The sequence below is a fragment of the Lissotriton vulgaris genome, chromosome 12, assembly GCF_964263255.1.
Source record: "Lissotriton vulgaris chromosome 12, aLisVul1.2, whole genome shotgun sequence".
Taxonomy (NCBI): domain Eukaryota; kingdom Metazoa; phylum Chordata; class Amphibia; order Caudata; family Salamandridae; genus Lissotriton; species Lissotriton vulgaris.
The window spans coordinates 740,691,579-740,830,314 of NC_141700.1; the positions used below are offsets into that span (position 1 = coordinate 740,691,579).

Sequence of the window (138,736 nt, forward strand, 5' to 3'; positions counted from 1 at the left end):
CCATGTACAAATAATATGTCTGTTTTGACACTTTGCAAGGGTGGACTGCAACCCATGACAAGTCACTAAGATTGGATAATGGATGCATCAGCAGTTGCACTATCTTAGGGGCTATTACTAAGGCCCTCCGGCGGTGGCTAGGGGCAAGGCGAGATCGCAAGCAAACTCTTGGCCCTGTGACGGAATTTCTTGCAGCAGAAATAGGGGGCTACCCACATTTTGGCCTGATATACTGAGCTTACCCCTTGGAGGGGTGTTTTGTGTGGGCACTGGGGCAGGCAGGAGGGTGGACTTACCTGCTGGTGGTCCTGGACCGTTCTGCTCTACTCTGAGATGCCTAAAGTTGAACTGGGGTTTTCCCTGGTGACAGGTACCCCGGCAGGGATGGAGCACTATGCGTGCCCTGGTGATGTGGAACTGTGGGAATTGCCCATCCCTCTGAGTGATGCAGGGGAAGTTGCTATAAAGTTATGCCTCAGATGCCCTGGCTTGAGGATGTGGGCGATGGATATGGAAAAGTGGCCTACTGGCACTTTTGCATTCCGAAGTATTTGCCAACTGTTTTCATTCAGGGCCGGACTGGGAACCACAACCGGCCCTGGCAAAGTGCTTGGCTGCCCCCCCCCCCCTCCCCCCCCCACCTCTCCCCACTCAGGGAGGGAGGGGGGGGGGCGGGCGAGCACTTTGTCGGGCCGGTTTTCGGCCGATTTTGTTACAGGGCAGATTTTGCAGCTAAGCTGCAAAAACGGCCCTGTAACAAAAACAGCCCCCAGGGGCCAAAAACCGGCTCCCACCCATGCGGCCACCAGGGGCTTGCCCAGTGCCCGCTATGGCCAGTCCGGGCCTGTTTTTATTGCTTGCGCCATCTTTGAGATGTTTCTGCTGATCTTATTTACTGTATTCTCAGAACTATAATGCCTTGGACTGATCTTACAAGTACATTCTGAAGTGCTACGCTTTAATGGGTGGAGACAACTGCTTTATTGCTTGCATAATCGTTGAGCTGTTTTGCTAATGTCCTGTTTTCTCACAAGAGTGAGTGGCCGATCTTACTGTATTTTCACAACAATGATGTATGTTTAACTAGGGTTTTTCCTCACTGATGAGATGTGACTATGTGAATAAACGGTTGCCCTTGGTTAAACCACATTAATTGCAAGTGGCCATCTCCTGGGGAGTTGTTTCCGAGGTGGGCAGCGAGTTGCACCTGTGATCGCACTATTCTAGAGCACACTGCTACTCCTGGGAGTGTTCCGGCGCTGTAAGGCATTGCAAGCTGCCGTTTTTCTCACCTCTGAATTCTCCCGGTGAAAGAGGAACATTAACATCGATTCTGCATGATGCTCCACAAAATGTTAAAATGGGGAGTATTCCCACCTCCTCTGACTTACTGCTACCCACATTATGCGTAACTCCGCTGCGGAGGGAGACATATCGGGCTGAACTTCGCGTGCCTGGGCTGTGTGAGCCTCTTGGGCTTCGAATGATCTTCTGCTGGAAATTGTAAAATAAAGTGCCCGCCTCACAACGACCAATTAACAAACAACCTTTTGATATGACCATAATTATGGACCAGGTGCTCTGCTCCCGTGTGCCTTCCCCTACAGAAACCCTCCCAGCAAGGATGGTGTTCATATAAGGACAGGCATCTTCTGAGAGGGGAGCATCTCCGAGCACATATACAGGGCACATTCTAGAATGCATTTTGGCATCTGAAGGTCCTGGCGTTTTCAATACACAACCCAGCCCTGGCTGTGCTTTTAAAGGGCTAGCAGCAATTTGACTTCAGTGATGTCAGAATCAATTTTTCAGGGAAACGAATAAAGTGACCAGGTCACAGCACTTCCATCGACCCTAATACTAGTAATAAGGCATCTTAAAAAGACCATCGTCACACAGCACCCTCAGATGTGCAAAGCCATAGCACCCCGTGTAGTTTAGAATAGCAAACACGTATAATGCTTTCATAAGAACTGAATCAAACTCGTTTGTCATCGGAAACAGACCCAGCTGCTTAGGATGTGCAGTGTTCACCTAATGACTGCGGACAAGCATCGGTTGTGTTTTATTTTTCAGAAGGTGTCACTCTGCCTGCTCATCCACTGCCTGATGCCTGCATCCGTAGCCCAGAAGATGGGTCCTTCCTGCCAGCTTCCCACCCCAGAGGTCAACGGGGTCACTAAAGAAGGAGACATCCTATTGGGTGGCATCTTCCCGCTCCATGATGACGCAGAATTCCGCGAGGCCACGTTCGCTGTTGAGCCTGCGCCTGTAACCTGCCAGAGGTACACACTATTTGCAGCATTCTCCGCTCTTTTAATTAAAACTCGGCGCGGAAAGCTTTCACTGGTATTCTTTGCCTTTTTCACCCCAACGGTATTTATTTTTCGTAATTTTCAAATGTGTTTTTTCGTATTTTTAGAGGTTAATGAAGCGTTATATAATATTAGTACTAGGGTAAATAAAGGTCAAAGGTAGACTTTTAACTTTTGTATCGAAATACTTGAGGAGAGAGGAAACGAAAGAATTACGAGCTCCCTGCTCAACGTTATTTTACCTGTGCAAAGCATGCATTCAGCAAAATGCCAATCTTGCGAACCAGTAAACAATGCCTCACATTGAAGAAAGTGGACTGTATGTCTGTCTGTACAGCTCACGCTCGCACTGACACTGTAAGAAGCCGAAAGGGGCAGCTTCCTCCCTGAGAATGGTGAATACTGGCGCAGGGAGAGCAGACAGTGGTCCAAATCTCCCTCATGGCACTCAGTGCATGCAAATATTTCAGTCTCTTAAGTCCCAGCTGTTGGTACTGATATATATATATTGGGGTGCAGCGGCAGGAGTGGCACGGTGTCCCAGAAGGTGAGCCTATAGCCAGCCACGAGAGGCTCTGGGCACGCTTGTGATGTTCTGCTGCTGACATCCTAGCAGTGAGTCACATCACACACAGGTGCAGCTACTTTGGCAAGGCGGGGCCGAGCTACAGAAGTGGGCCGGTATACAACGTTTAGCACACATTTTTTACCACGCACTACACTTACAACGCAGGCATTACCACGCATACCATTACAACGCATTGCGCTTGGGGGCGCTCTAGGATAGGGAATAAGTTTAATTTTATATCCAACACCTACCCTAGTTTCCACGGGGACTGGATTTGGAATATAAAATTATACTTACCACTATCCAGCACCTCAGAGCGCTATGCGTTGTAACGGTATGCGTTGTAAATACCGCGTTGTAATGGTATGCGTGGTAAAAGTATGCGTGGTAACGTCATACATCCAAGTGGGCCAGTAGCGACTGTCTCAGAGCTGGACGTAGAGCAGAGAGTAGTGGTGCAGGAAGCACTGTGCTGCTGCTCTGTGCAGTGGAACAGCAGGACGCGCTTCTGCTGCAGCGGAGCAGTTACGGACGATTAAATGTCTGCAACTCATGTCAGTTTATGCATGAGTCGAAGGCGAGGTGAATGAATAGGGGCTGAGGACAGGCGCATCAAGTGCTTAATTTGAGAGGGAGGTTTCTGGTGCTTTCTTGTCAACACCAACATTTGTGACAGTCTGCGTATGGTCGAACTGTTTGCAAAATTTTGGGAGGAGCCCAACCACAGCTGTTTAATAATTCAATATACATTAAAAAAATGACTAATACGTGCCACACAAAGCTATAAGAATTGCTTGGGCGGCAGGTATTAATAATTTTTAATGGATGTTAAAAGTCTGAATTGTCACACTTGTTTGAGTGTGATGGTTATCAGTTCAATCAATCATGTGGTTGTTAAGCACGACTACTCACCGTAAGGGTTTCAAGGTGCTGCGAAGGCTGGGAGGTGCAGGTTCCAGTCCATCAACGAGGGGGTCTGTCGAAGAGCTAAGGTTTGAGGTTTCTCATGAAGATGAAGAGTGATGTCTGTCTGAGGTGGAGAGGCAGGGTATTCCAGGCTCTGGCTGTGAGGAAGTAGAAGGAACGTCCTCCAGATCCGGTCTTTCTGGCGCGGTGTAGGAGAGCTGGGCTGATCGTAGGGTCCTTTGGGGTGCGTGGAATTTGAGTCGGCTGTTCAGGTATGCTAGTCCGGTGCCATGGAAGGCTTTGTGTGCATGGATGAGAATCTTGAAGGTGATTCTAGCCTCGATGGGGAGCCAGTGGAGTGTGCGCAGGTGCTGGGAGATGTGGCAGTGTCTTCGCAGGTTGAGGACCAGTCTTGCGGCAGTGTACTGGATGTTTTATAGCCTGCGGGTGAGGTTTTTGTTTATTCCGCCGTAGAGTGCATTGTCGTAGTTGAGTCTACTGGTGACGAGGTGTGAGTGATGGTCTTTCTGTGCTCGAGGGGGGATAGTTGTGTTGGTACTGTCTTTGGCAGCAGTTGTAGGAGCAATGGATGGTGGAAGCTGCAGTGGCCTCCTTACAAGAGCTCTGGCACTGATGTGATTTACAAATTAAACAACGGGTGCAGCACCCTTCCATGGAGAATGTATTGTTAGGCAAGTTAGTCCAATGGAGAAGGGATGTCCTAAACTAGTGAAACCACCTGGTAAATTTTCAGGCAATCGCAAGGTTAAGCATATCAGCCCAAAGAAATTGTAGAACCAAAGAACATGCCCATACTGTGGTCATAGTTCATCACAGGGAGGGCATGGACATCTGGTAACAGCTTCCTAGTAATAGTACCTGAAAGATGAAATTGAGTCTTCAGGTTTATTCGCCATTTGCCACGGTTTGATGGGTGTTTTTCATCAATGGTTTTTTCATCAAAGGTTTTTCAGCAGGAGAGCCCAAAAAACCAAAAGTAGTTATTCTGCAGTATGTCTGGTCGAGTGGATTTGTTTACACTACGAATACATTCATAGGTAAACATTTTTGGGCAATGCAGTGCTCATGGGACATACCATGACGTGTGTGTCATTCAATGTGCTTAGTTAATTTCTACAATGGCTGTTAATGAATTTTCTTAGTTAGTTTGTGTGCTGCAGTTCCTGTATCATTTTCTTCTCTTAGGAAGGAAGGACACAAAATGTGATGGTCTTTTAAGAAAGCTGCTCGAAAACTGGGTGTTTGCTGTCTCTAGTAAAACCGAGGGGCATATTTACTAAAGAAGTGGCGGAGCGTGGCGGAGCGTGGCGTTAGCCTCCTTGGCATAACGCCACGCTCCGCGACTTCTGAAACCAGGGCTGCACCATATTTTCAACAAAATGCTGCAGCCCTGCGTTCCCCCCAGCGCTGGCACTAAAACTAGCAACCTAGCTCCAACGTAGGCTTCCTTACACCATAGTGCAAGGGTATCTGCGTTTAGGGGAAGACTGTTTATGTGCAGGGCAAATGTATGACATTACAACACACACATTTACAATCGCAACATCCATTACAACGCATGCTTTTACAATGCATTCCATCACAAAGCATTTTCAGAAACTACATTTACAACGCATGTCATTACAACACATACCATTACAATGCATACCATTACAACGCATATTACTTTTAGGGCAACAGTAGGGTAAGTGTTGGATAGTGTAGGGGTAAAAATTACTATTGCCACTCTAGTGAGTGCAACAGTAGGGTAAGTGTTGGATAGTGTAGTGGTAAAAATTACTATTCCCAATCCAGTGAGTGCAGCAGTAGGGTAAGTGTTGGATAGTATAGGGTTAAAAATTACTAATCCCCATTACTTACCTTATAATGCATTGTAATGGCATGCATTGTAGTGACATGCATTGTAATGACATGCGTTGCAGTGACATGCGTTGTAATGGCATGCGATGTAAGGATGTTGCATTGTAATCACTGTATTGTAAAGGTAGTGTGTTGTAATGACTGCATTGTAAAGGTTGTTTACCGTGCAGGGCACACATAGAAGATGCACAATGTCATCTTTTTATTGATTGTTTGTGTGCAGGAAGGGACACCTTCCTGCACATAAACAATCAAAGGCCTTTTGCTGTTTCTATGTGTGCTGCACAACGCAGCACACATGGAAACTGCAAAAACAAGGAGAAATTAATTTTTTTTCCTCATTGCGTCTGTTTAAGACCAGGTTTTCACTGGTCTTAATATCGGTGCTGTCCCATATTTACGCTGTCATTGTGAATATGGGGTAGCATCAAAATCAGTGGGTGTTGTTGTGGAATGCCCACCGTAACCCCCATTGTAAACCCATTTATGGGTGTGTAAGAGAGGGAGCATGCCTGGACTAGTGCATGTGGCAGTACAGATAAGGTGATTTTTTGTCCTCGATAAATCGACGTTGTGTTTTTAATCTGGCACAGTACTGTCTCTGAGCTCATTTTGTATCATGAATATTTGAATACAAATCGTTTTAATGTGACTTTGACCTTGTAGTATAGCAGAGAAAGAATTTACGTCTTGGATGTTGAGCTGTATATTAAAGAAGGTTGATTTGTTTCCAAACGGTACAGGAAACCCACGTCCACTAATTCTGTTCTGCATGCAGACTCTGGTCACCCCAAAAGACAAATTGAAATTATTCCCTATGGGGAATTTTTGCGGGCTAAAATAAACTGTTCTCTTGACTCTGATTATGCATTGGAAGAGCAATGTATCACAGAAAGGTTTCTACAAAGAAGTTATCGGCATGAAACTGTCCACAGGGCTAAAACTAGGGCTCCTCAAACTTACCAAAAACCTGAAAAGTCCGAGGTAAATTATTAATAACAATAAAACCAGGTAAATTAATAAAACAATTTACTGTGCGAGGGCTGCATCGCCGAGTTGGCGATGCAGCGTGTGCAAGGTAAAGAGTGTTATTTATTTAATTACTTACCTTACTCCTATCCATCGTATGTTGGACTCTACTACCCCCCACCCTGCCCCACCACCCGCAGCACTGCCTCGGAGTGCTGCCACTGTGTGAAGTAGAGATCTCAAATCTTTCTTCTGTTGTGAGTCCATATAGGAAATCTTTGACTGATATCATAAAACGAATAATATCATCTAGTTCTCCATAGAGGTACAATTTTGTTTTCTCCAGTCCCTGTTGAAATATCTTAAGTAGATTATATTTGCAGTTAGAATCTGGGTGAGAGTGGCATATTCAGAGAAGTGTTCCGCAATGTTATTGGAGGGTTTTGGCAGCCTGTAGATTGTATGTTGTATATGTGTTTAAATTTGTAAAGCACACTCGTGGAGGTAACTATGGTGGTAAATAATTATGAAAGGATTTGAAACCAGTGCCATGTTCATGCATTTGAATATGGGGTAAGATCTAATATCTGATTTGGGGTAGGAGAGAGTATCTATGAAGATTATTGCCACTCATACCCCAATGTGTATTTGTCTACTGTTCTTAGGTGAAGGAAGTCCATAATCTTTTGGGAGAAGTAATTTAGAATTTTTTTTGTCATGCAGAAAATATCTGCATTTGGTTGTTGAAGCTAAGGAATTTGTAGGTAGTCAGCATTTGCTGGCCTTACATTGAGTAAGGTGGCAGTAATCGAGAGGGTGTGTGCTAGTTTTGGTGGATTTTTCTCTGAACAGGTCTTTGAGTAGCTTGTTGAGGTAGGCTCTCCTTGTGGAGAGCGGTGTGTGAAGTTGGCCCTTGTGTATGATTGAAATTTATTTGGGTTGGATTTGAAAGATCAAGTTGATTCCAGATGATGTAATAAGCAATTGACCAGGAGCAATCAGTAGCAGGTAGTGGAAGGATTAGTTAGAAAACACCCAGGATTTATGCAGCCCTAAAAAATTACTAAGGCTGCCATTACGCTCTGGGAAATTGCAAATAACCCAGTGGTTCTGGACTCAGTAACCATGAGCTTGGAAAACATCAAGTCTAGTTTTACCTAGTGTGCACCTTGTGAAACTGTAGATACATTTTAGTGGGGATTGCAGTATATTTTCAGCCTGTCCCTAGTGGAGAAGTGTGGCTCAATGGTTAGAGCGGCAGACCCTGATGCAGAGGTCTAGCCCGGGACCAGGGTTCAATTCCCCACCTCGGCGGGTCTTTGTTTCAAAATTCCACGGACCTGATAATTCTTGCCTCGTGCCTATTCCAATCATGGAGTCCCACTCTGCAACTCTGGGCAATAGCTTGCTTAATCTCCACAACGGCCCCCACAACGCTAAGGATGCCTGGCCTCCACCTTGGGGGTGCCCAGGAGTGGACGCCTCACAGGGAAAGCCAGGATGGGTTCCACAGCGGTATTCGAACAAGCGCCTTGAGACCCTTGCGGGTGAGTAGTGCGCTATACAAGTATCAATTTACATTATATTACATTTACACTCCCCATCATTGCTATGCAGATCTGTTATATCCCTCTGAACTCTATTCTCATTCCTGCACCGCAGCTGGAAGCACTCCGCCTCCTGCCATCTACCAATTGCTGATAGCAGTTTGACTGCCAGGCAGAAAACTTCAGGATTGTTGAATTTATTGCATCTCGTGTAATTGCGGCCTGTTTGCAAAATAAACAGACACTTGTAATCGAGGCCCTAAAGGTATAATTGAATAACTGGGCCAGGCATTCTGATTAGACTTGAGAGTTTGTCAGGTGATTTGTAACAAAATCTTGCAAAAAGAAAAATTGATGGACGGTATGCTGAGCAATACCAAACATTCACCCTAGTACACAGATCTGGGCCTAAATCCAAAGTTTTTGCAACAAATGCCATTCCAGTTTAAACCCAGCCATATGCTAATCAATCATGTCCCAGCTCCCCATGGAAATAGTCCAGCCCTATCTGCAAGGCCAGGTCCTCCTTGGACAGGAAACTAGCATCCTGGTACCGGTTTCGGGGTATAATCCCTCATCAGTCAGGCTAGTGTGACTCCAGTGGCATGGTCAATCAAAGCTATTCACAGCCTGCTGATGAATATTGGCGACACAGGATGATGTATTTGACGAACTCTGAAGATGGTGTGTTAAATGCAAGGTAAAGGTCACTTAAGACTCCTTGGGCACAAAGGTGGAAGAGATATCTTTACATCATAAATATTTGAAGGTGTTGAAAGCAAGTGTTAAATGTGTGCTGTGATGTTTGTGTAACAGTGGGCAGATACAAAGTTAATGTGTAACCACAAATTTAGACTAGGGGTGTAAACATGACTAATAGGCATGGGAGGTTGCAGAAAATATTTGATGGAGCTGAATAGATGGAGATCAGAAAAGTTTATGGTTCATGGGCCATTGGTGGTTACCAACTGGGAAGAGGAATAGGGGCACAAAATATGTTTTTTGCCACTATGTTAATTGCAAGAGGTCCAGTTGTGAAAAACTGGAAGTGTGTATGTGTGGTCATCCTCTTGTCAACTTGTCTGGTGTTTATGCAGGGAAGAAGTATGGGAAGGAACTGGGACGGTCGTCTGAAGAGGAAATGCATCAGTCAATGCAAGGGGGAAATGACCCACGCTTATACTGATAGTGGCTAGGCTGAGACAGAAACAGCCTATGATGGCTTTCTTTGTGATTCATCTGTGAAAGAATTCTTGTAATTGATGACCAGGTTTTAGTTAAGCAAGCAAATGAAGGGAGACTTCCTAGGGGTATAACATAGATATGCAAGTGTTAATAAATCAAGGATGCATCTATTTACCACCAGGACATATAAGATATAATGCAATGAAACTGTTGATATGGTGCTAGTCAGTATAGGCCAGTATAGTATTCTACTTGTATTTGGATTTCAATGACAATATCCAATCCTTTAAAAATTAAGCAGCTTACAGACCGTAATTGTAAGGAGTCCAAAAGCAAAGGTTTACTTACAAACCTCAGGACCTGATTCACAAAATTAAAGGTTGACCAAAAGTCTAACTTAGATCAAAAGTCTAACTTTACTACTTTTCAGGTATTCAAAAGGGTAAAGTTTGACCAAAAGTCTCATAGTAGCTCATAGTCCATCCCAAACTGCAAAGCCAGGTCCTCTCTGTATCCAGAAACAAGCATCCTTGGACCAAATTCGGAGCATCACCCCTCATCAGCCAGGCTAGCTTGAATCCCGTGATGCAGTGAGCAATAGACCCACGACTTGGCATATCCTTCCAACTTAGGGTGACAGAAACAAAAAGAACAAATGATGAAGGAATGCTGAACTATGTAAACATTCTCACACCATCCCATTTTGGACCCAGCCATATGCAGATCAGTCTTGACCCTGTGCCTCACTGGAACAGTCCAGCCTGAAATGTCAAGCCAGGTCCTCCCTAGACTGGAAACAAGCATCCTGGGACCGGTTTCGGGGCTTCAACCCTCATCAGCGAGGATAGCTTGACTCCAGTGGCTCAGTGAGCAAGGGACCCGCTTCTGGGCATACCCTTACCACTTAGGGCGACAAAAGCAAAAGGAACAAATAATGGCTGGAATGCTGAACAATGCAAACATTCATCCCCAATCACAAAGATCTTTTGCTCACCACTCCACCCAAGTTTGAACCCACCCAAATGCAAATCAGTCTTGACCCTGTGCCTCATGGGAACAATCCAGCCCGAACTGCCAAGCCTGGTCCTCCCTGGATGGGAAGCAAGCAGTCGCGGACCGGTTTCCGGGCATCACCCCTTCATCAGCCAGGCTAGCTTGAATTCAGTGATGCAGTGAACAAGGGACCCATGTCTTCTTACTTAGGGAAACAAAAGCAAAAGGAACAAATGATGGACGGAATGCTTAACAATGCAAACATTCACCCCCAGTTATGAAGATCTGGATTTAATCCATTGTTCTTTTGCTCACAACGCCACCTCAGTTTAGACCCAGCTGTATGCAAATCAGTCTTCACACGTGCCTCATGGGAACATTCCAGCCCGAACTGCCAAGCCAAGTCCTCCCTGGACTGGAATTAAACATCCTGGGACTGGTATTGGGGCATCACCCCTCATCAGCTAGGCTAGCTTGAATCCAGTGGCGCAGTGAGCAAGGGACCCACGTCTGGGCATGCTCTTACCACTTAGGACGACAAAAGCAACAGGACAGTTTAAGATTTTTTCTATACTATAAAATCTCAGTGAGTACACATTTAATTCCTCTAAGCAATCAATTGATACAGAATTGACTGAAAAACTGAATACAAATATTATGATTGTCAGGGAATTAAAACGTCAATCAAATTAAAAAAAACATTTTAAACATGCAGATATGTAATCCAATAAATGTGATTATAAAAATTTAGTATACTGCATATTTGAACATGCTATCTACTTTAGAATTTTAGTGCACCTATGCAAAACGGCTTGCAATAATTTACTGATAGCAAAAACAATAGCAGGGGTCGGGTCACTTTTTTAAATTCTATGGGCCACTAAATATCTTGACAAGTCCAAGGACTGACATATTGATCGAATCCATTTGCGACGACATCGTTGAACAAAAAACAATATGTGTGTCTCAGTCTCGATCTCCAAAGCAGAAGCAGGACAAAGGCTTTTGGCCAGGTCCTTGTTCCATTTATCAGTAAAGGATCTCAAAGACAATGCTTAAGCAGAAACGAATATACAAGCTTTTGGCTAGGGGAAGAAATCGAAAATCTAAAAATGTTTCAAAGTAAGTGACCAATTTAAAATCAAGATACATTTTAGTCAATGATTCATGTGATCCATTTCTTATGTAACCTTCATGTATTTGTGCCCAGTAGCAGGTTCTCAAATTGATAATGTCAGCTTGAGATAATACATTTGGCGCATCCTATAACCTGTTAAGTTCCACCTTTGGAACCAATGTAAAATTAATTTGAGTCAAGGAACTGTCTTTGGGTCCATTCAGTTAGGTAGATCTTTGAGCCCATCTCTGTAGTCACTTAACTCTGGTGTAGACCAGAGGCGAACCCAGTACATTAGCGCCTTAAGCGCTGCCTGGTTGTTAATTCTCTTCAGTCCCAATTTAAAGTATAGTGGAATTAAAAGGGTGCTGTTGGGGACAGAGACCATCTTGCAAATTTAATTTAGGTGATGGTTAGTGAATGGACATCTGCATTGCCCCAGATCTAGGCACTGTACAGTGCGGCACCCTGTGCTTTTGCGCAAGACCTCTAGGGCAGGTGAAACATGACATTAACTTGTTTGCTTTTGTAACCTAATAATTGCATTTGATCTCTGTTCTATTAACACGGCACCCCTATTGATTTGTCCTGTTCATTTAAAGCCCTCATTTAGCTTAACCCCAAGGTAATCAAAACTATGCACCCTCTCAAGTTCTTCCCCACCTGTGTGAATGGCATAATTTTTGGACAAGCCCATCCTAAACAACAATTATTTCTTGATGCTGAGAAGGCTTTCTACCGGGTCGACTGGTCCTTTCTCAGGGCAGTACTACAGCGGATAGGACTGGACCCAGTCATGACTGCGCAAATCTGCTGCGCCATCTGAGCGGATTAGAGTCAACGGTCTCCTCACCCCACCCTTCCTCATTCATCAGGGCACGCGCCAGGGGTGTCCATTGTCACCTCTTCTTTATGCCCTTGCTGTGTCGCCCCTGGCGATTGACATCCGTCATTCGGCGGATATACGAGGCCTACTGCTCGGGGGGTTGAACATAAGATCGCCCTCTTCGCCGATAACCTCCTCTTGACACTCTCTGACCCTACGAGCTCCCTCCCCATGCTACTTGATGTACTCTCCCAATTTGAATTGATCTCGGGGCTCACAATCAATCTTGCTAAATCACAGGTGCTTAACCTTACCGTCCCCTGCAACAGCTAGAGGACCTGGGGACGCTATCCCCTTCCAATGGGCCCAATGATCTATCCGCTACCTAGGCATTAATGTCGTGGCTACACTAGACTTGTGGACACAGGCGCGTTGGCCTGCTTGTAGAAATTCTGTACGGGATAACCTCCGTCGTTGGAAATCGCTTCCCATCTCCTGTTCGGGTCACCTTAATGCGGTCATGATCTCACTTCTTCCTCAGGTGCTCTACCTTTTTCAGGTACACCCAACGCCTATCCCCCAAAGGGACATCCAGAGCTTACAGCGGGATGTTACTACCTTCATCTGGGGTGGGGGATTTTGTGCTTTTCTACAAAAGTCTTAATGCTACCTCGAGACAGGGGAGGGCTGGCATGCCCCGACTTCCATGTCTACTACTGGGCATCACACCTGCGCTATATTTCAGAGTGGGTGGTTCGCGAAAGCATAAAGCACTGGTTCCACATGGACAGGGCTGTGGCTTGTCGCACCCTGTGGGACCTAGCCTGGCTCCAGAGGGGTGCCAGACACCATAGCGCTCATATTGCCACCCCTACAAAAACAGTTTTGGAGATCTGGGACAGAATAGCAGTGACCTGTGGCCTTACCACTAGGGGTGGGTGGAATTTGCATAGTCGCACTATGCAAAACTCCGCAAAATGGTAAAAAATATCCGCGAGCACTCAAAAGTTCAGCGAACACACAGATTTGATTGTTCTGCCCATTTGCGATGCTTTTTTCCTGTTCGCGAGCGCTGTTTGCGTGCTTGGGGGGAAATATCTTGCGAACACGCATTTTGAAAGCGCGAACATGCAAAAAACACTGCGAAACTGCGGATTGCAGAATGTTTGTCAATTCTACCTTCTCCACGGAACGCAAAATTACCAAAAGTCCGCAAATTCCGCGAGCGAAACGGAATTTCCCACCCAGCCCTACTTACTACCTATGCCTCTCCCAACAAACCACTGGCGCATAATCAGAAGTTTCCCCCGACCCTGCACACCGCCTCCTTTCCTGCATGGGCAGCTGGTAAGTTCCGTATCATAGCTTTGAAGGGAGACTTTTTAATTCCTTTGAGCAATGCAGGAAGGACTTTAGCCTTCCTAAAAGAGCGCGCTTAGAATATTTTCATATTCACCACTGGCTCCACACCCCTTCCTAAACTGAGGGCGCAACACGCCAATGTACTCCTTTTGAAACCTTAGTCCAATCTTTTATTGGCTCCCGAGGGCTGATATTCAAGACTTACAAGGTTCTACAACACTCACATGCAGGGCCCCTCACACCTACCAACACAACTTGATGAGGGATCTTGAGAAAGATATTCTCCCTGACCAGTGGGAACAATTATGGCGGGATATTCCACACATTTTAAAACTGTTGCATAGCAGGAGGTGGCATATAAAATCTTGACCCCTTGGTACTATACCCACCTTAGGCTGCAAAATATGTTCTCCGGCTTTGTTCCTCTCTGCTGGCGCTGTCAGGCCTTCCAGGGTTCATTCATGCACATATGGTGGTTTTGTCCACTCATTAAATTTTTGGGGAAATAAATCCTAAGCCACATTAGGGAAGTGGTGAGGTTTCCTATACCGACTGACCCGGGGATAACGATTCTAGGAGTCAGTCCAAGGTCCCTTAAATCCATGACACACTCGGACTTGCTCTTGATCTTTCACATTCTTACTGCAGCGAAATAGGTTATAGCGCTTCATTGGAAGAAGGCTTTTACCTCAACGTCCTTGGTATGGCACACTTGTCTATGGCATGTCATGGCCATGGAGCTCCTCTCTCATAGACTGACACACACCAATGCTAAATTAAAGCGCACTTGGCAGCCCCTAGTCTCACACCTCTCTAAACTGGAACATGCCCGATCAATTCCTCCTCACTTGAGAGCCCTCCAACTCTTTGCCGACCCCTTACTTACACGGGGTGAACCCTGTGAGGACGAAGCGGGATAGAAGGGGGGGATACCTACCCTTTCTTCTGAAGAGACTGAATGTGGCCCAATTCCAGGGAACCTGCTCACCCTGTCCCAGGGCTTCTCTATACCAAGGAGACACTGCACAATCCTCTCTTCCCTCCTCTTCTTCTCTTTCTTTTCTTTTCTTTTTGTCATTTTTCTCCCTCTAAGTCTTTGGATATTGGGGATATGTTCTTTGCTTTCTTCATTTCTTCACAGGCCAGCAGAACTGGGGGTGGCTCCCCTGGCCTTTAGGTTCTGGCAGTATTTTGCAACTTTATAAGCCGTTGGTAAGGACAGACCTTAATGAGGTGTTACAGTCTACTAGGGCTTACAGTTTTAACCCAAAGCCGGGTTACCCTTGCTGGGGTAGGTAATAGTGTTATCTAGGGGCTTTTACATGTTTAGTACACTCACTCCTTAGGAGTCTCCTATTGTTGGTAGTTCTTAGTACTCTGCACCTTTTACCCAGTATAGGTCTGTAGGGAATGCGACTGTTTTAGCTCAGAATAGCTTAGCCACAGATATCCATGAGAACCCTGTCTGTTGTGATTCATACGGTTGTTACAACCTAGGGTGGGGGTCTCCAGTATACCTTCTATTATGCAGAAATCAACTGGTCTTTTGTGCTGTATCCTATGGCTATGTTCTGTGCACCATATCTTATAGCCTCACTACTGTAGACTAACGATATATACACTGTATCTTGCCTGCTAAGATCTACCTCTTATTGCTTACTACCTGGTGATTGTTAATGTTTTTCCTTTTGATTGTGTACACATTCAATAAAAGAGATTTAAACAAAACACCATATATTTTGTTTTGTTTACATTAGGCTCGAGGTCCCTTGACCTACTTGGAACTTGTCAATTAAAATTTACAGCCCCATCGGGGTTTTCAAAATAAGTAAGGAGTTATCCATGAATAAAATAATAGGAATCTTGCTAAGGTGGGGGAAATCATTTTTACAATTCAACAGTAAATCCACTACGCCATTCATTCATAGAATTTATAGAGTAGGTGCAAGAATGCACCTCTTTTGGACACTATGCTTGACAGGGATTCGTTCAGTTAATTCACCCTGGCTGGCATATCGAACCTGAGCAAAATTCTTAGTATAGAGTCTGATCATGAGCTGGATGAGATTGGTAGGAACACCCATAGATGACAAAACCTGCCATAGATTATTACGTGGAATACGATCAAAGGTGGTCCTGAGATCTTCAAAGGCCACATAAAATGTTTGTTTGAGTACTGTGACATATTTCCAATGTAAAGATGAAAATCTAAAAATTTGGTCACAGGTACTAATCGTTGTTTGTAATCCAGCCTGGAGGCTAATCATAATATCATTAGATTCAGCCCAGTTTAACAATATGTCCAGCACTTGTCATGCTAACACTTCTTGGTTGTGGATCAGACTCATCTGCCTGTAGTTAGAAGGGAAACATGCATCATGGCATTTCGGCTCCTCTCCATGATTCTGGTATCCCACCCCCTGAGGCTATTGTATATGACTTTAAAATGATGCATGGTGTCCAACCAAGTGGCTCTGTCTAATATAGATCTCCTGGAATTTAATTGGACCTGGTGCCTTGGCTGGTTTTAAAAGGTCATTTGCTCTAGCTTTGTCCTCAATGCTAAAATAAACTGATATACTGGTTTTGAGCAAGCTAAGGATTGTAGATCTGTGACTGTGACCTGATCATCTCTTAATAATGGGTCATCAAGATCCTTTGCAGCATACAAATCTGCAAAGAACCAAGACCAAAACCAAAAATTTTGTAAAAAAAAACTCAATCAGATTTATTTAGGCCCATAAATTTTCGGCCTGTGAATTATATCCGAAACTACGGGTGTGCATCAATTTCGGATGCCAAAATTGATGCTGGCCTGTAGTTTTGGATATACATTTCTGGTTCAGGGCTGAATATTGTGTCCATACTGGCTTTCATGTGAAGGCCGTTATCTTTTTGATGCCTTCTACTTTTTGTTTTTCCACAGTTATTTGGACTGGATTTCTCCCTTATTTGGAACTGACCACATGTGATTTGCTCATTAATAGGCCGACAATTTATTTATGGGCCTACATAAATCTGAATGAGCTTTTTTAACAAAATTCTTGATGGATGCTCTGCTAATTGTATTCTTTGTCCTGATGATGACAATACAACTTTATACTGGTTGAAACACCATAAACGCTTACCGTTGGCACCTATTCAGGAGTGTGCATTTATTGCCTTTCCTGGTTTTGTGTTTTGTTCTATCAGTCCTGTGAGACTTTTTTGCCTTTGCCATTGTTCTCTTTTCGTTTACACAGTTAAATTGTCCTTTGATACTGTTTTTTTGTGTAACTATGTGAGCACCTTTATTTGATGATTGATTTGTTTTATATGGTCTTAGTAAAAGTTATATATATTGTTTAATTGTGCACTGGTATAAATTTTTTTCTTCAATTTTCTAATTGAATTTTTGTTTATATTTTTTATTTCATGTCTTGCATAAATATTTGCTTGAACCATTGTAAGGATTATAGCTTTCAATTTTCCCTAGGTTCAGGTAATGGGGCTGCCCCTGTTTGATGCAACCATTGGGACAACTTCAATCACATGCAAGTTCCGTTTCAATGTGCTGGTGAAGATTCATCTGGCAATTGCCAGCATATATTTCTGAAATCTCCTGGTTCAGATGCTCAAGTGCTATATGTGAGGATTAGGGCTGGGTGATAAACTCTGCTCCACTAACGGAGTTAGCACAGTTTTAACTACTCTGTGTTATGCTTGTAAATTGGAGTTCTGGCAAAACTTTGTCAGCTGAAGTTTTTCTTGCCCACTGCTTGCCAACGTTAAGTTAGTGAGCACTAGTGAGATTTTGCATCCCCTAGAGCAACTTTTGGGTGCTCGAACGGCACCTTGTGGGATGTCTTAACATGAGCCTATTTTTCCAGGTTACGACCGTTCGTGTTGAGAAAGCTTCCACTCAAGCAGAAATTCCACTCAAGCCGGAGAAAGAAGTATTGCCCTCTTGCACATCACGATGTTCTGTTTGTACTGAGTTTACAATGTAGAAGAAGCTCCTGTCACTAAAAATCAGCTCCAGCAGCATGGTTTGCCGAATTCTGCCTGCTCATAGAACTCTGCGAAATCTGCCTGATATGGGTGCTATAGGATATGACAAGATTTTTTCTCCAATCTGTTTTTCTTTCCGTAGAACACTGTGCACTCTACACTTGCTAACATGAGAAAATTGGCATAACCCTAATAGGTATTTTGCATGGTAAACAGACATAATATCGATTCCAAAATATCGTTTGGACAAAATATCGAGTAAAAAATATAGACTAGCCAAAATATCGTCCAGACATAATATAGACTACAAAAATATCGAGTAATATCGATATTAATAGCCAAAATATTGAATCAAAAATATAGACTAGACATAATATCGACTAGATAGAATATAGCCAAAAAAAATCGAAAATAAGGTAGTTTTTAATATTTTTTAATAATTGTGTAATATAAATCTGTAGCGGGTTGTGGGTTTATAGGGGAATAGGGTGGGAAGTAATTTAATTATAATTAATTAATTATGTAAATTAATAATAATTGTTAAATAATTATTAATTGGTAAATAATTAGAATATAATTTGTAAAAAATAATAATTTATTATTATTAATTTTTAGTAAATTATTTTCTGTAGCGGGTTGTGGGTTTATAGGGGAATAGGGTGTGAAGTAATTTTATTATAATTAATTAATTATGTAAATTAATAATAATTGTTAAATAATTATTAATTGGTAATTAATTAAAATATAATTGGTAATTAATTATAAATATTTAATTGATAAATAAATAATATTTAGTAAATTATTTTCTGTAGCGGGTTGTGGGTTTATAGGCGGATAGGGTGGGAAGTAATTTAATAATGATTAATGAATTATGTAAATTAATAATAATTGTTAATAAATTATTAATTGGTAATTAAAATATAATTGGTAATTAATTATAAATATTTAATTGATAAATATTTAATATTTAGTAAATTATTTTCTGTAGTGGGTTGTGAGTTTATAGGGGGATAGGGTGGGAAGTAATTTAATAATAATTAATTAATTATGTAAATTAATTAAAATTGTTAATTAATTAATAGTCATTTTAACCCCTACGCTATCAAACGCTTTCCCTACTGTTGCACCCACTGGAGTGGGAATAGTAATTTTAACCCTTACGCTATCCAATGTTTTCCCTACTGTTGCACTCTTCGGAGTGGGAATAGTAATTTTTACCCCTATGCTATCCAGAGCTTTCCCTACTGTTACACTCTTTGGAGTGGGAATAGTAATTTTTACCTCTACGCTATCCAGCACTTTCCCTACTGTTGCACCCACTGGAGTGGGAATAGTAATTTTTACCCCTACGCTATCCAACGCTTTCCCTACTGTTGCACCCACTGGAGTGGGAATAGTAATTTTAACCCCTACGCTATCCAACGCTTTCCCTACTGTTGCACCCACTGGAGTGGGAATAGTAATTTTTACCCCTACGCTATCCAACGCTTTCCCTACTGTTGCACCCACTGGAGTGGGAATAGTAATTTTAATCCCTCCGCTATCCAATGTTTTCCCTACTGTTGCACTCTTTGGAGTGGGAATAGTAATTTTTACCTCTACGCTATCCAGCGCTTTCCCTACTGTTACACTCACTGGAGTGGGAATAGTAATTTTTACCCCTAAGCTATCCAACGCTTTCCCTACTGTTGCACCCACTGGAGTGGGAATAGTAATTTTTACCCCTACGCTATCCAACGCTTTCCCTACTGTTGCACCCACTGGAGTGGGAATAGTAATTTTTACCCCTACGCTATCCAACGCTTTCCCTACTGTTGCACCCACTGGAGTGGGAATAGTAATTTTAACCCCTACGCTAACCATCGCTTTGCCTACTGTTGCACCCACAGGAGTGGGAATAGTAATTTTTACCTCTACGCTATCCAGCGCTTTCCCTACTGTTGCACCCACTGGACTGGGAATAGTAATTTTTACCCCTACGCTATCCAGCGTTTTCCCTACTGTTGCACCCACTGGAGTGGGAATAGTATTTTTTACCCCTACGCTATCCTGCGTTTTTCTACTGTTGAATTTACTATAGTTGTTACAATAAATTTGAACCATTTTGCTTTGTTATGGTAAAAATATTATATATGTTTAGGTAATAATATGTATTTATATATATATATATATATATTTATTATTTTTGTTACATATTTTTGTAATTTACATTAATTATTTATTAATATTACATTTATTTAATCATTTTAACTAAGTTTATATTAAATATATTTATCATTATATTAGTTTTAACTTAATTTAAAGACATATAAAAAAACAATATTTTGACAGTCTATATTATTTACAGTCGATATTTTAGAGTCGATATTTTTGTACTTACCTGTATTAAGATAGAAACTCGATATTTTGTCCCTCGATATTTTTGTAACTCGATATTATGTCAGTGATCCATTGCTCCACTTTGGATAATTACATGCCATTCACAATAACAATGTAACCCTAGGGGCAAAATTTAAAGTAAAAATGTAATGCAAATGCATGGAAAATACATAACATGAGTGTCTTTTGTTCGCAGTGCTGTTTAAGGGCTTCCTTGCACAACAATGCAGTTTCCACTAAAACATAGTGAGAAGGCGGAGTGAGGGCGAGATGGGGGGTGCATACGGGGGGTACCCGTGGTACCCCCCAGCATTTGCATACACAGAGCGGCCGGCACCGCGCGGTGCCTGCCGCTTTGTGTATGCAAATGCATACATGCATTTTTAGCATTGTGGCGGGCGGTGCTGAGAGCACCGTCCGCGACAATGTTAAAAATGCTGGATTCGCCCGCCACTGTGGCAGGCACATCCTAATACCCCCCACAGGACCCCCGCCCTTATGGCGGGCGTTCCCATTGTCCAATAGGATGGCGGGCGGACTAAGTCCGCCCGCCATTTTAATGACCCCCTTAGTTTCAAGCTCACCATTTTAGCTTGATTGTAGCAGTGTAATATTGCAATTAGACCTGCCAAAACCAAACCTTTTGACAGGGCAAAATCTTCTTTTTCAAAAATCAATAGAATGCACCTGTGAAGGCATCAGGGCCTATAAAGCAGAGTGCATGAAATGTAAAGGTTGAACTTGTTCAAAATTAATGTTTATCATCTCCTTTACAGTGACTAGCTTCCAAAAGACATTTTACCGTAACAAGGTTGACTACTCCATATAGAAACAATGGGATGCAATATTACATGTAATAATACTCTCTTTGACTATGAAACACCTAGAGACATGATCATAGCACTCTTTGTAATGTTCATAAAAAGCCGAATGCATTGGTGACATTGGAATTTGAATAAAAAGTGGAAATAGCTACCTTTAGAAAGTTACCTTTCCCTGCCTGAAGCTCCTAGAGGCTAATTTGCAATATAACCTACATTTAGACCTCCGAGTATTCAAGTCCTAAATGAGATGTGGAAACTGCTTCCAGAGCAGAGACACAGTCCTAGCTGTTCTTGTTCCCTGGCAGGAAGATTCAATGGGGAGTGCCAAGGAAACAAATTTTTTCCAAGGGGCCTATTCTGTTACAAGGAGATGACAGATGACACCTGGCGAGGTCCCTTGTTTTGTTCCCCTAATCAGGCAGACACTAATCCCTGTGAGGAGGTCGCTGCCCCAGAACTCGCTTGGAGCTCTCATAGAGCGGGGTTGCTCGTTTCCCAGGCTAGACCTCTGGGATGGGTACAAAGGCTCTGCACAATGGCAGAAACGTTTCTCAATCTTGCACTTAGGCCGAGAGGGGTAATGTGGGATTGTTTGCCTTAGTGCACACTGACAACCTGCAATAGTGGGTAGGGTAACCCAAGGGTTGAAGAGGACTAATGAGTGAATTGTTGCCCTACTGTTTGTTTTGGATCGTAAGAGTTTTTACTTTTTCTGCAGTAAGAAATAATACAATGCTGAATTATGTTTCTTCGATGTTTGTTTCTTAAATGAGAGCTATTTGTTGGTAGAGAACATAGGGATTTCAAGTTGGTTGTTAGCTTGGGGGAAGGGGAGTAAAATCATGAAGGTTCATGTCTGCTCAATTTTACTTTGCTTTCTTTGAGAATAGGAATTATTTTGCATTAGCCTGGTTGGAAGTTGGGTAGTTGTTGGGCATCCAGTTCTGAATTAGTTTCTTTGAGGCAGGTTCATATTGATTTGCCTTTTTGTTTCAGAGCAGTGATGGGAAGGGAGGCTTGTTTGTGATCAACTGAACTTTGCAAAATGCCATCTGTCTTCTCACGTTGTGCTCTATGATGTGCACTTGTGGGCAGAAGGGCATTGACTTCCTTTGATAGCTCAGAAGAGTACCTGGAGGGGAGACTGAGTCCTGGTTGGCTTGGTGATGAAGGATTGTCACTGTTCATGTCTAGTTGTCTGTGGGAATGGTGTGCATTGGTTGGCCCTTTTATCTCAGTAAAATGATGAAAAGGAAACCAGTCCTGCTTGGCTTAGGAGTGAAGATCATCAGTGTTCTGACCAGGCAGTTGCCTTTGGCGAGCTTTTGTCTTCTTGCCCATAAGTAACCAGTGCATTTATCTCAACATGGAAATAACAAATTATCTCTTATTTTACTCTAAGTTGAATATGTATGCTGCAGTCACCTGCTACACAAGCCACTAAAAATTGTAAAGTCTGCAAGCATGTGATCTCTCAATTAATATTTCAGGTTTCGTCTCCAGAATTACAAATCCCTACAGGCCATGGTTTATGCTATTGTGGAGATCAACAAGAACCCGAGTTTCCTACCAAATACCACTCTGGGATTCCGTATCTATGACTCCTGTAGGGTAATGCAGCGGTCTCTTGAGGGCACCTTTTGGATCCTGGCAGGGAGAAAACAGCCTGTTCCAAACTTTAGCTGCCAGTTGTTGCTCCCACTCATGGGTGTTATTGGTGATGCTGGGTCCTCAAGCTCTATTGTCATGGCCCGAGTACTAGGCTTGTACAGGTTTCCTCAGGTAAGATTTAGAGTAAAAAATTTATTTTGTAAATAAACAGTACTGTTGGTAGGTGCTGCACCAGGTGTTAAAGATAGAACCGATAGACAATCTCGATTAAAACAAGGCAAATTCGATTAATGAAAGTCCTATTCACCTTGTTCAAATGTTGCAGCATGTGGGGTATAATAATTGTTGATAGATTTCTACTATAGGGTTCTTTTATATGAAGTAATAACAAAGATAAGACTTTCAGCACCTCTACTACACCAGAAATGTAACAGACTACACAGCAAAGTTTAAATGAGGACCAAAGATAATGCTGAAATTGACTTCTGCAAACTTCACAAACTTTTCTTCATCAGCTTCAGCATCTTCACAATGTTGGCAAGTATGTTCAAATTGTGTTAAAATCCAGGTAGCTTAATGTTTTGAAGAATGGGAATTCTCTTGCAAAATATGTTTTGGCTCAAGACAAACCTCAAAAAAGTGGCCAGATTTTGCAACTCTGCAGAATCTTGTGGAGATGCAAACTTTACACATCTACCACTGCAGCACTTTACTTCACATACCCTTTATTTAAAAGAAGCTGTCATACCTGAAAAATAATTTTGAAATTGTGTACTTGTGTACTGTTTCAATAGTGCCAGAAAATACTATGATGAGTCTTACTTACCTTTGTAATGGACATAGATTACCTTTAAGAGTCACAATGATTAATGATCCACTTTTGATTGACAACAATAGCCATTTGAGGATTTATCTCCAAAGGCAATCCATGCAGAAGAATTACCTTAAACTTGTTATCCCTGGGGCAGAGGTATTTACACTGATTGTTTCTTCACATAACATAAGGGTTAGAACTTCCTACAAAAGCATTTTCAAACAATACAAAGTGTCTAAATGAAAGAGACTAGTCTGCACACTCCAAGTGGGGTCAAGTGAAAACATCATTATTTTCAGTGACAGGGGCGTGGTAGGATGTAACAGAAACATAGTGTATTAAATGTTTCCTGTAAAGCATTTATTTTTCTTATACATGCTGTTTAGGTATTTTAACTATATTCCTCTTGTTAACTGATATAAAATATTTTGTTGTTCCGGTATGCTCTTTTTCCAGATTAGTTTTGTTTCAACAAGTCCACTCCTGAGTGATCGTAAACAATTTCCTTCATTTTTCCGCACCATCCCCAATGATGACTATCAGTCCAGAGGATTGGCCCAGTTGTTAATACACTTTGGCTGGACGTGGATCGGTTTGCTGGTAGAAGATAATGACTATGGCCAACAAGGTGCACATATTTTGAAGGAGGAACTGCACAAGGCAGGTGTTTGTATTGCCTTCTCTGAGAATATCATTCTGAGCCAAGCCAACAGGAATGCTTTCCATATTATCCAGGTGATGAAAAGCTCAACAGCCAAGGTCATTGTCATCTTCTCCAGTGATGCGGGTCTTGGTCCTTTAGTAGATGAGATGATGAGTCAGAAAGTGACTGGGAAGGTATGGATTGCCACAGAAGGTTGGTCTATATCTGCCCCATTAGCTACGGGGATTTACTCTGATGTTCTTGTAGGCTCCATTGGGTTGGCAAGCCGCAATGGTGAGATCCCAGGGTTTGAAGAGCATCTCAACAGTGTCCATCATTCAAGGTCAATGGATAATGGGTTTCTTCCAATTTTCTGGGAAGCAGCTTTTGGATGCAAGTGGGCAGGGCAAAAACAAATAAGTGCTGTGGATAATGCATCGCTGTGGTGCACAGGAGACGAGAGTATGGGGAGCCTTCAGAATGACTACAACGATGTGGCTAATTTGCGAGTAGCTTATAATGTCTACAATGCGGTTTATGCCACTGCTTGGGCTTTACATTATCTACATTTTGAAAGGGCAGCACAGCATCCGCTCATTAATGGAACCTGGAAAGATATTGCTGGTTTCCACCCATGGCAGGTAATCTAAGACATTTTAGTCGAAATAGTTTTAGACTACAAAAATAATCGTTAATGATATATCTCACTTGGTGATGTGAATCTAAAACAAATATAATTGAAACAATGGGAAATTATACAAATCGTTAATGTGCAGTTATGTGAGAATGTATACTATATAACGCTTCTCCCCGGAATATATTTGTGGAAGTCAAGAAGCACAACACTCTACTGCTCCTTTACGGATCATGTAGAAATATGAATGTGTAGTAAATAGTGAATGATACTTGCACAAAGGCAAATGTGTCTTCAAAACACACATACATCACTATCTTTTTTGAATATCACTCACTGTGAGATAGGGAAGGCTGGAAATGGGGAGGTTTCAAAACTTTGAAACATTTTAGTGGATTTCTCTGCATGTACATTCTTCTTCACATTGGATCTCCTAATGCCTTCAGGTGGCCCAGACTCTGTGATTTGGTGGTCCAGGACAGTGTGAAGGGCAATCTTGGATGAAGTTCTATTCAAACAACTCCCAGAACCCTTTGTGCAGCTTCTGACCTATGAAAAGAGATCTTCTTTGCTGCAAAGTCTGGTGCTTCTTTACAACTTCTCTCCAGCTCTGCATTCCTCCTCCTTGATGGTGCTGCAGTCCTAATAAAGAAAATGTGGATGCTGTTCCTCTAAAGGATTCTGCCTAGTTTATTAAAAGTGGCATGACCGTCAACCAAAAGGGGGGGGTGATGGTGTGGAGGTTTTAAGAGCACAAACAAGGAGGGGTGGGGGGATCCCGCTGTGGTGGAACTAGGGTCCTCACACACCCAGCAAGCTAAGTGTCAGTAAGTTTCAAACAGCAGGATTGCTGAGAGGTTGTCAGAGGCCACACCCCCTTTCTCCACCACTGTGCAAATACACTGCCTGGTGCAATACCAATAGAAGCATGTCTTCCCCTTGCCTCCAAAGGGTCCTTGGGGGCCAACTACCCCTCCTGTTAACATCAGTGAGTCCCACACATTGGTTTTGCTAAGTGGTGTTCGGCAGCCATGAAGGCAAACTGAGGAAACAGGTTTTGAATGAAAGTACAAATAAATCCTAAAAAGTGTTTAACTCTCCTGTGAGTGCTAGTCAATTATTTATGCAGCTGAATATATCTATCTATCTATCTATCTATCTATCTATCTATCTATCTATCTATCTATCTATCTATCTATCTATCTATCTATCTATCTATCTATATATATATATATATATACATATTTATATATATATATATATATAGTACAGCTCCAAACACCTCTCATGGAGCACTCACAGGTGGGTGCCTGTCTCGTGGGTGTGTCCCCACGTAATCAATATAAGCTCCTTTCTCCTTCCACTTATCCAAGGAAAATAGCACTCCCGGGGGTCATTTTTCAAGTTTTAATTTTCACAGCATACTCAACAGATGTGTTTCGGCTAGCCCCTTCTTCGAAGACGGATCGTGCCGAGGTGCTAGCTGAAACACATCTGTTGAGTATGCTGTAAAAATTAAAACTTGCAAAATGCTGTTTTCCTTGGATAAGGAGAAAGGAAGTTTTATATATATATTTATTTCTTATACCAACTGGTGGTCGCCAGTAGGTAGTTATAGTTAGAACCTAGTTTCCATAGGAAAAGGGTTTTTTGATTTGCTAATAATAATATTCAGGTCAGCTCTTATCCTGAAAGTTTGGGGTGATTCATCAAGCTGGGGCTGAGAAAAAAGTGGGTCCCAAGAAGTGTTTTCTCCATGTTAATTTCCATAGAAATTGTAATTACAGGCTACAGGTATGTGTTAGTATCTGTATGAATATGTGAGGTGGTGTGTGTATAACTATATAGGTGAGTAAATGTGAGTGTGATTGATTCTTTGCATGACTGACTAGGTATGTGAGTAACTCTATAGATGAGTGGCGGTGTGAGAGTGTCTGTATAGGTGTATGAGTGCATATGATAGTGCTGAATTGATGAGTGATGAATGTGTGAATGAGTGGATGTGTGTATAGATCTAGGAACCAATGAGTGGGTATGTAGTAACTGGTATTGGTGTGTCTATGGTTTCAAAAATGGTAGTCTGTATTTTAGAGTGGGTGCATTAAAGGTTATGAGGAGGTGCATCAAATGATCACGTGGATATGTCATCAGTGATGTCATTTTAGATTCCATCAGTGATGTCACTGACCGTGTCATGAATTATGTAATATGTGACATCATCAGCAGTGCATTGAGGGGACACAAGTTATATTTAGCTCAAATAACTCTAACAAATACATTTGTCTGGTTTTCCACGAATGAAATTTCAAACTAACTATATTATCCCTGAAACCCGTGTTTTTTTCAGTGAATTTCTAAGGTTTTTTAAATGCTAATCTCTAACTATAATGTCCCTAAAACCTATGTTTTTTTTGGTGAACTTCTAAGGTTTTTTAAATGATAATTTCTAACTATAATGTCCCTGAAACCTATGTTTTTTTTCAGTGATTTTCAAAGGTTTTTTAATGCTAATTTCTAACTATTCCTACAGAGGTAGTACATGTGCAGAAAGAGGAAGAAACGCACAGAAAGAAGTAAGAGAAATACAGAAAGAGGCAACATACGTCCAGAAAGACGAAGAAAGGTGCAGAAAGAAGCAAGAGATCTGCCGAAAGAACCAAAAGAGGTGCAGAAAGAGGCCTTGTTGCAAAGTCATCCTGTGCCCCCAACTTTTTACTGACTGGTACTGGTGGTTACTGACTCTGACTAACCACTCCCAGAGGCAGTGCTATCCTGAAAGACACTTAGAATACACTGAGAACACCTATATCCACTAGGGTACACTATGGGTTGGGGTATCCCTATGATTGGCATGAGGTTCCCTGTAAGGCCCTAGTACATGTTAGGCCGGGGGGTTAAAATTACCTCTAAGTCAGAGGTACAGAAACAAGCAAGAGAAGTGCAGAAAGTGGCAACAGAATTGCTGAAAGAAGCAACAGAGTTACAGAAAGAGGCAAGAGAGGTGCATAAAGAGACAGGAAAGGTGCAGAAAGAGGGAACAGGAGTGCAGAAACAGGCAGGAGAGACACAGAAAGAGAAAAGAAGGGTACAGAAAGAGGCAAGAAGTCTGCAGAAAAAAAGCAATAGAGGTGCTGAAAGAGGAGCAAGGACTGCAGAAAGAGCAATGTAAGGGCAGAAAGAGGCAACAGAGGTACAGAAAAAGGCAAGAGAGGTGAAGAAGCAGACAGGAAAGGTGCAGAAAGAGGGAACAGGGGTGCTGAAAGAGGCAAGAGAGGTGCAGAAAGAGAAAAGAAGGGTGCAGAAAGAGGCAATAGATCTGCAGTAAAAACAACTGAGGTCCTGAAAGAGGCAAGTGATGTGCAGAAAGAGGCAAGAGATACACAAAAAAGCAACAGATGTGCTAAAAGAGGCAAGTGAGGTGCAGAAAGAAGAAAGAGAGGTGCATAAAGTGGCAATAGAAGTGCAGAAAGCAGCAACAGAGGTGCTCAAAGAGTCAAGGGGGTTGCATAAAGCGGAAAGAGCAGTGCATAAAGAACCTAGAGACGTGCAGAAAGAAGCAACAGAGGTGCAGAAGGAAGCTCAAGGGGTGCAGAAAAAAGGAAGAGAAGTGCAGAAAAAAGCAACAGAGGTGCTGAAAAAGGCATGAAGGGTGCAGAAAGAGGCAAGAGAAGTGCAGAAAGAATCAACAGAGGTACAGAAAGGCAAGAGTGGTGCAGAAAGATAAAAGAGAGGTGTAGAAAGAGGCAAGAGAGTTGCACAAGGATGGAAGAGGGATGCAGAAAGATGCAAGAGGTATGCAGAAAGAAGCAACATAGTAGGCAAAAGAGGCCCAGAAAGAAGCAAGTGAAGTGCAGCAAGAGGCAATAGAGGTGTAGAAAGGTACAAGAGAGGTGCAAAAACAAGCAAGAGAATAGCAGAAAGAAGTAAGAGAATTGCTGAAAGAAGCAACAGAAGTACATAAAGAGGCAATTGAGATACAGAAATAAGCAAGAGCTGTCCATAAAGAACCAACAGATATACAAAAAGAGGCAAGAGGGGTGCAGAAAGTGGTAGAAGAGGTGCACAGAGAGGCAAGAGATGTACAGAAAGAGGTAGGTGGGGTCCAGAAAGAAGGAAGAGGAGTTCATAAAGAGACAAGAGACTTGCTGAAAGAAATGACAGAGGTGTAGAAAGAAGCAAGAGAAGTGCAGAAAGAGGCAAGTGAGATGCGGCAAGAAGAAAGAACCAATAGAGTAGCAAAAAGAGGCAAGGGATGAAAAAAGTAGATGGGGTGTACAAAGAGGAAAATGAGGTACAGAAAGAGGCAGGAGGGGTGCAGAAAGAAGTAACAGAGGTGCTGAAAGAGGCAAGAGAGGTACAGAAACAGGCAGGAAAGGTACATAGAGAGGGAACAGCGGTGCAGAAAGAGGCAAGAGAGGTACAGGAAGAGAAAAGAGGGGTACAGAAAGAGGCAAGAGATCTGCAGGAAAAGCAACAGAGGTACTGAAAGAGGCAAGTGATGTGCAGAAAGGGACAAGGGATCTGAAGAAAAAAGTAACAGAGGTGTTGAAAGAGGCAAGTGAGCTGCAGAAAAGGAGCAAGGGATCTGCAGAAAAAAAGCAACAGGGGTGCAGAAAGAGGCAATAGATGTACAGAAAGAGAGAAAAGAGTGGTGCAGAAAGAGGTATGAGATATTCAGAAAAAAACAAGAGGTGCTGAAAGAGGCATGTGAAGTGCAGAAAGAAACAAGAGAGGTTCAGAAAGAAGAACAAGAAGTGCAGAGAGAAGTGACAGCGATGCTGAAAGAGGCAAGAGAGGTAAAGTAACAGGCAGGGCAAGTGCAGCAAGAGCAAACAGAGGTGCTAAAAGAGGCACATGAAGTGAGTAAGGAGGCAAGAAATCTGTAGAAAAAAGAAACAGGTGCAGAAAGAGGCAAGTGAGGTGCAGAAAGAAGCGAGAGGTACAGAAAGAAGGCAGAGAAGTGTGGAAATAAGTAACAGAGGAGCTGAAAGGGGCAAGAGATGTGTAGAAACAGGCAGGAAAGGTGCAGAAAGAAGGCTCAGGGGTGCAGAAAGAGGCAAAAGAGGTGCAGAAATAGAGAAGAAGGGTGCAGAAAGAGGCAAGAGATCTGCAGAAAAAAGCAAGAGAGGTGTTGAAATAGGCAAGTGAGGTGCAGAAAGAAGGATGAGAAGTGTGGAAAGACGCAATAGAAGTATAGAAAGAAGCAACAAAGGTGCAGAAAGAGGAAAGAGGGGGTACAGAAAGAGGAGAGCTAATTGCAGGAAGAAACAAAAGAGGTGCTCAAAGAGGCAAGCGGGATGTAGAAAGAGGCAACAGCATTGACGAAAGAACCAAGATAAATGCAGAAAGAAGCAACATAGGTGCAGAAGGAGGCACAAGGGGTGCATAAAGAATGAAGAGAAGTGCAGAAAAAAACAAAAGAGTTGCTGAAACAAGACCGAAGGGTGCAGAAAGAGGCAACAGAAGTGCAGAAAGAAGCAGCAGAGGTACAGAAAGAGACAAGAGTTGTGCAAAAATAGGGAAGAGGTGTAAAAGAGGCAAGAGTGTTGCACAAAGATGGAAGAGGGTTGCAGAACGAGGTAATATGGGTGCAGAAAGAAGCAAGAGAAGTGCAGAAAGAAGCAACAAAAGCACAGAAAGAGGCAGAGGGGTGCAGAAAGAAGCAGGAGCAGCGGAGAAAGAAACAACAGAAGTGCAGGAGGCAAGAGGGGCATAGGAATTTGCAAGAGAGGTGCAGAAAAAAGCAAGAGTAGTGCTGTAAGAATCAACATAGGTACAGAAGGAGGCAAAAGGGGAACAGAAACAGGCAAAATAAGTGCATGCACAAGCAGAAGAAAGGTGGAAAGAGGCAAGAGGGGTGCAGAAAGAGGCAAAAGAGGTACAGAAATAGGCAAGAGAGGTGCACAAAAAGAGAAGAAGGGTGCAGAAAGAGGCAAGTGGGGTGCAGAAAGAAGCAAGAGAGGTATAGAAATAGGCAAGAGAAGTGCAGAAAGAGGCAACAAAGGTGCAGAAAGAGGCAAGAGAGGTGCATAAAGAAGCAAGAGAAGTGCAGAAAGAACCAACAGAGGTGCAGATAGAGCTAAAAGGGATGCAGAAAGAAGCAAGAGCAGTGTAGAAAAGGCCAACAGAGGTGCAGGAGGCAAGAGGGGTACAGAAAGAGGCAAGAGGGGTGGAGGAATTTGCAAGAGAGGTGCAGAAAGAAGAAACAGCAGTGACGTAAGAAACAACCGAGGTACAGAAGGTGGCAAGAGGGGTACAGAAACAGGCAAAAGAAGTGCATAAACAAGCAAAAGAAAGGTGGAAAGAGGAGAGAAGGGTGCAGAAAAAGATGAGAGTGGTGCAGAAAGAGGCAAGAAAGCTGCACAAAGAGAGAAGAAGGGTGCGGAAGGAGACAAGTGGTGTGCAGAATGAAGCTAGAGAGGTATAGAAAGAGGCAAGAGATGTGCAGAAGAAAGCAACAGAGGTGCAGAAAGAGGCAAGAGAGGTGCAGAAAGAAGCAAAAGTGGCTTGCACACCATTACTGCCAATTTAACACCCACATTTAGCAATAAGTAATAGGTGACCATTCTTGGATTGCAAAGGGTTTTCCACCATGCTGTAACACTTGTCGCTGCATTTTTTGTAACGTTTGAGCTGTTTGAGCTAGAAGCAAGGCTTTTTTTGTTCAAATCTGCAGATTATGGAGCAGTTGATAGATTATGTGGCTAATACGGAAACTCTATAATTGTCCTAAAGTCCGTGCAGACAAACATTCACATAATTCCAGTGGCCCTGCTTATACCTAGGTCCACAAGTGGTCCTCAGTGATTCCTTCTTTTTTAGTCTCACTGAGCTCATAGTTGAGCTTCCTTTACACTAAATACCACATACTTTCCATCCACATAATTTTACTGCACAACATACCACATCATTTGACTACACATAACGTACATCCACTCCACTCCAAAAAACATTAGTAAAAAACTTTACATTTACAATGCTAATAGTTCTAACTCTCACAAATGTGAAACCTATTACATTGCAAATGCTTCTTTAACTAGTAGTTGCATTTGCAGAGTGGTGGAGAAAGGGAGCCGGGCCTCCGACCAGTGATCAGGAATTCTGCTGTGTAGGACTAACAGGAGGAACCAGGAGAGCTTCTTGGCCCCCAAAGTCCCTTAGGAGTAAAGTGGACTTCATGCCCCATCCTGTAGTCTGCCAGGAGGTGCGTTTGCAGAGTAGTGGAGAAAGGGGGCGTTGCCTCCAAAGACATCTTAGCAATCCCACTGTGTGGGACTTATTGGATGTAACAAGAGAGGTAGTTGGCCCCAAAAACATCTTTGGGGGCCAACAACCCCTCCTATTACCTCTAATAAGTCCCACACTGCAGGATTGCTAAGTTCTCATAGCAGGCCACACACCCTTTGTCCACCACTCAGAAAACACGCTCTCTGGTATGTTCTTGTTTGGAGATTGAAGTCCCCTTCGTTTCTGGGTGTCCAGAGGGGCCAACTAGCCTACCTCTTACCTCCAGTAAGCCCCACACTGTGGTATTGATGAGAGTTGGACACATGCTATGCCCCCTTTCTGCACCACTCTGCAAAAGCTGGAGGTGATCCCCAGACCGCGAGGCCTCGCCTCATTATAACAAAGCCCTGGGGAGGTGGCGGTCCCCGGGGCAGCGTGGGGGGTTGAGACTCCCCACATATGTATTTTTCAAACCCCGGGGAGGAGGAAGTCCCCAGGGCTGCGGGGGCCGCGTGCCCCCCACCTACAATTAACTAAGCCCCGGGAAGGTGGCAGTCCCTGGGGCTGTGGAGGCCTCCGTGAGCCCCTGCTAATTAATTAGGCATTGCCCCCGGGACCTGGCCCACCCGGGGGCTTATGGAAAACAAAGCGCGAGAACCCGCACTTTGTTTTTTAAAAAAATGAATGCCCGGATTCGGGCACCTAGAGCGAATTCGGACCATTTTCTAAGAACAACAATGCTTTTTTTTGGGCCTGAGGGTCGTTGTGGGGCCCCCTGAGCAGACCTAGGGAGTCAGGGTGTTTCCACCCTTCCCCTTTTTTTGAATTTTATCTTTGTTTTACTTTATTCTTGTTACTCAGTTACGGAGTCAGAAGATGGCTGCCCACACATTCTGGTTTAGAGTGTTGGCAGCCGATCAGTGTGAAGCTCATGCCTGGAGGGTTCACGAACCCTCCTCGGTGCTCAGATATCGATATTTTCTTTTTCAATTTCTCAGTAACTACTGAATGGATTTACACCATTTAAAAATAGCACGCTTTCTAGACCAAGACCTTACTTTTTGCTGAATGTAGTATGATTCCGTTCAGCAGTTCGGGATGTACCTTTGCCTAAAGTTTCCTATGTAAATTAATATGGAGAAAATGTGTTTTAAGACCCCCCTTTTTTTTAGCCCCCCCTTGACAAATCTCCCCCCAAAACTTTCAAAACAGAAGCTGACCGGATGGCCCCCTTAGTTTTGTCAACCGGCGCCAAAGATCTTGGCAAATCAAAAAATGCTTTACCTATGGAAACAAAGTCCTAACTAAAACTACCTACTTGTGACCGACAGTAGGTAATATATACATATATGTGTATGTGCGTGTATATATATATATATATATATATATATATATATATATATATATATATATATATATATATATATATATATATATATATATATATATATATATGAATGAATGAATAACTCTATTGTGTGGTTACTTCAAACCATTACATTAAAACCAAAGTATAAAATTACAAAAGTTAAAACCGAAAATGTTTCTGCAGACAGGTTACCAGACCGGACACACACTGTCAGGAACCTGGGAGGGCTGGAACCTGCGACGAAGTCTCTATTCCTGCGTGACCTTGGCAGCCATCAGCTCGGACCGAGTCTGTTGTATGAATTTTCTGAATGAGGCCATCTGTTTTGCTATGCTCAAGGTGTATAGATGGTAAATTGCTTCCTTAGCTGTGCGTGACCCGGCGTCCCTAAGAATGGGCCTGAGGTAGAGGGTGCGGGGTGCACGTAAGGCAGGGCAGCAGAATAGTAAGTGGGCCAATGACTCGTGTTTATAGTTACAGAGTCTGCATTTCCGAGCTCCCGTATCTACATTTCCCGGGTGGTATAGTTCTTTGAGCGGCAGGGGGTGCAATCTGTAGGCAAGGATCTTGTGGAGTGCTGGGAGGCCCATGGCCTGCGTGAGGTGATTTTGTGGATTATGCACAGTGTGCGGCAAGCATAGGGACTCATGAAAGGCTCTTTTCGTGAGGGATTCCAAATCCAGGTCCCGGGAGCATGCACGCACTTGCTTTTTTATCGCATGTTTGATGGACGTGTAGTTGACAAAGTCTGGGTTCCACGACTCGATCGCCAGCTTCAATTGTGTCGTGGCTGATTCAATGGCAGCTGACCAGGGGTTCCCTGGTTCAGTAAAGATGTGTTTCAGGACGGCCTTCAGTGTGTTATCGCGTGCCGCAGTTGTGAGGTAGTAGTATTTACTTAGAGCTGCCATCTCTTCCAGCGTTTGTTGGTTAAGGGAGAATTCCAGGTGAATTAGAGTGTTTCTTGTACATTTCGGTATATATATATACATATTACCTACTGGCGGTCGCCAGTAGGTAGTTATAGTTAGGACCTATTTTCCATAGGAAATCCGCAACATTCTCTTTGGAATAACCTTGGCGCCGGTTGACGAATCTTCGCAAAATTCTCAAAACTAGTGGGGCGCTCCAGTCCACTCCTATCCTGAAAGTCTTTGGGCGATTCGTGAAGTGGGGGTTGAGAAAAAAGGGGGGTCCCAAAACGTGTTTTCCCCATGCAATTTTCCATAGGAACCGTTCATCGCGGCTACAGCCCGAACTGCTGAACGGAATTACTTGTGGCTTTTGCTTAAATGGTGTAAATCCGTTCTGTAGTTCCTGAGAAAATCACAATTAAAAGTACATATATATCTATGGCCGCGGTGGATCCGCGCATCCTGAGTGCACCCTAAGCGCACCGTCCCGATCACGCACTGAATGCTAATTAGCTGTCAAGTGGTTGTCAGCATTTGAAACCAGGAAGTGTTGGTAGCCATTTTGTGTCTCGGTAGAAGGGAGGGTCTAGAAATCAGTGGAACAAGTGTTCAAAGCGTATAAAGGGGGCAGGTTAGAAATATCTTGACCCTCTAGACCTGCTTAGGGGGGTCCCACAAGGACCCCCTAGGGCCCCAAATGTTTTTTTTTTGTTGAAAAAACTGAGACATGTGCACTGGGTGCATGGATCCACCATAAAAAAAATAAAAACGAGGCGTGGGCTCCTGTGCTTGTCTAAAAATTAGCTACCTGGGGGGGGCAAATCCCGGGGTCTAAAATATTAAATTTGTTGGAGGTCCAGAGGGGCCCTGTAGCCCGGGGACCGCCGTCCCGGGTGCTACAAAATAAACAGGTGTGGGGGGCTCAAAGGTTCTCCCCCAGTAAAATACTTGGGTAGGGGGACTTAAAGGCTCTCTCCAAACCCGGGGGCCGCTAATCTTTGGGGCTTTAAAAAAAATGGGTGGGGGGGCTCAAAGGTCCCCCTAAGCTCCGAGGATCACCACCATCTGGGTTTTTTAAATTGTGGGAGGGGGGTGGCGTGGCTCCAATTCTGGAGCAGTCGAGGGCCCTGGGGAACACCACTCCCCAGGATTGGCTCCTGCTGTGTCTCGGGGTGCCTACCCCCAGGACACTGCTGTTTGGTATGACAGGGCGGGAGTCAAGGTTCCCGCTCTGTCATAGCATACTTGAGGGCATATTAACAAGGGCCATTTCGCCGCATTTTTTTTAAAAAAAAGCAAAAATGTTATGAAAATTATATCGCCTTGTTTAATGTTTAGGCGTATATACAACGTTGGGGACTGTGGGTGGAACCCCAATGCCTCTATAGTCCTCGCCCGCTCCCCGCGTCCTTCTGAAGCCGCCATTACTTTTCCACAAGTGGATCTTCTAATATGCAGCTCTCCGTGGGGAAAAGCAAAATGCTTTGTATTTTGAAAGAGTGAGTAGATTTCCCTGTTCTGTCTTTCAAAATCCAAACCAAGTTTGCTATGGCAGTGCGGGAGGTTTGGCTCACACCCTGCCATAGCAAACAGCAGTGTAGAAAAAAATATTTTCAAGTCCATTATTGCTGTTTTAATGGCAGTTTGCTGCTGCTAAAGCAGCAATAATTTTAGCGTCGTCCTTGTAAATATGCCCCTATGTTTTGGAATGTTAACAATCCCGTCAGTGTCTGATTGGGATCGATAAAGAATTGCCTATTGTTTAGTACAGTGTAGGCAAATTGTACATTAGGTTTTGTAACGCCAGTGGCTATTGCTCGTGCCTTCTCTTGAGGTTAATTCGAAGAGTTGTATACTTCTTTTCTTCCTAATGTACACAGTGTTCTGTTTTCTCAATTTGCTTTCTCCTGTGTCATGTAGAGGACTTTGGGTAAAAATGACTGTTTCTGTACAGCCAGCACTTTTGAACCCTACCCCCAAACTGCTTACTGCCTGTTGCCATAGCAACAGTTCACGGAACACTCAATTGAGCACACAGGTCACAAGTTCAGCATACAATGCTACTAATCCAAACACCAAGTGTGCTGGACTTTTGAATTTTTTCCATAGGAACCGTTAATCGCAGCTACAGCTTCTGGTAAAGAGCTGGTAAAGAGTTAGCCTCGGTATTACACTTCTAGTTATAAACATCAATCTTTTCTTGTAAATATGCCCCCCAAGTACTGTGTTAATGTCACATGTGAATTGGGTGCGGAAGGGTAGAGAGACGTTTTGTAGTCTAGAAGACGGCCACCTTCCCGAGAATTATTTACTAATTGTTCGAGGAGTTCGAGGCAACATAAGTCCGGGAATTGTCACACTCAGGAACTTTATTTTAATATGCAGGGTGTGCCTTGGCAGTCTATGAAGCCTCAGTGGTGCTAGCAGTGCCTTATTTGTTTTGTAATCACACAGACAGTACTTATGGTGTTACAAAGTGATACACTCATTGAACTCTTGTAGTTGTATAATTACTCAGGATGCATGTGCCTAAGAGTTACTTACATTATTTCTTGTATGTGCACTGTAATGTTAAATAGTTTTGATTTTAACATCTTCTCTAAGCAGATGATTATCACACTAAATAATAGTCAAATGTTGTCAGAAAAAGAAGATGTATACAGTCAGTTTAAAAAAATATATTTTATTAAAACAGAAATAAATAAATAGAAATGTAACTTTACTATAACAGTATAATAAACAAAATTTGAGATGGACTCCAGTGGTAGCAGCATAGGTAACCTGCAAAACAAAAATGAAACATAAGTCCTTAAAATTAGATCGATGTGATTGAATGAGGTGAGAGATTACATCATTACGAAATGCAAGATTGTTTTTTCTGACATGGACACTCAGGGTAGTGCACCCTACCCCTCCCACAGAATCACCCTCAATAGGAGTCTGTCGGGCTAGCGCTGCTTGTAGGCTTAGGCCTATCTTATGGTATAGATGGTATTTAAAATGAGACAGAGGTGTGATGGAATGAGTTCAAAGATCACAAATTAAGATGACACTTGGCAATATTGCTTATTCGCACGTGTGAAGTGTGCCTGATACATCCCACCCCTCTCGTAGGCCTGCGCTGAAGAGGTGTCTGTAGGGAAATGCCTGTTGGCTCAGATCTACAGTATGGTCCAGCAGGTCTTTAAAATGATTCAGAGATGAGACAGAATGAGGTGAGAGATCATGTCATTATGCAGGACAATATCGTTTGTTCACAGCTCATTTAATTGGAAGCATTGTGTATCTAGGCCGCTCTGCTTACCTTTTGCAAACACTGCTTTTAGAAGAGCTCACAACTTGAATTCTGCTTTGAACCTATACTGCAGACAGTGTTAAATTCAACCTTGATTTATTCATCTGCAGTGTGGACAGCAGTGTTCATTACTTGAGAAGAGAAAGAGACACAGTGTGAGAGAGAGGGAGAGAGAGAAAGAGAGAAAGAAAGTCATTGAAAGTGTGAGAGAGAGAAAGTAATAGATAGAGCAGGAGAGGTAGTGTTGATACTGGAGAAAATCTTCGCAGCTCACCTTTTTGCCTCCAGTGTGTGTCCAATCACGTGCTGGTTCATAGTGCACCTCAAGTTTAGTTATCTGAAAGATAGTAAAGAATTAGTAATTGCAGAGTACATAAAACTGCACACGTATATTTCTGCGTTACGCCTTTGAAAACCTGGGGTACTGTATTACATCAACTCCCACAGTAAGGAGGTGTTTGTGCGCTCTTTTCTTCCCAGGGTGCTATACCACATGCACTCCCACTGCATAGCGGTGAGTTCTCATTACTGCGTAGCCAGACTGCTGCACCCCATTGACTCTCAGTGTCCGGAGGTGAGTGCCTTTTTTTGCGCACCCAGACTGTTGCAACTTATCCACTCCCACTGCCCGAGGTGATTGTACATTCCTATGCACTCAAGTTGCTGCACACTATCCACTCTCTCCGCCCACAAGTGACTTCTCGTTGCTTCAGAAACAACCTTCCCTGCTCACCTTGTGCCATTGGCGTGTTTCAAAGAGTGTCCACCACGTGTCGAAGCAACCTTCTTACGCATTGTTACGATGGCCACACATCATCGCAGAATTTTTAACCGCTGAGCTATGGAGGTGTTGAGGGGACACCAATTTGTGAAACACAACCTGTTAGATGAAAAGGAAGATACGATTGTGCGTCATTTGTTCATTAAAGGAGGGAGGAAGTGAGATAGTGACTGAAAAGTATATTTGCAGCTCACCTTTCTGTCACCAGTGTGTCTTCCACCACGTGCCGGGACATATGCACACTGAAGCTCCAAATCTAAAGATAGTAAAAGAAAGATGTTTTGATTGGTAATTGCCACTATCTTAATGTGGAGTAGAATAACATCGCCCTTTCACACATCTTCCCTCCCTCATTAAAAATACAACCATTTGTATGGTTCTAACTTGTTTAATGGCCTTTGATTTATGAACAATTAGTAGAGTAGTAATGTTTTCCATCCGGTTATAGATAACAAGTGGTGCACAGTCATACACGTGGTTTCATTCATTAGGCCTGTTTCTGGGCACGATAATTGAAACCTCATGTGCTATTGGAGTGTATTACGCGCAGCAAGCGCGTAATAGATACCAATAGGCCATGGACGGAGCAATACTCCCGTCTCTGGCCAATTGCGTGCAGTCTTTTAGAATAAGTCACAGGCAAAGGCCAATGGTTTAGCACGGAAGGAAACAGACACGCACAAGAGTGAGCAATTCGTAGGTTAGGTTCATATCCCTTTTTTTCATATAGAAAATGTCTTGTGCTGCGTGAGGAGTGCTTTGCACTTCAACAAAGGCACAAGCTGTACTGCGCACAGCAACAGAGGCGTGAGTGCTAAATTAATTGAGAAAGGAAAGGTTGTCAAATAAGATGGTAAATTGCAGTGTACATAGTATAAAAAAATAAATACTCATCTACTTCACTACGCATGTGGGAGCGACGGACATTTGACCGACTATAAAAACTTTCCTGCTATAGAAAAAAAAATACAAATGCAATAGGATACGGTATGTAGGACTGCGTACGCCTAAATCGCTGCGTCGCTTTTTTGTATCCAGTCTGCTGTATCACATCTACTCCCTACGGTGCGCACCCAGGCCTCACTGCTCACCTTTTAGCGGACAGAACACTTTCTATATCATGCAGTCCCGCTCTGCCACCAAGAAGTCTCACATTTGTTGCTGAGTCTTGATATCGCTATGGCAAAGGACATACTCGTGCACCCATCTTCATCGCAGGATCCTCACCCACTCAGTCCTTGCGGTACCACTAACTCAGTGACCAAAGAGGCCACGCACATGGTGGTGGGCCCCTTTGTTTGGTAGTTTGGGCCTACATGAGGCGTCCAAACCACCAGGACGGGCCATCACAGCGCTTGTGATGGGAGCAACTCTAAAATGGCGTAGAGCACGTGTGCCCGGTCTTTTTTATTGGTAGGGTCATGTATGTTGTCACTCCTGTGCTGGATGGGTGTGGGGTGGGTGTATACCAGCCATGGGGAGTGTGTGCCGTTCTGACAACTAGACCTGGACTAAGAAATTACTACAATGAAAATCTGGGCCATGTAGCGTTATTGTGTTTTCCTGGAAGCGTAAGAGAAGTCGGCTCGCCTGACGTATGCCAGTGCTGGGCGAGGCTGTGAACAATGACTCCGGAGCTGTGGGCGTGGCTCCGTCATGAGCCATATGAGAAATCAACTGATTTGGGTGTCTGTGTTGTAGTGCTGCCATCACCTGAGTCTTAAACAAAAAGTGTGCCATTACGTCAGTGAAGTCCCACAACATGGCCAACATGGAAGGCCACGTGGCGATTTTTTATGGTGTACTAAGTTAGTGGTACGTCTGGTGCTCAGCGTGTGCTCACCCTGTGATAATGCGTGGTCCGAACGGGCTGCACTGGAAGCATTGTATGTTGCCTACTGGACTGCATCATCTGTAATCATTATTCAAATCAGACGAAACATATATGGAATATGCTGTCAAAATATGTAGGTTTCAGGGACATTATAGTTCAAATTGTGACCTGTGCTGTCGGCAGTGTAGACTGCCATTCAGTGTTCCTTTGCACTTGCAGGGTGGATTTTATTATTCAACTAAATCTATAACTGATATAAAAGAAGTTCTTGAAGGAAGGATACTAAAGGTTTATTGTGTAGGTTTGAGGGACATTATACTTAGTGTGGTACTGTACTCTGTAAATAATGAATCAAGAGCTGTGTTCCCACGAAGCCGTGCGCCTGGGCACCCGCGCACCTCTGTGCCCCGGAGCGCGCACTGTTGTGTCTGTGGCGCTCGCACATGACCAAGAGCATTTGCGCCGTCACTGTATTTAGAAAGTGCTCCCTCTTGCTAAATATCTTTTGTTTTCTAGAGTGTGGCTGTGGGAGCCCAAATCTGCCCACAGCCATACTTTATAAAGCAAAAGAAATGCTGCACCAAACACAGCCTGTGATTTTAGAATCGCTTAACAGCACACACTGTGTTTGTAAGCTTACTCCACAATCTTCAGGGCATGAATAGGGAGCAGTTAGGTAGTGCACACAAACTTGCCCCCAAGAAGGAGCTCACAGCGGGCTGGTGCTCCTAGCCGTGCAGATGGATTTAGGTGACTGTATATTCCTGTCCTTCACCAGTGGCTGCCGCCTTCCTCGGAGAGAAATACTGCACGTGTGTTCATGCTTTGAGAATCAGGGTACCAAGTAAATGTGACTTAGAAAAATGTCCTGTGTATATATATTTTTTAACTTAGCAGTTATGCTTCTGCCTTAAAAAAATGCAGCAGTAGTTTAGATTATTCTAATCGCCCTTAAAGTGATTTTTTCCTTTCTGTTTGATATTTTGGGGCAGTTATTACAACCGAGCAACACTGGCTATATCGGATTGCCCTATTTCTTTTTGCGACCTTTACTCAAAAATACCGGCCGTTTTGATAACTGTGCCTCTGCCCAAAGTTGGTGGTTCTAGACTGCTCGGAAACGGATTCTCTTTATTTCATTCAACGCAAGCGCTTCCTGTTTGGAGGATATTTACCCACCATGAATAAAAACCTCTCTTCTATCATTACTATTTTCTACGGTAGTTGCCAAAATGCGCATAGAGCAGCATCAACAATCTGCAGGAATTGTTGGAAGATGCGTCGCATCCTTGAGGGCAGGCAAGATTAGTAACACTTCTGAATTTCCTATTTATGTAATGTATTATAGGTCGAAATGAATAATTCCAGTAAGCATAGTGATTAGTTTAATGGGACTTAATATAATGATTTGGTCACTCCATACCTGCCAATTTACAAATGGTGATGCCACAGTGTGAGGAGGGGGCAGGGCTAATTGTATTTTATTTTGTCTGCTTTTGATACATCCACAAGTGCCACCATTACCTCATGTAACATAACGTTTGTTCTTGTGTTTGAGTATCTGCCATTTATTGCAGTTTTATACTTCTACTTGTACTTTGTACACATTTGTAACTTGCACACAGGTCACTTTTTCCACCTGTAATGTACCGTTTGCCACCTCTTGTATTTTGTTTGTTCACAATTGTCACTTTTGCCTCATGTAACTTAACTTTTGCTTTTGTAATTTGTTCTCATGTAATTTTCTCCTCATGTATCACTACTGTTCCTATTGTGAAGCGCTCTGACACCTTCGGGTAAAGTCAGCGCTATATAAAAACGTATTAAATAAATAAATAAATCAATAAAAGTAAAATAAACAACAACAGGGCCCCCAGGTCCAGCCTCTGAACTCCTGGGGGGAACGGCACAGCACTGATCTGGGAGAGACCTCGCTGGGAACCCCCATCCACTTGGTGCCCCAATGCAGCTTCCCACCAGCGTGCAGTGCACCTGCCAACAGTAGAATGACTCACCCTACATTCATATGAGTCTGAAGCCCTCCTGGGCCCAACAGGCCCCAGCTGGGTCAAACAGCACTGCCCTTCGGTGCAAGGCTCCCTGCCTCTCCCTTCATGGAGGGGGACCGCGGTGAGGGGCGCTCCAGAGGGTCCCTACAATTACTGGCCAGAAGAGAATTTCATGGAATGGCACCTCACTAATGTAGACACGGTCCGCCGCCTCCTCTTAGCTGGTGGTGAGGGAGAGACACTGAGGGGATTCCTGGTAAACTGTTGCTGGTTCTGCTCCTGCTTCTCAGAGACCTGGAGCAACTGCAACCACCGAGTTTTGTGAGGCCATAGCGCTCACCACACGCTACTTGAGGATTTCCCCGAACTTATGTGATCAGTAGCAATGGACACCGCTGTCTGTTGGGGAAAACCAGCAGCTCTCCCTGCACGCTAGGTATGCCAAAGTGTTCCTCACATTCTAATATGAAATCCAGCTCTCGATACATGCTTGTTGCACCAATGAAGGGAGAGCATCAATCGCTCGCCATTCACTATGTAAACACAACATTTTGCTGCAAAATCTTGGTAATAGACTTTCACGCACCACTCATATCACAACTAAATCAAAGAGAAACAGTATTTAAAACAATCTGTCGATGAATTATTCAAGGTCGTCAGGGTAAGCCTTGCAGAACAGCACTGGCTCTATCAGAGGACCAGAGCCCAATTTGCCCATTCCTTAAAATGTCTCTGTTCAGGTGACATAAGCTCAAAAGTGGAAGCACAAACCATTTGTCTCCAAGCCGTGCAGTTTCTGTCATCAGGACTTCTCCTCCCTTTTTAAGCAAGAGCAGTTCAAGCATGAATGGCAAAATATCCTAGTTTGCAAATGTTTTCTATATAATTCTGGTTCGGTAATATTTATCGCATAATGCATCATATGCTGCATAATTTGATGATTTCAACTAAAAAATTGTTTGTAGCGCAAACGGATTAAATGTTACTAAAAAAATGTGACTAGTGTTTCTGCGAAGTGGATGGCCCTTTGCAAAGGTTGTTTGATCACCTTTGTCACTGCTGGATTTGTATGTTACACTGGTACTAATAAGGCATCATTTTTCCAGAGACTGTTACCATCAGTAAAAATAATAAAGTATCAGAAAATATACTGCATTACGCTGCAGCCTTCCTTTTGCTGCATAATTTAGTCAACACTGTTGTATACATTTTTCCTCCATTGCTTCATAATTCCAGTGGCCCCAAAGGAGGCAGCACATGTTAAAAGTGCTTGTGCATGAAGCAGAGAGACCATGAAGTTTGTGAACTTAGTTTGGTATGCGTGCTAGTCCTGCATTGCTGACCCCTGGTGAGTTACAGTTACTACTGCTGAAACAAGGCCAATGGAGGTTCCAATGGGTGAGGCGGACTGGCCTTAAGGGCAGGACCAGCTTTAGCGCTGGTGGAGCCCTGTGCGACAATGTTTGTTGGTGCCCCCCCCCCAGTGACTCCTTCCACCACTGATTTCCTCACTACCACCCTTTAACAGTGCCCCTCAAGTAACCATAACAATACTCTCGCTCAGATGAATTTAACTTGATTTACAGCACCACTGATACCAGTGTAGGGTGTCAGAGCACTTTACATCACATTCATTACACAGAGACAATATTAATCATATGTGGGTAAATCTCTTTATAGGAAATGTTACATGTCATTTTTATTTTTGCTGTAAAATAGCTGGCAGGCAGGAAGGAGGCAGCAAGTGCTTTTAGAAACATAATATACTTCCAAGCATGTCACCCCATCCGAAGTCAGCGCCTGGTGCAATCGCACCGCCCTAGAGCCACCTGCTTCATGGGCCTGCCTGCAAGACTGGAGGTGCACTTCGGTATGGATTGTGGTTGACAGGCCTTTAAGGTTAACCCACAGTCGCCACTGATAGGGTACACATGATGGTGCAAAGACACCAGGGCTTCTAAGGTCTCGCAAGGGAATGTGCTCCCTCAGGAGAGTGGTCTGGTGGACTGGTCTTGAAGGCTGAACCTGGTTCCCCAGTTCCAAATTTGACAGCTCTGACCATAGTGCCACATCCTCTCCTCCACTAAACACCATACTGCCCCATTGATAGAAACTTGCTCTGCCTTCAGCTAGAACCCAATTGTGGCCCGCTATAATTTCCTGGAAGTGACACAATTCAAATTACGCATTAAACGAGAGTAATATGCTGCCTAAAAAAAAAGTAACAAAATCATGGAAAAAGCAAACACTCGTAGGAAATGAAAGTTTAAATAAAGCATGTGAAATGTAAGTAGGAACAACATGGTTACCTTGATGCTTTTACATGAATTATTCAGATATCAGTGAGTGCTTTTGCCAGCGGCAGAGCAGAAGTGGACACTGTCCTTGTCTTCTCTGGGCAAGAAGGAAGAGACAGAGTCCTTTTCCTTCTCTACCCGCTCTGCCACGAACGGCAAGCCTTATCTGTGGGCCTTGGCTATTTCTGTCATCCTGGGACACATGTTCAAAATAAAAAAGTAGGGGAACGGAATCTATCAAATTAAAGAAGAAGGGACACGCCGTACCTTGCCCATCCCACCCACTTTGACCACTGCATGTGTGGTTCTTTTAGGAAGCAAGAAGACTACTTCGAGAGTTAATCATTGTCTTGCTACTAGAATGGCTGAGCCAGAGTGCATTAGGTGAATCAACATGATTGGACAGAGTCACTACAAAAAAATGTTTGAGCTTGGAGTCCGAAAAGAAAGGGGATCTGATGGACATAGTTTGTTTGGCAGTGAGAGGCAAAAACCCCAGCAGAGCTTCATTTTCATTCTATGGCTGAAAGATGTTTAATTCCCTTCTCCATGCAGCATGCAGAGTATTCTAATGAAAGCTCTACTTTTATCTCTTGGGGTCCTGAATCACATGCACTTGGAATTATCAATCCCATTCCCTTTCCCTGAAAACCTAATTTTTGACCCCGGAAATGATGTACCCTCAGCAGCAGTTACCGTGTGACAAAGCAGTAAGACTGCGGCTCCCCATCCTTGTGGAGAAGGTGGTAGCTGAGGTAAGGGTTGGGTAATGACCTGAATCTCCCGAAGTCCATTTTCCAAGAATTCTTTTTCTTTTTGAGAGGTAAAGCAAGATTTCATTGATGGTGGACTAGTTAAACAATGATGAGTCAAAAAGTGTGGCAAAGCAGAATATTTCCAAAACAAAGTGTTTTGAAGTATATAAACGATTATTGCTTTAAACTCAGGTCGTACAAACAGAATGTCTGAAAATATGGATTATAAGCTTGTTTTTAAAAACGCCTCCTACCTCTACCGGTCACACTTAAATGCTTGTGTGCCGCTCTGTCGACAGTCAAGTCCAGGGATCAAGTGACAAGACCAACACTGTGCCTCCGGTTCAGGTAAGTACACATGTACAGAGGGCACGTCAGGGGTTGAGAAGTTGACTGTTTTGTCAACAATCTCGGTCCAGGCTGAAGCGGGGTCTTAGGAAGGGATGGGCCCAGCAGGCTGTTAAATTATAACATCCTGCGCAAGAGGCTCAGGTAATGTGACTTCTCAGCTGGGTGGTGCGAAAAGGAAAAACAAAGCTACCACCCGCCGGTGTGTCCAATCTTCGAAGCATGTGTGTGCTTCTGGTCACCAAAAGGATGGTGTGATTGTGGGAAAACCGCAGGCAAGACCCGCTTAATGGATCACCCTCATGATGGCTGTTACCCCCAGAGTAGACTCACAGGATGGCTGGTTGGGGCACGGCTAATTGATCTGTTAATTTCTGGCCTGCCTACTCAGTGCTGTTCATAAATATTATATCTCTGACGCATAACATTTTAATTTTGAAGGCACAGTTGCATGCTCTCATATCTTAGACAATTTTAGCATGCTGGTGCTGCCTCATTGGCAGTGTGCCTCAATTGCAGTATTGTCAGAGGGGCGCTAGAATACGTGACTAATGCATTTTAATGCGGTGATGCGGACACCAGCATTAAAATGTGTTAGTCGAAAGCCTGATGCGGCCCTACCCTAACCCAGCCCTGAAACTGCAAAAGTACAATTTTAATAACATTATTATAACTTTATTTTTCCTGCTCAAAGAGAGCATTTGTTAAAGTTTTCATGTTAATCGCAGTGCCCATCATGACCTGAAATTAACATGAAAACTTGAACTAGTGCACACAATCACCCCACACACCAGCTCTATTAAGAAAAGAAATGCAACAACATAGCTGCTAAGGTTTCATATTGCTATGTGGGGTGGTTTCAAACCTGCCTTTAACACCGTTCACGTGGATCTGCATGTGAGGAAATGCACCATCTTTTCACTTTTTTATGCAAAAGTTTAGTTTGGAGTGATATTTGGCACTGCACCCACACGCGTGCATGGTTATTGGCGCACATAGCTTAGGTTGCAGCGCACATAGACCTTACACTGCCGCACACAGAGGAAAAAATTAGAGGGAACATTGATCAAGAGTCTATTTAATTGTGAGCTCCGATGATCGCAGTGTAGGCAGTAGGCAGCGGTTAGCAAGAGCCCACGGCCAGGTAGCGTTGAGTAGAGATGCACAGTATTGGTAAGTTGGCCTGTCTGTAACCAGCGATGATAAGTGGTGCACTGAGTTAGTGACACCTGAAGCATCAATGTTCTGTGGAGCCTGCGATGATGCGTGCTCCGACCAAGCCGCACTGGTAGCAATGTCTTTTTCCTACTGAATTCTGTCTTAATAAGGCTACGTGGCGATGAATTATGAAGCACTGAGTTAGTAGTGCCTTTGGCGCTTAGCGTGTACGTACCCTGAGATGATGCGTGGTCGGGGGGGGAGGCACAGTAATTGGAGTAATGTCTTTTGTCTATTGAATTCTGTATCAATTCGATTTAAAAGTGATGGTATGCCTCATTGCTGACATAAAACTGTTCACTCTTTGTGATGATTTATGGTGCACTGAGTTATCAGTATCTTTGGCGCTGAGCTTGTACGTACCCTGCAATAATGTGTGGTCCAGGGGGGCCGCATTCGGACCAATGTACTTTGTCTGTTGAATTCTGCCTGAATACGGCCATGTGGTGATAAATTATGGTGCACTGAGTTAGTAGTACATTTGGCACTGAGCGTGTAAGTAAACTGTGATGATGCGTGGTCCGGCAGGCTGCACTGAGAGCAATGTTTTTTGCCCAGTGAATTGTGCCTTAATAAGGCCACGTGGAGATGACTTGTGGTGCAGTGAGTTAGTGGTACCTGAAGAACTCAGCGTGTGCGCACCCTGCGATGATTCATAGTTTAGGCGGGTCGCACTGGTACAATGTCTCTTTCTTACTGGAATGCGTCATGTGCAATAGGGAGCCCTCACAATGTAGATCGAAGGCAGTAATCAGTACAGACATTGAGGAATGTTTTTTGTCGCATTCTTTAACAAAATCTGAGGACATAGAGTACAATTGTCTATGCCTTAAATAAATCAAGGCTGATTTTCATGCTGTCCATAGTGTAGATGCAAAGCTGAATTCAAGTTGTGAACCCAGCTGTCCGCAGTGTAGATCGAAGGCAGTAGTTGACACTAACATCGAGGAATGCTTTTTGTCACATCCTTTAACAAAATCTGAAGACATACAGTACAATTGTCTCTGCCTTACATAAATCAAGGCTAAATTCAATGCTGTCTGTAGTGTAGATGCAAAGCTGAATTCAAGTTGTGAACCCTGCTGTCCGCAGTGTAGATCGAAGGCAGAAGTCGATTCAGACATAAGTCTGCGGTGCTGTGGCCCTGAGTTCGCAATGGGCCTGTATCGAGGAGGCACGTGGTCATTGCGGCAGCCACATGGCAGGGTGAGGACCTTCGCTGTGGCAGAGTCTTTTGTCTTTGCACAAGTGAACCACGCCCAAGGCGTAGCCTAATTATTTATAATCTTATGCTGGAGTTGCGTATGTTGGACCAGCCCACTGCGCTTCTGCTTCAATAGGGGGGAGGGACAACACAGCTACATGACCGATATTTTCCCCAGTGTCTGATATAATATGGTTGCGTCCACTGTGCAGTACACTACACGTATCAATAGTAAATCTACACACTGAAAAGTTTTTGGTTTGCATAGTGAGTTGTGTATAGCATATCACCGGTAGTCTTGGCATTGTGTAAATTATTGTTGATGTGCGAGTTCCCTAACTTATACATAGTTGGATGATACATCTCCGAACATTCAGCTAGTGTGCTGTTAATGGGATAGATTATTTTGGGAAGGTCTGTTGTCCTGTTTGCGCTGCCTTGGAGGTAGTAGAGGGGGAGGGGTCAGGAGGGGTGGTTGTAGTGGTGGTGGCGCTAGGTGTTGTGATTGTGTTGGGTGTCAGAAGTGCATAATTAGTACCTCTATCACATATTTGTCTTTAAGTATGGGTGTGAGTTGGATGTAATTCACGCAGTACATAGTCAACGTCCTTACACTAGTTAAATGTTGATGTTAATTTGTTAGTGGTAAATGGAACTATCGCCTGTTTTTTTAGGTAGCATTGCAGATTTGGCTTGTTGTTGAAAGTATGAGGAAGTGGTGTTTTTCAGTTTTTTTTCTACGGGAAAGCCTAGTTTGTATGCTATTAACGTTAGTTGTGGTTCTGGTTTGTAGCGATTTTGTTGGAGGAGGAATACATTGAAGAGTGGTAATATTTGCAGTTTTTACTAGGTTGAGAATGGGATGATAATTAAAAAAGATAGAAAAAAACAAATATGCCTAATGAATATTATAATTAGGAATTATCATTTAAAAACCCTTTGAAATTCACTGAAAAAACCATAGGTTTCAGGCAGGTTATAGTTAGGAATTATCATTGAGAAAACCTTAGAAATTCACTGAAAAAAACATGTACTATGTGACATCATCAGCAGTAGAATGCGGGCGCAAGAGTTACAGTTAGCACATCCAACTAAAACAGAGGAATTTCAATGGTTTTGTATGAGTGCAATGTCCAGCTAACTATAACCCACCCTGAAACCTATGTTTTTTTCGGTGAAAAAAAATATATATATACACACACACACCCCCCCCACACAAGCACACACACACACACATACACACACACACTGGTAAAGTTTCAGCCTGAATAGAATGTGTGGGTTATGTAGCCCATGGAACCCAGAGTTCTCCAGGATCCCAGGACAGGCCCATACAAGGAGAGAGAGTGGAAGGAGACATCCTCCTACCCAGTGAATATAATGATTCTAGAAACCCATTAATGATGCTCCATTTATACCACCTCAAACTCCACCTTGAGAGGTCTGAAGGCAACCTCCTCCTGATAACAGATGAAGGGGTGGAAGAGGGAGTGAACCTCTCCCTGTCCTCCTGCCCGGCCAGGAGCAAAATGGGTCAGTAGAGGATGTTAACCTCTCCCCTACTCTGTCTCCAGAACAGCAGGGTGATTGAGCCCTTCAACAGTCCTTGATTGATCCCCATGGTGCTGGTAGCCAAGGCTGCCCCACCAGGCACCACTCCAGAGCCCAGTTTCTGTGTTTACTACTGAGGGCTCAACTCCCACACTAAAACTGACACACACCCTATCCCACGAGCTGATGAGCTCAGAGACAGACTGGGCACAATCAGGTTTCTCAGTATTTTTGACCTCATATCAGGAGTTTGGCAGATTTCTCTGACTCATGGATAAAAAAAGAGGTCTTCATTCTCGACCCCAGCATCCACTTCCAGTTCAGGGTGATTCCATTGGTTTAAAAAATACCCCTTCCCACCTTTCAGAGGTTTGTGAACAGGTCCTAGCTTGGAAAGAAGCATGCTGTCCTGCCTCCTTAGATGCCTTATGTGATAGCTGTCTTCGGCTCCAGCTGAGAGGAACACCTATACCAATTCCAGGCTTTCTTCAGGCCCTGCAGCTTTCAGGCCTGTCTTTTAAGGCCAATAAGTGCCAGGTAGTGCATTGTTCCATGGTGTATATGGGCCACATGGTGGGTGTGGGCAATGTGCAGTCCCTCCAGGCCAAGATTGAGACTATCCTGGCCTTGCAACACACTAAAACACATACTGAGGCTAGAGCTTTCCTGGGCCTCACAAGATACAATAGGAGGTTTCTTAAGGGACTTGGCACCACTGTTGCCCCCTTAATCAAGCTGACTTCTAAGAAGTAGCTCAGAAAGTTGATCGGGATGAAGGCCTGGCAGAATGCCTTTGACACACGTAAGGAACCCATGTGCACAGCAACTGTACTCAGGGCTCCTCACTTCTTTAAGCAGTTTATTGTGCAGACAGACATTTCACTGCATGCAGTAGGGGCTGTATTATCATGGTTGAAAAGAAGAGGGATCTAAACCAACCCTTAGCCTTCATTACTAAGAGTTTACTTCCCCAGGAACAGAGGTGCAGTCCTATTGAGAGTGAGGCATTTGCTATGGTTTGGGTACTGAAAAAGCTGAGAACATACCTATTTGGGACTCACTTCTGAGTCTGAGTTCATACAGACCATATGCCCTTCAGATGTCTTGGGAAAATGAGGGGTGAACATCCCAAACTGTTGAAGTTGTCCATCTTCCATCAGGGAATTGACTTTATGGGGGTAACCCCCCCCGGGTCAGATCACAGCAATGGTCTATACAAATTCTTCTGCCTTAGTGATGAGAACTCCCGAGAGGTTGGGTATCCATCCCACTTTCAGCTAAAAGGGGCACATGTCAGACCAGTTAGTCTTAGGGGGGTCTTCCCCCAAAAGGTTTGCCTTTCTCCTCCATAATTTTCGGATTTCATTTTTGATGGCCTTAGGACTGATTGCACTTTGCCATGGCTAACCAGTGCTAAATTGCATGTGCTCACTCCTTAAAACATGGTAACATTGGCTTATCTCCAATTGGCATACATAATTTACTTACAAGTCCCTAGTAAATCCACACTGCATGTACCCAGGGCCTTTAAATGAAATGCTAGAAGTGGGCCTGCAGCACTTATTGTGTGAACCACTTGAACTTAACGTCACGGTTCTGCAGCGGTCCACACCAGCAAAAAAACGTATCCACGAGATTGTCATCATTAAGTTCATCTAATTGAAGTAAAGTACCTCTTCCCCAATTCCATGACGAAATAGAGGAACATCCTCCATCTATATTCGCTAAGAATAACATTATATACAGAACTACTGGAGGAATTATTGGCACTCCCTCACAGAACTATCAGTATGCTCGAATTTAAAAGACAAGAAAAGCTCCACATCCCTACTTCCTACCTACTTTTAGAAACCCAGGAATCTGTGGCTCGATTCCCTAGAAGAAGGCGCTGGTATAGCGCCGAAACGCGCGTCGGAATTTATCTCAATCTCGCCACACCCTTAACCATACAACATCATGCACTGTTTAAATAATGTATTTTTGTATTGATGATTTTTTGTATATTCATTTAATGCACACTGTACTTTATGATTGAATATCTCATGCATTGTATTCTAGAGATACAAAGACTTTTTACCTTGTATGTTTTTAATCTTTTTTAACTACATAATAAATCTAGATTTCTTATATTTGTTTTGTTTGTTTCCGTTTGACAATTTACAAGCTTGGCAATTAGCGTGACGCATCTATGTATTATTCAGATTGTCTAGGGAGATACCTACACACTGTTTGACCCTAGCCCTAGAAGTCATTTTAGACACAGGAGATTCTTGTTATCGCATGCCTGAACCACTTAAGTAGCCTTGCAAACCTGACCCAGGCCTGGCATTGCCGATATTGTGCGTAGTTTTAAAATCACATTTTGACCCAGCCTAATCAACCCTTTGCCAGGCCTAACCTTCCATTTAAATACATGTAAGTCACCCTTAGTGTAGGCCTTCATCAGCCTACAGGGAAGCCTACAATGTATTTAAAAAGTAGAACATGTACTTTTAAGTGTCGCATGTCCTGAGAGTAAAAAACTCTTACATTTGTTTTTCAATATTGCACGGTCTATCTTTCCCATAGGGTAACATTGGCGTTACCTTATTATATTTAAAAAGAATAACTACAAAATGGGAAAAGGCACCAATTAATGTTTGGTGTGTTTGGACTTTTTGTGAAATTGTTTGGGGTGTTTGAACTTTTTGTGAAATATTCTCTTTTATGGTGCAGTCAGATTAGAATTAAAATTTTGAAAATGTCACTGTTAGAAATTTTGCAATTTCTTACCTTGGTCATTTAGTGCCTGCAGCCTATCACTGGGTCCCATGACTAGGTGGGATTGCAGTTGTGCTTTGTGTTTTCGTCCAAGACAGCCACGTACAGTAGAGCACTTAGCTGTGCCTGGATGGGCTATCACTTGCAGGTAGGGAGATGGGAAGCTGGGAACAGCCTCTCTTTCACCTGAATTGGCTTTGTCTGGCCTTCATACAAAGGATTACATACCCCCTGTAGTTATTCTGGAGCCATTGCAGGGGAAGCAGGAAACCTGATCATTTCAAATGGAATCCTCTAGAAGTTTCTCCCACTTCAAAAAAGGCACCGGGTTTAGACCTCAGATACCTCCACTTCAGTGCACTTCTGGACCAGTAGAGACTTTGCCAGGATGAAGGACTCCTATGTGTTAAAACAGGTATTAAACGAATATTTGACAATTTATAATAATATAAAAATAGAGCAAATAAAAATATACATATACATATACCAATAACATACAATCTTTGTCAAACAAAGCATTCAAATTCAAATACAAAATTAAACAACTTAAAATGTACATTTAGTAAAAGTTATTTTGCTCACAAAAAATAATAATGAAAAATATTATGTTTTTTAAATAAACAAAAGCATAGTAAAAATGTAAAAATGTAAAACAAATTATAACATATATAATCAATTATATATAAACTATTTCCACTACAATGTATACAAAACTATGCAAACTAATAAAGTAAATATATAAAAAATGTACTATTCCCACCTAGCAATATGCAAAAATAATAAAAATGTAATACAATTTACAAATCTCCCTCCAATAAATGCAACAGTAGTAAAAGTGTTGGATAGCGGAGGGACACAATGTAGTATTGCCACTCCAATCACGATAAAAGTAGGAAAAATGTTGGATTGAGGAGGGCTAAAATGTACTGTTCCCACCTCAGTAAGTGCAACAGTAGGGAAAGTGTTGGATTGCGGAGGGGCAAACATTACTATTCCCACTAAAGTCAGTGCAACAGTAGGGAAAGTGTTGGATAGCAGAGGGGTTACATTTACTATTTCAACTCCAGTGAGTACAACAGTAGGGCAGATGTTGGATTGTGGAGGGGTAAAATATACTTTTCCCACTCCAGTCACTACAACAGTAGGGAAGGTTTTGGCTAGCGGAGGGGTCAAATGTACTATTCCTACTCCAGTCAGTGCAACAGTATGAAAAATGTTGGATAGTGGAGGGGCTATGTTCACTATTTCCCCTCCAGTGAGTTCAACAGAAGGGTAGGTGTTGGATTATGGAAGGGAAACATTTATTATTCCCACTCCAATAAATGCAACAGTAGGAAAAGTGTTGGATAGCAGATGGCAAACTTCCGGCTCCAGTCATTTCAACATTAAAAACCAACAAAATAACTTAAAGGAAATTACATTATTTAAAAAACAAAATAATTACAAATAAATATAAATATTTTGAAAAATAAAATACAAAAACATATTACAGTGTTAAAGACATATTTCAAATACCTATAACAGTATTATAAGTAAATTACAAAAATAATCTTCATATAAATACATATTTTAATTTACAAATGATTTATTTTAATTAAAAACATATAAACATAAATTTAATTTAGGGGCTGATTAGGGCAACCCTATCACAAACGGGACCACCCAACAGGCTGTCGGCGGTCCCGACAGAAGCATTACGATGCAACCACTATCACAGTGGTTGCAATGCCTATCTTTTGCATTGCGTCAGGTGCTGCTGGCTGCAACACACGCCCCAATGCAAAAAGGTGATACATTCAATATCCCTGCACTACGTGGCAGTCACCATTCGGTGCCTGACACATGCTGCAGGGATATTTAAGGGGCAAAACAAAATGTGCCCTGACCCTGCTGGAAGAATAGATTCACTTGGACTTCATGTATATCTGCAGCCACCACAGCTTTGTGTGCTACTCGGGCAATTACTTTTATCCTTTGTCCCACCATGAATCCCTGTTCTCTTAATACTTATGTTCCCCTAATGTACACAACCTAAAGTGTGGTGCAACAGAAATACTACTGGAATAAACTAATGTGAGAACCAGTCAAAAGAGTACTGGTGATATAAGCGCTAGGCCGTGTCTTCCTATTGCTTATGATTCCTGACCCAAATAATACATATGAAATGAATGCAGAATGCTTTGATTTGATGGATGCTTCTCGGATTGAAGTGATTATGATTATATCTTGGATGAATTTATATAATCTGTGTATTAACTCGTCCGGCAAGAGAGGTCAATTCATTTCTGACTATTGTATGAATAGGTGTCTGCTTTCATGTCCCTCTGAGGAAAATCGCCCCTCAAATGGTGCTTGGGGGGACTTTGTCAGCTGTATGGTATGCTGAATCCCTATCCATTTGTTATTAAAAAAATGTCAGTGCATCTGTCTCACTAAGGGTGAGATAATGGGCATTGAATTTGGTATTCGAATCGGAGATTCGTAATGAGGGTCTTTCAGGGATATGTGGTTACAGAGACGTTACAGAGTTTAAAATTACTTTTTAGTGGCACAGTTAGCCCACTGGCCACCCATGGCAGCTGCAGTGAAGGGGGTGTGGGGGGTTTTGCTGGCGAGTCTTCTCCGTTTTCCGTTTTGTGGCAAACACATTGAGGAGTGGTGGGGGGGTTCTTGCTGCCCTGAGATGGCAAGTAAGAGCGGGGAAGGCTGCCGCCCCAAAAACTTGTACCAAACTGGGCAGACTGCCCCCTCAACACCCTGCCTAGCTAGGTCTATTCTGATTTTCCAAACAAAGTAAGGCATAAGCAGTACTTATCTTAACAGAAAATGCAAGAATGATTGGTGATGGGGAACCATGACATATTTGAATATTTACTGAAATGGGGTTTACAAGATTTTAGAAACATTCCTATCACCATAACCCATGGATGATACAAAATTCACAATGGAAACAACATGAAAAACAATACATTTGTGTTGACATGTCCCTGGCATAATAGCAATCATGTGATTGTAAATGGTCAGTCTGACAAGATGACTTTTAGACTCATCCTTGCAAAACGAACAAGTAAAATTATAGCTGCACAGTAAGGAAAAAAACAGAAGTTGATAATTAGTTTGAGGGGGATAGGAGTACACTTCCTCACCTCCCAGCGCAGTCGGCCCCTTAGCATTGTGGTAAATGCAATTCACAGTGAATGCTAACTTGAATTTTAGCTGTAGTGGTTCACCAAAGCTGGAGCAGGTTAGTGCTGTAAATCTCTAGAAACATGTTTCTGAATATTATCCTTCATCAGTAGTGGACAGCCTAAAACAAAAAAGCTGACGAGGGATGCACTCAGGCACTGATCCTGTTGGATCTATCTGCAGTGTTTGATACCATTGATCATATGATCCTAATAGATCGAACTGCTGCAGCAGGTCTCAGGGGTATTGCTTTAAACTGGATGAAATCTTTTTTAAAAGACTGAAAGCAATCAGTTCACCTCTCAACCCATAGTTCTGCTATTGTTACTATGAATTTTGGGGTGCCCCAGGGTTCCTTCCTGTCTCCAGCTGCGGTCCGTGCAAGTAACAGTGGTGGGGCGGTGGGGCCGGGTGAGGGGGGGATTTTGAGGGCCGATGCCAATGGAGAATTAAATAAATAATTAATTTTCCCCCGGCATCATCCCTCGAAATCCCCCCTCACCCGGCCCCACCGCTGTTACCTACATGGACCGCTGCTGCCTGTCTCCCCATCTCTTCAACCTTTACAATCGCCCTCTGATACATACTCTACCACAAAAAAAGGTTAAAATGTACAATTATGGGGTTGACATGCAGTTGATTTTCAAATTGCTGAGACTTCTGACTCCAATGAGTTCCTCCAGAATGCCATGCTGTCGTCAGAGACTGGATGAATAGCAACCAGCTAAAATTTTACTCTGACAAAACAGAGATTGTCATTAATTCTGGGCGATGAGTTCTGGTTTGCTCGTGGAGTATTCCGCTCTCCGTGTTACGCGGAGCTCGCGGAGTTCTGAAAAACTCTGCTCTGCGGAGATTTTTTCCTCACTTGTGCTTGTCACCATCAAGTTGACAAGCACAAGCAAGGAAAATCCACCTCCCGGTGAGATATTTTCGCATTTGCACTCGTCAACATCAAGTTGTGAGCTCAAGCAAGGGAAAACAACAGCCAGGTGAGATTTCTCAATGCGGGCGGACGTATTTCTCAATGCGAGTGGCCATGTATGCTCGCGACCGCTTGCGTTGAGAAACCGTCCGTTCGCATTGAGAAGGCTGCCGCTCAGGTAGAAGATCTATTCAAGCGGCAGAAAGGAAGCAGCGCCTGCTTGCACTGTGCATGGTGTCATTTTCGACAATTTCACAGCGCTGACAAACACCCGGCACTGCAAATTATTGCAAATGGCATTTGTTCTAACTACGCCGCTCGCAGAGCTCCGCATAGCAAAGGCAGAGGTTTTTTTGGCGGAACTCCGCCCAGGCATGTCATCCCCTATATTAAACCAAACTATGGTACCTCTGCTCACTTGCCAATGGAGCTTGCCTCCACAACCATTCCTAAGAGTACGATAAAAAGTTGTGGCATCAAAATTGATGGGGACCTATCCATGAAACCTCAGATACGCTCGGTTACATGATCCTGCTTTCTCTAACTCAGGAAGTTTAGGAAAATTAGAAGATTCTTCAGTAGCGAGGCCAACACTCAAATAATTATTGCCTTGATCTGTCTAGAATTGATTAAGCTAATTCTATCTATCTAGGTCTCCTGATTAATCAAAATTATTGATTACAGATGATATAAAACCAAGCTGTCAGAATTATCTATCAACAACCTAGGCACTGCCACACGAAGCCGCAGATGAAGGAGCTTTATTGACATCCAGTGTTGCAGTGGTCAATGTTTGAAACAGGGTGCATTATCTTTAAAGGGATCCACAGCAAAGAATCCAAATACCTATCCACAAGGATTCACAGATACTCCCTGAAGTGCAATCTTAGATATGCGCAAATGAGTTCATTGGAGGTCTCGAGATTTAGATGTGAGAGAATTGAAGAGTCATGTTTTTCCACACTAGGACCTCAATTTTGGAACTCAATGCTTATAGCCATCAGACAGTTAGCAGATTACATGTTTTTCAGGGAAAAGCTGAAAACATGGCTTTTCACCAAAGCATACAGCCATGTATGGACTCAAATAATGGTGGCTTCTTTACTTCGCGCCAAGAGACCTGTCAGTGTACAAGCGCTCTATAAATACCCTCTAACATAACAACACATAGCAACAAAGCTACTAGGGATTGAAAAGAGATTTTCGGAGAATTAGCATAAGCAGATTGTGTTTATTAACATAGCATGAGTACCACTGTGCAAATGAATAACCCAATTATGGACAAGGTGCATTGGTGACATCTCTAAAGTAGCTAAATAACAAAAAAGAACACAACACAAAGGCTCAGAAAGCTAGATAACAACAGAACAAAACCAAAACAAGGTGCAAATCAACAAAACAGTAAAAATAGACGGCATCATAACAATTTCAGTACAACACAGCAACACAGTGCAACAATGCAAAACAAACCATATCATATCCATGATACAAATGCAACACAATACATATGTACATAGCTTCTTGTCACACATTATCAGCTCCAGTATTCTGCTTAAATAATGTGATGGTAAAAGAGGGTTTGCACCAAGCAATGACTGATCTATAAAACACATGTAAATTAGGATGCATTTGATAAGCAGTGTAGTGGAACTACATGAGCTAAAGTTCCAAAGAAGGGTGTATTGACAGAATTGGATATTGTAGCACACCTAATTATTGAGTAACTGATGCTACAATCAAAGAATGCCCATCTTTCTGAGCATGTAGTATGCTTTGAAATATCTCCTAATACAAGTTATTTTATCAATCCATATATGTTTTTATTCTTGATGCAGCTTAATAATTATGTAAGGAAAGTACGATTTGAAAATAAAGATGGTGAAGAAATATTTTTTAATGCAAATGGTGAAGTTCCTGCTCAGTATGATATTATAAACTGGCAAAGGAGTCCTACTGGTAGCATCAGCCAGGTAACAGTTGGAAGATATGACCACAGTGCCCCTCGGGGCAGGAATCTCATCATCAACATGAGTGCCATTATTTGGCCATCACTGGGCTCTCAGGTAAGGTTTACATTTAATTGTGAATATTTTTGTAATGTGGAATGTTTTTTCGGTTAGACGATATGTCACACGATCGCAGGAAGATTACTTAGAAGTATGTAGCATTAACATTACTTTGTGTCAATTATTACTCATTGAGTAACAGCTCTGCATTGTGCTCAAATATGTGTCTCCTTTTTTTACCCAGGGGGGAGGATTGTTAATATATTTAATGCCTTTTTCTCTGGGTTATAAAGGCTGTCAATACAGACACCGCATTATTGGCCCTCACTAGCAGCAAAGATACTTCCTGATACATTAGTTTTCACACTTTCCTCCTTTTACCCATTTTCCTTTGATCCTTCTCTTCCTTTATTTTTCTCTCCTCTATACATTTTATTTCTTACATTTTTCTTCCTCCCAAATTATTTTATTCTCTCTCTGACCTTCCTAGTCTTTTTGCATCTTTTTTCTGTCACTGAACTAGTCAGCCCTAATACCAGCCCACCCCCAGCTCTGTTATAGAATTCACTTAACAAGTTATTTCTGAACTTTTGGCTACAGATATTCAGATAGAAGATGCCCATAAAGAGCGAGTCACAATTTGAGTGGGAATGAGCTTAACAGCCCATCGGTCCCAGTTGACAACTCCCACTTTACCTGCTCTTAATGACTCCACATCATTGGACTGGAGTATCATAAATTCCAAATTAAACAGGGAGAAATAGAATGAGAAACATTTGAAGATTTGGGTTAAATGTTTATATCAGCGATTATTGCCACTATGCCATGCTATGTCTTTAACTGAGCTCCTGCGTACCTGTGCACTAATTTAGTGTATCCTTAATCACATTATTTCCCTTTAAACTGTTTTGTTGGCTAGATCATTCTGAGTACATAAACGTCTACTTTACTTGGAAAATCAGCCCTTTATCGTATCACATCTAAAACGTGCAATTGCATGGTATGGAACTTCATGAAAAGAAGGTGGCCATCTGATCAAGCAAGTGCTTCCAAATATCTCTGAGATGCATGAAATATAGATAATGGCCTGATTGTTTACCAATAATCTTCATTACTCTTAATCCTTACTGCTCTCATCCTTCTAAGGTAAAATCCACATTGAGACAGGAAAAACTGCTGGAAAATGCGGTGAATGTACATCCTGCCCACCCTCACAGGGCTCTATTAATGGAGTGGCATGCCTACCATCCTCCAAGTCATGCAAATGCTAGACAAAGACTTGTTCTGTCTTGGGTTACACTAGATGTACTAAGCATGCAGAGCCATGCATGGTGGCTTTACGTGGATTATTAAATCATACTTAAGGGCTTGCGCTGCATTGTAACACCTTGCATGACACAAGGGCAACCCAAACCCTCAGTAAATCTAGGTCTCAGTCTCTTGCATCACCCAGTGACATTAATAAAAAAAAATGTGAGACTTTTTGTGAAATGATTTAGCTTATGCCCCATAACCTTCCTCCTATCACTGTCGATTACTTGGAGCCTGTAGTGGTGAGCCAAATGATGTGCCCACCTGCTGTTTTACTAATTTCTGTGAAAATACCCCCCTAATTTTTGCAGACAATCACCTGGCAGACCAACTGTGGATACCATCTGTGAGAGGATTGTCAGACAGAGAATATACCAATACTATTGTGAACCTTATCTCCTAAAGTTTATGGATGAAGCATTTTGTCCCTGTCTCAGTAGCAAAACTAGAAAATAAATGAGACCTATCCAATCAATTCTGAAGTGCTCTTCACATCTAAACCATGTAGCAATTCATCTTCAGGGCAAGCCAGAGAGAGCAAATGAGACATGAACACTTCTTATGCTGGGTTGTGTTTAATTATCTGGAAATGGAAATAAAAGCAGCAAGAAACAGTGTGGAACAATCCTGAGGTGCATGAAGAATAATTTTATTATCCAGAAAGGACAAACAAGGAGCCCTACAAAACAAATCTCCTATGTCCCCAGTTCTTTGTGTTGAAGTCACTGCCCCCAACAAAATCAACTTAATTATTTCAGAATTTAACATCCTTGCAGTACAAATAGTCAAATGGCTGTTTTTGCATCGCCTGTAAGATGAATGATAAATCCCACAGAGTGACCAAAGGGTAAACTACAAAACAAGCCAAAGAAAAACATTTTAGAAGACAGAAATGCAGACCTTCTCCATCCCACTGAAAGCCTGCATTGCTGTCCACAGAGCTCTGAGACTAGACATGGAAGGTGTTTAAAGAAAACATCCTAAATAAATTCTAGAATAGATGGAAATTCTTGTTTTAAAGGAAAATGTAAATGTAACTCAAAACCACTTTTGAAATGCTCACTAATGACAGGCGTATGATTTTAATGTGTAATGTCTACATGAGTTTTGAACTCTAGTCGATGGAGGAGAGCCTGTGCTTTTGCAAGTTATCCTTTCAATTTCCAAGTTGACTGTGACACCGTCTCAGAAGAGGATGGAACAAATGACCTAGAGAAGAAAGATGCAGATGAAGATTCTGCTTAACAAAATTAATAGAGTCGTTAATAGGAGAGACCAATGCATCTGCGGAGAAAAGGAAATGACTACAACCATATACATATACTCCTCCTTGATACTCATTGGGAGTTATAGGAGAAGAAGGAAACGCATTGATCAGTTATTTTGTGAAATTCCATTGTTAGGGTATCCTCCCCATGCATTTTTCAATGGATACTAAGTGCAAAACCTTGGGATCTGAACATTGTGTTAGATACAATTAAGTCAAGGTTTAAAATCCCAAACTTTCTGCAAATTGAAAAATCAATTAGGTCAAAGAGTCATGCTTTGAGAATGAATTCACTCTACTTAGATGGTATGCTATTATATTGCCCATCCCCCCGATGTGTGTTTTCTTTATCGATAAGTAATTGTCTGTCTAGGTAGTCCACTGAAGAGTTACCACGATCAGAGATGTGACTATGACTATGATAAATTTTCTGATCCACTGATGTGGGCTGAGGCGGGGTATGGTAGCATTTTGGCGTTCGTGGATAGCAGTCTACTGCGACTCTGGTTGTCAGGCTACCATACCCCGCATCAGCCCACATCCATGTATGAATAAATTTATCATATTCAGATCTTCCTGTACCACTTTGGGATGACTTCATATTTCAATTGCCCAACAACTTTCTCTTGGCATAGTACATCTCTGGCATAAACCTTATGTCCTGATGATGGTCCCAATACTCCTTGAGGGGATTGAAATGTCCTCAACAAACAATACCATGACCCCTAGAATTGATATATAGTTATATATGCTGGTATTAGTACTTCTTGCAATATTTGACGTGCTTTGCTTACCTTTATTATAGTCACATGTAAAATGTGTGAGTCCTAAAGATTGTGCACCCCCTTTTTTGTTATGTTTCCCACTCTATTCATGTCTTACATGTTCTAATAAAAGCATTTTCTATTCCATTTGGACAGTTAACATAGACTTTCTCCTATTTTTATGTACAAATTCAATTTTTTCAGATTCATACTTTTCTTAGGGAAGCTACAATACTTGATTCCTGTAAAGAAGAAGGTACTTCCCCACCTACTTTAATATGGTTTAAAAGCACTACTAAAAAGGGAACAAGTTCTCTGGAAAATATTTAGCAAATTCTGAAGGGAATCAATCATTCCCACATGCCTTAGCATTAGGAATTCTTTGGATTGCCTCATGAATTTCAATAAGCGTAATTGTCTCCAACATTGCCTGAGACAGAGAATTCAACAGTTGGGGGAGTATGAGTATATCTTGACAATGTTCATATCACTAGACTGATTTTTTAAATAACTGCTTCAAAGATTTAAGCTTTCTCCTTCATATATAATTTACCAATGTCCTAATTTGCAAACCTTTCCCAAAAAGTAACACCTCAGTGTGTATCACACACTTCATAGTCAAACCAAGAAGAGAAGTCGGCGAAGATGTCAGGAGATTTGTTTAATGTGGTACAAATGAGTGGCAACCCAATAACGCCGTGCAAGATTGAGTGACAGACTCAATGGAAGTCACTGACCAACAAAGAGGCCATTCAAAAAACAGAGTATATTTAGTCCAGATATTTAGGCATCTATGACACAACTGTTAGACCTGAAAAAAACAACAAAACCAGATTTCTTTAAATTAGCAGTCTGTAGGATTATACTCAGTGCTTAATCTGTAAAAGAAAACTGCAGATTGCACTGTGAAACTCTCCCCTTGTGTGTACTTGGTAGTTAAACAACACTTTGCGCTCTCAACTCTGAACTACAGGAAAGTAAACTCACCTTCCCCTCTGCTACCATTTGAAATAATGATTTCATCCTCAACCTCTCCTTACAATATACAATGAAATATGTGCCTTTTCTTTTTACTGGTAACTGGCAAATGTGTTGTTTGAAGAGCCCAATACATATTCCAAACATTGCACAATTCTGATCACAGGTCAATTAAAACGTAATTGCCCAACATAGTATCTGATCAATTCTAATGAATTGTCCACCAGTGAATAATGAACAGATTCATTATGCCTTATTGAATCTTTTACGCAGTAAAATACAATAACCAATTATTTGGTCTCAAGGACTAATTGGGCAAGAATACACTTGTTCATTTCTAGCACTTTTTCATAATGATAATTGATAGTATACCAGTCTAATGATAAAAACTCAGAACTAGTAACCAATTTAGCTTGTTACTCAGATACACGCCTTATCCGTCTTTTACCAGGGTAGCTACAAGTAATCAAAGGAAACTCTTTTTAAAACTTTCTAGAAAGGCATGCTTTATGGGGCAGATTTATCAACGAGTTGCGTCGCCAGTGATTCGCTCAAGGGGACTCAATGGTGATATAACTGCTAAGTAAGATTGATCAAGCCACCCAAGGCCACCTTGGGTGACCCTGCAATGGTGTTCCCACACTTCCGTCATGGATTTTGGCACATTCCCAGATTTACCATTGCTAGTAGGCCTGGGAATACGCACCTTCCCAGGTGAGCCATAACGAGACAAAATATCTTTATTATTTATCCTCTTTTTTTTCCTATGTGTGCTGCATTGTGCAGCACACACCGAAAGAAGAAATTGGCTCATCATGGGATGATTGTTTTTGTGCAAGAAGGTATCCCTTCCTGCACAAAAGCATTCCTGCTTACAACTCAGGCACCCTTGCATCAAGATGCAAGGGTGCCTGTGTTGGCGTTAGGCAGCACATTGTGTGCCATCGCAAGGAAAGAACAAGAATGCACATATGAAGCAAAATATGGCTAATTCCTGCCCTTTCCATTTCACCCAGCATACCGCAGCAAGGTGACGTGCTGCACTGCACTGTGCTGTGTGAAATATTGATATATTGGTCTCCTTTTTTTAACAGGACTTTCAATGTAAGCTTCATACACATAAACTCTTAACACATCTTACCGCTAACAGACTAGTACGTACTTTACCACTAACAAAATGAAAATCTTATTTACAACCAAATAAGAGGAGGCAATCAATACAAAAAATCTAAACTATCTGAAGCAAATTTCTAAAAATAAAAATTGCTGACCAAACATGGTGCCAGTCATGATTAAAATCAAAGGTAGTCTTAACAACTGCAGGTCAGTTAATGCTCAGCATGCCTTTTTTACCACTGACACCATTGAGAACTTTAACCTAGATTGAGTGTTCATCACTGAATCCGGGCTTGACATCGTAGATTACTTGTCCTATCTGACTACATCATCATCGGAGTGGGCAGGTCTAAAGGCATCAGTAATATACTTGTTGTCATACATTCATCCACCCTGCCTTGCAAAATGATGCACACTCATTAATTTGGCTCTTTTGAAGTCTTAAAGGTGGTTTGGAATCTACATAATTTATCTATACACTGTTTATCATCCTCACAAAGCATTTAAAAATGTTAGTCTAGATGTTCTAAGCCTTTTTGCAGTCACAAACATCCTGATTTGCAGAATCAGGCTGTTTGCAAATGCAAAAAGTATTTTTCTACTGTATCAAACCCAACTTGCGATTAGGTAATACACTAAGGCAACACAATTTGGGTTTGCGAACTAAAAACTATTTTATTTAATATGTGCCTTCTGAATACCAAATCATAGTAGATTCCTCCTCAGTCATCTGATAGTATTGCCTGCCATTGTAGCACCTCATAGCTATGCAGGGCTGCCTCAAGATCCTGCCTTGTGGATTTTCTCTTCACAGGTAGCCACCTCTCTTTGCAAAATACATTTAGTTCCCTTCTCTTGTAGATGTGCATGGCAAAATTGTTGATTTCCATTTTGCCAAGGCCCCACAGGTGCAACAACTAACCAAAGTTTTGCAACCAAATTCTGAAGGGAAACATGGAAAAACAGTATGTGGTACATAATGGTCTGCAATGTGGTAGTAGTGCACACCAATAACTGTAATTAAAGTGCAAACACAAGTCCTATCCTCACAGGTGACAACCAATGTTAGAAATGGGGGTCTGTAGTTGGCAAGAGCTTGCACCTTTGTCCAAATAGGGACCCTTCTTCCTAGTCAGGATAAGGGAGTTACACTCCTAAAATAACCCCTGCTCACCCCTGTGGTAGCTCTGCATGAGCAGTCAGGCTTATCTTAGAGGCAGTGTTTACAGCATTTGCACATAACCAACAGTAATACAGTGTAAGCACTACAAAAGGACATCACATCAGTTTAGAAAAACATCCAAAGTTTATATACTTAAGACAAGACCAAAAACGATATAAATCCACAGTACAATACTTAGAAATCTTCAGTTATCAAAGTAACCTTGAAATACATTTCCTTGAAGTCGATAGCTCGGTCCGGGGCTATCAGGGCATTGTGAACAAACAAATGTAAACAGTTTTGGCTGGTCGCGGGCCAGCTAAGGTGTAAGGAAGACCCCCAAAACAGTACATTGATAAAATGTAGGGCATCAGCGACCTCTCGTTGAGCTTCCAAAAGCACAGTGTCCAAAGGCGTTGGTTCCGGAGGTCGGTGCAGCAGATCGAACTCCTCACAGTTTTAGTCAGGAGAGCTGGCGATGGCAGGCATTGGGTGCTGCGGTGCTGCGGTGCTGCGGTGCAGCGGTGAGGCGTACAATGCCCTCAGGTCACGGGGCGAAGCGGCTTGGTGGCAGTGCCCTCTGCGATGCCTTCAGGACACGGAGCTGGCTGTGTCGTCGTAGACGGTGTCAGTTTGCTTTTTCTTCAGTTGCAGCACAAACCACACAGTCCCCAGTGCTGAGGGCAGAAGAACTTTGCTTTTCCTGAGACTTCTTGAACAGGGGGCACGCTCTACCTCAAGCTCTTGGAGAAACTCACAAAAGTAGATTGCAGAAAGTTCAGTCCAGTCCTTTCACTGCCCAAGACAGAAGCAGCCACTGCAGGTCAACACAGCAAAGCACTCAGCAAAGTGGTAATTCCTCATCACAGCTTCTCCAGCTCTTCTTCATGGTAGTCTTCTTAGTCCAAAAGAGTTCTGAAGTTCTGGGGTCTGGGCCTCAATATTTATAAAACCAAATCATTTGTTCTCAGAAGGCAGCGAGTGTCTGAACCCAGCCCAAACCAGTTTCTGGTGCAGCTTCCTGTCAGGAGGTGGAGACAGCATTGTCCAAGGCAGAATGGGCCTATTCAGGTACAAGGGAAATCTCCTCACACTACTCTAAATGCAGACTGGGCCTATCAAGGTGCTAGTGGCAACTCCTCCCACTACTCTGAATGCGGCCCGAGTCTATTCAACACAGCCCTGACTCTTTTAGGAAAAGCAGGACACACATCAACCCCCGGTGGCTGTCTGAGAGAATGCACCTCCCCAACTCCAAAGCCAGACAGTCAATACACATCCTAGCAGAGGCACACAGGATGGCTAAGCAAGTAAATACCTACTTTCTGAAAGGGGTATTTTCAAACACAGAATGTAAAAATCACCTTTACTAAAAGATGCATCTTTAGATTCTGAGTTCAGGCATACTAAACTTTATTTTCCTATCTGGTCCCAAGGGGAAGTTATATATATAAGATTTTATAAATTAACTGCCATGCTTTTCTATGGACCAGGTAGCCTTTCAATAGTGAAAAACAAATGTTGCCGTAGTTCACTATCAGGTCATGCCACACACACCAGGGCATGTTCTACCTTTCACATACATTGCACCCTGCCCACAGTGGTACCTTGGGCCTACCTTAGGGGTGACTGAAAGGTAAGAAAAAGGGAAGGTTTGGGCCTGGCAAGTGGGTACACTTACCAAGTTGACATGGCAGTTACAACCTGCGTGCAGATTCTGCAGTGCCAGGTCTGAGTTACCTTTTCAGGGCTACTCATGTGGGTGGCACAATCAGTGGTGCAGGCCCACTACTAGAATTGTAACCAGTATTTTGTGACCAGTTGTATGCACATTTAGCCCTTTAACTCATATATCACTGATTATATTACCAAATAGCAATCAATAAAGGACCCTACTATTTTATATTGGAAACATTAATAACAATTATGATAATTCTGATGCCTGTGCTATAGTCCTCCAGAAACCTTTTATGCAGCTAAACTTAAAACAGCCATCTAAATGCCTTTCACATTTAAAGGTAAAAATACCTTGTATCCATGATCAAACTGAGGTAAAGTGCCTCAAGCACATTGATGTACACTTGTCTGACCATTTCATCATTCTTCAATACATCCTGAAAGCTAAACTCAACACACTCTCACCCTTTCACCATCATTCACACTTCAAACATCTTTCAGGCATTTCATTGGGCTTCTCCATGTACAAAACATGGTTTCAAGCTGCACAATCATCCCTCAGGACATTAATGAATCCTTCTGTAACCTTAATGAACAAAAACAAAAAGCTTCAAACTTTCAAGACTCTTGCTCCAATTAAAAAGAAAATAGTGACTGCGGCACAGCCCTGGTTCAAGGGAATGGGAAAACTACAGAAACAGTGGGAAACCAAAAAGACACCCAGTTCACCTTCATTCTAAAATCCACCAGGAACAATTACAAACATGAAATCATCTCCTCCGGAGCCAGCTATCTACAGACCCAAATTGACAATACCTTACATTGAACCAAACAGCTTTTCTAAATTATGAGCCTTTACTGAGAATACGTTCCTCACGAATACCTATTCAACCATAAGCCAAAGTTACCAAACTCTTTAACTTCTTCTCAAGCACAATTGTCAAAATCTGAAATTCCATCTCCACCTGGTCTTCATAAAATCCTCAGTAAGATCCCTATCATCTACCATTAGCAAATAATACATGCTTCAACCTTCAACTGAATATGATCATTAAAGACATTAAACCTTTTCCGTTAATTCTATCATCATTAACAAATATAATCTATTAATCCATCTATAGTGTGGCCTGATACATGTTTCATTTAAAGACAGCATCCTCCTGACGAATCAAGACTTGGTCTAAACAAAAAACCCTAGATGGTCCAACTCAAAATGTAACTATTGTCATGTCACTAGTCTACCATGGATGCGCTATGGTATTGAGAGATGAGTTGTTAACCAAGGTGCTACACCTATTGATCAAGGCAAGGGTCCTTCATTGACGTGGTGACTGTAGAGAATCAACTGTTATGTTATGTTATGTTATTTATTCTTTTGTATAGCGCAACGGTTACTCAAAAAGAGTGTCCCGGCGCTTTTAGGTAAGGAGAACAGATTTCGGAATAACACAACACAGCTAAAAGAGATTACAAAGAAAAACAAAAGAAAGCGAAACTACTGGCAGACCTATTGGGAAAACAGCCAGGTTTTGAGACCTCTTCTAAAATCAAGGAGAGTAGATGCCCCCCGCAAAGGGAGCGGTAATGCATTCCACATCTGTGGGGCCAACAGACTGAAAGAGCGGCCCCCGAGACGAGCCCTCTTCACGCGCGGAACAGCCGCCAGAAGTAGAGATTCTGACCTCAATGAGCGAGTCGGATGGTAAAAGGTCAGTCTCTTTTGGAGATGTTTAGCTCCCACAGCATGGAGCGCTTTGTAGGCCAAGGTCAGAGCCTTAAAGGCGATCCGTTTGCGAATGGGTAGCCAGTGTAACGTCACCAACAACCCAGCGGCGCTGGTGCGTCTACTTAGGCCAAAGATGGCCCTGGCCGCCGCGTTCTGTGCAACTTGAAGCCTTTGTAGCAGATACTCTGGCAGGCCCAGGTAAAGAATGTTGGCATAATCCAACCTGGAGCCTATCAAATCCTGCACCGTCAGCCTCCTGTGCTCCTCGGACAAGAGAGGCAAAAACCTCCGCAGCATTTTTAACAGGCCGAAGCAAGTGCCGGTAACCCCCAAGATCTGGGCTTTCATCGTCAGCCCCTTGTCCATCTTGACCCCCAAGTTTTTAGCCATGGGAGAAGAGCCGGACGGAGGGAACATGTCGATGGGCCACCAGGCCTGCCAGCTAGGCTCCGTATCGCACCCGACGAAGAGTACCTCCGATTTGTCGGAATTGCACTTGAGGCTGTTCAGTTGGAACCATGCGAACACAGCCCCAAGGCAATTCTGGATACTCTCCCCGTCAAAGTCAGCCCCTCTCTCGCAAGAGAAGAGGAGCTGGGTGTCGTCGGCATACGACACGATCCGGTCACCAAATGACTCCGCCACCGCCGCCAATGGGGTCATAAAGATGTTGAAAAGGGTCGGGCTCAATATAGAGCCCTGAGGGACCCCGACTCCCAGAGGCGGCATTACGGCGGTGTCAGATGATGTCCAGATCGTTTGCCGGCGGCCGGCCAAAAAGGAAGAAAAACATTTGAGCACCGTCCCCCGCAGACCAATCTCAAAGAGTCTTGCGAGCAGGCCCTCATGGGGGACGGTGTCGAAAGCCGCCGACAAGTCCAACAACACCAGCATGACTTTGCCCCCGGTATCCAACACCCCTTTAATGGTTTCAGAAACCTCAAGGAGCGTGGTCTCGGTGCTGCGATTTGAACGGAAGCCCGACTGGGAGTCATGTAAGATCTCATGGGACTCCAGAAAATTGGAGAGCACCGACTGAACGTGCTTCTCCAGAATTTTTACAAGAGCCGGCAGCAACGAAATTGGCCTGTAATTGGCTGGGGCTTTCGGGTCAAGTCCCGGCTTTTTAAGCAACGGGATGACCATTGCCTGCTTCCACACTGGCGGCACCTCTCCCAGACTCAACGAGAGGTTGAGAAGAGGGTGCGCCAGCGGATTAACCACCTCCGCCAGTTTACCCAGGAGCTTAGCAGGGCAGGGGTCAAGCGGAGACCCAGATTTTAAATTGCCCATAAGCGCTAGAGAAGCTGAGGCTGGCAGAGATGGAAACTCAGCCAATATGGCGCCCTGCGCAACTGGGGGAGGCGTGCCCGCCTCGGGCATCGGCAATGTAACCGGCCCACTCGATAGAAAGGAGTCCTGGATGAGTTTGATCTTGCCCGTAAAGAAACCCGCAAGATCCGCCGCCCAAGATTCTACGGGCCCCTCTTCCGACGCAGTAGTCCGAGGGGAGATGAATTCTCGAACGATGGAAAAGATCTCCTTACTGGAGTTCGAAGCAGCTTCGATTCTCCCCGCAAGATAGGCTTTCTTTTCGAGGCGGATGTCTCGGTGGTAAGCTTTAACCACAGCCTTGTAGGCAGACCTGTCCTTGCTGTCATAATGTGCCCGCCAGGCCCTTTCGGCTACCTTGCACTGCTGCCGCGTAGCCCACAGAGCAGAGGTAAACCAAGGGGCCGAAACCCGCTTAGATGTCGGGTGGGGGGGCAGGACTGGGGCCAGGTCATTCAGCCTCTCCGTCAGCCATTCTTGCAGGGACTCCAGGTCTCTCTCTAGCTCGCCCGACAGAGGGCAAGGGTGAGTCGCAGCAGCCTGAGCCAGCATCTCAGGGGTCACCCTGCAAAATGCTCTAGAGGCTCGTCCCCGCTGCTGTGAGACAGGGTTAGGCGCCCTGACGTTGCCGCTGATTACAAATTTGGCCAGCCAGTGATCCGACCACAAGACCGGGAGAATCTCTTTCACCACTACAGGAGAGGTCGAGAAGACCTGGTCTAGAGTGTGCCCCTTGTCATGGGTCGGGCCCTGCAAATGCGGGGTGAGACCCAGCGGAGTCATAGCCTCCAAAAGCTTAATAGCGGCGGGGTCCGACGGATCATCCATCCGGATGTTAAAGTCCCCTGCCACTAAGCAGTGTTCTGCACTCAGTGCTAGACCCACCAGCACCGAATCAAGGTCAGCAAAAAAAGTCCCAAGCGGACCAGGGGGGCGGTAGACTAACAGTCCCTTTACTGATTGATGCGGCGCTAGCACAATTGAAAAAGCCAACGATTCCGAGCCGCGGATGTCCTCAGTGGGCAAGATAGTACAGGGCGTGCCCTTCTTTACCACCAATGCGACCCCGCCACCCCTGCCCTTTGCTCTGTCCTTCCTGAAGATGTCAAAATCCGGCGGAATGGCCATAGCCACATCGGGATTAGAAGCTTCACCCCACCAAGTCTCCGTCAACATTAGGCAGAGTGGCTGCTCTGTCTCGAGGAGCTCAAAGATGTGTTGCGCATGGCTGCGAGCTGATCTGGTGTTTAACAGCATGCAGGCATACTCTGCACCAGCTATGTCAATAGGCGGGGCTGATGACAGAACCCGTGTCGGATGCCAGCCACAACCCGGACAACGCGACTTACCCCTATAGCGGCCCGGAAAGACAGTACAACAGCAGCTCTCCCTATGATTCCAGGAGCGCAGCTCCCTAGAAGAGTACCGCACCAAATGAGGGCCCAGATTACTCATTCTCGGTGAACAGAGCCCCGCCCGCCGCCAAGACTGCATATGAGTCAGGATTCAATTATTTTAGCAAGGGGAGCCATGCGTATAATAAACAGAGCTGGGCACAAGGGTGACTTTGTCTCTCAATGGCTTGGTGGTTGACCTGAAATAAGGGAGAAGTACAGCTTGAGACCTGTCCAACAGAAAAGATTGAAGCAATTGTTAGAGAGTGTTTGAAGCCATACGTCCTCCAAGGTCTCTAGTAGTATGAAATATGGTGTCCATAGCTGCCTATAAGCCCAAAAAGGCTTCTACAACAGCATGGTCCTGATCTATGTTAGCCTCAATAATTTCTACAACTTCTAGCAGGGCGTTTACAGTACTGAATCCTGAGAAAAAGCCTGATTGAGTTCTGTGGAGTAGCTGATTCTCTTCCAAAAAATACAACAGCTGTTTGCTAATCATCTTTTCAGGCATTATTGAGATTACTGAGAAGAGAGAGATTTGTATACAATTGCTTATAGCCGGGGTTGTGGCTTGGCACCAATCGTAATGGCTGCCTAAGTGAGGAGCTCCATACTCCCATCAGGCTCCTGCTTGTCCTGGAGGGCACCACACACACAGTGAACTCACCAGGACCACATTGAGCCGAACTCATATTCATCTGTGAGCCGAGATTAAATGTAACGCGGTTGTGGGAGTGGCCCCGCTGAAGCAGGCAGCCCGAGAATTGAAGTCCCAAAGGCTTGTGGGGGGTGGAGGCACAGAGGCGTACGTGCCTGCCACACCCTCCACCATAAACAAGACCAGAGAAGCCTCAGGTGCCCGCACGATCCGAGGGGCTCCCCCGATCAATCGAGTGGCAGCTATGCAAGTACTAGACCGCGAATGAGATCTGGAGGTGACAGCCTTATTGAGAGTAGGCCCACACACGTGTGAACCCCTCGAGGGCCCTGGAAGGCCAGAGAGAACAGGAAGGAGGAGTGAGTACTACCTGTGGCAGGAGAGAAGATGTAAATCTGCGACTGCAGCGGTGGCGTAGGTGACAGTACATTCCTATACCTCGAAATAGCAAATGTATAGACAATCAGGGTGAACAGGCCTGGGAGCGGACCTACAAGCAAGGGAAAGAGTGGTGCCCTGAGGGAAGTGGCCCGAGGTGGTGGGAAGAAGCTGTAGGTACCCAGGGTCCTCTGGTAAAGTCAGGTCCCCATGGGCCCTTCAGCAACAGTGCGATTCAGAAAACAAACAATGCAGGAGACTTGTGCAACCACAAAACAATCGCCCTGAGACCACAGTAGGTTAGAAGGTCAGAGGGAGGTGTGTGGGCACTGGTAATTGGACGTCCACTCGGGGAGACGCAAGTCTGAGCCAGATTATTCTTTTTTTTGTGTTTAAAGAAAGAAAAACAGCCAGCGCTGGGGCCCTGCTGCTTCGGGGAGGTGGAGGTACTTCCCCATGACATCAATTATACTCCAAGGGCCATAGTAGACTACACATGGCCCATTGTCAGTCAAAGTGGTGAGAGAACAAAACAATCTGTGTGAGGATCTTTAGCGAACTGGCAACATAAGTTCAAATACCCACCACATCGCCAGCTACCCAGATTGGAGGACCAGGCAGGACAGTGCAAAGAGAAGTAGAGACTCCCTGGCAGCAGTCCCGACAAAAGCACAGAGCTAGAGGAATGGTGCAACCCAAGGGAAACCTACCACACCAATCAAACTAAATGGATAAATATGCAGTCCCCAGTACTCCTCAGGGATAAGAGGCATGACCCACTAGTCTGGAGGCCTCAGTAGGCCTCAGTTAGTCCTCCCTGGGGCAATAATGAAGGCGATGTAAATGCTCCAAACCTCGCTGGAACCTAAAATAGATCCGGTCACAATTGAGGTGGTTATATAAGTAGTAATGCTGGTTCCGTCTGGTACAAAATTGCTTTCTTTCTTACTGAATAAAACACAACAATAACGAAATTGAACAATTATTCAAACATTTGTGTCATAGCAGGAGTAGGGTCCTTTTTTTTTAGTTTCCTCCAGATAAGTTCTTTGAAAGATAAAATGTACTTTTAAGCAACATAGGCAACCCTTTGGTCCTTTCAACTTTGTTTAGAACTGAATTAATAGGTATAGGGATTTGGTAAAGACTATCAAAATCAAGGGGAGCCTCCTGTTGTGACTAATGTTCTGGAAAAAATAAAACATGAATTGTCCTGCAACCTCTCAATCAGAGAATGGCAAGTGATTTCGAAGTACGGTAATCAGGCACTTAGGGCTGCAAATTTCAAAAGGATGGCTTTCCTGTCCTGATGGTCGGCTTACCATACCCCATATGTCCTTCATAAAATGTATCCCAAGATTGAAAATACTTGTTTTTGCTGTCAGTAAGCTGGTGAGGGCAGCTGGCTCCATATTGCTTGTGGATGCTCTAAGTTGAGTCATTTCTGGGTGGAATTATGCGCTGGGCTTAGCCATACTCTGGCAAGCAATATACAACCAGAACCGGAGGTGGCACTGTTTGGCCTATTAAAACAAAGCCCAAACCAGGTTTTAACAAAAGGGGGGAAATGTTTTTATCAATCTCCTTTCTGGTGTGCCACCCTGATTCTGCAGAACTGTAAGACAACAAAAACTGCAAGTTTTATTGAATGGTATAAAAAAATTAAACAAGTTAGAGCTTATGAAGAAGTTTATGCAAAAAAGGGTTGGAGCTGATAAGCAATTTGTTTCGGTTTGGAAACTTTTTCAATCTAATGGAGAGGGATCTACAGGGATAGTTTTATCATGTTTATGATATTGCTGGATTAAGTATTATTCTCCAGGTGATGCTCGCCATGTGTATTTTTATCTCAAGTATTAGTTTTTGAGATGTATGTACGCTTCTTTTGAAGGAAAGAATTGTAAAGTATATGTGAATTTGCACTTGTACTTTAGTTAATCGTACCAATTCTATCTGTTTAATTGTATTTTCCTGAGCTCAAATGAATCTGCATTTGCACTTAAATTTAGGAGAATGGCCCTCTCTTGAATATAAATGATTTAGGTGATGACTTCTGCTGATGTTGAAAATAAGCTTGTTGAGTTTGTGGTACACTACTAAATGCACTTTAATTTTGATGATTGGACTATTCCTACATTTATATAAATATTGGCAATCTTATGTATTAAATAGTATTAACTGTATTAGTATGTATATATATATATGCTTCTTCATGTTTGTTTGTGCATGGTATATAGACCCTGTACGTACAGTGTATATGAGGTCCAAATACATTTTTACAAACCAAACTTATCGTAGTACACCATATAATACTTCAGTGAGTTTTTGGTCCTGCACGCTTGCTTTTTCCTTCCCATGTAAACTTTTATCTGTGAAAAGGCCCTCTCAACATTGTCAATTGAGACAAGCAACACCAAAATAGCCTGAACACAATTTGCTAACTCTGGCCACTCTCATTGCTTTCCATGCCAATAGTGGTGCACCTGAAGATTGTGATTCTCTGTGACAGGTTCTGCAACGCTTCGTTGAACTGGGTGCATATGCCCTCACAGTTATTAAAGCGGTCAAAAATGAGGCAGCTCTTATGAAACTCTGGTGAAAATTTCCCTTTACAGAAGGGATCTGTAACTTGTGCAGAGTACCACAGTGAGGCTTCATTTACTTCAAATGCCATAATTGGTAAAGGGCTATTTCTCATACATTGTAAAATAAAAGTTCCTGAATTGCTCCTCAACATTTCTTTGCTTACCAGTGGCAAGCACTCTAACATGGAACATGTTGCAGTGCTAACGTCCATAAAAGTGTTGCCCAGCGTACTCTAAAGGAGATTGTTCACATCTACACCATTTATGCTGAACACTTGGTGGACAAGGTTGTTTTCAGACTCTAGTTTTTTTATTAATATGTCCACTAAAGCAGTCATGCTTTCCTGTAAAAATCGTAGAATGAAGTAGGGTGTACTTTTTTCAAATCACTATCAATATGTGACCAAAGATCCTCACATTTCTTGTCTTTGGCATCATCATAAACCAGAAGTTATATAAATGGTTGCCACATGGATAATGTAGAATTCATGGTCTCTAGGACTGAGAACCACCAGCTAAGTGACACACTTGGGTTGATTCTTTCTTTGATCCCACACAAAGCACAACATGAGAAATATTTGTGTTTAGTTTCTGCACATAACAAAACAGTGCACCAGAATGGACTAAAAAGTCAATAGCATTCTTTTTTAAGTCTGAAGATTGTAAATATGCTTTCACATAGCATCTAAATAGTGGCAAGGATCTCTTTCAGGGAAGCACTTCAGCTCAGATATTGATTTTGACAGTTCATCACACAGCTTCTTTATATATGTAGCTGACTCACTGCAAATACAAGCACTATCACTCCAATCTTTGTTAAACTTGGTAAGAACTTTTTGCAGCAGAATTCCAAGTGACACTGCATTCCATGTTTTCCAAAAGTCTGGTCTCATGTTTTCACCAGTATGCCAGATGCTTTGTGATTGCACTCTTTTCACATATATCTGTCACTATAACTTGCATTGAATGTTTAAAGCTTGGGGTGTTTGGCAATTCACCTACTATCCAAACTGACTCACTAGAAAAGGAGTCTGATGTATCAAGGGTTTTTACCTATTTTCTGTGGGTAAATGTGATGGTACATATTGGGAAAGATTCTTATGAAACCCACATTTTTCCTTTCAGTGAAAGAGTCGAACGTAGCAAAAAAATCACATATGATTTTGATATTTCCTGATTTTCCACAGTTTATAAAATAAATAAAAACACCTAAAACATGCTTTTAACCCCTGTAGCTTTAGTCCAGAGAATACATAACTGAAAAAGGAAGAAGAAACAATATTTTAGTGACATCTCAAATAACAAAACTCAAGCAGAATAATGTTAGCCCAGTCTTTCTTACTGCTACCTTATATAACAAAGTTACATTGTATTGGTGCCTTCAGGAAGAAATAAAAATGACTCTTTCACTCTCCTTTTCCTTTCTCTGAATAGCATTTAGTTTGTGGTTGTGCAGGTTTTTTTTCAGTGTTTATATGTTTACACTAGTGAGGGCTATTTCCCTTCCGGTGGGGTTTTATCAGTTATTCTAGGGTTAAACCTAAAACTAGATAGCCTAATTATATTGAAGGAAAGAATAACGTTTTGTTCTTTTAACATTTTGTAGTGTATAAATGACACTAAGAGGCTGTCACAAATAATAAACAAATAAAACAGCGCAAGTGCTAGGGTGACATGGTGCATAAAAGTGCTGGTTGTGGACAAGATATATACAGTGATAAAGTGCTGGATAAAAATGATCATTCAGATGTCGTCTATCCCAAGATACATAGATCTATGAAAATCTAATCTTGGGGTTTGAATTTCATTTGGACATGGAGAAGAGAGAATAGGGTGACGATTATGACAGGCGCGTCAACATTTCGACCCAAAATGTGCAAATTGCTAGTGGTCATGGAGGGTCTTACTCAGGACAAAAGGAAAACAAGGACAGCCTGCACAATTAAAGGGGAAGTATTAGATGGGTGTGTTTGACAGTTAGGATAGGACCTTTGTGGTAAGTGAACAAGGACCTACACAAATACAGGTAACTTGAACATTGACTGTCATCAAGATATGATCCACCGTAAGTTGGATTCAAGGATGGAATGAATCATGCGTGGTCCTGGTGTTGATGAGTAAGGCCAAGACTAGTATGTCTATGATGATGAGGAATCACATCAACGGGCAGCACAGTTGGAAAGCTGCAGTGGAAATGACTGAGCATCAGCTAAAGCAAACGGCGTTGTGAGGCAATCCTCATGTGGTGCCTGAAACATAAACACCCATGCATGCCCCGAGACGAGCCCTCTTCACGCGCGGAACAGCCGCCAGAAGTAGAGATTCTGACCTCAATGAGCGAGTCGGATGGTAAAAGGTCAGTCTCTTTTGGAGATGTTTAGCTCCCACAGCATGGAGCGCTTTGTAGGCCAAGGTCAGAGCCTTAAAGGCGATCCGTTTGCGAATGGGTAGCCAGTGTAACGTCACCAACAACCCAGCGGCGCTGGTGCGTCTACTTAGGCCAAAGATGGCCCTGGCCGCCGCGTTCTGTGCAACTTGAAGCCTTTGTAGCAGATACTCTGGCAGGCCCAGGTAAAGAATGTTGGCATAATCCAACCTGGAGCCTATCAAATCCTGCACCGTCAGCCTCCTGTGCTCCTCGGACAAGAGAGGCAAAAACCTCCGCAGCATTTTTAACAGGCCGAAGCAAGTGCCGGTAACCCCCAAGATCTGGGCTTTCATCGTCAGCCCCTTGTCCATCTTGACCCCCAAGTTTTTAGCCATGGGAGAAGAGCCGGACGGAGGGAACATGTCGATGGGCCACCAGGCCTGCCAGCTAGGCTCCGTATCGCACCCGACGAAGAGTACCTCCGATTTGTCGGAATTGCACTTGAGGCTGTTCAGTTGGAACCATGCGAACACAGCCCCAAGGCAATTCTGGATACTCTCCCCGTCAAAGTCAGCCCCTCTCTCGCAAGAGAAGAGGAGCTGGGTGTCGTCGGCATACGACACGATCCGGTCACCAAATGACTCCGCCACCGCCGCCAATGGGGTCATAAAGATGTTGAAAAGGGTCGGGCTCAATATAGAGCCCTGAGGGACCCCGACTCCCAGAGGCGGCATTACGGCGGTGTCAGATGATGTCCAGATCGTTTGCCGGCGGCCGGCCAAAAAGGAAGAAAAACATTTGAGCACCGTCCCCCGCAGACCAATCTCAAAGAGTCTTGCGAGCAGGCCCTCATGGGGGACGGTGTCGAAAGCCGCCGACAAGTCCAACAACACCAGCATGACTTTGCCCCCGGTATCCAACACCCCTTTAATGGTTTCAGAAACCTCAAGGAGCGTGGTCTCGGTGCTGCGATTTGAACGGAAGCCCGACTGGGAGTCATGTAAGATCTCATGGGACTCCAGAAAATTGGAGAGCACCGACTGAACGTGCTTCTCCAGAATTTTTACAAGAGCCGGCAGCAACGAAATTGGCCTGTAATTGGCTGGGGCTTTCGGGTCAAGTCCCGGCTTTTTAAGCAACGGGATGACCATTGCCTGCTTCCACACTGGCGGCACCTCTCCCAGACTCAACGAGAGGTTGAGAAGAGGGTGCGCCAGCGGATTAACCACCTCCGCCAGTTTACCCAGGAGCTTAGCAGGGCAGGGGTCAAGCGGAGACCCAGATTTTAAATTGCCCATAAGCGCTAGAGAAGCTGAGGCTGGCAGAGATGGAAACTCAGCCAATATGGCGCCCTGCGCAACTGGGGGAGGCGTGCCCGCCTCGGGCATCGGCAATGTAACCGGCCCACTCGATAGAAAGGAGTCCTGGATGAGTTTGATCTTGCCCGTAAAGAAACCCGCAAGATCCGCCGCCCAAGATTCTACGGGCCCCTCTTCCGACGCAGTAGTCCGAGGGGAGATGAATTCTCGAACGATGGAAAAGATCTCCTTACTGGAGTTCGAAGCAGCTTCGATTCTCCCCGCAAGATAGGCTTTCTTTTCGAGGCGGATGTCTCGGTGGTAAGCTTTAACCACAGCCTTGTAGGCAGACCTGTCCTTGCTGTCATAATGTGCCCGCCAGGCCCTTTCGGCTACCTTGCACTGCTGCCGCGTAGCCCACAGAGCAGAGGTAAACCAAGGGGCCGAAACCCGCTTAGATGTCGGGTGGGGGGGCAGGACTGGGGCCAGGTCATTCAGCCTCTCCGTCAGCCATTCTTGCAGGGACTCCAGGTCTCTCTCTAGCTCGCCCGACAGAGGGCAAGGGTGAGTCGCAGCAGCCTGAGCCAGCATCTCAGGGGTCACCCTGCAAAATGCTCTAGAGGCTCGTCCCCGCTGCTGTGAGACAGGGTTAGGCGCCCTGACGTTGCCGCTGATTACAAATTTGGCCAGCCAGTGATCCGACCACAAGACCGGGAGAATCTCTTTCACCACTACAGGAGAGGTCGAGAAGACCTGGTCTAGAGTGTGCCCCTTGTCATGGGTCGGGCCCTGCAAATGCGGGGTGAGACCCAGCGGAGTCATAGCCTCCAAAAGCTTAATAGCGGCGGGGTCCGACGGATCATCCATCCGGATGTTAAAGTCCCCTGCCACTAAGCAGTGTTCTGCACTCAGTGCTAGACCCACCAGCACCGAATCAAGGTCAGCAAAAAAAGTCCCAAGCGGACCAGGGGGGCGGTAGACTAACAGTCCCTTTACTGATTGATGCGGCGCTAGCACAATTGAAAAAGCCAACGATTCCGAGCCGCGGATGTCCTCAGTGGGCAAGATAGTACAGGGCGTGCCCTTCTTTACCACCAATGCGACCCCGCCACCCCTGCCCTTTGCTCTGTCCTTCCTGAAGATGTCAAAATCCGGCGGAATGGCCATAGCCACATCGGGATTAGAAGCTTCACCCCACCAAGTCTCCGTCAACATTAGGCAGAGTGGCTGCTCTGTCTCGAGGAGCTCAAAGATGTGTTGCGCATGGCTGCGAGCTGATCTGGTGTTTAACAGCATGCAGGCATACTCTGCACCAGCTATGTCAATAGGCGGGGCTGATGACAGAACCCGTGTCGGATGCCAGCCACAACCCGGACAACGCGACTTACCCCTATAGCGGCCCGGAAAGACAGTACAACAGCAGCTCTCCCTATGATTCCAGGAGCGCAGCTCCCTAGAAGAGTACCGCACCAAATGAGGGCCCAGATTACTCATTCTCGGTGAACAGAGCCCCGCCCGCCGCCAAGACTGCATATGAGTCAGGATTCAATTATTTTAGCAAGGGGAGCCATGCGTATAATAAACAGAGCTGGGCACAAGGGTGACTTTGTCTCTCAATGGCTTGGTGGTTGACCTGAAATAAGGGAGAAGTACAGCTTGAGACCTGTCCAACAGAAAAGATTGAAGCAATTGTTAGAGAGTGTTTGAAGCCATACGTCCTCCAAGGTCTCTAGTAGTATGAAATATGGTGTCCATAGCTGCCTATAAGCCCAAAAAGGCTTCTACAACAGCATGGTCCTGATCTATGTTAGCCTCAATAATTTCTACAACTTCTAGCAGGGCGTTTACAGTACTGAATCCTGAGAAAAAGCCTGATTGAGTTCTGTGGAGTAGCTGATTCTCTTCCAAAAAATACAACAGCTGTTTGCTAATCATCTTTTCAGGCATTATTGAGATTACTGAGAAGAGAGAGATTTGTATACAATTGCTTATAGCCGGGGTTGTGGCTTGGCACCAATCGTAATGGCTGCCTAAGTGAGGAGCTCCATACTCCCATCAGGCTCCTGCTTGTCCTGGAGGGCACCACACACACAGTGAACTCACCAGGACCACATTGAGCCGAACTCATATTCATCTGTGAGCCGAGATTAAATGTAACGCGGTTGTGGGAGTGGCCCCGCTGAAGCAGGCAGCCCGAGAATTGAAGTCCCAAAGGCTTGTGGGGGGTGGAGGCACAGAGGCGTACGTGCCTGCCACACCCTCCACCATAAACAAGACCAGAGAAGCCTCAGGTGCCCGCACGATCCGAGGGGCTCCCCCGATCAATCGAGTGGCAGCTATGCAAGTACTAGACCGCGAATGAGATCTGGAGGTGACAGCCTTATTGAGAGTAGGCCCACACACGTGTGAACCCCTCGAGGGCCCTGGAAGGCCAGAGAGAACAGGAAGGAGGAGTGAGTACTACCTGTGGCAGGAGAGAAGATGTAAATCTGCGACTGCAGCGGTGGCGTAGGTGACAGTACATTCCTATACCTCGAAATAGCAAATGTATAGACAATCAGGGTGAACAGGCCTGGGAGCGGACCTACAAGCAAGGGAAAGAGTGGTGCCCTGAGGGAAGTGGCCCGAGGTGGTGGGAAGAAGCTGTAGGTACCCAGGGTCCTCTGGTAAAGTCAGGTCCCCACGGGCCCTTCAGCAACAGTGCGATTCAGAAAACAAACAATGCAGGAGACTTGTGCAACCACAAAACAATCGCCCTGAGACCACAGTAGGTTAGAAGGTCAGAGGGAGGTGTGTGGGCACTGGTAATTGGACGTCCACTCGGGGAGACGCAAGTCTGAGCCAGATTATTCTTTTTTTTGTGTTTAAAGAAAGAAAAACAGCCAGCGCTGGGGCCCTGCTGCTTCGGGGAGGTGGAGGTACTTCCCCATGACATCAATTATACTCCAAGGGCCATAGTAGACTACACATGGCCCATTGTCAGTCAAAGTGGTGAGAGAACAAAACAATCTGTGTGAGGATCTTTAGCGAACTGGCAACATAAGTTCAAATACCCACCACATCGCCAGCTACCCAGATTGGAGGACCAGGCAGGACAGTGCAAAGAGAAGTAGAGACTCCCTGGCAGCAGTCCCGACAAAAGCACAGAGCTAGAGGAATGGTGCAACCCAAGGGAAACCTACCACACCAATCAAACTAAATGGATAAATATGCAGTCCCCAGTACTCCTCAGGGATAAGAGGCATGACCCACTAGTCTGGAGGCCTCAGTAGGCCTCAGTTAGTCCTCCCTGGGGCAATAATGAAGGCGATGTAAATGCTCCAAACCTCGCTGGAACCTAAAATAGATCCGGTCACAATTGAGGTGGTTATATAAGTAGTAATGCTGGTTCCGTCTGGTACAAAATTGCTTTCTTTCTTACTGAATAAAACACAACAATAACGAAATTGAACAATTATTCAAACATTTGTGTCATAGCAGGAGTAGGGTCCTTTTTTTTTAGTTTCCTCCAGATAAGTTCTTTGAAAGATAAAATGTACTTTTAAGCAACATAGGCAACCCTTTGGTCCTTTCAACTTTGTTTAGAACTGAATTAATAGGTATAGGGATTTGGTAAAGACTATCAAAATCAAGGGGAGCCTCCTGTTGTGACTAATGTTCTGGAAAAAATAAAACATGAATTGTCCTGCAACCTCTCAATCAGAGAATGGCAAGTGATTTCGAAGTACGGTAATCAGGCACTTAGGGCTGCAAATTTCAAAAGGATGGCTTTCCTGTCCTGATGGTCGGCTTACCATACCCCATATGTCCTTCATAAAATGTATCCCAAGATTGAAAATACTTGTTTTTGCTGTCAGTAAGCTGGTGAGGGCAGCTGGCTCCATATTGCTTGTGGATGCTCTAAGTTGAGTCATTTCTGGGTGGAATTATGCGCTGGGCTTAGCCATACTCTGGCAAGCAATATACAACCAGAACCGGAGGTGGCACTGTTTGGCCTATTAAAACAAAGCCCAAACCAGGTTTTAACAAAAGGGGGGAAATGTTTTTATCAATCTCCTTTCTGGTGTGCCACCCTGATTCTGCAGAACTGTAAGACAACAAAAACTGCAAGTTTTATTGAATGGTATAAAAAAATTAAACAAGTTAGAGCTTATGAAGAAGTTTATGCAAAAAAGGGTTGGAGCTGATAAGCAATTTGTTTCGGTTTGGAAACTTTTTCAATCTAATGGAGAGGGATCTACAGGGATAGTTTTATCATGTTTATGATATTGCTGGATTAAGTATTATTCTCCAGGTGATGCTCGCCATGTGTATTTTTATCTCAAGTATTAGTTTTTGAGATGTATGTACGCTTCTTTTGAAGGAAAGAATTGTAAAGTATATGTGAATTTGCACTTGTACTTTAGTTAATCGTACCAATTCTATCTGTTTAATTGTATTTTCCTGAGCTCAAATGAATCTGCATTTGCACTTAAATTTAGGAGAATGGCCCTCTCTTGAATATAAATGATTTAGGTGATGACTTCTGCTGATGTTGAAAATAAGCTTGTTGAGTTTGTGGTACACTACTAAATGCACTTTAATTTTGATGATTGGACTATTCCTACATTTATATAAATATTGGCAATCTTATGTATTAAATAGTATTAACTGTATTAGTATGTATATATATATATGCTTCTTCATGTTTGTTTGTGCATGGTATATAGACCCTGTACGTACAGTGTATATGAGGTCCAAATACATTTTTACAAACCAAACTTATCGTAGTACACCATATAATACTTCAGTGAGTTTTTGGTCCTGCACGCTTGCTTTTTCCTTCCCATGTAAACTTTTATCTGTGAAAAGGCCCTCTCAACATTGTCAATTGAGACAAGCAACACCAAAATAGCCTGAACACAATTTGCTAACTCTGGCCACTCTCATTGCTTTCCATGCCAATAGTGGTGCACCTGAAGATTGTGATTCTCTGTGACAGGTTCTGCAACGCTTCGTTGAACTGGGTGCATATGCCCTCACAGTTATTAAAGCGGTCAAAAATGAGGCAGCTCTTATGAAACTCTGGTGAAAATTTCCCTTTACAGAAGGGATCTGTAACTTGTGCAGAGTACCACAGTGAGGCTTCATTTACTTCAAATGCCATAATTGGTAAAGGGCTATTTCTCATACATTGTAAAATAAAAGTTCCTGAATTGCTCCTCAACATTTCTTTGCTTACCAGTGGCAAGCACTCTAACATGGAACATGTTGCAGTGCTAACGTCCATAAAAGTGTTGCCCAGCGTACTCTAAAGGAGATTGTTCACATCTACACCATTTATGCTGAACACTTGGTGGACAAGGTTGTTTTCAGACTCTAGTTTTTTTATTAATATGTCCACTAAAGCAGTCATGCTTTCCTGTAAAAATCGTAGAATGAAGTAGGGTGTACTTTTTTCAAATCACTATCAATATGTGACCAAAGATCCTCACATTTCTTGTCTTTGGCATCATCATAAACCAGAAGTTATATAAATGGTTGCCACATGGATAATGTAGAATTCATGGTCTCTAGGACTGAGAACCACCAGCTAAGTGACACACTTGGGTTGATTCTTTCTTTGATCCCACACAAAGCACAACATGAGAAATATTTGTGTTTAGTTTCTGCACATAACAAAACAGTGCACCAGAATGGACTAAAAAGTCAATAGCATTCTTTTTTAAGTCTGAAGATTGTAAATATGCTTTCACATAGCATCTAAATAGTGGCAAGGATCTCTTTCAGGGAAGCACTTCAGCTCAGATATTGATTTTGACAGTTCATCACACAGCTTCTTTATATATGTAGCTGACTCACTGCAAATACAAGCACTATCACTCCAATCTTTGTTAAACTTGGTAAGAACTTTTTGCAGCAGAATTCCAAGTGACACTGCATTCCATGTTTTCCAAAAGTCTGGTCTCATGTTTTCACCAGTATGCCAGATGCTTTGTGATTGCACTCTTTTCACATATATCTGTCACTATAACTTGCATTGAATGTTTAAAGCTTGGGGTGTTTGGCAATTCACCTACTATCCAAACTGACTCACTAGAAAAGGAGTCTGATGTATCAAGGGTTTTTACCTATTTTCTGTGGGTAAATGTGATGGTACATATTGGGAAAGATTCTTATGAAACCCACATTTTTCCTTTCAGTGAAAGAGTCGAACGTAGCAAAAAAATCACATATGATTTTGATATTTCCTGATTTTCCACAGTTTATAAAATAAATAAAAACACCTAAAACATGCTTTTAACCCCTGTAGCTTTAGTCCAGAGAATACATAACTGAAAAAGGAAGAAGAAACAATATTTTAGTGACATCTCAAATAACAAAACTCAAGCAGAATAATGTTAGCCCAGTCTTTCTTACTGCTACCTTATATAACAAAGTTACATTGTATTGGTGCCTTCAGGAAGAAATAAAAATGACTCTTTCACTCTCCTTTTCCTTTCTCTGAATAGCATTTAGTTTGTGGTTGTGCAGGTTTTTTTTCAGTGTTTATATGTTTACACTAGTGAGGGCTATTTCCCTTCCGGTGGGGTTTTATCAGTTATTCTAGGGTTAAACCTAAAACTAGATAGCCTAATTATATTGAAGGAAAGAATAACGTTTTGTTCTTTTAACATTTTGTAGTGTATAAATGACACTAAGAGGCTGTCACAAATAATAAACAAATAAAACAGCGCAAGTGCTAGGGTGACATGGTGCATAAAAGTGCTGGTTGTGGACAAGATATATACAGTGATAAAGTGCTGGATAAAAATGATCATTCAGATGTCGTCTATCCCAAGATACATAGATCTATGAAAATCTAATCTTGGGGTTTGAATTTCATTTGGACATGGAGAAGAGAGAATAGGGTGACGATTATGACAGGCGCGTCAACATTTCGACCCAAAATGTGCAAATTGCTAGTGGTCATGGAGGGTCTTACTCAGGACAAAAGGAAAACAAGGACAGCCTGCACAATTAAAGGGGAAGTATTAGATGGGTGTGTTTGACAGTTAGGATAGGACCTTTGTGGTAAGTGAACAAGGACCTACACAAATACAGGTAATTTGAACATTGACTGTCATCAAGATATGATCCACCGTAAGTTGGATTCAAGGATGGAATGAATCATGCGTGGTCCTGGTGTTGATGAGTAAGGCCAAGACTAGTATGTCTATGATGATGAGGAATCACATCAACGGGCAGCACAGTTGGAAAGCTGCAGTGGAAATGACTGAGCATCAGCTAAAGCAAACGGCGTTGTGAGGCAATCCTCATGTGGTGCCTGAAACATAAACACCCATGCATGCCCCCAACCACAGAGATACTAATTGACCACGGAGGGTAAGAGTGCAGAAAACCTATCAAGCTGAACTGTAGGATGTATGCGACCCAAGTAGATGGCGCAGGCACTGCCAGGTACTAATTGTGATAGCAAAGTGTAAGGACATGCAAGTTGTGACTTTGATAACGTCTAATGCTGCCATTGCAGAGTTGTGATTGGCTTACAGGAGGGGAGGGAGCATTCCTGTTCCTGTTCAGGAGCAGGAAAACGTGGGACCCGGTCAGGTTAGTTTTACTTTTATTTTAAACCCCCGCATAAACCCCCGCGCAATTCCCCAACCACCCTGCCACGATTATTGCAAGCTGTGAGTGTTCAGCACGCAGGAAAGCCTACACTCTAGCAATGAAAAAAAAAGAAGCTGCCTTTAAGGATTAAACATGGGAAACTATTGTATTTGCATGTCAGAATAAGGATTCCCAGGTTTTTTGGAAGGCTGTTCATGCTGGTCTTGCCTTTGGGCCCACCCAGATAAAGTTAGGGTCCACATCACCTCTGTTGCCTGGATAGAACCTTTTTCTGGCATTTACATTTCTAATGCTGCAATTCGGGAAGGGGGCAGGTAGAATGCCCCTTTCCAATGACCCTCTCCCTTTCTGAAGAAGTGGTGCTCAAAGATATTTATATTACCCCTTGACTAGCGCCCGGGGCCAGATGGAATCCCTTTGGATATCCTTAAAGAGTACCCCTGGCTCTGCTCTCCTGTTCTTACCAGTGTTTTTGTTTTCAAATGTCGGGTGGGAGTTTTTCTTCCTTTTGCATTTCTGTAGTTGTACCCATCTTTAAAAAGGGAAATGCCATGATCCAAGGTTTTACCGCCGAATATCTTCACTTGATTCTACCTGTAAAATAGTCATGTTGAAACATCCCCAGCACAATACGGCTTCAGGAAGGGTCTCTGGACTATGGAGCAGTGTATGAATATACATCTGCTTGTGGCCTAATACATATAAGCAAAGGGCACATCCATGCAACTCATATTTATGGACCTATAGAGTGCCTTCGATTGGGTTAATAGATCTAAACTATGGGATGCTTTTGTATTCTTGGGCCTTGAAATGGATCTTGATTCTTTTTATGATTTCTTCATCTGGACCTTTCGGATTCCATTAGAAATAGGGACAATGGAGAGTGCATTCCATCTTTCAAAGTTAATCGTGGAGTACAACAAGGTTGTGTTATTGCCCCCATTCAATTTTTACTTTATATCAGTGGCTTGGAAGGAGACTTGTGACTCCTGGGGCAGATGTACAGTGGGTTGACAATAAGCAAAAAGAACAATTGATGGATGGAATGCAGAACAATGTCATACATTCACCCCAGTACAGAGATCCGGGCCTAAATCCATAGTTTTTTTGCTCACCATGCCATTCCAGTTTGGACCCAGCCATATGCAAATTAGTCTTGACCCTGCACACAATGGGAACAGTCCAGCCTGAACCACCAGGCCAGGTCCTCCCTGGACTGGAAACAAGCCTCCTAGGACCAGTTTTGGGCTTTCAGCCCTCATCAGCCAAGATAGCTTGACTCCAGTGGCATGGAGAGGACAGGACCCACGTCTGGGCATACCCTCCCACTCGGGGTGACAAATGCAAAAAGAACAATTGATGGACAAAATGCAGAACAATGTCATACCTTGACCCCAGTACAGGGATCTGGGCCTAAACTCATCATTTATTTGCTCTCCATGCCATTCCAGTTTGCTTGTGGGTTGACAATAGAGCTGTGCCCACATTAATCTTTGCGGATTACACAGTGCTTTTGACTAGGATGGCAAATGCCCTTAAGAAGCTGATTTCCAGCTTTGTGACATTCATGAAAGGGCTTGACTTGGAAATGAACTTTTCCAAAGCATTTATTATGGTGTGTGGGCCAAGCAATGCTTAAACTTGCAACTTTTACATAAAGGGAAGTAAATTATAAAGGGTGAGTTTGGTTTCATACCTTGTGTTGGTATTTTAAGATGCTTCTTCCAGGTCCCCTTGTCTTAAGAATAGGTTGGCTAACTTTCGGTGTGCTACTGGAACCACTTTTTTACTTGGGCAAAATTCTACAAAAAATCAAATGCTTACCCACCACAACTTATGGTACGGGGTTTTAGGGTTTCATAAATGTAGGTGTTATCCAAGAGGAAAAAAATAGATTTTTTCCGTCCCCTGTTGGGAGTTACCCCTTTGACTCCACATTTCTCTTTGCAGCAGGAAATAGGCTGAGAATATGTGCAAGACCTTATAAATGCAGCCCCATTGGTAATCTGGTGCTCAATTTGGATAAACAAGGAAGATGGATTTATTAGAGATTGCCTCTCCTATAAGCTTGTCAGAATACCCCTGGGTTAAAATATATATAGGAAACAACCATAGCCTTGGGTTGTGTGCATCTATTTGAAAAACCAGAGACCATCACTAACAAAAATACAAAGACTGGTTTAAGGACTGTTTCCTTAGGCACAGGTGGTCCACAAAAGAGGCAGCAGAACTAATGGAGCCAGCTGTGAGAGAATATTGTCTGATACAGATGTCAGCCAGGGTTGCTCTTATTTGTTTCTTGCCCAGATTGAAATGAAATGAATGAAACTTATATGAAATGAATGAAACTTATATAGCGCACGACTTACCCTGGGGCATCTCCGCGCTTGCTTAGGGAACCCGTCCTGGTATTCCCCTGTGAGATAACCCTGGCAGGGTATCCACAAGGTGAAAGCCAGGCATCCCACCGCGAGGGGCCGTTGTAGAGATTAAGCAAGCTATTGCCCAGAGTCGCAGAGTGTGAACCCGTGAGTCGAGAAGGCACCGGAGCGAGAATTAACGAGTCCGTGGAATTTTGAGCCCAAGACCCGCCGAGGCGGGGAATTGAACCCTGGTCCAGGGCCGAACTCAAGCTCCAGGTCTGCCGCCTCTAACCCCTGAGCCACACTTCTCCACACTTCTCAGAATGTCTGGTAGTGAATGTTATTGACCCGGTTTAGATTAGGATTGATTCATTGGTTATACTCCAGCAAGGGTAATTTTCCCATGCAGAAATATGTGCTTACCCATGTGAAGAGCAGTCACCCCAGACTGTTCTACACATTATATATTTTCGAAAATACTACCTCCCTTTCACTAGGGTTTATGTATTGCCCCTGTTACGGAGATATGAGTTTACCAAGCATAGGACCTCTTAGCTCTTTTCCTATCAGATCTTGAAGACTGTGACACCTGTTATTCAGTTGGCTGCTTTCTGTAAGGTATGTTAGGCCAGAGGAAAATCATGATGTCAGGGGCGTAACAAACACCCCCGCAGCCCCTGCGGTGTGGGACGGGCCCTCAGTCGTGAGTAGGTGAAGGGGGCCACCCAGCTCCTCGGTGGAGATCAGATCTGTGAGAGGCTCTGAAGCAGCTGCAGTGTCTGCAGCCTGGTCTGAGCCCCTCCAGTTGACCCAGGGCAGGACTGAAGAGAAACAATATAACAAGTTACACTGTTTCTCTGCAGTCAGAGCCAAGAGCTGGAAAGAGGATGGGGTGGGGGCCCAGAGACAGCATTCTCCAGGGCAATGCTCATGTGAGAAGGAACGAGGCAGCAAAATGGTGCCCTCAGGTAAGCACTCTTGTTAGAAGGCACACTACTTTGTGTCTGCCTTCAGTCAGGCGTGTTTAATAATTGAGCTCAGTGTGCCAAGTTGCGTTTGTGTTGCTCTGGTTGAAGATGAGAGGCGGGGACATTATAGTGCGAAGGTGGCTGACTGTTCTGGATGCCTAGGTTCTGGGCTCGGGCGCTTGTTCCCATTCCCACCTTCTTATATATTTGTTGACACAAGTAACTCTCAACAAGGACCGATAACAAGGAAAGGGTGCTGTTCTGCAAAGAGCGTTATGTGAGTGTTAAGGCAAAAATCGCTATATTTGTTGAAGACGTCTTGGGTCTTGATCTTCTTACTTGAACTTATTAAAGGTAATGTGCCATGGTAGCGCAATACACCTTGTTTGCTGTCCCAACAGACAGTGGAGAGAGAGAGTGGAGAGTGAGAGAGTGGAGAGAGAGAGTGGAGAGAGAGTAGAGAGCTTGGAGAGAGAGAGAGTGGAGAAAGTGAATGGACAGAGAGAGAGCGGAGAGGGAGTGGAGACAGAGTGGAAAGAGAGTGAAGAGAGGGGGGAGAGAGAGCGGAAAGAGAGAGAGTGGAGAGAGAGAGAGAGTGGAGGGAGACAGTGGAGAGAGTGTGGAGAGAGAGTGGCGAGATTGGAGAGAGAAAGTGGAGAGAGAGAGTGGGGAGAGAGTGGAGAGAGGAAGTGGAGAGAGAGTGGAGGGAGACAGTGGAAAGATTGGAGAGAGAGAGTGGAGAGAGAGAGTGGAGAAAGTGGAGAGAGAGAGTGGAGGGAGAGAGAGTGGAGAGAGAGTGAAGAGAGAGAGTGGAGGGAAAGGAGAGTGGAGGGAGTCAGTGGAGAGATTGGAGAGAGAGAGTGGAGGGAGACAGTGCAAAGATTGGAGAGAGAGAGTGGAGCGAGAGAGAGTGGATATATTGGAGAGAGAGAGTGGGGAGAGAGAGTGGAGAGAGAGAGAGAGTGGAGGAGATAGAGTGGAGAGAGAGAGAGAGTAGAGACAGGGAGTGGGGAGAGGGAGTGGAGAGAGAGAGTGGGGAGAGAGTGAAGGGAGACAGTGGAGAGAGAGAGTGGAAAGAGAGAGAGGGCGGAGAGAGAGAGAGGAGACAGAGAGTGGAGAGCAAGAGTGAAGAGAGAGAGATTGGAGAGAGAGACAGTGGAGAGAGAGTGGAGGGAGACAGTGGAGAGAGTGGAGAGAGAGAGTGGAGAGAGAGAGTGGAGCGAAAGAGTGGAGAGAGAGCGTGGGAAGAGAGAGTGGAGACAGAGAGTGGAGAGAGAGTGGAGAGAGAGTGGAGAGACAGTGGAGAGAGAGACAGTGGAGAGAGAGTGGAGGGAGAGAGTGGAGGGAGAGAGTGGAGAGAGAGAGTGGAGAGAGAGAGAGAGTGGAGACAGAGAGTGGAGAGAAAGAGTGGAGAGAAAGAGTGGAGAGAGAAAGTGAAGAGAGAGTGGAGGGAGACAGTGGAGAGAGACAAGAAAAGAGAGACAGTGGAGACAGAGTAGAGAGATAGTGGAGAGAGAGAATGGAGGGTGACAGTGGAGAGAGAGATTGGAGAGTGGAGAGACAGAAAGTGGAGAGAGACACTAAAGAGAGAGACAGTGGAAAGAGAGTGGAGATAGAGAGTGGAGGGTGACAGTGGAGAGAGAGACAGTGGGGAGAGTGGAGAGAGAGGGAGTGGAAAGAGAGTAGAGAGAGGGAGGGAGAGAGGGAATGGAGAGAAAGTGGAGAGAGAGAGAGTGGAGGGAGTGAAGGGTGACAGTGGAGAGAAAAAGTGGGGAGAGTGGAGGGAGACAGTGGAGAGAGAGTGAAGAGAGAGAGTGGAGAGAGACAGTGAAGAGAGAGTGGAGAGAGAGAGTGGAGAAAGTGGAGAGGTTGGAGAGAGAGTGGAAAGAGAGAGAGGCAGTGGGGAGAGAAAGAGATGGGGGAGAGAGTGGGGAGAGAGAGAGTGGAGAGAGAGTGGAGAGAGACAGTGGTGAGATTGGGGAGAGAGAGAGTGGAGAGAGAGACAGTGGAGAGAGAGTGGAGGGAGACAGTGGAGAGAGTGGAGAGAGAGAGTGGAGAGACAGAGAGTGGAGAGAGAGTTTAGAGAAAGAGTGGCTAGAGAGCGTGGGAAGAGAGAGTGGAGACAGAGAGTGGAGAGAGAGTGGAGAGAGAGAGTGGAGAGACAGTGGAGAGAGAGACAGTGGAGAGAGAGTGGAGACAGAGAGTGGAGGGAGAGAGTGGACAGAAAGAGTGGAGAGAGAGAGAGTGGAGACAGAGAGTGGAGAGAGAGTGAAGAGAGAGTGGAGAGAAAGAGTGGAGAGAAAGAGTGGAGAGAGAGAGTGAAGAGAGAGTCGAGGGAGACAGTGGAAAGATTGGAGAGACAGATTGGAGAGAGAGAGTTGAGGCAGAGAGCGGAGAGAGAGTGGAGAGAGAGAGAGCGGAGAGACAGTGGAGAGAGACACGAAAGAGAGACAGTGGAGATAGAGTAGAGAGATAGTGGAGAGAGAGAGTGGAGGGTGACAGTGGAGAGAGAGAGTTGAGAGTGGAGAGACAGAAAGTGGAGAGAGACACTAAAGAGAGAGACAGTGAAAAGAGAGTGGAGAGAGAGAGAGTGGAGGGTGACAGTGGAGAGAGAGACAGTGGGGAGAGTGGAGAGAGAGGGAGTGAAAAGAGAATAGAGAGAGGGAGGGAGAGAGGGAATGGAGAGAAAGTGGAGAGAGAGAGAGTGGAGGGAGGGAAGGGTGACAGTGGAGAGAGAAAGTGGGGAGAGTGGAGGGAGACAGTGGAGAGAGAATGAAGAGAGAGAGTGGAGAGAGACAGTGAAGAGAGAGTGGAGAGAGAGAGTGGAGAAAGTGGAAAGGTTGGAGAGAGAGTGGAACGAGAGAGAGACAGTGGGGAGAGAAAGAGATTGGGGAGAGAGTGGGGAGAGAGAGAGTGGAGAGAGAGTGGAGAGAGACAGTGGTGAGATTGGGGGGAGAGAGAGAGAGAGTGGAGAGAGAGACAGTGGAGAGAGAGTGGAGGGAGACAGTGGAGAGAGTGGAGAGAGAGAGTGGAGAGACAGAGAGTGGAGAGAGAGTTTAGAGAAAGAGTGGATAGAGAGCGTGGGAAGAGAGAGTGGAGACAGAGAGTGGAGAGAGAGTGGAGAGAGAGAGTGGAGAGACAGTGGAGAGAGAGACAGTGGAGAGAGAGTGGAGACAGAGAGTGGAGGGAGAGTGAAGAGAGAGTGAAGAGAGAGTGGAGAGAAAGAGTGGACAGAAAGAGTGGAGAGAGAGAGAGTGGAGACAGAGAGTGGAGAGAGAGTGAAGAGAGAGTGAAGAGAGAGTGGAGAGAAAGAGTGGAGAGAAAGAGTGGAGAGAGAGAGTGAAGAGAGAGTCGAGGGAGACAGTGGAAAGATTGGAGAGACAGATTGGAGAGAGAGAGTTGAGGCAGAGAGCGGAGAGAGAGTGGAGAGAGAGAGTGGAGAGACAGAGTGGAGAGAAAGTAGAGAGGGAGATTGGAGAGACAGAAAGTGGAGAGAGACAGTGGAGAAAGAGTAGAGAGATAGTGGAGAGAGAGAGTGGAGGGTGACTGTGGAGAGAGAGAGTGGAGAGTGGAGCGACAGAAAGTGGAGAGAGACACTAAAGAGAGAGACAGTGGAGAGAGAGTGGAGGGTGACAGTAGAGAGAGAGAATGGAGAGAGAAAGTGGAGAGACAGTGGAGAGAGAGACAGTGGGGGGAGTGGAGAGAGAGGGATTGGAAAGAGAGTAGAGAGAGGGAGGGAGAGAGGGAATGGAGAGAAAATGGAGAGAGAGAGTAGAGGGAGTGAAGGGTGACAGTGGAGAGAGAGAAAGTGGAGAGAGAGTGGAGGGAGACAGTGGAGAGAGAGAGAAAAGAGAGAGTGGAGAGAGACAGTGGAGACAGAGTGGAGAGAGAGAGTGGAGAAAGTGGAGAGGTTGGAGAGAGAGTGGAAAGAGAAAGAGACAGTGGGGAGAGAGAGAGATTGGGGAGAGAGTGGGGAGAGTGAAAGTGGAGAGAGAGAGTGGAGTGAGAGATAGAAAGACTAACAGAGAGAGAGTGGAAAGAGGGAGAGACAGTGGAGAGAGAGTGGAAAGAGAGAGAGACGGTGGAGAGAGAGTGGAGAGGTTGGGGAGAGAGAGTGGAAATAGAGAGAGAGACAGTGGAGTAGGAGTCGGGAGAGTGGAGAAAGAGTGGAGAGACAGTGGAGAGAGAGTGGTGAGAGAGACAGTGGAGAGAGAATGAGACAGTGGCGATAGAGTGGACAGAGTAGAGAGAGATAGTGAAGAGAGAGGGTGGAGAGAGAGTAGAGAGAGAGAGTGGAGAGAGAGAAGAGAGACTGACTGACTCAGAGACTGAATACTGACTGACTCAGAGACTGGCTGGCTGAGAGACTGACAGAGAGAGAGACTGTCTGACTGATAGAGACTGACTGACTGAGGTAGATAGACACTGACTCACTGAGAGAGAGAGACTGACTAACTGAGAGAGAGAGAGAGAGAGAGAGAGAGAGAGAGAGAAAGAGAGAGAGAGAGAGAGAGAGAGAGAGACTGACAGAGAGAGGCAGAGGCTGACTGAGAGAAAGAGACTGACTGTGAGAGAGAATGACTGAGAGAGAGACTGACTGAGAGAGACTGATGAAGAGAGACAGACAGAGAGAGCGAGAGAGAGAGAGAATGACTGACTGAGAGAGACTGACTGACTGACAGAGACTGACAGACAGAGAGAGAGAGACTGACTGACTGAGGTAGAGAGAGAATGACTGACTGAGAGAGACTGACTGACTGAGAGAGAGAGAGAGACTAGGAGAGAGAGAGACTGAGAGACTGACTGACCGAGGGAGAGACTGACAGAGAGAAGAGCCTGACAGAGAGAGAGAGAGACTGACAGAGAGACTGACTGACAGAGATTGGGAGACTGACAGAGAAAGAGAGACTGACCGACAGAGAGAGAGAGACTGACGGAGAGAGAGAGAGACTGACAGAGAGAGTCACTGACTGAGAGAGAGAGAGAGAGAGAGAATGACTGACTGAGAGAGAGAAAGAGAGACTGACTGAGAGAGAGAGACTGACAGAGAGAGTCACTGAGTGAGAGAGAGAGAAACTGACAGAGAGAGTCACTGACTGAGAGAGAGAGACTCACTGAGAGAGACTGGCTGCTTGCGAGAGAGAGAGAATGACTGACTGAGACTGACAGAGGGAGAGAGAGAGAGAGAGAGACTGACTGACTGAGAGAGAGATTGAGAGAGAGAGGGACTTACATAGAGAGAGACTGACTAACTGACAGAGAGACTGACAGAGAGACGGAGACTGTCTGAGAGACTGACTGACAGAAAGGGAGAGACTGACAGAAAGAGAGAAACTGACTGAGAGAGAGAGACTGACTGACTGAGAGAGACTGACTGACCAAGAGAGAGATAGACTGACTGACTGACAGAGAGATAGAGAGAGAGAAACTGACTGGTTGACAGAGAGAGACTGACTGACAGAGAGAGACTGTGATGGAATTGGGGTCAAAGTGTGTATGAAGCTATGCAATGCCTCTTAAGATTGCTATTGTCTACTAATAAAAATGTATTATCAAAATCTGCTCTTTGTAGTTACATCTGCTTTTGAAAGACTGCATTGTTGCATTGTCTAATGTTTTAAAATGGAAACGAGAAGGAGCAGTGGATGCACTTTTGTCAAAACTGAACAATGAGTGGGCCAGATATATATTATGACTGTAGTCTGCATCAGGAAACCCACCTAAAATTGGGCAAATTTCCCCGGCGTACTGATGGCAGGGACCCTGTAATGAATGGACCACCACCTACGATAGCCTGCTGGCAGACTAAGCCCAAACTTTAACTCCACCATCCAGTGTTACTTATAACTGCTGTATTGGTGACAGTGGCATAACAATAGCCCCGCATCTCCTGCAGTATGGCGGGTCGCTAGCCTGAGAGCTCTAGACTGGCATGGAGAATGGGGGGGGTTCCATGTAGTTTGCAGGGGGGCCCCTCAAGTTTCGTTACGCCACTGCACGATGTTTTAGATGATAGCAACAGGATATGACTTTGTATCTTTGTATCATATGTTCCGGCTCTAAACAATTTGCCCCCTTTTAGTAGCAAATTCATTTTGTTTATTTGTTGGTGGGATTTCTTTTATCAGATTTATATTGAGGAAATGTTGTTATCAGATTTATCAAATACTGTGGTAATGTTTCACTTGTTTATCTATCTTATTTGCTAATCCTACAACCTAGTATATTGTCTTTTTAATACTGTGTTTTTATAAATGTGTTTCTTTTATGACCTACCATTGTATGATTGAATAAAGATTATTGATTTATTGATTGGTTGATTTTCAGGACAGCTGTAATATTTAGAAAAGTGGCCTTAACTCTTTCTGTTTCTTGAGTTCATCTTATTGATCTTAAATATGTATGAATGTGTCATACAGAGGTTTCTTGCATTTATTTTAATATACCAAGGTTTTGAGCAAAACTATGCAGTAAACGATTAACAATATTAAGTGGATAAATGTTATTAGAAGCATCTCTAAATACAACAAATGATATCCAGAAAACATGCATACTTTCCCTGACTTCAGGAAACTAAAAAAGGCATTTAATGGAAATATCAATAAACCTGTGAATACGAATGGGATGTATATGTTTTCAACTCAGCATTATAATACAAATGATTTTTTACCTAGGAATTTAGAATGAAGCTTTACCATTTCGGGGAACTGTAGATATCATATGTTGCCCATTGTTATAGGACTCAATAGTTTAAGTTAAAAGGATGAAAAGCTGTGCCTATGCTGAATTGAAACCTGCAGATCATACTAAGATGTTAACAGAGGGCCTTTATATACTGATATATTTTTCTGAAGAAAGTAGGCGATTTCTAAAGCAGGGAGGAAAATGTGAGAGGTACCCCTTAACGAAAATCAAGGGAAGTAGGGTTAACCAACCGATGAGTAAAGGAGGGATTCCCTTGAACAGAACTAAATTAACAGAGCTTGAAGGTCAAAAACAATACCAAGATTCACGTATGTAAAAAGAATTGTTTACAATTTATTGATAATACAAGTGTTAAAAAAGTGGACAATAAGAGAACCACTTGACACAGATTATTAAAAAAAGGAACAATAAAAATGATTGACATTCAATATTGACCAGCAAGATTGATACATGGAGACAGAAAACAGTAAGACATTGAACTCGTACAATACTAGATGTATATTCAAACTCTATTTCTGACACCTGTGTTATGCACACCACAGTACAGTGTATCAACAGGGGTATCCGAGTCGTGAATTATACAAAAATGGTGCGTCAACGCGTTTCGGTGGTTTTCCACAATTTTATCCACCTTTATCAAGACTACATTTGGTATCTGTTGTAGTACAGGGGTCAATATAATCTCCCTAAAAAATGGAGACACAATAGGTTAGAGTGGGTACATCATAGTTCACGAAAAAATATTTTTTGTCTTAATCTCCTATAATAGAAAGGTAACAGTGCCAAAGGGAATTACTTGAATAAAGGCCTCCCTAGTACATGACAATTGATCGTACATTTGTATTTGTGTTCAAAGGTGACAATCAGAAGGCAATAATTGATTGGAGACTGAATACAAGATTCCTATGCAACCGATACAGTTCATTTTCTAATGTCCTAGAGCATACATTTCAGATACATACATTTCTATGTTTATAGGGGCTGGTAAAACCGCTAATTTCCCTTTATTTGTTAGGGTTAACAAAGGCCTGGGTTTTCATTTTAGTAGGAAAATCTAATTTAAATATACCTCTCAATTGGGGAGGAGCTATTATATTTTACTCCTGATAACTCATACTCTAATTAGAGAATTTCAGTAGAGGACATCTAACTGTAATTGGCTTTGCCTTAGTATCATGTACCAGATTATGAAGCCAGGGATTATGTGCTTATTCCTGTGTTTTTTTAAAATTTTTTGAAACCTTTATTGTGCAACATAAGCATACAGGTACGGGCCCACAACCATACTGGCCGGCCTCGAAATCGACTGGTAGCACAAAAAAGCAAGGATAGAACAGCCCAGCAGTCCCAGAGACGAAAAGCAGCAAGTGTCCAAAACATGACGTATGGAAAAAGGGACCGCCGGGTACAGGAGAAGTTAGGTTAATTTTTAAAAAGTTTTGTAGATAAGAAGGATCAGACGCATCCAATCCACCGAAAGCACATAGCAGGCAATGATCACAGCAATTATCAACAAAACGAAGGGTAACAATCGAAAAATCAGCAGATAAAGATACTTATCAGGATGATAGCACATATTCACAGTACATACTGGTCATTGCCCGCCCCATGGACGTAGAACACCTTAACCAACGTTAGTGACAGGACTAACAGCGGAAATAATGAGCAGCGCTACACCTAACCACCGTACTGACCCAAGAGAAGAAGAAAAAGTAAGAAGAACCAGGAAGAGAGGAGAGAAATAAGGCCCATAGAAAATGAAACGAAACAGAAAACCCACCCCCCAACACCCCACCCTGCACGCATGCGGAGGCTACGGCCTACCCCCCCCCCCCCCCCCCTAGCAGTGTGCCTGTCGCCCGAAATTTAGAGTCGGAAAAAGGAAAAGAAAAAAGAGTTAACATAATACCGGAGAAGGGCAAACCCAACAGGCTCCCGGTCTCCCCTGCCTTTAGTATAATCGCCACCCCAAAAGAAACAACCAAATAATACAGTCACTTAATACAATAAAATGGGGGCGAAACATCATGTAGTGCGCCATTAAGCATGTCGTAGGAACTCGCTAGTCCGCTTCTCTTCCAGCTGCACAGACATCAAACACTAGCGGAAAACACTTAGCCCTGGCCCGTTTTTGTAAGTCCCCCACTCCACGCCCGCAGAGAAGATGTCGACTCAGCAGACAAAAGAAAAGAAAATATCCACGCCTGGCAGCTCACCATCACAAAATGGAAGACGTTGGCCACAGACAGAGTCTCCTCCATTGTAGATAATCACTCCCAGTCCCAAGGCTGAAAAAGCATACCATCGCCGAGATACAGGGGCATGGGAAGAGTCGGCAGTCATAAGAGGCAACAGTAGCTGAATCAGTGTCTGAGTCATCGGCGACACTGTAGCGGACGGGGCCATCATCCATGGCTGGGGAAGGCATCCTCCGTAACAATGGAAACATGTGGGCAACCCGCCCCAGACATCCACACAATCCGGGATCGTCCAGTCCCCCCATCTTTCAAGCAAAACCACATGATCCTCCTCAAACTCAGATGGGGGCAATTCCTTGCAAGTCAAGGGGGCATCCGAACGTAGTTGCCCCAGCGTGGTCGCAATACCGTCCAGCCTTCCATCAAGCACCCGACAGCTTTCCCTCCAAACAGACTGAAAGTCACGCAGGGCCACCAGGATGTCGCTGCGGGACAGCACAGGCTGAAGTCCCCACGCCGAAGAGTCACTCGGCGCCTCACACTCGCCCTCACGTAACACATCAGTGGACAGGGTGTGATACTCCATCTTATGCAGGCACCCGTTAGGCGTTACCAGCTGGACAGATGAACAAAGGCTGGGCAGGGCCGGGATCGATTCAGACAGACCGTTGCTGGGGTCTCAAGGGCTTCCAAAGTGTGGACCCATAAAGCAAACAGTGGCAGCGGCCATCTCTTGTCCGACTCAATCCCAGGTTTAAATACGGGAGCGGTCAGCGATAGCTGGGCGGGATAGTAAACAAAGCCGGAGAGCTCACCTCTCGAACTCTGCAGTCAATTTCAGGTCCACCGAGCCATCATTCCGAGGATTCACTCCAGCCGCGCTAGCGACAGCCGGGGCACCCTCAGAGAAGACCGATCCGGAGTTGCTGCTTCCCGGTGGGCCGACTCCGCCCAGGACTCGCTGGCCGCCGCTGATGAGTCAGTGCCCGGCCCTGTGTAACAGTCTAGGGCACGGCGCAGGGCAGTGGAAGGACATCGATTAACTCCGCCAATATGTCCGTCTGCGAGGCCGGCTGAGAGATCGGAATCGCGCGTCTGGCTTCTGCGCGCATTCGCCTTCGCCCCGCTGCCATTTAATGCGAAATTCGTGCTCAGGATCGTCTTGCGGGGCTAAAAGGCACACGGAGCCGGGAGCTTACACGTCCTTGTCGATCGCCATCTTGGCTCCTCCTCCTATTCCTGTGTTTTTAATTCCCAATTTGGTTTTCTTTGTAGCGAGCTGGGGATTATATGTTGAGTCCTATGTTTTTAAGTACCAATTTGATATTCTTTATAGCACGCTTATTAGTTGATGTTTGGTTACAATAAAATCCGCTTTTAGGTGCAGTCAGATTTCCATTGTTATCCACAATAAAGTGCGATGTAAGTAAAGATGTTGGCTTTATATGTCCATTTTAAAACCGCATGTCTAAATCGGGCTGCAACTGTGAATAGAGCAAGAGAGAACACCCTGCCTTAGGATATAAAGGCCCTAACTAGAGGGTCCAACAGATATATAGAACGGGGTGATAACCCTAGAAGTTTGCATTGCACACAACAGACAAAAGGTCAATTCAAGTAGGCTCTACAAGATATATTAGAAAAATATATGTTTTTATTATTTTTTTGTGGTAACAAAATTATAAAAAGTGAATTGTATTTTAGTTTCTCATGATACATTTAGAGCATAAAAAAGACATACACTGATATGGAAACAACCACAGAAGGGGAAATAGTACTACATTCAAACCTACCCAGTACCAGCCACACTTCAACCACACTATCACACTTACTCATCTGTATTCTCACTCAACCTCATGTGCTACCATTCAACTTTCATTCTTCCATTCATTTTTTTAAATCCTGGCGTGTGCAACACATAGATGGTTAATATGTTGCATGGATCGAGATGTTGGTCCAGGCAGATGACTTTAACTACGGGTCCTGATGTACTTAGGACTAAGAACCGTATTCCTGGAGACAAGAGCCGACGCGCGTTTCGGTGACTGGCCGATAAGGCCACACCTTCGTCAGGGCTAGGGACAGTATACTGGGAGGGACACAAGTATAAAATCTGAAAAATAGAAAGTACAAAAGGTCTCAGTTTTCTTTTTTCTATACATGTAATGCTAAACAAACAGATATATACATCCAGCATATACTTTGCATTATTGTAGTTCATGTTAACATTTTAAAGGTACATAGAATATAGGTGCGATATCCATAATGTTGATCTTTTGTAGCCGTGCAATGTCAAACTACCTAGGAACACTCCATAGGGTAGATTCCCTATTGCGTGGAATCTAAGAAAGGCATAGAGATAGCCTCGACTAAATGAACCGTAGAGCATATTTCAAGAAAGCATTCATACATACATATATTTTATAGACTCTACACATATTCCATTCTTGCACACACATGACCAAGTTATTAATGTAAGGCCCAGAATCCTAAAAAACGAGTTTTGTATAGTTCATCAGTATGAATTGTGGGTCTAAACTGTGGACCGAACAATTAATTCCTACTTGTTTGTAGAGAATATTTGCTATTAGTTTGTTTAGTCAAACATACATAAAGATATTTACCTGTGTATATTTATATTAGGGGGAACCACAAGAGTGTAGTAGGCTCTGCTGCACTGGAAGGCTAATGTTTTTAACTTTGATAGACTGGACTTCAGAAGTATTGATCCTGTAGTGGAGATAGATTTACATCTTTATACATCGAGGCAATGGTAGGGTTATATATTTGATCTAACAGTTTTCTGGGTGTAACATGTTTTTAGATCAATAGTCTCTATATCATAACGGGCCTATGGTTTTTTTTATCTTAATCCCAAGGTTCCTTCCGTGGAGGATTAGACTAGCTCGTTGTAATTATTGAGATAGTTCCAGATCACAAGTAAATAGATTGATGTATTTCAAAAGGTTATCATGCGGGTCTTATTGGCTAATCTCATTTTATCATAAGCAAGATATCAAATCTAGCACAGTGTACCTGAAGTGTCTTGAAATAATAAACGCAGAAGATAGTAGAAATAGGGTAAACTTTTTTCGGCACAGGGGGTTAATAATCTTCAGGACACTTCCTGTAGGGAAGACAGAAAACGTTAATTGCTTCCAGCCCGCTCCCAGTAGGGCAGACAGAACATGCTAGCATTAGACCCCAATTTGACTATATAGTCCAAATGTTAAATCGGTCAGTTGCCTAGCCGTATTTACCTGAGTGTGTCACTGACCAGAAGGCAAAATCCAGTGGCATTTTAATCGAATGCAGGGTGATCTGAGAAGCAATATCCGGGTTCTATATCTCCGAAGGTTAGAGACGACACGCTACTGTCAGTTAAAATTTCTACAGGGGATGAGATAAGCGTATAACTGTGAAACATCCCGAAGGTTTTTATATATAAACATGATCGAGACTTATGCATGTAATATATAAATATCGAGAAAGCCAGTGCGCATATTCGTACTGTATTTTCTACCAAACCGAGCAACAAGTCGCTTAAATTCCTGATTGCGATTACCAAAAAGGAAGAGGAGGAGCCCATTACTAACATGATAAACCCGGTCCTGTTTGAAACAACATAGCCACATAGCCACCTACGAAAGTTACCTTCTAAGTGTGGATAGCGTTTTTCAATGGAGTTCCGTCTATTTCTTCACCCGGCTTACTGTCACACCGGAGGACGGGTCGAAGGGATGCCTAGTGGCGAGATAACAAGCAAGGGGAACCTTTAATATCTATCAAATATCCGTTACTATCTAGTCTCCAGACTGCCAATCAATTTCAAATACCTTAGACACGAGGACCGTCTTCATCAAATGGGTTTCCGCCGACTGCACCGGTCGGCCTGCAGCGCGAGACAGGATTCTCGCCTTTCGTCCTTTCCTGCCATATTTAAATAGGGGAAAGTTCGCGCCTCCCGGGAAGTTGAACCAGCTGTGTTCGTAGTGCGCGACTATCAACGACGGACTCATTCCACCAATACAGCGGTCAGCCGCCATCTTGTGTAAACTGATAGTGCACTGACACGTTAGTTTCCAGCCTTGTTGGAAGTAATGATATGGCCATATTGGGTAAACAAGCTGTGCGCTATCAAACATTAGTAACAAGCCTGATGATTATCCTAATTATACAGCGACCAATGTCAAATCTACATTTCCAGGTCGGATTCAGCCAAAGGAGAGACCAAAAACAGCATGAAGATGAACTCCATAGCAGTAATTCCTTTTTTTGTCTCTCTTATATTGTTAATAAGGCAGGAACCACATATATATGAAGTCTACAGGTTCGTCAACTGTTTGATATCCTTCCATTCTCTATATGATTTTAACATCAGGTAGGCAGATAGTATTTTTACAGGAATGCCTGGTGCCAAGGACACTCTTCATTTAGTCCTTTTTCTACAGTATTCAGATAAAAAATCCAAAATACCTCCCGTTTCTTTCGGAGGCATACCGGGTCAGTTCCTGGGCTGGCTTTAATCTTTTCCAAGATAAACCAGCGAAGTTCAGATTCTTTATGATCTTTTTCGAGCCAATGGGCCACCAACGTGGCTGCCGATTTTTGATTTCTAATGTTGGACTTATGCTCCCCTACTCGTACCCGACATTCTCTGCCTGTTTCCCCCACATATGGGAGATTGCACGGGCACAGTATTAGATAAACGATGTTGCTGGTGCGGCAATTGGTCATGGTGGTGTTACGTCTAACAGAGATAGTGCGATTGTTGGTACTCACAGTCTCACCAATGATGGCTTGTGGGCAAATAAGGCACGTCCCACATTTGTGATTGCCATATATTGGGTCCAGTCCTGTTATGGCGGTTTGATTGTTTACTGGTATTTCTTGTATTTTGCCCTTTACCAGGTGATTTTTCAGGTTAGGGTTTTTCTTGAAGGCAAAAATAGGGCGGTTCAAGTGTGTCTTCTCATTTTCCAAGTTTAGGATGTGCCAACTAGAATTGATAGCTTGCCTGATTCTGTGGTTCATTTCGGAATGACGGGTCACGCATACTAATTGATTTGGTTTCTCAGAGTCTCTTTCCATAAACATAGCTTCTCTGTTAGTGTACCTGGCTCGTTTGAACGACTCTTTGATCAATCTTGGTGGGTAACCTCGGACGCAGAGTTTTTCTTGGAGTATGTCTGCTTGGGTCAGGAAGTCATGTAGGTCAGTACAGTTCCTTCTAATGCGAAGGAACTGGCTGTAGGGGATACTGTCCCTCTGACTGCGCGGGTGGAAGCTGGCATATTGGAGCAAGGTATTCCGAGCCGTAGGTTTTGTGTACAGAGATACCTTAATGAGGTTCTCATGATGTTCAATCCAGATGTCTAAGAATTCTATTTTAGATCTGCTCATATGGCTGGTAAATCTCAAATTGGCGTCCGCCGCATTGAGCCATTCGATGAATTCACGGAGTTGATCTTCTGCCCCCCTCCAGATGAAAAAAATATCGTCAATGAACCGTTTCGGGCTGCAAGCAAGAAACTCCTACAAGTCAAAATAATAGTGGGTGAGGGTGAGCAAGAAATCTTCCTTTACAGAGGGAGAGTGCTGTAATATTTAGAAAAGTGGCCTCAACTCTTTCTGTTTCTTGAGTGCATCGTATTGATCTTAAATATGTATGAATGTGTCATACAGAGGTTTCTTGCATGTATATTAATATTCCAAGATTTTGAGCAAAACTATGCAGTAAGCGATTAACAATATTAAGTGGATAAATGGTATTAGAAGCATCTCTTAATACAACAAATGATATCCAGAAAACATGCATACTTTCCCTGACTCCAGGAAACTAAAAAAAGGCATTTAATGGAAATATCAATAAACCTATGAATACGAACGGGATGTATATGTTTCAACTCATCATTATAATACAAATGATTTTTTACCTAGGAATTTAGAATAAAGCTTTACCATTTCGGGGAACAGTAGATATCATATGTTGCCCATTGTTATAGGACTCAATAGATTGAGTTAAAAGGATGAAAAGCTGCGCCTATGCTGAATTGAAACCTGCAGATCATACTAAGATGTTAACAGAGGGCCTTTAGCACCTTAGGTGCTGCGCACGTTAGGCGGCCGACGGCACCACTACCTCGGGAGTGCTGCCGTCGGCCATTGAACGTTCGAATTGCACCTGCGCAATGGAACGTCCAGCACTGGAGCTGGACGTTCCATAGCTGCTAAGGTGTTAAATACTGATACATTTTTCTGAAGAAAGTAGGCGATTTCTAAAGCAGGACATCTGCTCCAAGGAACCTATCAACACTAACAGCACAAGGAACTTGTGTGACTGAGTACTGAAGGAATGTGGCTCCAGGCGTTGCCAGCCAGGAAGGAAAAGTAATGCCCTCCCCTTCTGTAACTTCTGATCCTAGGAACTGAAACAAACGAGCACCTGATGATCACAGGTTTCTAGATGGAATGTAGTGCTGGAAACATTCTGACAGATATTTAGGATTTGAGGGCCAATGTATTAAAAAATTAAAACAAAATATGATATAAAACAATGAACTTTGTAACATTTTCAGATCCCTGACTCTGTGTGTTCTCAAAGTTGTATGCCTGGATTCAGGAAAGCTGTTATAGAAGGTGAACCTATCTGCTGTTTCCTCTGTGTTCCATGTCCTCTGGGTGAAATCTCTAACCAGACTGGTAAGTTAATATCAGCTCGGAATCGGTCATAGATATCTGGAGCAAGATTTATCAAGGATAACACAATACTTAAGTCAGATGGAGAGCACAAGACCCACGTCTAGGCATACCCATCCCTCTCGATGTGACAAATTGTTCCTTTTGCACTTGTTGCACTAAGTGGGAAGGGTATGCCCAGGCATGGGTTCTCTGTTCAGTGCACCACTGACTTCAAGCTAGCCTGACTGATGAGGGGGGATGCCCCAAAACCGGTCCCAGGATGCTTGTTTTTGGTCCAGGGAGCACCTGGCATGGCAGTTTGGGCTGGACTGTTCCACAAGGAACAGGGTCAAGACTGATTTGAATATGGCTGGGTCCAAACTGGGGTGGCATGGTGAACAAAAGAACAATTGATTAAGCCCACATCTTTATGACTGGGTGTGACGTTACATTGTTCAGCATTCCATCCATCAATTGTTCCTTTTGCATTTGTCGCCCTAAGTGGGAACGGAATGCCGAGAAGTGGGCCCGTGCTCACTTCACCACTGAGTTCAAACTAGCCAGGCTGATGAGGGGTGATGCCCCAAAACCAGTCCCAGGATGCTTGTTTTCAGTCCAGGGAGGGCTTGGCTTGGCAGTTCGGGTTGGACTGTTTCCTTAAGTTCAGGGTCAAGACTTATTTCCATATGGCTGGGTCCAAACTGGGGTGGCGTGGTGAACAAAAGAATGATGGATTAAACTCAGATCTTTGTGACTGGGGGTGAATGCATTCCATCTATCAATTGTTGCTTTTTCATTGGTGATAGGCCGCACATAATATGTCAGTGCAGTGAGAGAGCAGAAATGCACCATAGGCCAATATGACACATTTCTGCCCACTCCATTTGCAAAGTTGTCTTGCTGTATCGTGCTGTGTCAAATATTGATAAATCTGGCCCCTGATTTCAAAGAGCTGCTATCAGTGTGTTGTACACATACTGTATTTTAACAACATTTTGTATTATCATGGTTAAGTAGCCTGAATAATGAAATGTGGACATGCATCCATTTCTTCTCCACCAGACTCAGTGACTTGCTTGAAATGTCCATGGGATCAGTGGCCTGATCAGAGTCAAGAAAAGTGCGTTCATAAGGTTGAAGAATATCTCTCCTACAAAGACCCTCTTGGCGCCATCCTCACAGGAGTTTTCCTTTCAATGTCCTTGCTCCCACTTGGTATTCTGGGGCTCTTCATACTTCACAAAAACACTCCAATTGTCAAAGCCAACAACCGCTCCCTCAGCTACCTTCTGCTGCTGACTCTCACCTTGTGCTTTCTTTGCTCTTTGATTTTCATTGGTTATCCTACCCCAGAGAAGTGCCTTCTGCGACAAGCAGCCTTTGGTATCACATTTTCTCTTTGTGTCTCTTGCATTTTGGCCAAAACCATCATGGTGGTCATTGCCTTCAATGCCACCAAGCCGAACAGTAACTTAAGGAGGTGGGTAGGACACAAATTTTCCTATATCATAACTAGCGTCTGTACTCTCAATCAGTCCATTCTTTGTACTGTTTGGTTGATTATATCTCCACCTTTCTCAGAATATAACATTTTTGCCCAACCTGGAAAAATTATAGCGGAATGTAATGAGGGTTCCCCCATTTCGTTTTGGTTAATGTTGACATATCTTGGATTCCTGGCTGCCACCAGTTTCATTGTGGCTTTCCTAGCTCGAAAACTGCCTGACAGTTTCAATGAGGCTAAATTCATCACCTTCAGCATGCTCGCCTTCCTCAGTGTGTGGCTCTCATTCATCCCGGCTTATCTCAGCACTAAGGGCAAGTACATGGTAGCGATGGAGGTTTTTGCCATCCTGGCTTCCAGTTTGGCTTTGGTATGCTGTATATTTTTACCAAAGTGTTATCTTATTTTAATGAAACCAGAACTGAATTCAAAGAACCATCTAATGGGAAGGCAAAAAGGACATGCCAACTAATTGAAAGATTTCGAGGCTCCTGGAATGTTGTTCTGTGAAATGGGGAAAGAATCCTGATGTGTCAATTTGTGGAAAATGCAAACGGAGAAACCACATTGGAGAAAACCAAATCATGGAAAAACAAATTTATGGAGAGACAATTTTTAAGGAAATACAAAAAACATGAAAATTAAATGAAACATATTAAGGGAAAAATATGTTTAAGGTAAAATCCACAATTGCATTAAACTTGAGTGGAGTTTTAGACAACTTTGGTGTTTTGGGGTTCAAGTATTGGTAATGTTTGAGGTGACGATTGTTTTTTAGGAGTCAGAAATGAGTGGTGTTTAGAGTGGGTGATGTGTTTGTAGGTTTCAGTGTAAGGGAGTTGAGGGGTTTAGTGTTCACGGATGGCTGGAGTTTTTATAGTTCAATTAATAGTATGAGATTTTAGGGTTTAGGATGGGGTGGACTATAGGGTGGTGAGGGGGTTTCAAAGATTCATGGATGGGTGGAGTTTAGATGTAGAAAGGTTTTTTTTGGGTTAAAGCATGGGTAGTTTTGGGTGAGGAGGAGATGTTATGGGTCATGGATGGCTGGTGTTTAAGGGCAATGAGGGTTTTTTGGTTTATGGATGGCTGCAGTTTGGGTGTACTGAGATGTTTTAAGGGGTTTGTGATGGGTGGGGTTTATGGGTTGGAGCAGGTTTTTAGTGTTCTGGAATGGGTGGAGTTAAGGGTAGTGAGTGATGTTATAGACAGGAATGCTGGTTTTGTGGGGTAGAAAGGGATTTTAGGCTTCAGGGATAAGTGTAGCTTAGTTGTGAGAGTGGTTTTAGGGGGCAGGGGTTGATAGTGTTTAATCATTGTGAGGGGTCAGAGATGGATGGTGTTTATGAATGGTGATAGGCCAGTGACTTAGAAGCATCCAAAGAAATTGTTTGACAATGTAAAATATATTAAAATGATATAATGTCCCGTGTACTAAAGAAATGAAATAAATATCTCCCACAAACCTGTTTCTGAAAGTTAGACCTGCAACCTTTTAATTTACACCTAGCATTCAAAAGTAACTTTTCGACCACAAAGTAATTTGATGAATTGGTTGCTGCAGAAAGGAAAATGACATTCATTCTGAAAAATTCCAATAAACAGTTTAGGTAAAAATGTTTCTCAGTAATGTATTCCATCAAATTGTCTTTCTTTGAAATCACATACGACCATGAATCCACCTTTATTATCTGCAAGTTTGATTTCAGAGACAAAACGTACAGACATCATCAGACATATTCCCCCTTGGAGACTTAAGGCTTTACTTGTAAAAAAAATGTTGTTAAAAATATGGCACTTTAGATAAAGGCAAAGCAGATTATGTAAAGAAAATATATGCCTCAGTGATAAATAGCTTGAATTTCAGACAACAGTGCACAATTTAATAATGTACAAACATTTGAAGTAATATAAACTTCTTACAATAGTAGTGATTCCTTAGACTGTAGGATCAGAAACTAAGGATAGACAGAAATCTATTTTCGTAAACATTCTTATCCAAATTCGGTATTGAAGGCTAATAGGCGTTTTGAATTCTAGAGCTAGGGGGCTGTGTACAAAAAAGTGAGCATGGCAACTAATAATTTATAGAGTGATTATTACCATAGGTTTGAATATGAAATAGTTGAAAGACTGTAGAGGGGGTCATTTATTTAGTTTATTTATTTATTTATTTATTTTGAAAGTTTTATATAGCGCGAACAAGATCTTTGCAGATATCAGAGCGCTTTACAATGACAAGGGGGTCATAGAATAATAGACTGTAATAGTTGAGGTAGTTAGGTACAAGGTGAATAGTTACATAGGTAGGTCAAATACGAATGGTAGGTCAAAGGTGAGGCAGTGTCTTCTATCATAGGTACAAGGTGCATAGTCAAACAGTTGCGCCAATAATATAAAAGTACAAAAATAAGGAGCATATACTTGTTTAAGCGATCTTAAAATGCTTAGCATGAAGATAGGCATAGTTGAGGTAGGAGATGAGTACAGGGTGTATAGTCACACAGGTGCATCAAACGTACAAGAGTAGGGATAGTTGAGGTGGTGTAGGTACAGTATGCAAAATCAGACAGGTGTGTCAACAATATAAAAATGTACAAAGAGGGAACGTATACAATCAAATAAGTCGATAATACAAGTAATACAAATAGTCCAAGGGGTCAGGCAGGTAGTACAGAGCGGATTCTTGAGAGATGCAGAATAATAGATCATGTGTATTTAGCCATGAGGATCGCTTTTACTTCTTTCTTAAACAGTTTGTTGAAGAAGATGAGCCTGGTTTGAGGAGGGAGTGAGTTCCAGATCCTGGGTGCCATTCCTGAGAAGGAGCGTTTATAGGTTTTTTCTTTCCGAAATCTTCGAGGCTTCAGCAGAAGATTGTTTGTAAATGTAAATGTACATGTATTTATATAGCGCAAATCACCGACCCGGTATCTAAGTGCTTGCTTAGGGAACCCGTCCCGGTATTCCCCTGTGAGATACCCCAGCAGGGTTTCCACAAGGTGAAAGCCAGGCATCCCACCACGAGGGGCCGTTGTGGAGATTAAGCAAGCTATTGCCCAGAGTCGCAGAGTGTGAACCCATGAATCGAGTAGGCACCGGAGCGAGAATTGTCGAGTACGTGGACATTTTAGGACTCAAGACCTGACGAGCCGGGAATTGAACCCTGGTCCCGGGCTGACCTCTGCTTCCATGTCTGCCTCCTCTAACCAGTGAGCCACACTTCTCCACTGTGCTTCTAGTAGTTCTAGAACCACCAGAAATTGTCAGCTTTTGAGTGAGGTAGGCGGGTGAGTTCATGTGTACAGCCTTGTGTGTCATGCAGGCTATTTTCAGATGTATTCTGGCTTAAAAAGGTAGCCAGTTCAGGGCTTTAAAGTCAGGGGAGATATGCGAGTGCTTTTTTGAGCCAGTGATGAGTCTCGCTGCAGCGTTAAGGGACGCTCTTAGGGGTGCCGTTGTAGTTAGGGGGAGCCCGCAGAGGGCGGTGCTGCCGTATTCTATGTGCGTGATGACTATAAATTGTACTGCAGTTTGGAAGTCTTTGGCTGAAAGGAAGGGTTTAAGTTTTCTCAAGGTACTGATTTGGAAGTTCGCTTCTTTCGTTGCCTTGCTTATGTGCTGCTGCATGTTGAGATTGGCGTCGAGTGTCATGCCTAAAGATTTTGCTGAGTCTACGATGGTAGGTTGTACATTTAGAGCCGTTAGGTGCTTAAGCCATGTTTGAGCGGTAGAGATTTTTGCGGGAGGTGAGATCAGGAGGAACTCAGTCTTCAGCGCATTGAGTTTAAGGTGATTCTCGGCAAGCCAGGATTGGGTGTTTCTAATCGTGGTGTTCAGAAGCATGATGTCCTTGGGAGATTGTATTTTGAGATAAAGTTGGGTGTCGTCGGCATACATGTGAAAGTTAACATTGGATGCTTGTAGCAAAGTAGTGAGAGGTTCCATAACTAGGTTGAACAGTGTTGGGGAGAGGGAGGATCCTTGAGGGACGCCTAGCGATACAGGTACCGGAGAGGACATCAGGTTGTTGCTTTTGAATCTTTGAGACCGGTTGTGTAGAAAGGAGGTGAAACACTTGAGAACAGTCCCAGATATGCCCATTCTTGTGTTTAAAAGATCGAGTAGGTTCTCATGTTTAACTGTGTCGAAAGCTGAGGAGATATCAAGAAGGATGAGGAGGCAGGTATCGTTTTGGTCTAGGATTTGGAGGGCGTCGTCAACTATGTGAGTCATGGCAGTTTCGGTACTGTGCCCTGCTCGGAAGCCTGATTGATGAGCGTTGAGGAGATCAAACTTATCTATGTGTTTAGTCAGTTGTAGCTGTGCGCATTTTTCCAACAGTTTAGCAAGAGTGGGAATATTTGTAATAGGACGGTAATTGTTGAGATCAGTGGGGTCTGCTGTTGGTTTTTTTAGTAGCAGTGTGACTTGTCAGACTTTGAGGGCGTTAGGGATTGATCCTTTTTGAAGAGAGCTATTGATAATCTTAGTCCAGAGTGGGAGGAGCAGAGGGGTAAAGTCTTTTACAGCGTTGGCAGGAAGAGGGTCAGTGAGGTGATTGGATGGTTTCAGGGTGCTGATCAATCTGCCAATTTCTTCTTCGGAGTAGGTGCCAAAGGATGACCATGTAGCATTGTTCTTTGGTTCAGACGCTGCTGTGTGTTGGGGGTTGGAGTAGAGGCTTGAGTCATTGAGGAGATCGCTTCTTATGTTGTCGGTTTTTTGGTTAAAGAAAGCAGAGAATTCTTCACAGGAGGGTGTAGTTAGTTAGTTAGTTATTTTATTTGCACGACTTTTACATGACAGCATCAGGCTGGAGCCATACTAGTTATTTCCTGAAGGTAAATTGTAACCATTACTAAGAGACATTGTTAGTCAAAGTGCAAAATTATGAAAAAACATTCTCAGCCTACTAGCAACCAGTGCAATGTGTTCAGAACAGGAGAGACACCATGACATTATTTTGTTTGAGTGCCACACAGGAAGTAGCCTTTTTCACCACTTGTAGCCAATCTGAACTTTAGGTATCTCCACAGTAGGTTGGATGAAGGAACTTGTATGCATTTATGCCACAATCACTATCCAACCAGCAACGTTACCATGTGTTACTTTAGCACCCAAGTCATTACAATGACTTGCTTTAGGGGGCTCTGGAATTTGGAATAGTATAATTACTATTCCAACTTCAGTTTTTGCAACCGTAGCGAAGGTGTTGGACTAAAAAATCCAACATCAGTCCAACAACACACCCCCTATATCAAGTAGCTGTAACAACTTGTTTGGTAAAGTAACACATGGTAACATCCCAGGTAGGGTAGTGACTTCATTGTAAAGGCTAGTCGTTGTAAAGACTGCTGGGTAAAGCATGTTTCCCCCACAGTATGCTGCTTTTGGCTGGAAACATAGTAGCACTTGTTTTAGTGTGTAAATAAGCTACAACACACTGCAAAATATCATGATACAAGAGAGCAAAGTAAAACACCACAAAACTTCAATAGGGACAACACAACACAAAAGCCTCACCAGCAGACACCACAACAATATATTAATCACAGTAAAATGCTATACCAACTCAACAACCCACCACAAAAAGAATTTGCAGTAGTCCTAACAGTTCATTGCATAAATATTTCAAATCTTACAATAGCAATATAAGATTATAATATATGTTACAACTCAGAATGCAAGTCAAAAGTAGAACACATCTTAAAAAATAAAGACCTTAATAAAACATTTTATTTGCAAAAGCAATTACTATGTTTTAATCTTTACAATTGTTAATGCTTTGGACACTGAGGGCCATGTCTATGACTTGGTTTGTGTCTCTCTTGCACCACAGGTTCGAGAGCAGCGCAAATCTTAAGGCATATTTTGTAAGCCCTGGAAAGTTGCTTTGGGTGGCTCCAAAAATGTGGGGTTAGGCAACGCATCACAAATCGCTGCGCTGCATTACTCTGCCCTGGGTACTTGTTCAATGGGCATTGCGTGGGTTTTCCCATGCAACTCCCATGGCTTTTGAGGCATTCCCAGATTTCCAAGACCATGGAATGTGCCAAAAAGAAACACCTTCCCAAGAAAGGTGTAACAAGGAGAAATATCTTGTTATGAAATATCTTTATTTCTTCTTTTTACTTCCTCTTTCTATGTGTGCTGATCTCTGTTCCACACATAGAAAGAAAAAAAGGCATCTCAGGACTGTTTTGAGCAGGAAGATACCCCTTCCTGCACAAACACAATCCTGCCTACAACATAGGCGCCAAGATGGAAGGGTGCTTGCGTTGGCGCTAGACTGCCGAAATTGCACCAGAGGAAGGGTAAAGGATAAGAAATGTGCAATATTGAATACTGCACATTCCTGCCCCTTCCCTTTGACACAGGGCAGCACAGAAATGTGATTTGCTTTGCTGCCCTGTGCCACTAAGGTCATAAATATGGCGTGTAGTACAAAACGTAGCAAAATTGCCTAATCTCATGGCAGGCTTGAATACAAAGCAAAAGAACACTCCTGGAATATTTACAAGCCCCTTGTGCTGCCCTTGCAACACTTTCTGTGACGTGGTGCAAACCAATTAATCCACGCACATCCACTTTGCATGCTTTGAATGGCCTCATAGATATGAAGTAAGGCCAGGCAGGGCGTATCGCTGTGTTGCCTTACTGTCCGTAAGGGAAGCGTTCTATGGGTGTTGCAGTGGGTGTTCTAAGGCAACACCAATGGATTTTTATGTATCCCTAGATTTAGAAGGCCATATAATCCTGGGGATGTGCCAAAATGTTACACCTCCTCAGGGGAGAAGCAATGAGGAAAGATAACTTAATTTCCCCCCATTCTTTCCACTTTCTATGTGTGCCACATTCTAGAGCACACTGCCTTTCAGGGTTGTTTTTGTGCAGGAAAAATGTCCCTGCAGGAACTCTTGCACCATGGTGAAAGGGAGCCTGCATTTTCAAGGCTGCTGAAATGACACTGGCGCAGGGGGAAAGAACTGGAATGCGCCATATGCCGCTCCTTTTACTTTGACGCAGGGTAGCACAGCAAGGTGGCTTGCTGTGTCTGTTCCTATGCATCCTAGGGGAAACAACCTTTACAACGCAACTTTTACAACGCACTACCATTACAACAAAACTTTTACAACGCAAGATCCATTACATTGCAGGCCATTACAATGCAACCATTACAACGCATGACACTACAACGCATACTACTGCAACGCATGTCATTACAACACAGTCATTACAGCGCATACCATTACAACGCATACCATCAAAACGCATAGTACCCTTACACTATCCAACACTTACCCTACTGTTGCACCCCCTGGAGTTAGAATAGTAATTTGTACCCCTACACTGTCCAACACTTACCCTACTGTTGCACCCCCTGGAGCTAGAATAGTAAATGTTACCCCTACACTATCCAACACTTACCCTACTGTTGCACCCCCCTGGAGTTAGAATAGTAATTTTTATCCCTACACTATCCAATACTTACCATACATGCAATGTAATGGTATGCGTTGTAATGGTATGTGTTGTAAAGGTACTATGCGTTGTAATGGAATGCGTTGTATCGGTAGTTTTTAAAAATTTGTTGTTATGGCATGCGTTGTAATGGAATGTGTTGTAATGGATGTTGCGTTGTAAAAAATGTGTTGTAAAGGTATGCGTTGTAAAGGTATGCGTTGTAACGTCATACATCCCATCCTAGTACCAGTCTCAATGACCTAATCTCACAAACCTAACCCATGTTTCCCCATGAAGAGCAGGACCTACATCGATTAGATGTTTTCCTAGACAAATCAATATTATCTGCACATGCCTGATAAATTAACTTATGCAGATCACCCTCTGTTTATTTAATAGAAAGAGAATAATAAAACGTATATGTAGAGGATTTGCCGTGTGGTTGTTCGTGACAGTAGGCAGTAATTAAGGCTGAGTTAACAATGAATCCTTAGGGTGTACACAGGTAGATATTTGGTAGATATTCAGCTAGGTCCCTCAAGGAATTTATGTAGTAACTGCATTTTAAGAGAAACAATATCCCTAACGGTATCTAACTCCAGCCGTTTAAGGCCATACTTAGTCAATTTTATCTAGTAGTTAAAATGTGAATAATCACGTAAAATCACAGGTTTCAACAAATCTTTTTAAAAACCCACCTTTGCAGCCTTAACCCTAAATGTAAACTTACCCGTTTGTCAAATTTGCTATTATTTGAATAATGGAACCAATTTCTAAACATAGCTGAACCTGAGATGTAGAATTGGGTCAAGAAATGATTCTTCCATATGGAGAACATTAGACTAAGTTCAACAAGCTAGTAACGCTGCTTCGTGACTATAGGTTGCTGAAGGCAAAATATTGCATTTTCTATGTTCTGACTTGCAGACGCCCTGAAGCCGTATATTGAACTTCCCCATATCAAAAACCGAGGGCTTAATTTTCAAAGAAGGTAATGATCAACTATCCTTAGTCCAAATGCCCAATCTGCTTTTTTTGCCACCCAAATTCTTCAAAAATCGAAAATCTTTATATTGGAGACATTTGCTTTCAGCTTGAGTTATAACCCCCAGCTCATCCAGATTGAAAACTATGATGGTAGTGCTGGAGTACTCTAGCGCATGGATATCAGTGTTAAGGAGCTTTAACGGGAAGAACAGGTCAATATGAGGGTTTCAGCTAGCTCCACTATAAATTAGCAACACAACAATACCATCAAACTACATACTGCCTTGTAGGCCCCTACTGGGAATGACGAAACACAAAGCACCACATTGCACAAAAATAACAATACTAAAACAATGCACCACAAAAACAACACAGCAACACAATATGAAAGTGCAACAGAAAAACAGAAACACAGCCATTCAGAACAAAATACCCAGAATGTCACAGTACAAAACACACACCAAGTCAATACTAGAATACAAAAAGAATAAAAAGCAATGATCCATTAAATATACCAACATAATTCACACCGATAACACAAGAGCACATTTTCATAATGACACATCAATGCAACAACACAACAGTTTACCACAAACCAACACAACAAAAGCATTCACAGCAAAATAGCAACACAATAACGGAACATCAGAACACAAAAAGACATAACAACCTAGCATAACACCATTGAATTGTTGTGCTCTTAAGATGTTTTGTGTTGGTGTAATAAGTATCTTGTTATAATGTTTTGGATAGGCGTGGTCGAAATTGTTGCGTTGTGCTTTCTATGTCTATTGCATTTTAGTGATGTTTTGTTGTATGTTGATGTATTGTTGTGTTACACATTTGTTATGTTACAGATATCTTTTCGCTTTGTGTGTTGTTATTGTGGGTGGTTGTGCGCTGTGTTGCTGTTGTGTTATTTTGGTGTGTTAATGTACTTTGTGGTCTTGTGTCTGGTATTGTGCTGCTGTCCTCAACTGCAGTTCATCTGCTTAAAATTAATTCCATTTCTTGTCACACATATTTCCAGCACTCCACATCTGCACTGTATACCACCGAGGACATGTAATAACACCAAGGAACTAATGCCGCTATCTAGTAAAATGTGTGTATTGTCCCTGCTCACTAAAACATATTCCTGCAGCGCGAGGTGCTTCGCACAAGTGATGAATAATCCGCGAGGACATTGGTGCTGCAGAAATACAAGAACAGCACAGAAAGATCCGGTCGAGAGACTAATTCAAACGAGGTCCAGACTCCCCAAAAAATGATACCTCCGGACCTTCCTAATTGTCTTTTGCAGCAGATTTGGACGTTCACGTTTTGGCATTTTTTTGCTTGCTTGCCCTAATAAGCCCTGGCCATTATGATGGCTCTGTGGAACAGGACAATGGAGTAATATAAATGTCAATGCACTACAGCAACGATTGGCGATGGCCTTTAAAAAAATCATATCTTACCAATGCTTTTACCTTTAGTAATTGATACAAATGTTGACATTGAGACATGAGTGCACGCCATCTACTGGACACAGGCCCAAATTGCACATTGCTGAATACAAATTCCAAAGTATATTGCATTGATAAAGAAAGGTGGCGTATGCACTGCTGGCATTAGCGCTGGTGGCGGCCAGGGGGATACATTGTTTGGGCCGTCTCCATGGATTCCATCACTACCACCTTCTAACTGAGCCCCTCATATCTCCATAACCACGGTCACATATGCAGGTAGTGTGTTTTATAGCCCTACTCATTGGTGTAGGAAGCCAGAGCACTTTACATCACACAGGCACATTACTCAGAGACAGAGAATCATACCTGTATACATCAGCCTACAGAAAATGTTGCAGGACTACAAGGTGTAGAAGCCACGTGCCATCCATTTTAGTAGACCCTATAATTCAAGAGTTTTTGCTCACACTGAATTTGAAGTTGACTTTATTCATAATATTGTATTAATAACAAAACTAACCCTTTTTTTATCAAGATTAGGATAATGAAAGACAGTGGAAAAAACATAACCTTCTAACCTACACCATGCAGCACTCAAGCAGTGCTTTGATGGCAGTTCATAGGTCACTGTGCTCTATTAGAATTGTAACTTATAAAATGCAAGTAGCAAAATGTTCTCTGTGACAAAATCCATAACCCACTGAGCTACCCACACAAAATCAAGTTCTGTGATCTGCATGATGCTTACTTTTTGAAGCAGGCATGTTAACCCTCTGCGCTACTTTATGATGAGGCAAAACTGGCAATATAAAACAAGCATTTGCAATGCAATAGGTCTTGCATTGCTGAAAGTTTGAGCTATTGGCGTTGCTAATAATAATGCAGCGCAATAGCTCAAGCTTTCATTAATGCAAGAGCTACTGAATTACAAAGCAATCGCGGCCCTCGCACTTTAGCTTTAAACATCCAAGGCAGGAGTTCTGCGGTCCATCTGCAATACATTAGCTCTCCCATTATTGAAAGTTTGAGCTATTGGTGTTGCATTCTTATTAGCAATGCCAATAGCTCAAACTGTCAGCAATGCAAGACCTATTGCATTGTAAAGGCTTGTTTTTTAATCCTCTCTTGGTCCTGACCTGTTTAAGGTTTCTGAGAACAAATGATCCCAAAGACATCTGTGTTTTCGCAGATAACTCCCAGACAATGTGACTGGACATCACGGCCAGGCTCAGTTGAACTGAAATTCCTACTTATCCTTTCATTGGTAGTCAACTTAATTGTAAGAGGTATAAGACTATGTAAGTCTTCCTTCATTTGATGTCATGTTTGCACGATCTCATCCATCCTGGTTGCTGGTAGATTGTGTGTGGGTATTGTGTTGGCTTGAACTGAGAGGAGAGATAGAGATGGAGGTTGGAATCTATGCTGGGCAGGTAAGTTTGACTAGTAGTCAGAGACGTAGGAGGAGTGGCCTCAGTGTTATGATCTTGGAGTATAGGGAGAGTAGGTGGTGTGGAGGTGACTCCTGGGTAGGCGTAATGCTGCTGGCCAGGGGGAAGTGCGAGTGGAGATAAAGGATCAATTGAGTCAGAGGGCTTTCGATTAGTTAATTGGGGTTAAGGTGACGTGAAGGAGGCAGGGTCAGTGACTGGTTGAGGTCCGTCATAATGAGTTTAGTCCTTGGGACTTCAATGGATTTTAGTGAGAGGGGGGTGGGGAATACGGTTGGAGTAGGTAAATGGTTACTATGACTATATGGTTCAGCCGTGTTTCCCGTTGGTGTGAGGTGGGAATGTGGTAAGGTATAGGGAGTAAGCATGGGCGAATTTTGCGAATCTGGCGTTCGTGAATTTGCGTATTTGCAAACTCGCAATCCGCGAAATCCGCGAATTCTCGCAAATTTGCGGATTTTTTTGTTTTTATAGTGTTCGCAAGGTTTTCTGCCAGTTCGCGAGGATTTTGTACCAGTTCGCAATTGCGAACTTACTTGGCGGCACGCAACGGTCGCGACTATGTTGTTTCTACGTCTAGTTCATCATCACAGGTTCACAGCACCCTCTGTTTCAACACTGCCACCCTCTGTTTCACCCATGCCACCCTCTGGTACATCAATGCCACCCTCTGGTTCATCATCATCACTGTAGATTATGGGGGGAAAAAGCAAGCACACCTGCCCTGCTTCAACTGACATGAATTAATTTGGGGTTGATTTATTAATGTGTCACTGTTTTAAAATTCCAGTCTGGCACCTGCTTCCTTATCTGTAATTTGCTTTCTGTTGCAGTGCAATTTTTTTTTCCAGGACCTTTGTGGCCTACTTGTAGCTATTCTATGATCCACTGTGAGGGTCAGAGCAGGGTCATACAATTGTTGCAACTAGCAACTGAACTCTAGAGGGGCCCCAGTCAGGAAGCACTACAGGTAATGGTTATTAATGATGGATTTGAACTTTTGCACCTGCTGAGTGCTTTCAGTTTAGCAAAACTCGTTTTTCTGCAGAACAGCAAATGTAATGCCCCAAACAAACTTACTTGTGAAAGTTGATTTCTAATCCAAAAGTGATCCAAAGAAAGTCAAAAGGCCTCAAATCCAAAAAAGGGCAGGCAAATGTCAACCTGAGGAGTTATTCTGATAAAAATCATCATTTTCAGAAGGTCTATGCTGCTTGCTAGTGGATTTCTTGTGCAGAATTGCAAATTTTGTAATTTCGCAAGTGCAAGATTGTTGCTGCCCGCCGCACCTACATGTTCGCAATTGCAACCTTACGCCGCAAAATTGTATCATCAAGAAAAAAAAATCCGCTGCTTGCGAATTTGCGGATCTGCAGATGTGAGAGGAGATATTTCGGCAAGCCGAGCTAAAGCACGTTCGCATAATCCAAGCGAGAGCCTATTAAGGCCTGCACAGTAATTTTCCTGTAGTCAAGAGAAAGCATAGGGAGAAATTATCTGAGCATTTTAAGAAGGCCAAAGCATTTCCCTACTAGACCAAGAATCTGAGGCTTCAAGGTGAGGCCGTTGTCCATCTGCACACCAAGATTCTTGGCCTTAGATGAGGCAGCTGAAGGAGGGAACATGGCAGAAGGCCACCAAGACTGCCACCTAGGGTCAGATGGACAACCAAAAAAGAGTACCTCTGATTTCTCAGAGTTGCACTTGAGGCTATTAAGCTCGAACCAATCAAACACAGCGACAAGGCAGCTTCTGATAATCACACCATCAAAGTCAGAGCCCGTCTTGCAAGTGAAAAGGAGATGGGTGTCGTCCGCATAAGAAACGATCTGGGCACCATATGACTCTGCCAGTGCCGCCAAGGGGGCCATATAAAGGTTAAAAAGAGTAGGGCTCAGAATTGAGCCCTGAGGAACTCCGACCTCCACGGCAGAGAACGGAGGTGCCCACACTGTTTGGCGGCGGCCCGCTAGAAAGGACTCAAACCAGCTAAACACTGCTCCCCGTAGCCCGATCTCCCTGAGTCTTAAAAGGAGACCGCCATGGGGAAAGGCCGCCGACAGATCCAACATCACCAGCATTGCCTTACCCCCCATATCAAGAACTTCCTTAATAGCCTCTGTTACTTCTAGCAGCGCAGTCTCCGTGCTCATATTGGCACGGAAGCCCGACTGAGTGTCATGCAAGATGTTATTGCTTTCAAGGAAGTTGAAGAGAGAGGAGTGGATATGCTTCTCCACCGTCTTGGCAAACGCAGGGAGGAGAGAAATGGGCCTGTAGTTGGCGTGTACCAGTGGGTCCAGATTTGGCTTTTTCAGAAGCGGCAAAATAAGAGCCTGCTTCCAGGCCAAAGGGACCACTCCCGTGCTGAGTGAAAGATTGAGCACCGGATTGACTAGGGAATTAATTACTGGGGCCATTTTTCCAAGAAATTTGGCTGGACAAGGATCCAGAGGAGAGCCTGATTTTAATTTAGTGAGAAGGTCAAGCGAGGTGGAACAAGAAAGAAAAGGAAAGTTGGAAAGGGTAGGGCCCTCACAGGTCAGGGACGGGAGCAAGGGGGCACTAATGCCAGGAGCTATCACCATGCCAGGGGGCCGGAAAGAGTCCTGAATGGACTTAATTTTCTTAGCAAAGAAATCAGCAAGTTGGGTAACCCAGGATTCAGAATGAGAATGTGTGGACGAGCTCATAGTGGAAGAGGTGAATTCTTTAACAATTGAAAATATTTCTTTGCTGGTATTCATAGCGGCCTCAATTTTTCTTGCAAAATAAGCTTTCTTCTCTAGCAGGATGTTACTGTGGTATAATTTGATGGATTCCCTATAAACTGATTTGTCTTATGGGTCATAATGGCGACACCAGGCCCTTTCGGCTTTCTTACACATTCGCCGCATCTCAGATAGAGCTGCAGTGAACCAAGGGGCAGAGGCCCGACTGATGAGTTTGAGGGAGAAAGTCTCCGGGGCTAGTTCATCGAGTCTCTCCACAAACCATGTTTGCAGGAGGTCAAGATCCACCTCTAAACTACCTGACAGCTGGCAAGGGTGAGATGATAATGCATGCGCCATCATGTCAGGGGACACTCGATAAAAAGCTTGAGAGGTCTGAAGAGGACGACCCTGCATCCTAGAAGAAAGTTTGTCAGAAAGAGGGATCTGGAAGTTCAGAAGTATGGGTCAGAGATCAGGGTTTCAGGATGGGCTTTTAGAAGCTGTAGTTAAACATCTTAGCCGCATTTTTAGTAAGGTTCTGGGGATAATTTACTTTGTTCACATGTTTACCATATTTTGCTAAGCTTGTGTCCATTGCTGTCCCCGGATTCATCGCCGAATGGGATGCATAGAGCAGGTGTTTGAAGTTGGAGCCATCGACCTTAGGAATGATGAGTGGCAAGGGTTTAAGTCAGTTATATATCTTACTCATGTTGTGATGCACAGGTGTGAATCAGTTGTACATGTCTCTAAGTGAGTGTGAGAAACGGCAGGGTAAAGGTGGGGAGAGAAGGTTGAGGTGATGTCTGTGGGTGAGACCTCTAGGGCATGCCCAGGTAGTGCACAGCGAGAATGAATGACAATGGATTAACTCATGGTCTTTAGAGTGACTAAATCCATTACATTTTATAGATTTCAAGGAAAGGTCAGGGGCTAAACCATTGAGATAGGATAAATAGTATGACAGTTTATATTCAGGTATCTGCAAATCCACCTAGTATATGGCAAATGATTATAGCTGTAATTTTCACGCAATATGAGTCCAGTTCCGTTACAAGCACATCAATCTAGTACGAGCCGAAGGATGAAAATTACATTTTACAGCAATTTCAAACCATGAGATTGCAGCAGCACAAGTTGATACAGATCTATTGCATGAGGAATAATTGCAAATATTTTAAACCGTGGGATTCCAGAAGCACAAGGTGATATTTGAAAGAGGGATCCGTGTAAAGCCTGTATTTCTGGACAGATCTTGTCCTTTTTCATGTTTAGTTAGTAGAGCAGGTTGCACATGTCCTTCTTTTGTCTCTTTAAGCTGTATTAGGATCAGTCCTTTGTCAGTTTCTGTTGTTATGAGGATGTCCACCATTTTGTGGGAAGAAGAACGAAAAGGATGAGAAGATGTCTGATAATCAATAACATCCCATCAGAGTGAGTAGAGGAGCCCTCAGAAGAGGCAGGGCAAGGGTCATTTTTTTTTGCCCAGGTAGTGAGCAAGCCTCCTCATCACAGCTGACAATAAAGAAGGGGGGATGTAGATCAACAAATATCTGCTCTTGAGCAGGGTATCAGTCTGTGATCAAATGAGGAATCTGGTTGGCATCAAGAACACCGCCACCAAAAGCACCCAGAAAACCAACGATAATCTCTCGAAGTTTGGTGTTAGCTTGATGATAGGGGCTCACAAACTTAGCCATGATATCCACCTTCCATAGGATATCATGGCTAAGTCAGGAAAATACCAGGTGTAAAAAAAGCAGCACTAATCGCGGTTATCGCTGCTTTTTTTATCACTAACAGGGTTAGTGATATCCTTGATAACAGGAGAAATGTCGCTTAACAACATTTCTCCTATTATTTTTCTCTGGAACGCTCCCTTTGCATCTCATTAGAGATGCAAGGGGAAGCGTAGAGAAAAAGGGTGCTAACATGCAAATTTGCATGTTAGCACCCTGTTGCTGATAGGGAGATCATTTTATCTCCGCTTTCTTGGCTTTTAAAGCCAAAAAAGCTGAGATAAATCCCTTGATAATATGCCCCCCTGTTATTACATGCTAAAATGCATATAATCACCCCACAAAAGTAAAAATTCAGCATGCAGTGAGAGAGGTGATGATTTTGATGCCCTCACTAACCTAGGGGGAGAACCAAGCAGATGCCTTGAACACAAAGAGCACATCATGCTGAACGATTGGTGGTGGTCCCATCCTCCTAGGACCACCCCAAGCAGAGTTATGGGCAAAAAATACAATCCAAAACAAAGGCCCTGCAAAGCATTATGGGACAATATTCTAGGGTGAATTGAATATTAAAGTATCCAATACCAAAACATTCCTCTAGGGGCAGGCTCTCGGGCTCAGCTGAGAGCTAATACTATAATATTCACTAAACTCTAGAATCTCGCCCCATAATGCTTTGCTGGGCCATTGGTTGGCATTGTATTTTTGCCCATAACTTTGCTTAGGGTGGTCCTAGGAGGATGGGACTACCACAATCATTGAGCATGATATTCTCTTTGTGTTCAAGGCACCTGCTTGGTCCTCCCCAAAGGTTAGGGGGGACCCCAAAATTATCACAACTCTAATTGACTGATAATTTTCAAAGCTCACTTCTGTGAATTGGTTACATGCTTTGTAGCATGTAAAGATAACATTGTTTTATCAATGGAATGTGGGTGCAGTAGCTTAATCCAGAGTTTTTGCATGAACCCCGTTGTTGTGCATTAATAAAAGTTCTAAACCGAATTCACACATACCTTTAGTAAATAATAAGAAAGAATTCTCTTTTCATACTTAAATCCATACAGCCATCCCCGGAAAATGAAAAGATAGGGAGCAGTGCCTTTAGTTAAACAATAAATAATGTTATCTTTACATGCTAAATTGCGCATAGTCATCTCACAAAAGTTAAACTGAAATACAGCAAGCAGTGAGAGAAGTGATGATTTTGGGGTCCTTCCTAACCTAGGGAGAGGACCAAGCAGATGCCTTGAACACAAAGAGCACATAATGCGGAAATGATTCGGTGGTCGTCCCATCCGCCTAGGACCACCCCTAGCACAGGTATGGCCAAAAATACAATCCCAACCAAAAAGGCCCTGCAAAGCATTATGGGACGATATTTTAGAATGCAGTGAATATTATAGTATCCAATATCAAAACATTCCTCAAGGGGCGGGCTCTCGGGCTCAGCTGAGAGCTAATACTATAATATTCACTAAACTCTAGAATCTCGCCCCATAATGCTTTGCTTGGCCTTTGGTTGGCATTGTATTTTTGCCCATAACTTTGCTTGGGGTGGTACTTGGAGGATGGGACCCCTGCCGAATTGTTCAGCATGATATGCTCTTTGTGTTCAAGACATCTGCTTGCCCTCCCCCTAGGGGAGGGGAGACCCCAAAATAATCACCTCTCTCATTGCCTGATGTTTAAGTTCACTTTTGTGAATTGGTTATATGCGTTTTAGCATGTAAAGGTAAAGTTGATTTACCAAAAGGTTTTAGGTACAGTAGGTAACTCCATTGCGTAGCGTAGCGGAGTGTAAATTCCTGCATGAATTCCGTGCTTTCAATGAAATGGGTAATTACCATATCTCTGCAACTTCCGCTAGCTAAGTGGAGTTCATTGTCCAGTGTTAGAAATTCTCCCGTTAGAGTCTCATCCCTCAATAGCGTACCTGAAGAGCGATTAGGTGGTTGGTGATCTGTACTGGAAAGCCAACGCTGCTTCCCTTTGCAGCCAACAGAAGCACTGAACGGCCACGCAACAGAGTGCGATTTTATCATGAGACCCGGTGGATGAAACCCATTTAAAACAAGAATTTGCAATGCAATAGGTCTCGCATTTACGAGAGTTTGAGCTATTGGCATTGTAAATAACAATGCATACACAAGGAGGTGATGGACAAAATTCTGAAACTTTTAAGACACTCACCCCAGTCACAGATCCGGGTTGAATCTATCATTGTTCTTTAGCTCACTTGCCCACCCCATTTCAGACCCAGCTCTATGCAAATCAGTCTTGACCCTGTGCCTCACAGCAAAAGTCCAACCTGGACTGTCAAGACAGGTATTCCTGGACTGGAAACAAGCATCCTGGGACCATTTCAGGGTATCATCCCTCATCAAACAGGCTAGCTTGAATCCAGTAGCAAAGTGAGCAAGGGACCCATGTCTGGGCATACCCTGTCAAATTAGGGCGAACAAAGCAAACACAAGGAGATGATGGACGGAATGCTGAAACTGTTTAGACACTCATCCCCAGTCATGGATCTGGGTTGAATCCATCATCGTTCTTTAGCTCACTTCGTCACCCAAGTTCAGACCCAGCTCTGTGCAAATCAGCCTTGACCCTGTGCCTCATAAGAACAGTCCAGCCCGAACTGCCATGCCAGGTCTTCCTTGGACTGTAAACAAGCATCCTGGAACCGGTTTCATGGTAACACCCCTCATCAGCCAAACTATCTTGAATCCAGTAGTAAAATGAGCAAGGGACCCATGTCTGGGCATTGTAATGACAATGCCTCTTTTTATGGGTTGTTTTTAAAACAGATAAATAAAAGACGTTGTCCTTTACAATTCTAATTACTTAAGTCTCGCAAATCCATTCAGCATTAAGAGAGAGAGAGTGTCCTACCTGCAAGAGCAAGCAGGACAAAGCTGTTTGAGAAAATAGTGCTTCCAGGCTGTAATTAAAGCCTACTGAGCAACAACACTAGTTACAAGGCGTGTCCTCTTGTGAGGTTACGCAAACGATCACAGGGGATTGATTCAATTAAGGTAAACAGAGGCTGGAATCTAGTTAAATGATAGCAAGTAAGAGATGCCTCTGACACCATAGATTAGATACTCAATTTAGTTCAATGTCATAGTTTATTGACATTGTCATCAATTTTTACTTTTGTATTCTACTTTAAAGTTATTCAGTGGTACACAATAGGGTGTTAGCACTTAGCTTGTCATCATCTCCTTTGACAAAAAACACATTCAACATATATCAAAACAGTAAATTCAAAGCATAAACATTTTGGACATTGTTCTACACAACATTTAACAATACTAAACATATATAACAATTTTTACAAAAATCTATTATCAGGTCCTACTTGGAATCAATAGAATAACTGTCTTTGGGATATGAATACTACTCCACAAAGAGATAATCGATATAGTCCTGTATTAGGTCGGAGAGTCCTTTTTAAGAAAAGTTTTTTATGGCCATAGTGTGAGATGCGTCTCTCACTAAATGTCCTGTTGATTTGTCAGGTCATAAGGCTTGCATTTCTCCTGACCTAGATGGTGGTAAGCCTACGCGTTTCGACCTTATATGAAAAAGGCAGGAATTAAGTTGAAAAAGGTCTTCATCAGGGCTCAATGTTGTTGATGTAGGACTTTGGGTTACACCTATAAGGATGTAAAAAAGGGGGGTTTTTGTTTAGGGTCATGGGTGTATGTACAATACTAAAACTCATTATAATTACAGTTACAATGATGAGGGTCACGTACCCTGTGTGTAAAGAAGGAGGATTCTTCTTGAATTGTTGTCGTCAAGATGTAATGTCGATCGCTGAGCCCAGCGTCGTGTCGTTTTTTTGAGTTGACCAGCAGTGTGGAGTCTTTACTGCATGTGGTCGTGTATACACTGGTCGGGAAAAAAGAAGAAAGGGAAGTATTGAGTTACAGGCTGTTATATATGGTTTAGAAGCCTGTTTGGAGAAAGAAATCACTTGGGTGAGTGTTTAAATTAAATTTTCCTCCAGGTTGCTCGGCAAATGTCTGATTTTTACATTAGAACTCGAGGGAAACCTTCCCTCGCTGCATGCGTCGAGAGCCTTTTTTCTGGCTGCTTTTTCGTACCTGCTGTCGTTCTTTTTTGGAGGGACCTCCCGCAACTCTCGGGTTACTCGGCTTTCATGCTTGACGGCGTCTGCTCGCTATGCGGCGTTCCTCCCGTCGGGCTCACTATTTCCGGGTGTCGATGGGAAGCCTTGGTGATTGGTTCTTTTATTGAAGGATTTTCGCAACTGTGTCCGTATTGGTCGGACGCTTTCACTGTGCTGGAAGACCATTTCTGGTTGGTGTCTCGTTGCTTGGATACATGACGCTGCTCACGGCCTCTGAAAACATAGCAGTATCGTTCCGGCTATGGTTTTACAGTTTGGTGGAAGTCCGTCATGTGCACAATGTCTTAAGAACTGAACATTTTTAGTGGGTTGTTCAGGGCTCGCTATGTCCTTTACTGTTGAGATCATGTGGTTCCGGATTGACACAACTAAGTCCGTATTGGTCGGATATCTATGTTGGAGCCTGTTATTGGTTGGTGGGTGGTTGCTATGCTACGAGACGCTGGCTGTATCTACTACTAGTTTTGTAGCGGCTCTCAGGTCGTCCCGGCAGGCTGGTGTCATCACGTGGTGGTTTATTTGTATGTGATATCTTTAGCGACATATCATTCCATCTGGGGTTATATTCAGGACGCAATGTGTTATTTACAGCTGGATACTTCTGTTGCTCTTGGGAGCTGAAGCCTAGGGAGGTTCCTTCTGATGGTGGCAGGTGTTGTGCACAGCTGTCGTCTTAGCTGTTTAAAATCACGGAGGATCCATATTGCTCAAGTATATTAGATTCAATTGTTCTACTCATATTCAGTGTATTGGAATTCTTCAGATAAAGCTTGAAATTTCGGCAAATTCATTCAATCCATTTTCGACTGTGCCAAGGTACATGATGATTTTAGCTTCCTGCTTAGAGAGGTTATTAGCCACATTTTTACCCTTGATGTGTCTGACTACTGTCCATTTTATGTCATCGGGTCCATGATCTTTAGCTATGCAGTGAGATACCATTGGTGCATTTTCTGTTCTGCATCTGATCCTTGAGCGGTGTTGAGAGATTCTTGTTTTTATGGGTTGACTGGTTTTTCCCACATATGTAAGTCCGCATGGGCATATCACACAATATATAACATTGTGTGTATTACAATTCGTAAACTCATCATGTTTGATTTGTTTTTGACCGTATGTGAATATAGTTCCTTCCAATGTGCTTTCACAAGAAACACAGTTACCGCATTTCTTATGCCCTTTTATAGGAGGTAGATTCAAGAATGACTGGATGGAAATGTCCTGTCTCGGCAAAGATGTATCCGCTCGGACCAGTTTGTTTCTCACACTTTCGTTTTTCTTCAGTGCGAATATAGGTAGTACTTCAAAAGGTTTCAAGCCTTTTACTGTATTCCAATTTTTGGAAACAATCTTCTTGACTTCGGTGGTGACTCCGGAAAATGTGGTTACACATACTATTGGGCTTTCTTCATTGGTCTTCTCTTTTGGGGTCAGAAGAGTCTCTCTAGGGATATACCAGGTCCTTTTCATGGTTCTTTTGATTAGTTTCCTTGGGTAACCCCTCTCAAGTAGTTTCTGCATCAGTTCTTGGGCGTTAGAAAAGTAGTCAGTTTTCTTTGAGCAGTTTCTGCGTAATCGCATAAATTGGCTTAGAGGTAAATTTTCACGTAAGTTTCGTTGGTGGAAACTTGAAAAGTGTAAAAATGTATTTCGGTCCGTCTCTTTGGTGTACAGAGTGGTATAAATGGTGCCTTCCTCATGTTTTACCAAGAGGTCCAGGAAGTTAATTTCCTTTTTGTTGTATGATAATGTAAATTGGATATTTGGATTTCTGTTGTTGAGCCATACAACAAACTCTTTCAATTGATGTTCTCCGCCTCTCCAAAGCATGAATACGTCATCTATATAACGACGCCATATTTTGATATGGCCGTCGTAAGGGTTATTGTTGTAAATCCACATTGCTTCATACAGTGCCATGTACATAATAGCCATTTCTGGCGCAAAGGGACAACCCATGGCCGTCCCCATGATTTGTAAGTATTGGACATTGTTAAATTTAAAGAAGTTGAATCTCAAGCAGATTTCTGCTAATTGTAAGAGGAACTCCGTGGGGACATTGTGAGGTCTTTCTCTCTTATCTAAAAAGAATTCAAGGGCTTCCAAGCCTTATTCCTGTGGGATATTAGAATAAAGGCTGACTATATCCATTGTCACCAATATTTCCATAGATTCATCAAAGCTTTGTCCATCAAGGAAGTTAATGGCTTCCATAGTATCTTTGATGTAGCTAGTTGTTTGGCCCACAAGCGGTTTAAGAAAAGTGTCCACATATTTGGCTGGGCGCTCAAGTATGGAGTTGACTCCCGAGATTATTGGTCGGCCTGGAGGATTCATGGGGTCCTTATGCACTTTCGGGAGGGCATACATAAGAGGTGTTCTGGGATTCTTGTTTATTAAGTATTCTCCTTCTTTTTTATATAGCCAGCCTTCTCTGCGGCCAGCGTCAACAAGTGTCTCCAATCGATGTGTCAATTTTTTATTCCAATTCTTGTCGGTTCTTTTGTAATATTTCTCATCAGAAATTTGCTTTTGAACTTCCGCTTCGTACATATCCCGTGGGAGGATGACGATTCCGCCGCCTTTGTCGGCCGGCTTGATGATGAGGCTTTTATTGTTTTGAAGTTCATAAAGGGCGGTCTTTTCTTCTCTTTTTAAGTTCCATTTGGTGTATCTTTTCTTTTTCTTCTCAAGTGTGTCAAGATCTCGTAGAACGTTTTTCTCGAATGTTAGTAGTTCTACAGGCATCTGATTAGAATGAGGAAAAAAGGTTGAGGGATTTTTGAGTCCTGAATAATTTCGTGCTGTCATATCTTGTTGGTCTTGAAAAAATATCTTCAGCCTCATTTTCCTAAAAAGTTGGATTAACTCCAATTTTGTTTGGCAAATGCCTGGTTTAACCGTCGGAATAAATGTTAAGCCTTTTTGTAGTACACTCATTTCGCTGGATGATAGAGAATGGTTGGATAAATTGAATACAGCACAGTTATTCGTATTCACCATCTGTACACTCGTCTCCTCGTGGTGATTTCTCCTTGATACTGATTGTTGAACCGCCTGTTCCCTCTCTGGCGGCCGCGTTGTCTGCCTCTGCCTCTGTCGGAAAAAGGTGCCGGCTGGTAAAACTGGCGGGCTTGATCGTCTCTATTACTGGTGGTCGCGTCTGCGTCACTTGAGCTGTTTGACGCCGAGGAGTCTTCGGAGAATGTAATGAATTGTCTCCTGCTTCTGCCTCCGTATGTTCGTAAGGCACCGGTGTTTTGGGGCTGTTTGTAGAAATCCTTTTCCAAATATGGATACGTTTTTTTCTCAGAATAGTTTGTAATGTCTTTTTGTAATTTCTGCCTTTTGAAATCTTCAGTTGTTTTTTGGAAGGTTAGATTTTCCTTTTCTAGTTTAGCTAGAAGTGCTTGGGCATTCTCGACTGCACTGTTATTCAAAAAGGCTTCTTCCAATTCTTTGATTAGCTGCTGTTCTTTTAGTCCAAGCCGTTCAGCGGTTTTGATTGAGTGGAACATCCAATCTCTAGAGCATTTTGTACCTATATGGCTGAATCCTTCTAGATATTCTGGATCATCTGTGAATATGACTGGCACATTCTTGACTTGCAGTCCAACCGGTGTGGTTCCTGCTCTTAGATGTTCTAATAGTACCTCTCCATGTAGAGATGTCCTGATTTGTTTCTTTTTAAGACGAGTGATTTTCTCTAATTCTGTAGTTTGGCTGACATTGATTGCTGTATTGCCTGGATTCAATGTTGATGGCCTCCTAAGTAATGCTGCTATATCTTCCTCTCTAATACTTAGTGTTTTAGGTTCAGACATTTAGATGTCTATAATAAAAATAGTGTGACTAGCTTCTTCCTCTTTCTGGGTACGTGAATTTAAAATGGACCAAATTGGAACAAAGGGATGACTGTGCCACACCTGCAAGTGTCGTATAGTAATTTTGCCAGGCGGAGGGGAGTACTCCAACTGGCTGGGGCAATAGTGCTCAAGTTTGGAACTTAATGCCAAGGTTTCCCTCGTAGACAAGTGTCTACACTAAGGTTAAGCAAACGATCACAGGGGATTGATTCAATTAAGGTAAACAGAGGCTGACTCTTGTGAGGTTACAACATGGGAAAAGGTGGTACTAAGGAGAGACTACTGAGCCCATTGACCAATAAAAAGCCTCAGTTTACAATGGACAATGACACAAGTCAATTAAAAATATGGGCAGATAGTAGGTGGAGCTTAGTGGGGATACATGGGGAACCATTTCCCTGGCACAGTACTTGTTCCCTGTGATGTGGCTGTCCCCTCACTCCCCCGGGTGTACTCATTATCTGAACTAGTAAAACATGTATTTGAATATACATCCTCACCACTGGAGTGGACAACAAAACTGCCACCATTTGTGTATAGAAGGCGCTAAAACAGAATCACTTTTATATCAGAGAAGTAAGTCACATTTGGTTGATGAGTGACAATCAAACTGCTCCCACATATTTATTTTTATTTTATTTATAAAGTTTTATATAGCACTACTTAGACCCGTAGCTATCAGAGCGCTTTACATACACAAAGGAGAAGAAAAATTGTATTATAACGCAGGACTTGAGGATGCTTAAAGATATAAGCAAAGACATAATACTTTTGTATACAGTGAAGGGGAGAAAAATGCAGATGGTTGAAACAGTCAGATAACCAGTGGCGGCTGGTGACATTTGAAGGTGGTAGGGCGTAAAAGTTTTGTATGAGTGCCCCGGAGGCGAGAGCGTGTAGCGGGTGAGTCCAGCCACCATTTGGTGGGGTTCGAGGAGATTCTCCTCAAACCCCTTCCCTCACCCCGGAAAAAAGAGCAGGCAAATGGTGCATTTAAGTAAATTTGAGGAAGCAAGAGAGTTGATAAAGCAATTGTGAAAGTGTAGTTATGGCATAAATAAAGAGACCCTGAGCCATAATCCCTATTAACAAACCCTAATCCTTAGCCATAAACACCAACCATGAGCCCTAAACCATAAAATGAAGCCTTAAACCCCATTGCCCAGCCTTAAGTCCTAATACCTAGCCATAAACCACAACTCTAAGCCACAAACACTAGCCCAAAACCCTTATGCCTAGCCCTAAACCCGAGCCCAGCTCTAAAGCCTATCCCGAACCATAAACCTCATTCCTCACACCTAAAACCCCCTCCTGTGGCTCTCGTATGCAACATACCTCCCGACCCGCCAAACGGTGTTAGAACTAGCTGGAACACCCCCAAATTCGACACCCAAATCACGTAAAAACGCATAACCGCGACTAGGCCTCAAAATCGTGTCCGACTCACAATCACAAAATAAGCACTTCCCCTGCTTCAATCTTCATCACATTTGCAGGGAACATAGTTCCAGCGATTCCCAACAACCTCACCAAGCCACAACTTCCTCGATCTAACGGAACGGGTACGACTTTTCTCCCGAATTTACCCCACACCCCACATTCAAAAACATCCAAAATGCAACCAAACTTGCCTCAAACCTTGCCCTAATCCTTTGCCTTGAACAGAAAGTAGGAGGAAAAGAAAGACAGGAAAACAGGGACAAAGAAGAAGGGATGCATAATAAGCGATAAGGGTGAGGGTTGTGGAGAAAGAGGAACGTGGAGGAATAACAGTTAGACAACGTTGGCATTTGACAGTCTGGCATTATGTTCTTAAGAAAACTTTGTCCCCACATGTTTTTTAACATGTTAAGTACAAGTTCATTGACGGACCCACACACGACTGACACTCCTCAGAAAGAAGGTCGGTAACAAGAAAAGCCAAGGACTGGAAACGTGGTGTCCGGAGAAACCGCATGTCAACTCTTGTGGACAAAGTAGATTCCTACGTGACAACTGCTGGCCACATCGTGCCTCCAGGCCCCTTGAAAACCTTGAGCTGGCTGTTCCCTCGGGTCGGAAGAGGCCGTCACGAAGACTTTCCTTTTAAAGGTCTGCCGTCTCAGAGTGCAGCACCCTGCAATCCATCAGGCCTTCTCTCTAGCTCTCCGCATATTGTCCGGGCCTGCGTGGTGGCGCCGAGGCAACACTTAGGCCACCGTGGCTATAAAAGGAGCTGTACAACGACGAGCGCCTGACTCACCTTTATGGCCCACTAGAACACTCCCTGCAAACAACCACACCAGAGTCGGCATTTCAGACATCCCGGGTTTGCAGGCCTTGAGGCCTGGGTCCCGGATGAAAGATTTGCACCTCGCACACAGTCATGAATCCTAGCGCCGAAACACAGACCTGTCTCTGGTCATCTGAAATAAAGCATTCTCTGTCTTCAAACTAACACCAAAAATTATAGTCTTCAAACTTAGTTTACCTGTGGGAAATAATAAAGCGGCTGCTGTTTTGACAGAGAAAGTGTGCGTGTATTCATGAGTGGTTTGAAAATGATCAGACTGGGACCGGAAATAGCGAAAAAGGCGCCCGGCGTCCTTACCTGAGTTTCTGGGCTTCCTGTTCTTCATGATGACCAGGAGGCTGCCACTCCCGTGCCAATGCAGCCAGCTTGACTCCGGCCGGGCGCCGTTTTCAAATTCATTTCTTGCAGGCAGGACTGCACGCACACAGGACTACAGTAGCCAATCCTGACGCTGCCCTCTTTAGAGGAGAGCATCAGGATTGGGCTGAGCACAAAAAAAACGCCGGCCTTTTTACAAGCACTGGGGACTGTTGCAAATGCTAACCCCGTACTCTGCACTGCTTGTTTTTTGAAAATCCATTTCGTTTGCTTTCTGCATAAAGGCAGTCGGGCAAACGTCACATGCGCAGTGCGCACTGACACTCCAGCGCCACCCAGTGTCTGCAGACAGTATACTGACACATAAGTGAAGCGCTTGACACCACGGCCGCAGCAGGGCAATAATTATCGGACAATTTATTCAAGTGGCACGTTAATTTATAAAACTTTTATTAACGCGCCGCTTGAATAAATTGCCCGATAATTATTAGTGGGGCAACGCCCCACCGCCCAAATGGACAAAACCGCCACTGCAGATAACCACCTTCATTGAAGGTCTAGTGAGAGGGGAGTCCACTAGGTTTATGATGCTTCGGTTAATTGATTTGGTCGGTAAAGTATTGGTTGAGGAGAAGGAGTTTCAGGTTTTTTTTTAAGCAAGAAAAGGAGGGGTTGCATCTGAGGGAGTGCATTCCACATCCTGGGTACGTTACCAGTAATGGATCGGCACTGAGTTGTTTTCCTTTTCAGTTCCGGAGGGATGAGAAGAAGTGAGTTGGAGCTTCTCGGAGTTCTAGATTTTCCTGCTTTTACCAGTTTGCTGTTTAGGTAGTTGGCGGAATGTGCATGAAGGGCCTTGTGTGTGATGCATGCCAGTTTGTAAATACATCTACCTTCCATGGGAAGTCAGTGAGGGTGTTGAGGGTTGGTGTGAGATGTTCAAATCTTATTACACCAGTTATGAGTCGAGCTGCCATGTTAAGGACTGGCCTTAGTGGAGCTAGGTGAGCTTTTAGTGTCCCAGTTAGGATGGTGTTCGCATAGTCCAGTTTAGGAAGGACTAGGGATTGTACTATTGTCTTGAGATCATCCTGGGGAATGAAAGATTTAATTTTCTTGAGGTGATTTAGAGAGAAAAGTGCACCTTTTGCAGAGTTTTTGATGTGATCCTTCATTGACAAGTTCTTATCTAGGGTAATGCCTAGTGACTTTACCGAATCGAATAGGTTGAGAGAGAAGTTTAGAGGATCAAGATTCTTGAGCCAGTTTTGAATTGGTCTGTGGTTACTTTTCAGGGAGAACAGTATTAAGTCCGTTTTGTGGGGGTTCAGCTTTAAGAGGTTTGCTTTAAACCATGTTTGGATCTTAGTTAGCGTGACATTGAGGTGTCGGACGTCACTGGGTGATTTGATTTTTGTAGTATATTTGTGTGTCATCTGCATATTGATGGTATTGAACCCCTGCTTGTTTCAGAATAATTGCAAGGGGTTCCATGAAGAGATTGAAGAGGGATGGTGAGAGGATCGATCCTTGCAGATTCCAAGTTTGACTTGTGTTGGTACAGAGAGGCAGGAGTTGATTTTAATTTTTTGAGAACGGTGCTGAAGGAAGGAAGTGAACCATTTTAGTACTCTCCCATTAATGCCGGAGTGCCTCTTCAGAGTCTCAAGTGAAGCTAGACAATTTATTGTGTTGAACGCCGCTGATAAGTCAATAAGGATGAGGAGACAGGCTTCACCTTCAACTAAGGCTCTGTGGATATCGTCTGAAACATTGAGCTGCAAGTCTTGGTCAGGGACGGGTTAAGGTGCAACATACTCCTCGGGCCCAACACACAGGCAAGACTTTACCTCCCAAACACCCTCAAAGCCTAATCCTGGTTTACAGATCCTCGTATCAGAAACATGAGCGGTGTGTGTCAGCAAATGGAATATTACCTCCTGATCCCGGGTGGCTTAACAAAGTGTGTGGTGGGGCAGAGTGGATGCCCAGGCCCTCCACTTAGTGCTGTCACATTCAGGAGGACTGATGACGCCTGTCCTATTACCAACATCCAGCGAACCTCAGCACCTCATAGGAAACGCTGTTCCAGCCTGGAGTCCAAACTCTACATTCCACAGTGGTTAAATGGGACACACCAGACTTTTTACAGCCCGCGGCCGCCGCTGCTGCCCTAACAAACCCATCCGAAGGGCTCTTTCAACAAATAATAAAACTTTTGTTTAACTCTCTGGGTAGGCTGATGGCTCTTAGGTTCCTGCCTTCTTGGGTTACAGCACATACTATTAGTGCTTTGTTTTACAAAGGGGAACAAGCTTCCATATAATAGTTTCACTACATTACTAGAACAAGTTACAGTAAAGCGGATGTGAAGCCAAAAGCCATCTGGAGCCACTACCAAATGAAACTAGCAGAGGAATGAAAAGAAGGAGGAGGACAATCACACACTGTACAGTGTGATGGCCGAACAAAACATTCTCTGAGTGAAATTGCCAGGTACGGAACTAAGCAGGCAGAGGAGGGGCATTTACACAAATGCACCAACAAAAAGCAAGCTTTTCAGAGTGCCACAGATAGTAACCAATGGCAATCGGTGGGTTTGCTAAACCCCAAAGAACAGATATAACAGGTCGATCAAAGCTCGACCTAAAAAGGGACTAAGCACCTCAGCCCACTATAATGAATCAGCCTCAATAATATGCTAACAGATTCTCAGGCCCTCCTGCTTGCAACTGATTCATATTACTGATTGTTTAGGATATTATCTCAGCACCCTTTAAAATGGTTAGTTGATTAACACAGCCATAGACCTCAAAACAGTCTGTGCTAGTTTCTACACCAGTGTTGTATAGATGCGAAATTTCTACCCATTGAGTTTCTGTGACTTGTGCTTCAAGAAGACTTGATGGAGATAGCAAGATTTCACTGTTTGCCAATCGCCAGAAGAGTTCGCAGTTATTCTTAGTAATGACTTTAGGCCTAATATCCCAGTAGTATTCATAAAATGTTCACTTTTTATTGAGAGCAACCTTTGGTACTTATTCTAGAAAGCTTTAAGCTTTAAGTTCCAAGCTCACATTTTCTTCCACACCTTTACTCCCCCTATGTCTTGGTCTAAGAACTTTTGTAACTTGTAGTTCTTTAAACTCCTGATCCTACTATCCCTTCAGGGAGTCGCCAAGTCCTGACACCTGCTATAGAGTTTACCTCATGACTGACTTTCAGGAGAGCCACTACTGTGGCAGGCAGTTTGTTATACCACTCAATAACGAGCTTGGCCTTCTCAAACAGATTCTGTTCAATTTGAATCTTAGACAATTCTTGTAAAGTTTCATCAGTAATCGAGATAGTTATTCTATAGTTATAGGTTAAGCATAGATCGAGAGTTGCCTCTGAGCTTTAAAACACTTTCCTCTAAGTTCAATTCTTTTTAAATCACATGCTTACTTACTCGTAGGTCGATGACCTCAAAATTATCAATAGACCAAGGGGCTGGGGGGATGTGAACACATACTCTTGAATACTCTTAGGGGCATATTATCAAGGGATTTATCTCAGCTTTTTTGGCTTTAAAAGCCAAAAAAGCGGAGATAAAATTATCTCCCTATCAGCAACAGGGTGCTAACACACAAATTTGCATGTTAGCACCCTTTATCTCTACACTTCCCCTTGCATCTCTAATGAGATGCAAAGGGGGCGTTCCAGAAAAAAATAATAGGAGAAATGTTGTTAAGCTCCATTTCTCCTATTATCAAGGATATCGCTAACCCTGTTAGCGCTGCTTTTTTTACACCTGGTATTTTCCTGACTCAGCCATGATATCTATGGAAGGTGGATACCATGGCTAAGTTTGTGATCCTTTATCATCAAGCTAACGCCAAACTTCGAGAGATTATCGTTGGTTTTCCAGCGATAATCTCTCATTTGGCAGTTAGCGTGAGGATTTTTATCACTTCTGAGATAAACGTTGCTAATAGCAAGTTAAATCAATGATAATTGCAAGCGATACTTAGCGATAAAAAATAGTTGCAAAGCCTAGTTAGCGATAAATATTGCTACCCATTGGTAATATGCCCCTTTGTTCCTTAAAAGAAGTACTAGAGCAGGCCAGCAGCCAATTACGGGTTGTCTTCAATTTTACAACTTTTCACCAAAAAGCACAGACAGTGATGTCAACTGACCATCCAGTGAGCACAAATGATGATGAAAAAGTTCAGTACCACTGAATATTCCAGACTAGGATGGAATATAGTCCGATGTAATCTTAGCGGGAGAGTCTATGCATAACAACCATAGTTGATATCACAATCAAACAATGTATGTTGAAATGATGCAGTTATTATCCTGTTCTTGTAATCCACCAATTCACCCCACTCATTCAACTCTGCTTGATAGCCTGTGACTGAAAAGATCCTAAATTGGAGAATTCAACTTAAGTAGACGCAGACAAGGCCACTGCACATAAGAGCGGTGGGGCCGGCTGGGGGCGGGGGATTTCAAGAGATGACCACAAGGGAAAATTAAATAAATAATTCATTTTCTCTCGTCGTCGCCTTTCGAAATTCCCCCCCAGCAGGCCCCACCACCCCACTGCTCTTACCTGCAGCGGCCGCGGCTGAGTAGACGTCAGTACCTCATGATTCCAACTGAAACTAGGAATCAGTCACCCATATTTCTATAATTTGGAAAAGCTGGAAGGGGAGCTGCCCTATTTAGGGTGAGCCCCATGACACCACATCTGCCAGCATTGATACTGTAGACTTCCATGCACATCTTGGGGATCTAGGACAGGAAAAGGGCTAAACCTTCTGCATGGATTGGTAAAAACTGGTAGCGGCTCTCAGCATATCGGCCTTGACTCCCTCACGGGTGACACAAGCAGTGCTCTACAAATCCACCTCACATTACATTGCATATCCGGCTAACTTCTTCTTTTCTAACCCCTTCACTGCGGCGGCTATTCTGCCGCAGTGCTAAGGAGGTGGGGCGGCCGCGCGGCGGGCTCATGCTGGTGATGGAACCGCTCCGTCACCAGCTGCGGTTGCGCTGTGCTCATGATGGAGCGGTTCCGTCACGGCCCCACCCGCTCAATAGAACTGTCTGCGCAGGCGCGGAATCCACGCCGCGCAGGCGTTCCGAGCGGGCCGTGACGGAACCGCTCCATCATCAGCACAGCGCGACCGCGGCTGATGACGGAGTGCTTCCGTCACCAGCAGGGGAGGGGTTAAGATAAACAAGGGCTTTTCGTCTGTGAAGATGCCGTGGTATGAAGGATCTGTCATCACAGTTTTGTTTGTCACCTGATGGACAACTTTAAATTTGGTGGGCCAGGCAGAAACAGGGCCTGTGCCAGTACAGCCTTACATGGCCCCCATCAAAAATTAAAATCAGGGCCTGTGACCCGCCTCTCATATGGGGTGCAACCACAGTGCGCACTAGTAATACATTCCTGGATGAGTTCATATATAGCAGTTCATTGCATTCACTTTGAGTTTACACTGGCAGGATACCATTGTAACCAAGCACTTGCATATTCCCGAATATTGATTTTTTTTTTTAAGTTGCATCTGATTCACTATATCTCCATGTAAAGCTTGTGTTGGGTCTGCAGCAGACCAGTATTATTGCATTATTTTCCAGTGCAATGCCAGTACCTATGGTTGGTTTGTGCTTTAAAAGGTTATTTTGCACACTGAACAGTCGCTTTGTACTGTTGCAATAAGCTGCCTGACCCATTGCAAATTCTCAAGGACATGATACATCTGGTCGCAAATTTAGATAGAAAACATGGACTCGTCCCATGCAGGTTGTATTCCCTGATGGATTCAAGTCATCATGTCTATCTACATGCAATTAGCACTTAGATAAGTGACTCACTAAATGAAGCCAGCTGTTCACTTCTCCTTGCTCCCCCTCCCTTACTATCAGAGCTGAGGATATATTAAGGCAACCTCGCCTTACTTCTTAGTGACCACAATGGCACCTTAAGCAAACT

General features: G+C 43.5%; 1 protein-coding gene across 1 annotated transcript; it reads left to right on the plus strand.

Annotated features, from left to right (window-relative positions):
- The first annotated feature begins 2,037 nt into the window (after positions 1–2,037).
- LOC147678511 (extracellular calcium-sensing receptor-like) lies at positions 2,038–106,762 on the plus strand. Its single transcript, XM_086945658.1, has 6 exons — positions 2,038–2,285; positions 22,353–22,644; positions 23,744–24,571; positions 58,073–58,300; positions 104,684–104,807; positions 105,849–106,762. Exons 1-6 carry the CDS (start codon positions 2,038–2,040, stop codon positions 106,760–106,762), a joined length of 2,634 nt encoding a protein of 877 aa, XP_086801784.1.
- The last annotated feature ends 31,974 nt before the right edge of the window (positions 106,763–138,736 follow it).

What these genes read in the sequence shown, in the direction of transcription:
- LOC147678511 (XM_086945658.1), top strand. Translation starts at nt 2,038, where the DNA reads ATGACTGCGGACAAGCATCGGTTGTGTTTTATTTTTCAGAAGGTGTCA. An exon ending in GCTTGTACAGGTTTCCTCAG is followed by an intron (nt 22,645 to 23,743) that starts GTAAGATTTAGA and finishes CTCTTTTTCCAG; the next exon opens with ATTAGTTTTGTTTCAACAAG. An exon ending in GGCCATCACTGGGCTCTCAG is followed by an intron (nt 58,301 to 104,683) that starts GTAAGGTTTACA and finishes TAACATTTTCAG; the next exon opens with ATCCCTGACTCTGTGTGTTC.